At 45.9% G+C, this 107,873-nt stretch overlaps 1 protein-coding gene and 1 long non-coding RNA gene across 2 annotated transcripts; both read right to left on the reverse strand.

The window, feature by feature from the left end:
• Positions 1-14,831: 14,831 nt before the first annotated feature.
• LOC141197837 (uncharacterized) lies at positions 14,832-19,955 on the reverse strand. Its single transcript, XM_073662908.1, has 3 exons — positions 19,681-19,955; positions 16,410-16,541; positions 14,832-15,551 (listed from the first exon to the last, which is right to left on the reverse strand). The coding sequence occupies exons 1-3, from the start codon at positions 19,886-19,888 to the stop codon at positions 14,956-14,958; spliced, it is 936 nt and encodes a 311-aa protein (XP_073519009.1). The 5' UTR covers positions 19,889-19,955; the 3' UTR covers positions 14,832-14,955.
• An 11-nt stretch (positions 19,956-19,966) lies between these two features.
• Positions 19,967-81,374, reverse strand: LOC141197838 (uncharacterized). Its single transcript, XR_012269868.1, has 3 exons — positions 81,149-81,374; positions 73,830-73,997; positions 19,967-20,080 (listed from the first exon to the last, which is right to left on the reverse strand). It is a non-coding gene; the product is annotated as an uncharacterized lncRNA (long non-coding RNA).
• Positions 81,375-107,873: the final 26,499 nt, after the last annotated feature.

Below are 107,873 nucleotides of genomic sequence, written 5' to 3' on the forward strand. Positions count from 1 at the left end.
TCCATCTGAGATTGCACTGTCATCAGTGTCAGAACATAGCAGGGCATACACCTCCTCTGCGGTATAAGTCTGACGGGCCATTTTATTTGTTTTTATATTTTTTGACTGGACTGGACTGACCGGACTGGACTGACCGGACTGGACTGACTGGACTGGACTGACCGGACTGGACTGACCGAACTGGACTGGACTGACCGGACTGACTGGACTGGACTGACCGGACTGACTGGACTGGACTGACCGGACTGGACTGACTGGACTGGACTGACTGGACTTGACTGGACTGGACTGACCGGACGGAACTGGACTGGACTGACTGGACTGGACTGACCGGACGGGACTGGACTGACCGGACCGGACTGACTGGACTGGACTGACCTGACAGGACTGACTGACCTGACCTGAGAGGACGGACTGACTGACTGACAGGACTGACTAACCCTAACCTAACTCTTACTTTCTTTTTTTCTACTTTCACAGTGGCAAGGCTGACACAGCTCTTGTCACACTGTTTCTCCTCTGCTCTCTCACTGAGATCGGAGGGGAAACAGTGTATTTATCAGGCAGATCGCCCTCTCTGATTGGCTGGTGTGATGCTGACATCATCGAGACCTGAGCCAATCAGGTCTCAATGAGGTCAGAGGTCACAGCATCAGGATCCCCTCGCTGCTAAGGTATGTCGGGGTCTGGATCACCGACCACCGGTGTCACTATCTTTTAAATGCCGCGATCGCTATGGATCGCTTCATCTAGAAGATAGGAACAGGTTAACATCATGGGGACCTGATCCAATCAGGTCCCCATGATCTCACATGTCAGAGCTATCGCTCTGCACCGGAACCGCAGCGCTTGCAGGACCCTGGGTACAGTGGGTGGTCCTGAACCGGTTAACAGATGGAGCATCATGTCCTTCAGACCACCACTTTTATGGCCTGGTATTATTGGATTAGGGTATACAACAACCATGCTTTGTGCACTGCAGTCTACACTCGTCCAGTCCAGTCGGGCCTCCCTGACTGTTGGTCAGTAAGATATGTGTAAGTATTTTCTGTATGATATATTATTCTGCTGATACAACTAGTGAGACCTCCGGGCACAAAGATTTCATTCTTTTGTCTGAGTTAAATGCTTTGAAAAACATGATTCAATCCGAGCACCATATCTAAGGAGTCTCGCCACGTGAAGCTAGTTTCATGAAAACGTGCCTCCATTTTTTACTTATTAAAGTGTTGTACAAGGTCTGACCTCGTGTTTTTACCATAAACCAGAATCATTTTATAATAAATCTGCCAGATGCTGCGGGGGAAGAGATACTGGCACCATGCCTGCCCTGTGCATCAGTAATCACAGGACACCCCTATAAATATCTGACATAAAAGGACATTGAACATTAACTGAAGAAAATGTACAGCAATTCTTTCTATCTCTGTATGCCCCTGAAGAAAATCATTCTACATATCCGCATATTTAAGTGACCCTCCACAGGAGCATCATTATGAGCCCTAAGGTGTCATTACAGGGGTCTCATGGTCATCAGCTAGAACATTGAAACAAATGATGGGACATGTGAAATGTAATCCTTCTTACATGGGACATGTAGACCACCTTCCATTTATCCTGTGGCCTATAGTTATACGGAGCTATTCTGTAGTAGGTGTGTAGATATTGTGATCTTTTGGCCACTTTACCTGCATACAAATCTACTTCTGTATTTCTGTGCTCCAGCTCTGTGTGCTGCTTGGTCTGGAATACGTGAGCTGCGGGGACTTTAACACCTTCCTTCTGGAGAAGGGGCGGCTTGACATCCCCAGCGCAAGGTACATTTTATGTTACCTACAATCCTGATCATAACTGTATAGAAATGTCTAGCATTGATCCGTTCACTTCCCTGCTGTATTATCTGCCTTTGGGTTCTGGTGTTTTTAATATAAAAAATACTGTAGATTGCAGCGAAATTAACCAGAACATTGACAGAAATCTGAGTGGCCTCATTATTCTTCAGTGGGATCTGGCAGGATTTGTTGTATGTTCTGCATATGGTCATCTTGTTCTAATCGTCTAGTCAATGTAGATAATATTGGCTGGAAGCAATATCTTTGTGTTTCTTGTCTTCTCCTCGGGAAGTTACACTCATTCATGTCTTTCTGTCAGATTCTATGCCGCTGAACTGGTCTGTGGAATCCAGTACCTCCACTCCAAGGGCGTCATCCACAGAGACCTCAAGCCCGAGAACATCTTGGTGGCTGAAACGGGCCATATTAAGATCACAGATTTCGGTCTCGCAATTGACAACATGCATGGAGACCGAACAGCCACCGAATACGCTGGGACTGCCGGTTACATGGCTCCTGAGGTGGGATAATAGTGCTTTCCTATTTAGTTTTCACTAAAATTACAGTCCATGGGAATGTTAACATTTTGACCTTTCTGTTCTCTCTTCCATGACAGATTTTTGCTGGCGAGGAGTATAACGCCGGAGTAGACTGGTATTCTCTTGGTGTCATCTTAAAAGATATGGTTACCAGTGAGTGTACGTTCCATCTGACACTCGATGAGGCATCCTCCGGCATTGATGACATCATTAAACAGGTCAGTATAATTCCAGGTTATTAGTACTAGGGGTTGTACAATATTCATTTAAATGGTGATGTCGTGAGAATGTTTTATTGCCTCTACCGCTTACCTTCATGGGTTTTACTTTATTGTTTTTAGCTCCTACAGAAAGATCCAGCCAGACGCTTAGGAGTCCATGGTAACATCCGAGAGCACGTGTTTTTCCAGTGTATTGATTGGGTCTCTGTGGAAGCCCTGAAAGTGCCTCCACCACACATCCCTGTAGTAAGTATATGGCCAGATCACATTGCACCTCTGTTAAGTATTAGTTAGCGCTGACACTTAGGCTATGTGCCCACGATGCAGAAATGCTCAGGATTTTTTCCTGAGCGTTTCTGCATCTCCCTGGCAGAAAAAAACACATGCGGATTGTACATGCGGATTGTACATGCGGATCGTACATGCGGATTGTACTTGCGGATCGTACATGCGGATCGTACATGCGGATCGTACATGCGGATCGTACATGCGGATCGTACTTGCGGATCGTACATGCGGATCGTACATGCGGATCGTACATGCGGATCGTACATGCGGATCGTACATGCGGATCGTACATGCGGATCGTACATGCGGATCGTACATGCGGATCGTACATGCGGATTGTACATGCGTTTTTCCTGCCGGGGACATGCGGAAATGGAGCGTTATTCACTGACATTTCCGCATGCGGATTGTACATGTGGATCGTACATACGGATTGTACATGCGGATTGTACGTGCGGATCATACATGCGGATTGTACATGCGCATTGTACATGCGTTTTTCCTGCCAGGGACATGCGGATGTGAAGCGTTCTTCACATGCATTTCCGCCTGCGGATTGACAAGCGCTTTCCAAGCGATTTTAGCATCACTTGGAAAGTGCTTGTGACAACTAGGTCACACTATATAAATCCATGCAAACTGCATGGATTTATATAGTGTGACCCGAGAGAGTGGTTAAAAATAAAAAAAACAAATGTATACTTACCCTCCGATGGCCCGCGCTGGCTTGCTTCGCTCGGTGCCGGCACTTTGCAGTGGATTGAAAGACCTGCCGATGTCAGCGTCGCATGACCCGTCACATGACTCTGACGTCAGCGCAGGTCCTTCAATCCACTGCAAAGTGCCGGGAAGCAAGTAGGAGCGCAGCGCGGGCCGCCGGAAGGTAAATATACATTTATTTTTTATTTTATTCTTTTTTTACAGATTTTTTAATGGTGCCTGGGTCCGGAGGAGAGTCTCCTCTCCTCTAGTCCTGGGTACCATCCGCACATTAGAACGCACCAATTACGCAAGTACAGATGCAGTCTTGCGGAATTGGCGCGTTCTAATGCAAGTCAATGGCGGCGATAAATGCAGCATTTCCGCAAAATAATTGGTAGTGCTGCGTTTTTTTCCGTAATGATAATCCACAGCGGATTTTTCCGCAGCATGTGCACAGCACATGCGGATTATCATTGCTGCCCTTCTACCATGCGTTTTTAATGCGTTTCCGCAGCTGCAAAAACGCTGCAGAAACGCATTAAAAACGCATCGTGGGCACACAGCCTAACATTGGAAAATCAACATCATCCAGAGCTACTGGTCCTGGTCTGATGGTCCAGATCATTTCATATCATCCTTCTCCAGAACGTTTGAGATTTTGGTAATAATTATTTTTTTGTTTGTTTTATAGCCATCTAAAGCTCATCACAGTTCTCGACCACACCATCTGGAGAAATTAGAAGCAGCAGAGGCCAAAAAGTCACCTCTATCAGCAAAGGACCAGGCCATGTTCAAGGGATTTTCTTTTGTCAACTTGGAAACCCTTGACAAGACACCAGCTCCATAGTCATCAGAGCCAGCTGTCTTCCTCAGCCTCCAGTAGACCTTAAAGAACTGAAGATTGGACATCACTTTGATGATCATCTGAAAGCACTGCTGGAATGAAGATGACCATGGATACGACACTGAGGGACCCAAAACACTGACCCCAAAGATGAAGAAGCCAGACAATGTAATCATGCGCTGGCAGTAAGTATAAGCGCCACAACATCTGCGCTTCACTATACTCATAGGCATGTGCAGAACATTTTACACTAACCGGTAATTGTATTTCCTCTTGCTCATGACAGCTCCATCTTTCGGTGCTGTCTTGGGCTAAGAAGAAATAACATGGTGTGCGATGGCCGGCTATTAAGGGGAGGAAGGAGGCCGTTTTTTTTTTTTTTTTTAAAACAAACATCATTGCACATGTCTATGATCATTTTTATCATTACCGGTTGTAAGATTTCCTCACACTCATGAAAGTGCTGTCATGGGTGTCGGGAAGAGGTGTGTGATGGCCGGCTATTAAGGGGAGGAAGGAGGCCGGATTTTTTTTTTTTTTTTTAATTACAGGTGAGCATAAAGATGACAGCAGATCCCAGTGGAGACATAGAAGATAGAGATGCCAGCAGATCTACTCCTATTCTGGCAGTAAGTATAAGCGCCACAACATCTGCGCTTCACTATACTCATAGACATGTGCAGAACTTTTTACACTAACCGGTAATTGGATTTCCTCTTGCTCATGACAGCTCCATCTTTCGGTGCTGTCTTGGGCTAAGAAGAAATAACATGGTGTGCGATGGCCGGCTATTAAGGGGAGGAAGGAGGCCGGATTTTTTTTTTAACTAACATTGCACATGTCTATGATCATTTTTACCATTACCGGTAGTAAGATTTCCTCACACTCATGAAAGTGCTGTCATGGGTGTTGGGAAGAGGTGTGTGATGGCCGGCTATTAAGGGGAGGAAGGAGGCCGGATTTTTTTTTTTTTTTTTTAAATGATCAGTTAATAATGAAGATAAGCATAGCAATGACAGAGGATCCCAATATATGACACCAAATACAGAGATGCCAGCAGATCTACTCCTATTCTGGCAGCAAGTATAAGCGCCACAACATCTGCGCTTCATTATACTCATAGGCATGTGCAGAACATTTTACCTTAACTGGTAATTGGATTTCCTCTTGCTCATAACAGCTCCAGTCTTTGGTGCTGTCTTGGGGTAAGAAGAAATAACATGGTGTGCGATGGCCGGCTATTAAGGGGAGGAGGAGGCCAGATTTTTTTTTAACCAACATTGCACATGTCTATGATCATTTTTACCATTAACAGTAGTAAGATGACTTCTGAGACCCAACAACAAAATTTCCCCAAAAAGTCCCATGTAATAACGACAACATACAGAATTTAACCAAAACTCCTTTTAATGGTTAGAGGTCGGTCACAGCCAAAAAGGATGTGCTCAGCGCGTAACTGGTATAAAACCCGGTTAAGGCACTATTGGCCAGCTGAAACGGGTACAAATCCATATTCCACTGCCGGACTCCCGGCGCATATCATACTTCGTACTGGAGAAAAACATCAAGATAGAGCAAATGACTGCTGCTGTGACTTAAATACAGAACAACCAAATAATACCAACAAAACACACTGTACATGGGAAAAAAGGGGAGGGGTGGTGGGAAACGCAGACTGCGGGTCCCATGCTTGTGTGGAGAGAGGCAGGAAGAGGCAGGTGACTAGCCCAGGGGATGGGGGAAGACTCGGTTACCCGGGCCTTTAGCCTTAAGGAGGTCGCGGTGGTCGGCTCCCGGGCCCGTACTCTGGGGTCTCTCTTTAAAAAGGCGTTGATAGATGTTAAGTTTATAAAAGTTCGTGACGCAACCTGTGGCTTCTGGTGAGGATCACCAGCGCTGCGCAGTCCACTGAGGCCGATGATAAGGCAGCTGGATGGTATAGCTCCCCACAGGTGGAGCTAGGCCTCAGGGCAGTGTATGACGGGGTATGCAGGACAAGGAGACTCAGCCGCGTCAGAGCAAGAACAGGGACAGACACGATAGTCACTTCAGTACCTTTTACTGATGGAAATTCAGGCACTCCCCGGAGCACTGTAGGGTGAAGAGTGTATGTCCGGATCCTCCCCAATGAGCGGGTTTTGGGCCTCCTGTTCCTTGCCTCTGCGTAGTAAGTTTCTGACCTGCCTGGAGCTAGGCCTAACTTTGTCTCTGTCCTGCGCTGGCTGTCCTTGTGGTAGGGCCTTCTCTTGGAGTGCACGCTCCCGACCTACGGGGCCTATGTGTCTCCTGGCTCTGGTACGTATCAGCACTTTAGCGATCCTGGGACTTGTAGTTCTCCAGGGATTCCGGTTATATCTTACTGGGTCGGGGATATCCCGGTAAGCTTCGGACCCGGTGTCCGGTAATTTCTTCTTCGGGGTGAGCTAGTTAAGCTCCTCTGCCCCCTATGTACTAACTCTCTCCTCTCGCCTTCGGCCTACTCGGGCCCTCAATAGGCTACTCACACTAACGGCAGCTTGCCGCGCTTCACTGATCTTATGGCGCCGGCACACCTAAGCTCACTATTCTGAGCTACGACTCAACCGGGCTCAACTCTGTATTCAGGCTTGCACTAACTGAACTCTCCAGAGGAATTGCTGAGTCACTGAGCTCCACTGCAGACTGACCTGTTTCTGTGTCTCACTCTGCAGGAACTGACTGCCTGGCTCCACCTTCCCTTCTTTATATATCCCTAACGGGCTCCCTCTGGTGGTCTGAGATGGAAGGTGGAGATGTGTGAATGGTTATGGGGGCCTCTTGTGGAGGAATCCGTCAATACACCCTTCTAGGATCTGTCATACCAAGCACAGCTGGGCTTCACATTCCCCCCTAGTTAATCTCAGCACTCCCGAGCTGAAGTACATTTTATAAAACAATAACAATAGTAAACTTAAGCAATACATGAACAATATTCCCTTTATGGGAGGCACGAATCTTAAACGTTGCATAACAAAACAATTACAGAGTGTCCTCAGAATCCAAGTCTCCTGTGGTGAGGTTCCCAGCAAGGATGTCCATCTCACAAGGTAGAGTACTTTGGTAGTTTTGAGGGACCTGTCCTAAACCTTCTACGTTGGCCCTGGGGTAGCTGCAGGGCATGAAGATCCCGAGTTGGACCTCCAAAAGAGCCACTCCAAACAGGTTTTGCTTCTGAGGTCACCTAAAGGGCACTCCAGGGAGCGCTATTATATATAGTAAGAGTTTTTGGGCTGCACACAGTCCTCAGCCACGAAGTTCTTAGGCAAATAAAGAATTAATGAGAAAAAAGCACAAATGGATAAGCATGCATAAAAATAAACAGTCATGCAGTACATTACAATTTAATATACAATACCCCAGGGGTAACTATATATATTTTCAGAGATTTTTAACTATCTACTGAGTGTACCTAACAGGAGGTTTACCTCTTGTACTACATATTGACCTGCGTAGTGCTGTGGTTGGTGGAGTGTCAGTGTCTGTATCCTCAGTTACTCTACCAGTTCTACATGTAACCATGTTGTAAAACTGCCTTAACCTCTCTCTTGGACTGGCAAGTCTACCATTGGCTGGGCCCTGTTGCTCTGCTCCTGCCGGGGATCCTTCATCCGGGGATACTTCTTGAGCTGGCTCTTCTACAGCACTTACAGGTTTAACTTGCTGTGGAGGGTTTGCTGGCTGTTCATAGAATTGGAGTACTGGAATAATTACTGCACCTCCTATTTGAGGCCAATCCGCTGGGAAGTCTCCTAGGTCAGTGTGGGTCACTGCTTCTTTAGGTTCTTCCTGGGTTGTGAGAGGCACTTTTTCTTGGTGTTTCTGTAAGTCTGGACACAACTTTAGGTGGTCCCTGGACACTGTGGCAGATGTTCTTCCTCCATCACGACTAATTATGCATGTCTTTTTGTTGTTAAACCGTGACGGTAACACAGTGTAGGGGTCTTTTTCCCACTGGTCATCAAGTTTGTGGTTACTTCTTTTTCTTTTTAACACTGTTTCACCTGGTGTGAAAGGTTCTGCGGGTGCGTTTTTGTTGTATTAAACTTCCTGCTTTTCTCTCACCCGAGTAAGACTGTCCTTGACACAAGCTTGTACCCTTCTGTACTGCTCTTGTCTGGTTTTGTCCCAGTCCTCAGTGGTCATATCAGCTTCAGGTTCAACAACACCAAGCTCCAGATCCATGGGCTGCTTTCCTGGCCTTGCCCGCATGAGATATGCCGAAGTGCAGTTGGTGGAACTCACTGGTATATGATTCTACAGATCCACTAGGTCAGGTAGTAGGTCTGGCCACTGGTTTCTCTCCTCAAGTGGTATGGTCTTTAGCAGGTCGATGATAATGTTGTTCATCTTTTCGCAGAGACCGTTTGTTTGCGGGTGATACGGTGTAGCTCTTATATTTTTACACCCGTAGAGATGGCAGAACTCCTTAAACAGCTCAGCCTCAAAGGCCGGGCCCTGGTCCGTCAGCACCTGCTCAGGGTAACCATGGGGTCTGCAGAAATACGCTTGGAACGTCTTTGCTGCTGTCTCTGCCGTCAGGTCTTTGACGGGGGCGACCACCAAGAAACGTGAGTAGTGATCCACCATAGTCAGAGCATAGGAGTACCCTGACCTGCTGGGGGAGAGCTCAACATGGTCCAGGGCCACGATCTCCAGGGGTCGAGTCGTCTTGATGGGTTGCAGGGGTGCCTTCTGGCTGCTGAAGTCTTTCCTTCTTAGGCCGCAGGGTCCACAGTCCCAGCACCACCTCTCAATGGAGCTGCGCATTTCTACCCAGTAGAATCGACATTTCAGCAGGGTCTCTAGCTTTTTCCAACCAAAGTGCCCCGCCTGATCGTGGTAAGCCTCTAATACCATCTGGATGTCTGTCTTAGGGACTACTATCTGCCATACCATCTCATGAGTCTTTGGATTGACGCACCTCCGGCACAGCTTCTCATGGTAGATAAACAGCCGACTTCGCTCATTCCACAGCTGCTTTGCTTGCAGAGACGCATCTTTCTCCAGGGAGGCACCTTCTTGAGTTATCAGCTGTTTGATGCGGCTGACAACCGGGTCGCTATCCTGGGTCTCTTTCCAGCTGTGCTGAGACAGGGGGTTTAACGTTTTTCCACGCTGATTCCTGGAGGCTCGTTGCTCATGGATCATCCCACTTCGATGAAGGGCAGGTAGCTCAATCTCTTCCAGGTCATCCACTTCTTCTTCTGTGTCTGACTGGTGAGGCATCCTAGACAGGGCATCGGCTTTGGCGTTCTTGCGGCCCGCCCGGTATTTGATTGTAAATTGGTAGTTTGACAGCCGAGCCATCCATCGTTGTTCCGGAGCTCTCAACTTAGCTGTTTCAAGATGGGTCAAGGGGTTGTTATCAGTAAAGGCAGTGAACTTGCTGGAAGCCAGATAGTGCTTGAATCTTTCAGTGATGGCCCAGACCAAGTCCAGGAACTCCAACTTGAAGCTGCTATAGTTCTCTGGGTTCCTCTCAGTCGGGTGGAGCTTCCTACTTGCGTATGCGATCACCTTCTCCTGCCCATTCTGCTTCTGACTTAGAACAGCACCCAGGCCTTCGTTGCTGGCATCTGTATACAGTAGGAACGGTTGGCTGTAGTCAGGGTAGACTAGGATCTCATCACCTGTCAGGATCTCCTTCATCTCCTGAAACGACTCGGCTTGCTCCTTACCCCAGTGGAATGGGGGTTTTTTGCCTTTGGGGGACTGTCCTACCAGGAGGTCTTGCAGAGGAGCTGCTCTCTTAGTGTAGTCCTTTACGAACCTCCGGTAGTATCCTACTAGTCCCAAGAACTGACGCACCTCCTTGAGGTTCTTCGGCTCTGGCCACTTCTGGATGGCTGTGACTTTCTCCGGGTCTGGTGCTTCCCCTTCCGGACTGACAATGTGCCCCAAGTACTGTACCTTTCTCTAGAGTAGGTTGCACTTTGAGGGCTTCAACTTCATCCCATACCGGGACAGTGACTCAAATACCTCTGCCAGGTGTTTCAAGTGGTCCTCGTACGTTCTGGAGTACACAATTACATCGTCCAGGTAAAGTAACACAGTCTCGAAGTTGCGGTGTCCCAGGCAGCACTCCATCAATCTCTGGAACGTTCCGGGGGCATTGCAGAGTCCAAACGGCATACTGTTGAACTCGCAGAGTCCCATCGGGGTGGTGAAGGCCGTCTTCTCCCGATCCTCCTCAGCCACAGCTACTTGCCAGTACCCACTAGTGAAGTCAAGGGTGGAAAAGTAATTTGCAGACTTTAAGGCAGCTAGGGACTCCTCTATGCGTGGTAAAGGGTATGCATCTTTATGTGTAATGCGATTTACTTGACGGTAATCTACACACATTCTCATGCTCCCGTCCTTGTTCCTAACCAGCACTAGGGGAGCTGCCCAGGGACTACAACTATCCCTTATCACTCCCGCCTTCCTCATGTCATGCAGCATTTCTTTTTCCTTCTGGTAGTGAGCTGGGGGTATAGGCCTATAACGTTCTTTGATTGGGGAATGGTTGCCTGTGGGGGTATGATGTTGAACCCCCTTAACCCTTCCGAAGTCTAGTGGATGTTTACTGAACACCTGCGAGTACTCTTGAACCACCCAGTGTACACCCTGTTTTTGGTGGGTAGGAGTGGTGTCCGACCCAACAGGGAGCGGTTGACACCAATCCTCCACCTGGGTTGCAGGGTCATTATCCTCCACTTCTTCTGGTGAAGTTAAGGACTCCGCCTCATGGATGCAGTTGTTGTTGACAGCATGTAATTTGGCAACAGTGGCATAACGTGGCAGTTTGACCTCATCTTCCCCTAAGTTGAGAAGATGGACGGGCACCCTCCCATTACGTACATCTACCACTCCCCTGGCAGTTAAGAGCGTGGGTCTGTGCTCAGAGCATAGGGGTTCTACTACCGCCTGGTAGCTCTGTCCTCTAAGACCTATGGCAGCTCTTCATCAGATGAGCATTTCACTCATTGGGGAAACGACAATGGGTATGGGGTCTGTTACCCGCACGTTACTGATTTCACCATCTGTTAACTTTACTTGCTGTTGATACATCAGGACGCGGATCTCCCTCTGCAGTGCCCTCCTCTCTCTCGGTCTGGCAGTGTCGGCGATCTGTTGGAGCAAGAACACAACTTCTCCCAAACAGTTACCAACAACGTTAGTGCCCAATACCATATACGGGTTGCTGTCATCAGGGTTATTCTCCACTACAATTAGTCCCTGGTCCTTCAGCTCCACTCTCCCCACCTTTACAGTCACATTCTTAACCCCGAGTAGGTTAAGGAGGAGTCCATTTGAGGCATACACAGACAGATTTGGAGCTGGCGGACGTAGGTCGTCCATGGACCAGAACCTCTTGTAGAGGACTTCAGGCATGATGGTTACCTGAGATCCTGTGTCCAGCAGGGCATGCGTCGGGATCCCGTCCAGTACAATGGACAGGAAAGGTCTTCCTCCGACGAACCTGTTGTACCAGTCTGATGGGCCTGGTGAGTCTACTCCTGGGTGTCGGCCCTCGGACCCAGGGTTTTCTCGTTTAAAGGACAATTCTGGGCGATGTGTCCGGTCTTGTGGCAGCGGTAGCAGGCTGGGTCCTTTGGTGGACGGCGCTAGTCACTGATCTTCGGCGAGGGTGGTGTTGGTCTCCTCCTCCTTCGCATCCAGGGGACATTCTCAGGGCTATCGGCTAACAGGATCTTCCCTCCTTCCTCAGGCTCCGTCCGCAACTGCAGAGCACTCAGCACAGTGGTCAGGGTTTTACTCAACTGACGCACCTCAGAGCGCAGACTGTCCAGTTCTTTAGGGGACGTTGCTGGAACTTTAGCTTCAGCAGCCACCGGGGAAAAGGTGGGTGTTGCAGGTACTGGGGTCGCCCCACCCTGGTAACGTTGGATGGCATTTGTTTCCAGGGGCTGCAGTCCTTTTATAGCCATGTCCTTAAGATTGTCAAAGGTAGCTTCTGGATGATCCAGGGACCACCAACGCACAGTCCTGCTCTCCTCTGGAGACCTCAGTCCCCGGACAAACTGTTCCTTCAGCATTTTGTTCTCATTTTCAACGCTGGTTGGACTAACCTGGTTTAGAGCCCGCAGGGCCCCCTGTAGACGCCAGGCGTAGTCCCGAACATTGTCCTCTGGTTGTTGGGAACAGCTGTAAAACCTCATCTGGAGGTCCGCCTCAGTAAGGTCCTCAAAGACAGTCTGTAGTTTTTGAAATATTGCGGACACTGACTCCTGGTCTGCGGCCGATCATGTTTCCACTTCCCGCTCCGCAGCACCGGTCAGCTGTCCTAATACAACGGCGGCTCTTTGTTTGCCGGTCATGGAGTACATGTCCAAGATACCACATATCTTCCGTTTGAATCCAGACAGGGTATTTGGTTTGCCGTTGTACTGGGGGAGCCACTTTGCTCCAGGAATGTACGGTAAAGTCATAGGAATTACGGGTGTTACAGGCGCTGCTGGTGGAGCGGCGGCTTCGGCCTGCTCATCATCGGGCTGAACTTCAGGGACGTTGACCGGTAGGTTGGCGTTCTGCTGCTTGTCGGACATCTTGGCACCCCCCTAGTTAACCGTGGCCTACCTTCTGTTTTTTTTCTTCCGGTAGGCCGCAGCTCCGCAGGTGACGGTTGTCTTCAGGACCTTGCGTCCTACGTCAGAGCGTTCAGCGATGCTCCTTACAGGAACTGGCGCTTCTAGCTTTGACGTCAAGGCGTGGGGCGTGTCCGGGGCTTAGCGCTCTTTTGAAGGTACGCCCCTTATTTTCCCGCGGTTACGCCCTTCTTCTTGCTCAACGGCCCAACAATGGCGGCAACCTTCACCACAACTTTACGTACACAGTTCAGAATAAAGGCGCACAGTACCCGGTGGCAACGGGCACAACACTCTGTCGTTGCAGCGGGCACGTAATCCTGTTCGTGACGCCAGTTGGAGATGACTAGCCCAGGGGATGGGGGAAGACTCGGTTACCCGGGCCTTTAGCCTTAAGGAGGTCGCGGTGGTCGGCTCCCGGGCCCGTACTCTGGGGTCTCTCTTTAAAAAGGCGTTGATAGATGTTAAGTTTATAAAAGTTCGTGACGCCACCTGTGGCTTCTGGTGAGGATCACCAGCGCTGCGCAGTCCACTGAGGCCAATGATAAGGCAGCTGGATGGTATAGCTCCCACAGATGGAGCTAGGCCTCAGGGCAGTGTATGACGGGGTATGCAGGACAGAGAGACTCAGCCGCGTCAGAGCAAGAACAGGGACAGACACGATAGTCACTTCAGTACCTTTTACTGATGGAAATTCAGGCACTCCCCGGAGCAATGTAGGGTGAAGGGTGTATGTCCGGATCCTCCCCAATGAGCGGGTTTTGGGCCTCCTGTTCCTTGCCTCTGCTTAGTAAGTTTCTGACCTGCCTGAAGCTAGGCCTAACTTTGTCTCTGTCCTGCGCTGGCTGTCCTTGTGGTAGGGCCTTCTCTTGGAGTGCACTCTCCCGACCTACGGGGCCTATGTGTCTCCTGGCTCTGGTACGTATCAGCCCTTTAGCGATCCTGGGACTTGTAGTTCTCCAGGGATTCCGGTTATATCTTACTGGGTCGTGGATATCCCGGTAAGCTTCGGACCCGGTGTCCGGTAAATTCTTCTTCGGGGTGAGCTAGTTAAGCTCCTCTGCCCCCTATGTACTAACTCTCTCTACTCGCCTTCGGCCTACTCGGGCCCTCAATAGGCTACTCGCACTAACGGCAGCTTGCCGCGCTTCACCGATCTTATGGCGCCGGCACACCTAAGCTCACTATTCTGAGCTACGACTCAACCGGGCTCAACTCTGTATTCAGGCTTGCACTAACTGAACTCTCCAGAGGAATTGCGGAGTCACTGAGCTCCACTGCAGACTGCCCTGTTTCTGTGTCTCACTCTGCAGGAACTGACTGCCTGGCTCCACCTTCCCTTCTTTATATATCCCTAACAGCTCCCTCTGGTGGTCTGAGGTGGAAGGTGGAGATGTGTGAATGGTTATGGGGGCCTCTTGTGGAGGAATCCGTCAATACACCCTTCTAGGATCTGTGATACCAAGCACAGCTGGGCTTCACACAGGGTCTGGACTTATAAAGAGGGGAAGAGGGAGGAAGAAGAGGATTATTGGGTGAAAGCCAGGAGGAGAGGAGAAAAAGAACATGGGACACACAATTTAACCCCTTCAGCAGGGCACAGCAGTCAAGGGGCATTCAATTAAAGATTGACGTGCCCTGCAGACTGCTGAGACCCAACAACAATATTTCCTCAAAAAGTCCCATGGAATAACGACAACACACAGATCTTAACCAAAACTCCTTTTAATGGGTAGAAGTCGGTCACAGCCAAAAAGGACATGCTCAGTATTTAACCGGTATAAAACTTGGTTAAGGCACTATTGGCCAGCTGAAACGGGTGCAAATCCATATGCCACAGCTGGACTCCCAGCGCAAGTCAGACTTCGTCCCGGAAAAAAACATCAAGATGGAGAAAATGACCGCTAAGGAGGAGCGGAGTATTTATACTGCGCTCCGCCCCCCACCCATTTGGTAAAAAGCTTGTTCTATGCTATCCTGGAGACCGGAGAGAAAAATATCCAGCCCTATTTCCGTCAGATGGACTCCATCGGGTAGCATAAGACTGGAATTGTCTCCCTCAAGTTGGTGATGCCTCATGACCACTCCGGCCTTAAAACGGATAAAGCGGGACAAGCGGGCATTAAGCGTGCGCACAGAACGTTCAACTGCCGCCACATCTCTCGCGCCCTGCCATGCAACACGTGACATGACCTCTGACCAAATCAGAGTAAGCTCTGGAAAAAGTCTGTGGAATTTATCCACGTCGGAGCGCATGATTGTGAGGAGTTCCGCTAGGTGAAAGGAGCAGAGATCATTCCCGCCCGCATGCAGGACTAGAATTAAGGGAGAGGAAGCAGTCTGAGCTATCCGCACCACCTCGGGAAGAACCTGAGGCCAGGTCAAGCCTCTTATTCCTCTCAAAAAAACGTTGATGCCGTGGAACCCAAGACCTCTGCCACCTGGTCGACGTTCTGCTCTTTGGGATGCCCAGAAGATGTAAGAGTGGCCCAGTATCCTCACTGTGTGTTTTACACCATCTATGAAGAGATAATAAAGTTAGTGAAGCAATAAATTCGGTCTGATGTATCTTGCAAAACAGGAGGAACGCCATCTACCAATGTGCTGGATCTCGGAGTTAGGCAAACCAGCACGGGCTGCTTCGGTAGCAGCTGCTATCCTAAAGGAGTACGTACCAAATACCTTGAGAGGAAGGCCTACGAAAGCTAAACATTTCCAAAAAAACTAGATTGAAATTGAAAAACCGTAAGAGGAGAACCATCCTCATGTGAGAAAAAGGAGTCACCAGATCGCCAGAATGATAAGTAATTATTAACAAGGGTTAAAGGACAAATAGGACCGGGGATGGTAAGAAGGGGAACCCATGAACAAATACCGGACGGGTCAATTTTCGATTTCCGAAAGTGGATACGGAGACCTCGGTCACAGGGAGTGATACCATCATACTGGAGTCCTCCTGAAGTGCGCTTGGATGGGGACACCAATTCACTAATGCGCAAAGCACCAAACCAAAAAACGCGAGTCAAAAAGCGGCAGAGAGTAGAGCAGACTTGAAAGGAGAAGAGCGGACAGCGGGAGTGGGTTGATTAGGCGGGTAAGTAAACTGAAAGAAATGGGCCGTCTGTTCTCCTGACGAGTGTGCTCCCTCCTCCAATCCATAATAGCCTGCCGAATGATGAAAACCTTAGTAACATCGTTCCAACCTAAGAGGCGAAAATAAACACCGAGATCAGATAGGCGGTTCTGTGCAACGGCTCCTGAAACACCCATGCTACGCAAGTAAAGTAAATATTCGATTGTGACCTCCAGACGGGCAGCGTCGGATGCTGCTGCTGATCTATCCCCAAATAGGTTATGCCACTCATTCCATGCCTTACCGTAAGAACGCCATGTAGATGAGGCCACTGAAGATCTCACCAACTCCATCAATCTTTCTCTACCACCTCCCACATGAGGGATGGGCATGGATGCCCCTCTGGTTTGGCTGCGGGGAAACATTCCCGGAATTTCTGCCAATCGAAACGAGAAAGAGAATCAGCAATGACATTATTTGTACCCGGAACATGGCGGGCTTAAAACCAGATGTTTAAACGTAAGCATTTTAATACCAGGAATCTGAGTAATTTGATAACCAGGGGAGATGAGGATGACAAGTGATTTATGGCGTGTACAATACTCATATTGTCAGTCCAATAACAGATCCGTTTATCCCTGAGGGATGGGCCCCATAAAGAAATGGCTGTGATGATAGGAAATAACTCTAACCAAGTAAGGTTTTTAACCCAGCCCTCAGTGCGCCAAGATTCCGGCCAAGGTTCGGCACACCATTGGTCTCCAAAAATGACACTGAAACCAGTAGATCCAGCGGCATCGGAAAAAAGGGAGAGATCCTCATTAGTCAATTCCGATGACTAAAAGAATGTATATCCATTATAGGACAAGAGGAACTCCTTCCCAACCAGCAAGTCTGCTTTCAAAGGAGGTTTTATCCGAATTCTATGATGGGGAAGCTTGATGCTTTTGGTCGAGAGGGATAAACGTCTGGAAAAATTCTCCCCATAGGCATTACTGTGCAAGCAAAGTTAAGGAGGCCTAGCATGGACTGCATTTGACATAGTGTTACTTTGAGGACAGAACAAAATCCTTCAATCTGGGACAGCAATTTTGAATTTTTTTCTGAGGGAAGGCGAAAAACCATGGCAACGGAATCAATCTCAATTCCTAAAAAGGATAGCGAAGTAGTAGCAAAAGTTTTTCCACTGGATAAGGGAACGCCAAAATACGACGCGAAAAAAATAAAATTGTCCAGCAAAAATTGACAGGACCTGGAATCTGGTGGTCCCACAAAAAGAAAATCGTCAAGATAATGGATTATAGCGGAGGAACCTGTTTCATACTTAACCACCCATTCTAGGAAAGAACCAAATAATTCAAAATAATAGCAAGAGATGGAACAACCCATGGGAAGGCAGGTAGATCTCACATCACCGTTACTTTCTGAGTAGCAACGTCTTCGGAAAGTTTATGAAGCTACATTTACAGAAAACATGGGTCCACTGGCTTTACTAAACGCCATCTACAAATTCGAGCTTCAAGATTTGGAGAGGTGTGTATTGCAAGAATTTTTATCACCCAACCACTTTGAGTAGCAGAAGGAGAGATAGCATTAGCAAACTCTCAAGAACTATCTGCATTCTACAATGACGGAACAACGGTTAAACAGCCGAGCCCTTCTGTCAATTGAACATGAGCTCGCCAGACACCTGAATATTAAAGACCTGATTAAGGATTTTTCTAACCAGCAGGTAAAACGACTGCCTGTTCCATACATGTAAATTTGCATCTTCACATCTTCTACATGTAGCCAGTTTTACATTAGTGTGTTATTGCCATGTATGTTCCCCTGTATTATGGATGAGTGTCCTAGCCTGACTGCGGGATTACTGACCCAAAGTCCTAGCATTAGACAGATGTAACAGATCGGATAGTAATGTTTCAGTTCTGAGACCTGCACCTGACTGACCCTGCGATGCACTATCCGTACCCCAGATGGGAATACCCATTTAATATTAGGGCTCAGTTTTTAGGATAGAGCGCACTATTGTTTGTTGTTCTTGAATTTATGGAAATACATCTTTATTATTATGGTTCATTTCCTTAGATCGTGTGCAAAACTGTTTGTTGTTTTAATATGTTTTCTGACCTCACAAAATGACCTTATTTTCATTGTATTAATTGGTTATACGTTTTGTCTTTGTTTTGTTACATTATAATTTTGCACTTTACATAATTGACCAAAGGATTTAACTAAATGACTCTTATGAAAAATAGATTTAATTAGCGAAATGTTTAGTGGGAATGTTTTACAAAACTTTTATGTTAAGGGCATTGACCGTGTTCTGGTTATTCTTAACCAATGTGTGTGTGAGATGAATAAAAGGCCCTTAATGCAGAAATTCAACATAGAAATATAGTCTATTTCCCATATTTCGTATTTAGTGCCGAAGTTCAAGAAAGACCATAATACTAAGTGCCTTATCATCATCTCAAACACATTGGTAAAGAATAACCAGAAAATTGCCAATCCTTTTAATCATAGTTTAACTTTTTGGAAGAATTTACTTTAAAGTTTGTCACCCCTTATATCATAAATAATAAATAAACAGAAATTGCTTTTCTAATAGAATAACACGTCCAGAAGAGATTCCTTTTCAGCAGTCACCTCATTATCATAGCCAGCAGGATTACAATGAGAGATAACAGAGTCCACCATTCACATTAGGTCGTGTCACAGCTCACCTCTTCCCCTTTCCTGCACAATGACATCTGCATGTCACTAAACATGAGAACATGTATAGAAAACTCTCCCTAGGAATTAGACTCCCATATTTTGTCTTGTGATATATATACATCCATATGTCTATTGTTCATATCTCCAAACAGGCAAGACAGCAGATTTCCATAAATGTACAGAAAACAGGATACAATAATCTGAAGTCAGAAATACAGATTATAAAAAAATTATCACAATCTGGTTTCAATTAGTTTAAAAAATGTACGTCACTCATTCCCTTAAAGAAAAATAAGCAAAATATACCTAAAAAGAATATTGGATAGTTTAAGAAATGTTTAATAGGTTAGAGTAGAGTAGGGCCCTGCCAAAAGAGTCTACCTTGTCGTGGTGGCAGGCTTAAAAAATCTTTTGGCCAAAACAAAAGCTGATGGCTGTGTATGTGATATGGTGTTCGATGGGAACTGTTTATGTGTGATTGGTGAAACCGAGGTGCAGAAGCAGAGTTTTTCCAAGAGTGGGAGGTGGGACGGTGGAAAGTTTGAGGGGTGGAGGCGGGGCTGGTGTGGAGTCTCAAGGGTGCCCGGAAATGTTGCCAGTATGGGGTGCTGAAATTCCTGGTGGCAGCCCTGCTTCAGTATGTAGCAAAAATCACAGTCTCCTACTCTCCACAGGCATGTGTTCAAAGGAGTATGTTACGGATCCGGGTGGTGGAACCTCTGTGCTGCGGTGCAAGGAGGGACCAGAGGGGCGTAAGTAGCTGTCAACTCGGACTGACCAAGGTCATACGGCGGCTCAATCGACTCCGTGACCAGGGAAGACCGAGCAGAGAGACCAGGTGCTACTCTGGGACCAACCTTGTATGAGAGCAGGTGACTCCCACGGGTCAGAAGGCAGGAACTGACCGGTACAGCAGATGAGCACGGCAGGCAGGCTGACGGGTGATCCGGGTAGGCAGACTGGCAGACACGGCAGATAACAAGCAGGAGCCTCCAGATAAGCTGACTGGTAGGCACGGTAGGTAACAGGCAGGTGCTTCCAGGTAAGCAGGCGGGCAAGGCCCATAGACAGACTGGCGGACTTGACTGTAGACAGACTGTCGGGCTGGAGAGTAGACAAGCTGGCGGACTGGACTAGTAGTCAGGCTGGACTTGTAGTCAGGTTGGCGGGCTGGACTTGTAGTCAGGCTGGCGGGCTGGACTTGTAGTCAAGCTGGCGGGCTGGACTGGTAGTCAGGCTGGCAGCAGGACCTGAGGGCTGAAGCAGAGTTTAACACACAAAGCTACAACCTTGCATGGGCACCTCCATCTTGGAGGAGGTGCCTTTTATATGAGAGGTCCTCCGGTCATTGGCCGGGGACTCCTTAGGACGGCGTGCGCGGCCCCTTTAAGAGGGCGCCCTAAGCACAATGCCCGGGAAGCTGCGCACCGGCAGAAGCAGGAGCGCCGGAGGACGCCGGGAGGGGAGCGCGGCGGTAAGAGGGACGGCGTCTCTGCCTGTCAAGGCGCAGAGACACCGATACTACAGAGTATTGTCATGACAAGCACTGGGGTGTTCAGAAAACCTCAAGCTGTCATGACAACCCTTTGGCACCCCACAATCATGATGCAGGGACAGTTAGAACAGTGTGCCCCACCTGGACCAGTCGCTGTAAATTCTGCCATCACAGATAGTTAGCGGCATATAACAGGTTAACGGTCGCTTCCCTCCACTCGCATCTGTTAGAGGCAGATGATGGCTGAATAATGCAGCCATCATTTGTCGGCTCAGTTCCCAAGTCCACATCAAAGAACGGGACCTGGGATTTGTTATTTTTTTCTATAAACCGTTTTGGTTTTTACTTTTTTTACTTTAGTCCCTTTACAGAATGTGAACCTGGTTGAGCTTTATTGCACGATGCTGCGAGGCATGATTTACAATTACAGCTGTGGGGGCCATTGTGTGAGTTGGTTGACTAAAAGAGCCCCCTACCTTTATTTGACAACCTAGATGCCACTGATACTATAGGTTGCGGCATCAAAGGCGTTAATTAAAGATAACAGCTAGGATCAAAGACATTGACTGCTCAGTTCCTGCAGGAGCCCCTCAGTGATCCAGCTGGAATGGTGCCAGCACCAGAGGTGAGTATAGCTCCTATTATTTTACTTTGTGGAAACATATTGATTGAGAAGGGTTGGTCCTAGTAGTGAACATCAGAGAGAGACTTGCGGCCTAGCCGGAAAACCCAGTGATCCCCGCTAGGGCCAGAGCTTCATAGAGAACTTACATGGAAACTCACACGACTGGGCACACCACCTTTGTGAAGAGAACATTAACGTTAAATAGTGAAAGACTTTCTCTGCTATCCCAAGCTTACTGATATTAGTTCTACTGTTGATTTGCCTTGTTACTAACACTTTACAGTTTAAAGTATATACCGTATATACTCGAGTATAAGCCAACTGTTTCCGCACACTGAACTCATCATCTTTCCTTCATCTCGCATATCTTCCCCACCTGATCTTTCTATCACAATAAATGACATCACACTTTCCCCGGTCCCCGGAGTAACCCCTGACTCTGCCCTGTCCTTCAAACCCCACATCCAAGCTCTTGCCACCTCCTGTGGCCTCCAGCTCAAAAGTATTCCCAGAATCCATCCTTTCCTCAACCCTCAATCTATTAAACTGCTTGTTCATGCCCTCATCATCTCCCGCCTCGACTACTGCAACACCCTCCTCTGTGGCCTACCTGCTAACACTCTCGCACCCCTCCAGTCCATCCCCAACTCTGCTGCTCGACTGGTTCATCTCTCGCCTCACTATTCCTCTGCTACCCCCCTTTGCAAATACCTTCACATGCTAATAATAATAATAAAAAGTAATTTTTCATTTAACTTTGCATGAAGCCCTGTGGGTTATACAAAATTTCTGAATACGGTTTTGAATATTTTGAGGTGTATACATGACATATAGATCCCTCAAAATCTTTTCAAATGTGTAGATGGTCCTGAAAAACTGAGGGATGGGACATTTCATTGGCATACAAAATTCAAAGTACAAAAATGAGACTTTTTCTAAATATTTATCAAATTTCCGATATTTTTTATATAAATGTCTATCATATTGACCTAAATTTACCACGAACGTAAACTACAATGTGTCAAGAAAAAAATTATTACCACATAAAATGGCACATATTAGTTTAAAAAATTTGGCTTGGTCAGGAAAGTAAAAAGTACCTTAAGTGGGAAGGGGTTAAAGAGTTATTCCCAATATATGTAATAATTCTGAAGTGGAGCAGACTCCACAATACAAACTGTTTATTTTATTAAAATAAATACATTTCTTAGACCTGATGAGGCTTGTTTGGTTGCATTAAAAATCCACTTGCTTTTGAGCCGAAACATTGGCACCTGTTCACACGGGCCAATAAATACACCATTTTTTATGTAATTTTCTATTAAGTGCTACCATCTTTTTTGCTTACTTATATGCCGACACTGGGGTATCGTGTGCCGGGACCCTTGGAGCTCTCACCGCCATAAAACCTGAACGGCCGTGCAGTCCCTCCGCCTCTTATGGGACGTGCTGGTGAAGGTGCGTACGCAATGACATCATCGCGTACGCGTCTGCATAGAGGGCCAAGATGCCAGTACAGAAGTGCAGCTGCAGGGGATTATATGAGAGGTAAGTATCAATTTATTTATTTTTAATAGAATTAATTAAATGGTCTTGGGGGAGAGCTCATGATGAACTGGGAGTGGAGGTTGGGGAAAGCACTTGGAGAATAGGGAGTGGGGGAAGGGGAGAGCACATGATGAATTGGGAGTGGGGGGGGGAGAGAGCACATGGTGAATTGGGGGTGGGGAGAGCAAATGATGATTTTGGAGTGGGGGTGGGGAGAGCTCATGATGAACTGAGAGTCGGGGTGGGGAGAGCACATGGAGAATTGGAAGTGGGGGGTGAGGAGAGCACAAGGTGAACTGGAATTAAGGGGTGGGGAGAGCACATGGTGAACTGGGAGTGGGGGGTGGGGAGAGCACATGGTGAATTGGGAGTGAGGAGTGGATAGAGCACATTATTAATTGGGGGTGGGGAGAGCACATGGTGGGTGGGGAGAGCAAATTATGAATTGAAGGTGGGGGGTGGAGAGAGCAAATGGTGAATTGCGAGTGGGGGATGGGGAGAGCACATGGTGAATTGGGGGTGGGGAGAGCAGATAATGATCTGGGGGGTGGGGAGAGTACATGGTGAATTGGAAGTGGGGGGTGGGGAGAGCATATGCTGAATGGGGGGGTGAGGAGAGCAAATGATGAATTGGGAGTGGTTGGGGAGAGCAAATGATTAATTGAGAGAGGTGAGTGGGGAGAGCAAATTGTGAATTGGGAGTGTGGAGAGCACATGGTGAATTGGGGGTGGGGAGAGCAAATGATGAAGTGGGGGTGGGGAGAGCAAATGGTGAATTGGGGGTGGGGAGAGCAAACGGTGAATTGGGAGTGGTGGGTGGGGAGAGCAAATGGTGCATTGGGAGTGGGGGTGGGGAGAGCTAATGGTAAATTGGGAGTGGGGAGAGAAAATGGTCAATTGGGAGGGAGCGGTAGTGAGAGCTAATGGTGAATTGGGAGTGTGGAGTGCAAAATGCAGCAACGGGGATAATAGAAACAACTACACAAAAGTAGATATAGATACCAGCAGGTGTAGTTCTATAGAAACTTAAAACTTAACGTTTAATACCATTAGATAAAATATATGCCAAATGCAAGGACCTAAAAACACACAGTTTGACTGCCTGTGGTATATAATAACCAAGAGAACTTCCATATATTGTTACTTCCAGAGATATAAATATATGTCATATAAGCATATTACATCTCTAACACAAACCAGGGAAGGAATGGCAAATAGGAAAAAAGATAATGAAGCCCACAGTACACTATATCAACTTATTGTACCCCAATATGTGGGAACATGAAGGCATTCACCCTGAGATATGGGAACATGAAAACACTCGCCCCATCAATGGTGACCATTTAACTCTGCTATATAGAAATGGAACATCCTCACCAATTTTGATGACTGTCCATGCTCTCGGATCTCAGAGGGGGCTCCATATGATGGTGGTGAACCGAAATTCATAAGGTCACCAAACCAAATACCGCTCCCCAGATGCCGCTCCCGACGCGTTTCTTAGCCTTAGCTATTCATCAGGGGAAAGAAGAAAGAGGACATGCGGTATGCACGCTGCCCAAAGTCGCGCAGCTCATTCACCAGACAGCGCTACTTCATGCTCTATTAGATCCTCTTTTGAATCCTAATCGCGCTCTGTTCATAATCGTGTCACTTCCGGTTCCGGTCACCTGACATCCGGTATGTGGAACGCAGATGCCGGCCGTGACACGCAAACGTCACTTCCGGTATGCGCGTCATAGACAAGGAAACATCGCACATAACGGAGCGATAGCTAGGGGACACGCAGGATCACCAGCCGGCATCCTGCTTTGGATGTCACCATAAAAGGAGTCTCATCCATGAATATCCCAAGCCATGGAAAGTGTCCAGAACATATAATAACTGGCACTTATCCTGGCAACATACCATATGTACCGCGGTATATATAAAACACGCGTTCATTTTACCCCAGTGGTTAGAAGGCTGGAAATGCTTCATAGGTCCAGAATCGCACAGTGAAGCTACGGCCCAACCCCAGGAGCGCACTTTAAGCCCAAAATAGTAATGAAAGAAAAATGACAAAAACAGAAACAGAAAAAAATATAAACAGAAAAAAATATAAAAAAGGAGGGAGAGGGGTATGAAGGGATATGAGGGAACAATGGAGAGGGACCGCACCTCATAGATTTGGAGAGTTAGAGGAATGTATGTAGGGAGCCAGGGGACCTATAAACATCCCTATTCAGCACCTGAAAAAATATATCCCTACCTGACAGTGGAGGTTGGCACCCTATAAACCTGCGCAAATGGCGCCCCCACTCCTCGACGGCTGTCCCTACACTCCTCTCCCTAATTCACCCTATATCTATAGGAACGGCCTGTAGGACAGCTGCTCGTTGAGGCCGTAGGGAGCCGTTGTCCGCATTCTGAAGATCCACTTCGTCTCTCTTTGCAGTATCAGTTTGTCCCAGTCGCCCCCTCTTGGTGGGGCCGTAACTTTGTCAATTCCCATATAGCGTATTATATCCCTACTGTTCGGATGTACGTTATTCACGTGTTTTGCCAGGGGGGTATCTCTTTTCAGGGCGATATCTCTTTGGTGCTCTCCTATTCTTCTTCTCAATTCTCTCTTTGTCTTCCCTATATATTCCATTCCGCAGACACATTTAGCCATATAGATAATTCCCTTCGATCTACAATTAATGAAATGTTTGACAACAAATGTTTTTCCGGTGACATTACTTATGAAGTCTTTCCCTTGCGTAATAACTTTGCATGATACGCATCCACTACATCTAAAACAGCCAGTTATGGAGCTTTTCAGCTTTTTGTTCCCCATATGGCCCATATAGTGACTATGGACCAATCTGTCCCTAAGGGATCTGCCCTTTTTATACGTAATCATAGGTCTTGAGTCAACCATGTTACCAATATCCTCGTCCATTAATAGAATCGGCCAATGTTTTTGTAATATCCTACGGACTGTATACGACTGATTAGTGAAAGTAGTGATGAGTCTGCAGAAGGTGTTGTCCTTATCCACATTTGGAGATGAGTGTAAAAAGGAGGAGCGGTCCCTGGCCAGAGTCCCCCCATAGGCCTCAGCTATCACCTTCTTTGGGTAACCCCTCTCATGAAATCTCTGACAGAGATCGGTGGCCTGGGCTCTAAAAGTGGCATCGTCCGAGCAGTTCCTCCGGACCCTCATGAATTGCCCCTTCGGTATGCCCCTCTTAAGTGGGGCTGGATGGTTACTCTCCCACCTGAGGAGGGAATTCGAGGCAGTTTTTTTCCTATATGTACTGGTCTCTATCTCCCCATCCTTTCCTATCCGTATCAAGATGTCCAGAAAGGGCAACTCCTGGGGGCCAAACTCAAAAGTGAAGTGTAAGTTAAGGTCATTATGATTAAGCCTTTCTACAAGGTTTCCAAAGGATGTTTTGTCCCCATTCCACAGAACTAGGACGTCGTCGATATATCGAACCCATAGCAAAATGTTTTCACCACCTTCAATAGGGATGTCTCCAAAAACCACGGTTTCCTCCCACCAACCCAGGTATAAATTGGCATACGATGGGGCACAAGGGCTCCCCATCGCAGTACCCCTGAGCTGGTGGAAGTACTTCCCACCAAAAAGAAATACATTTTTGGTCAGGCAAAACTGAAGGGCCTTCATCACAAAGTGATTGTGTCGCTCAAATTGTTTGCCTCTCCCCATAAGGAAAAAACGTATCGCCTCCAGACCCCTATCATGGGGAATTGAGGAGTATAATGACTCCACATCAATGCTAGCCAAAGTCACGTCTTTGTCAACTGTCATACCTTCTAGTTTTCGAAGCAGGTCATTGGTGTCACCGACAAATGAGTTCAAGCTTATAACAAAGGGTTTAAGTACCTTCTCCAAATATATTCCCAAATTTTGCGTTAAGTTATTAATTCCCGATATTATGGGTCGTCCTTTCAGTGGATTCAAGCCCTTATGTACCTTTGGGAGACTATAGAAGGTAGACATAACTGGATGGATTGGACAAATAAAATCTCTCTCCTGTTTACTTAGGGTACCATCCCTCATGGCCTCATTTGCCAGTTCCTCCAACTCTTGGGAGAATCTTTTCGTGGGATCCGCCTTTAATGTGCTGTAGCACTCCTTAACGTTGAGTATAGCACTGCACATCAGGTAGTACTCACTGGTATCCATGATCACCACGTTACCCCCTTTATCTGAAGGTTTTATGGTGATATGTTCATCATTTTCTAGTGACCTCAATGCCTGCATCTCGCAACGAGTGAAATTGTGTCTAAAGCGTCTGGAATCATTTTCCAGGTCCCTCAAATCTTTAGTCACCATGTTCAAAAATACATCAATAGGGCTCAGATCACTCTGTGGAGGTGGCATTTTGGTGCTTTTCAGTTTCAAATTGGTGAATGGGCCATTCCCCTCAAGGTTAGGATCCACATCACCGAGGTGAAAAAGGGTTCTAATATCAGGTAAAAGTTCTTCACGAACCCCCAGATCCGCGCATGCCTGTTTATCAATCTTAATATAGTGCTTGCGCCACTTCAACTTGCGCACAAATAAATTTACGTCTTTTATAATCTCAAAAGAATTGTAGTCTGTTGTCGGTACAAAAGTCAGACCCCTATTCAAAACCTCCAGTTCTACAGAGGTGAGGCTTCTCGATGATAAGTTTATGATTTGGGGATTCATAATGTCGGTGTGGGGGTACTCAGATTGAGGCGATTGCGTAATGGATAACCCTCCTCTAAAAAAAGCCCAGAGGGGGATCTCCTATTACTAATGTTTCTGCCACGAGTCCTACCGCCACCTCTTCCCCTCTGTCTACCACGATATGATTTGGGTCTGACCTCTGACTCTGAAAAGTCAGTGTCAGTAGACGAAATATCTGTATCTGGGTATCTTGGGCTCCTATTAGAGAGGAAATTATAGGCCTTATTTTCCTTGAACTCTTGTAGATCTTTAATAAAAAATTTGTGCTTCCGTTCCTTCAGATGATATTGAAATCTTTCTATTGTGTTCTGAAGTAACGTTTCCTTAGCATTAAATTCAGGTTCCAAGGAAAATTTTTTTGTTAATTCCACTTGTGTTCTCAATGATTCATTCAAAGCGGCTAATGTAATCCTCTCCTCATCTAGGAGCAATTTCATGAATCGTAAAGAACTCGCGGTCGCCTCTTTTTCCCAAAGGCCCAGTAGGGTCTGACTCCTGTACCGAAAAGAAGGGAACAGAGTGATCCGGAGGTTCCTCGGGACGATGCCTGCCCTTAAATAATTCTCAAGTGTTTGTACCTCCCACCAAGATGTGATCTGCTGTTTGTAGATTTTTGTTAATTCTCTAAAGGCGGCCGAAAAGGTGGGGGTGTATTTTTTTTGGGCAAAAGTGCGCTCAGAAAAGACCTCTTTGGCCTCAGTAGCCCACTGGCTGGTGTCTATTCCCACTGACAGAAAACCAGCCATACCACTTATATTTCAAGTATCAAAATGCAGCAACGGGGATAATAGAAACAACTACACAAAAGTAGATATAGATACCAGCAGGTGTAGTTCTATAGAAACTTAAAACTTAACGTTTAATACCATTAGATAAAATATATGCCAAATGCAAGGACCTAAAAACACACAGTTTGACTGCCTGTGGTATATAATAACCAAGAGAACTTCCATATATTGTTACTTCCAGAGATATAAATATATGTCATATAAGCATATTACATCTCTAACACAAACCAGGGAAGGAATGGCAAATAGGAAAAAAGATAATGAAGCCCACAGTACACTATATCAACTTATTGTACCCCAATATGTGGGAACATGAAGGCATTCACCCTGAGATATGGGAACATGAAAACACTCGCCCCATCAATGGTGACCATTTAACTCTGCTATATAGAAATGGAACATCCTCACCAATTTTGATGACTGTCCATGCTCTCGGATCTCAGAGGGGGCTCCATATGATGGTGGTGAACCGAAATTCATAAGGTCACCAAACCAAATACCGCTCCCCAGATGCCGCTCCCGACGCGTTTCTTAGCCTTAGCTATTCATCAGGGGAAAGAAGAAAGAGGACATGCGGTATGCACGCTGCCCAAAGTCGCGCAGCTCATTCACCAGACAGCGCTACTTCATGCTCTATTAGATCCTCTTTTGAATCCTAATCGCGCTCTGTTCATAATCGTGTCACTTCCGGTTCCGGTCACCTGACATCCGGTATGTGGAACGCAGATGCCGGCCGTGACACGCAAACGTCACTTCCGGTATGCGCGTCATAGACAAGGAAACATCGCACATAACGGAGCGATAGCTAGGGGACACGCAGGATCACCAGCCGGCATCCTGCTTTGGATGTCACCATAAAAGGAGTCTCATCCATGAATATCCCAAGCCATGGAAAGTGTCCAGAACATATAATAACTGGCACTTATCCTGGCAACATACCATATGTACCGCGGTATATATAAAACACGCGTTCATTTTACCCCAGTGGTTAGAAGGCTGGAAATGCTTCATAGGTCCAGAATCGCACAGTGAAGCTACGGCCCAACCCCAGGAGCGCACTTTAAGCCCAAAATAGTAATGAAAGAAAAATGACAAAAACAGAAACAGAAAAAAATATAAACAGAAAAAAATATAAAAAAGGAGGGAGAGGGGTATGAAGGGATATGAGGGAACAATGGAGAGGGACCGCACCTCATAGATTTGGAGAGTTAGAGGAATGTATGTAGGGAGCCAGGGGACCTATAAACATCCCTATTCAGCACCTGAAAAAATATATCCCTACCTGACAGTGGAGGTTGGCACCCTATAAACCTGCGCAAATGGCGCCCCCACTCCTCGACGGCTGTCCCTACACTCCTCTCCCTAATTCACCCTATATCTATAGGAACGGCCTGTAGGACAGCTGCTCGTTGAGGCCGTAGGGAGCCGTTGTCCGCATTCTGAAGATCCACTTCGTCTCTCTTTGCAGTATCAGTTTGTCCCAGTCGCCCCCTCTTGGTGGGGCCGTAACTTTGTCAATTCCCATATAGCGTATTATATCCCTACTGTTCGGATGTACGTTATTCACGTGTTTTGCCAGGGGGGTATCTCTTTTCAGGGCGATATCTCTTTGGTGCTCTCCTATTCTTCTTCTCAATTCTCTCTTTGTCTTCCCTATATATTCCATTCCGCAGACACATTTAGCCATATAGATAATTCCCTTCGATCTACAATTAATGAAATGTTTGACAACAAATGTTTTTCCGGTGACATTACTTATGAAGTCTTTCCCTTGCGTAATAACTTTGCATGATACGCATCCACTACATCTAAAACAGCCAGTTATGGAGCTTTTCAGCTTTTTGTTCCCCATATGGCCCATATAGTGACTATGGACCAATCTGTCCCTAAGGGATCTGCCCTTTTTATACGTAATCATAGGTCTTGAGTCAACCATGTTACCAATATCCTCGTCCATTAATAGAATCGGCCAATGTTTTTGTAATATCCTACGGACTGTATACGACTGATTAGTGAAAGTAGTGATGAGTCTGCAGAAGGTGTTGTCCTTATCCACATTTGGAGATGAGTGTAAAAAGGAGGAGCGGTCCCTGGCCAGAGTCCCCCCATAGGCCTCAGCTATCACCTTCTTTGGGTAACCCCTCTCATGAAATCTCTGACAGAGATCGGTGGCCTGGGCTCTAAAAGTGGCATCGTCCGAGCAGTTCCTCCGGACCCTCATGAATTGCCCCTTCGGTATGCCCCTCTTAAGTGGGGCTGGATGGTTACTCTCCCACCTGAGGAGGGAATTCGAGGCAGTTTTTTTCCTATATGTACTGGTCTCTATCTCCCCATCCTTTCCTATCCGTATCAAGATGTCCAGAAAGGGCAACTCCTGGGGGCCAAACTCAAAAGTGAAGTGTAAGTTAAGGTCATTATGATTAAGCCTTTCTACAAGGTTTCCAAAGGATGTTTTGTCCCCATTCCACAGAACTAGGACGTCGTCGATATATCGAACCCATAGCAAAATGTTTTCACCACCTTCAATAGGGATGTCTCCAAAAACCACGGTTTCCTCCCACCAACCCAGGTATAAATTGGCATACGATGGGGCACAAGGGCTCCCCATCGCAGTACCCCTGAGCTGGTGGAAGTACTTCCCACCAAAAAGAAATACATTTTTGGTCAGGCAAAACTGAAGGGCCTTCATCACAAAGTGATTGTGTCGCTCAAATTGTTTGCCTCTCCCCATAAGGAAAAAACGTATCGCCTCCAGACCCCTATCATGGGGAATTGAGGAGTATAATGACTCCACATCAATGCTAGCCAAAGTCACGTCTTTGTCAACTGTCATACCTTCTAGTTTTCGAAGCAGGTCATTGGTGTCACCGACAAATGAGTTCAAGCTTATAACAAAGGGTTTAAGTACCTTCTCCAAATATATTCCCAAATTTTGCGTTAAGTTATTAATTCCCGATATTATGGGTCGTCCTTTCAGTGGATTCAAGCCCTTATGTACCTTTGGGAGACTATAGAAGGTAGACATAACTGGATGGATTGGACAAATAAAATCTCTCTCCTGTTTACTTAGGGTACCATCCCTCATGGCCTCATTTGCCAGTTCCTCCAACTCTTGGGAGAATCTTTTCGTGGGATCCGCCTTTAATGTGCTGTAGCACTCCTTAACGTTGAGTATAGCACTGCACATCAGGTAGTACTCACTGGTATCCATGATCACCACGTTACCCCCTTTATCTGAAGGTTTTATGGTGATATGTTCATCATTTTCTAGTGACCTCAATGCCTGCATCTCGCAACGAGTGAAATTGTGTCTAAAGCGTCTGGAATCATTTTCCAGGTCCCTCAAATCTTTAGTCACCATGTTCAAAAATACATCAATAGGGCTCAGATCACTCTGTGGAGGTGGCATTTTGGTGCTTTTCAGTTTCAAATTGGTGAATGGGCCATTCCCCTCAAGGTTAGGATCCACATCACCGAGGTGAAAAAGGGTTCTAATATCAGGTAAAAGTTCTTCACGAACCCCCAGATCCGCGCATGCCTGTTTATCAATCTTAATATAGTGCTTGCGCCACTTCAACTTGCGCACAAATAAATTTACGTCTTTTATAATCTCAAAAGAATTGTAGTCTGTTGTCGGTACAAAAGTCAGACCCCTATTCAAAACCTCCAGTTCTACAGAGGTGAGGCTTCTCGATGATAAGTTTATGATTTGGGGATTCATAATGTCGGTGTGGGGGTACTCAGATTGAGGCGATTGCGTAATGGATAACCCTCCTCTAAAAAAAGCCCAGAGGGGGATCTCCTATTACTAATGTTTCTGCCACGAGTCCTACCGCCACCTCTTCCCCTCTGTCTACCACGATATGATTTGGGTCTGACCTCTGACTCTGAAAAGTCAGTGTCAGTAGACGAAATATCTGTATCTGGGTATCTTGGGCTCCTATTAGAGAGGAAATTATAGGCCTTATTTTCCTTGAACTCTTGTAGATCTTTAATAAAAAATTTGTGCTTCCGTTCCTTCAGATGATATTGAAATCTTTCTATTGTGTTCTGAAGTAACGTTTCCTTAGCATTAAATTCAGGTTCCAAGGAAAATTTTTTTGTTAATTCCACTTGTGTTCTCAATGATTCATTCAAAGCGGCTAATGTAATCCTCTCCTCATCTAGGAGCAATTTCATGAATCGTAAAGAACTCGCGGTCGCCTCTTTTTCCCAAAGGCCCAGTAGGGTCTGACTCCTGTACCGAAAAGAAGGGAACAGAGTGATCCGGAGGTTCCTCGGGACGATGCCTGCCCTTAAATAATTCTCAAGTGTTTGTACCTCCCACCAAGATGTGATCTGCTGTTTGTAGATTTTTGTTAATTCTCTAAAGGCGGCCGAAAAGGTGGGGGTGTATTTTTTTTGGGCAAAAGTGCGCTCAGAAAAGACCTCTTTGGCCTCAGTAGCCCACTGGCTGGTGTCTATTCCCACTGACAGAAAACCAGCCATACCACTTATATTTCAAGTATCAAAATGCAGCAACGGGGATAATAGAAACAACTACACAAAAGTAGATATAGATACCAGCAGGTGTAGTTCTATAGAAACTTAAAACTTAACGTTTAATACCATTAGATAAAATATATGCCAAATGCAAGGACCTAAAAACACACAGTTTGACTGCCTGTGGTATATAATAACCAAGAGAACTTCCATATATTGTTACTTCCAGAGATATAAATATATGTCATATAAGCATATTACATCTCTAACACAAACCAGGGAAGGAATGGCAAATAGGAAAAAAGATAATGAAGCCCACAGTACACTATATCAACTTATTGTACCCCAATATGTGGGAACATGAAGGCATTCACCCTGAGATATGGGAACATGAAAACACTCGCCCCATCAATGGTGACCATTTAACTCTGCTATATAGAAATGGAACATCCTCACCAATTTTGATGACTGTCCATGCTCTCGGATCTCAGAGGGGGCTCCATATGATGGTGGTGAACCGAAATTCATAAGGTCACCAAACCAAATACCGCTCCCCAGATGCCGCTCCCGACGCGTTTCTTAGCCTTAGCTATTCATCAGGGGAAAGAAGAAAGAGGACATGCGGTATGCACGCTGCCCAAAGTCGCGCAGCTCATTCACCAGACAGCGCTACTTCATGCTCTATTAGATCCTCTTTTGAATCCTAATCGCGCTCTGTTCATAATCGTGTCACTTCCGGTTCCGGTCACCTGACATCCGGTATGTGGAACGCAGATGCCGGCCGTGACACGCAAACGTCACTTCCGGTATGCGCGTCATAGACAAGGAAACATCGCACATAACGGAGCGATAGCTAGGGGACACGCAGGATCACCAGCCGGCATCCTGCTTTGGATGTCACCATAAAAGGAGTCTCATCCATGAATATCCCAAGCCATGGAAAGTGTCCAGAACATATAATAACTGGCACTTATCCTGGCAACATACCATATGTACCGCGGTATATATAAAACACGCGTTCATTTTACCCCAGTGGTTAGAAGGCTGGAAATGCTTCATAGGTCCAGAATCGCACAGTGAAGCTACGGCCCAACCCCAGGAGCGCACTTTAAGCCCAAAATAGTAATGAAAGAAAAATGACAAAAACAGAAACAGAAAAAAATATAAACAGAAAAAAATATAAAAAAGGAGGGAGAGGGGTATGAAGGGATATGAGGGAACAATGGAGAGGGACCGCACCTCATAGATTTGGAGAGTTAGAGGAATGTATGTAGGGAGCCAGGGGACCTATAAACATCCCTATTCAGCACCTGAAAAAATATATCCCTACCTGACAGTGGAGGTTGGCACCCTATAAACCTGCGCAAATGGCGCCCCCACTCCTCGACGGCTGTCCCTACACTCCTCTCCCTAATTCACCCTATATCTATAGGAACGGCCTGTAGGACAGCTGCTCGTTGAGGCCGTAGGGAGCCGTTGTCCGCATTCTGAAGATCCACTTCGTCTCTCTTTGCAGTATCAGTTTGTCCCAGTCGCCCCCTCTTGGTGGGGCCGTAACTTTGTCAATTCCCATATAGCGTATTATATCCCTACTGTTCGGATGTACGTTATTCACGTGTTTTGCCAGGGGGGTATCTCTTTTCAGGGCGATATCTCTTTGGTGCTCTCCTATTCTTCTTCTCAATTCTCTCTTTGTCTTCCCTATATATTCCATTCCGCAGACACATTTAGCCATATAGATAATTCCCTTCGATCTACAATTAATGAAATGTTTGACAACAAATGTTTTTCCGGTGACATTACTTATGAAGTCTTTCCCTTGCGTAATAACTTTGCATGATACGCATCCACTACATCTAAAACAGCCAGTTATGGAGCTTTTCAGCTTTTTGTTCCCCATATGGCCCATATAGTGACTATGGACCAATCTGTCCCTAAGGGATCTGCCCTTTTTATACGTAATCATAGGTCTTGAGTCAACCATGTTACCAATATCCTCGTCCATTAATAGAATCGGCCAATGTTTTTGTAATATCCTACGGACTGTATACGACTGATTAGTGAAAGTAGTGATGAGTCTGCAGAAGGTGTTGTCCTTATCCACATTTGGAGATGAGTGTAAAAAGGAGGAGCGGTCCCTGGCCAGAGTCCCCCCATAGGCCTCAGCTATCACCTTCTTTGGGTAACCCCTCTCATGAAATCTCTGACAGAGATCGGTGGCCTGGGCTCTAAAAGTGGCATCGTCCGAGCAGTTCCTCCGGACCCTCATGAATTGCCCCTTCGGTATGCCCCTCTTAAGTGGGGCTGGATGGTTACTCTCCCACCTGAGGAGGGAATTCGAGGCAGTTTTTTTCCTATATGTACTGGTCTCTATCTCCCCATCCTTTCCTATCCGTATCAAGATGTCCAGAAAGGGCAACTCCTGGGGGCCAAACTCAAAAGTGAAGTGTAAGTTAAGGTCATTATGATTAAGCCTTTCTACAAGGTTTCCAAAGGATGTTTTGTCCCCATTCCACAGAACTAGGACGTCGTCGATATATCGAACCCATAGCAAAATGTTTTCACCACCTTCAATAGGGATGTCTCCAAAAACCACGGTTTCCTCCCACCAACCCAGGTATAAATTGGCATACGATGGGGCACAAGGGCTCCCCATCGCAGTACCCCTGAGCTGGTGGAAGTACTTCCCACCAAAAAGAAATACATTTTTGGTCAGGCAAAACTGAAGGGCCTTCATCACAAAGTGATTGTGTCGCTCAAATTGTTTGCCTCTCCCCATAAGGAAAAAACGTATCGCCTCCAGACCCCTATCATGGGGAATTGAGGAGTATAATGACTCCACATCAATGCTAGCCAAAGTCACGTCTTTGTCAACTGTCATACCTTCTAGTTTTCGAAGCAGGTCATTGGTGTCACCGACAAATGAGTTCAAGCTTATAACAAAGGGTTTAAGTACCTTCTCCAAATATATTCCCAAATTTTGCGTTAAGTTATTAATTCCCGATATTATGGGTCGTCCTTTCAGTGGATTCAAGCCCTTATGTACCTTTGGGAGACTATAGAAGGTAGACATAACTGGATGGATTGGACAAATAAAATCTCTCTCCTGTTTACTTAGGGTACCATCCCTCATGGCCTCATTTGCCAGTTCCTCCAACTCTTGGGAGAATCTTTTCGTGGGATCCGCCTTTAATGTGCTGTAGCACTCCTTAACGTTGAGTATAGCACTGCACATCAGGTAGTACTCACTGGTATCCATGATCACCACGTTACCCCCTTTATCTGAAGGTTTTATGGTGATATGTTCATCATTTTCTAGTGACCTCAATGCCTGCATCTCGCAACGAGTGAAATTGTGTCTAAAGCGTCTGGAATCATTTTCCAGGTCCCTCAAATCTTTAGTCACCATGTTCAAAAATACATCAATAGGGCTCAGATCACTCTGTGGAGGTGGCATTTTGGTGCTTTTCAGTTTCAAATTGGTGAATGGGCCATTCCCCTCAAGGTTAGGATCCACATCACCGAGGTGAAAAAGGGTTCTAATATCAGGTAAAAGTTCTTCACGAACCCCCAGATCCGCGCATGCCTGTTTATCAATCTTAATATAGTGCTTGCGCCACTTCAACTTGCGCACAAATAAATTTACGTCTTTTATAATCTCAAAAGAATTGTAGTCTGTTGTCGGTACAAAAGTCAGACCCCTATTCAAAACCTCCAGTTCTACAGAGGTGAGGCTTCTCGATGATAAGTTTATGATTTGGGGATTCATAATGTCGGTGTGGGGGTACTCAGATTGAGGCGATTGCGTAATGGATAACCCTCCTCTAAAAAAAGCCCAGAGGGGGATCTCCTATTACTAATGTTTCTGCCACGAGTCCTACCGCCACCTCTTCCCCTCTGTCTACCACGATATGATTTGGGTCTGACCTCTGACTCTGAAAAGTCAGTGTCAGTAGACGAAATATCTGTATCTGGGTATCTTGGGCTCCTATTAGAGAGGAAATTATAGGCCTTATTTTCCTTGAACTCTTGTAGATCTTTAATAAAAAATTTGTGCTTCCGTTCCTTCAGATGATATTGAAATCTTTCTATTGTGTTCTGAAGTAACGTTTCCTTAGCATTAAATTCAGGTTCCAAGGAAAATTTTTTTTTTTTTGTTAATTCCACTTGTGTTCTCAATGATTCATTCAAAGCGGCTAATGTAATCCTCTCCTCATCTAGGAGCAATTTCATGAATCGTAAAGAACTCGCGGTCGCCTCTTTTTCCCAAAGGCCCAGTAGGGTCTGACTCCTGTACCGAAAAGAAGGGAACAGAGTGATCCGGAGGTTCCTCGGGACGATGCCTGCCCTTAAATAATTCTCAAGTGTTTGTACCTCCCACCAAGATGTGATCTGCTGTTTGTAGATTTTTGTTAATTCTCTAAAGGCGGCCGAAAAGGTGGGGGTGTATTTTTTTTGGGCAAAAGTGCGCTCAGAAAAGACCTCTTTGGCCTCAGTAGCCCACTGGCTGGTGTCTATTCCCACTGACAGAAAACCAGCCATACCACTTATATTTCAAGTATCAAAATGCAGCAACGGGGATAATAGAAACAACTACACAAAAGTAGATATAGATACCAGCAGGTGTAGTTCTATAGAAACTTAAAACTTAACGTTTAATACCATTAGATAAAATATATGCCAAATGCAAGGACCTAAAAACACACAGTTTGACTGCCTGTGGTATATAATAACCAAGAGAACTTCCATATATTGTTACTTCCAGAGATATAAATATATGTCATATAAGCATATTACATCTCTAACACAAACCAGGGAAGGAATGGCAAATAGGAAAAAAGATAATGAAGCCCACAGTACACTATATCAACTTATTGTACCCCAATATGTGGGAACATGAAGGCATTCACCCTGAGATATGGGAACATGAAAACACTCGCCCCATCAATGGTGACCATTTAACTCTGCTATATAGAAATGGAACATCCTCACCAATTTTGATGACTGTCCATGCTCTTGGATCTCAGAGGGGGCTCCATATGATGGTGGTGAACCGAAATTCATAAGGTCACCAAACCAAATACCGCTCCCCAGATGCCGCTCCCGACGCGTTTCTTAGCCTTAGCTATTCATCAGGGGAAAGAAGAAAGAGGACATGCGGTATGCACGCTGCCCAAAGTCGCGCAGCTCATTCACCAGACAGCGCTACTTCATGCTCTATTAGATCCTCTTTGAATCCTAATCGCGCTCTGTTCATAATCGTGTCACTTCCGGTTCCGGTCACCTGACATCCGGTATGTGGAACGCAGATGCCGGCCGTGACACGCAAACGTCACTTCCGGTATGCGCGTCATAGACAAGGAAACATCGCACATAACGGAGCGATAGCTAGGGGACACGCAGGATCACCAGCCGGCATCCTGCTTTGGATGTCACCATAAAAGGAGTCTCATCCATGAATATCCCAAGCCATGGAAAGTGTCCAGAACATATAATAACTGGCACTTATCCTGGCAACATACCATATGTACCGCGGTATATATAAAACACGCGTTCATTTTACCCCAGTGGTTAGAAGGCTGGAAATGCTTCATAGGTCCAGAATCGCACAGTGAAGCTACGGCCCAACCCCAGGAGCGCACTTTAAGCCCAAAATAGTAATGAAAGAAAAATGACAAAAACAGAAACAGAAAAAAATATAAACAGAAAAAAATATAAAAAAGGAGGGAGAGGGGTATGAAGGGATATGAGGGAACAATGGAGAGGGACCGCACCTCATAGATTTGGAGAGTTAGAGGAATGTATGTAGGGAGCCAGGGGACCTATAAACATCCCTATTCAGCACCTGAAAAAATATATCCCTACCTGACAGTGGAGGTTGGCACCCTATAAACCTGCGCAAATGGCGCCCCCACTCCTCGACGGCTGTCCCTACACTCCTCTCCCTAATTCACCCTATATCTATAGGAACGGCCTGTAGGACAGCTGCTCGTTGAGGCCGTAGGGAGCCGTTGTCCGCATTCTGAAGATCCACTTCGTCTCTCTTTGCAGTATCAGTTTGTCCCAGTCGCCCCCTCTTGGTGGGGCCGTAACTTTGTCAATTCCCATATAGCGTATTATATCCCTACTGTTCGGATGTACGTTATTCACGTGTTTTGCCAGGGGGGTATCTCTTTTCAGGGCGATATCTCTTTGGTGCTCTCCTATTCTTCTTCTCAATTCTCTCTTTGTCTTCCCTATATATTCCATTCCGCAGACACATTTAGCCATATAGATAATTCCCTTCGATCTACAATTAATGAAATGTTTGACAACAAATGTTTTTCCGGTGACATTACTTATGAAGTCTTTCCCTTGCGTAATAACTTTGCATGATACGCATCCACTACATCTAAAACAGCCAGTTATGGAGCTTTTCAGCTTTTTGTTCCCCATATGGCCCATATAGTGACTATGGACCAATCTGTCCCTAAGGGATCTGCCCTTTTTATACGTAATCATAGGTCTTGAGTCAACCATGTTACCAATATCCTCGTCCATTAATAGAATCGGCCAATGTTTTTGTAATATCCTACGGACTGTATACGACTGATTAGTGAAAGTAGTGATGAGTCTGCAGAAGGTGTTGTCCTTATCCACATTTGGAGATGAGTGTAAAAAGGAGGAGCGGTCCCTGGCCAGAGTCCCCCCATAGGCCTCAGCTATCACCTTCTTTGGGTAACCCCTCTCATGAAATCTCTGACAGAGATCGGTGGCCTGGGCTCTAAAAGTGGCATCGTCCGAGCAGTTCCTCCGGACCCTCATGAATTGCCCCTTCGGTATGCCCCTCTTAAGTGGGGCTGGATGGTTACTCTCCCACCTGAGGAGGGAATTCGAGGCAGTTTTTTTCCTATATGTACTGGTCTCTATCTCCCCATCCTTTCCTATCCGTATCAAGATGTCCAGAAAGGGCAACTCCTGGGGGCCAAACTCAAAAGTGAAGTGTAAGTTAAGGTCATTATGAGTGTGGAGTGCACATGATGAATTGGGGGTGGGAAGAGCAAATGGTGAATTGGGAATAGGGGGTGGGGAGAACTAATGGTGAATGGAGCAAATAGTGAGTGGGGGGTGGGGAGAGCAAACGTTGAATTGGAAGTGGGGGTAGAGAGCAGATGGTGAATTAGGAGTGCGGGTGGGGAGAGCAAATGGTGAATTGGGAGTGGAGGGTGGGGTGAGCAAATGGTGAATTGGGAGTGGAGGGTGGGGAGAACAAATGGTGAATTGGGAGTGGGGAGAGCAAATGATGAGTTGGGAGTGGGGAGAGCAAATGGTGAATGGGGAGTGGGGATGGGGGGAGCAAATGGTGAATTGGGAGTGGGGGGTGGGGAGAGCTAGTGGTGAATTTGGAGTGGGGAGAGCTAATGGTGAATTTGGAGTGGGGAGAGCAAATGTTGAATGGGGGGTGGGGAGAGCTAATGGTGAATTGGGAGTGGGGGAGAGCAAATAATGAATTGGGAGTGGGGGAGAGCAAATGATGAATTGGGAGTGGGGGAGAATAAATGATTATGAATACAGGTTGGGAGAGAGCATGAACATGACATAATGAATTGGAGTGGAGGGGTTCATGTAAATATAATGAATTGGGGGAGCGGAAGGTACAGAGTGGGGGGTGTTGAGGATGCAGGAGTGTGACTGGTAATGAATTGGGAAAGAGTACAGGTGCTATTTAATTTATATATTTATTGGGTGGAGAAAGTGGCTATTTACAGTTAGTGGGGGGGGCCGTGGTGGATTACAATTTGTATTTGGAATGGTGGGTTGCATAATAACTAATTATATATTAATGGTGGGTGCACATCTGTATTCAGCTGCGTAATGTAGAAATTGGGGAATGTGCTCTAGATAACTGTGTGCTATTTTATGCAGAGACGAGTCCTGGCTGGAAGAAGTGAGGTCGGTCTGCGCTGGATGAAAGTGAAAAAAAGCGAAGATGAAGGACTTCAACTAGAGACGTCACTTGTGAGTCAGTGTGTTCTCTGTACAATGACACTATATACTAATGTGCAGAGCTCCTGTGTATGTCACTGGTGATCACTGTATTACCTGTACACTATACACTATATGGAGAGCTCCTGTGCATAATGTCACTGGTGATCACTGTATTACCTGTACACTATATACACAGCTCCTATGTATAATGTCACTGGTGATCACTGTATTACCTGTACACTGACACTATATACAGAGCTCCTGTGTATAATGTCACTGGTGATCACTGTATTACCTGTACACTATATACACAGCTCCTATGTATAATGTCACTGGTGATCACTGTATTACCTGTACACTGACACTATATACAGAGCTCCTGTGTATAATGTCACTGGTGATCACTGTACACCGTCTACTATGTAGAGAGCTCCTGTGTATAATGGCACTTATGGTAATATTAGTATTTTTTTTTTTTTTTATTAATGATCAGTATTGTATTATTTGGTCACTATGTGGTGGTAATATGTGGTCCGGTCATGGTGTGGCGGTATTTGTCCCTTACACTGTGTGCAGAATTATTAGGCAAGTTGTATTTTAGAGGATTATTTTTATTATTGATCAACAACTATGTTCTCAATCAACCCAAAAGACTCATAAATATCCAAGCTTAATATTTTTGGAAGTTGGAGTGTTTTTTTTTTAGATTTGGCTATCTTAGGAGGATATCTGTGTGTGCAGGTAACTATTACTGTGCAGAATTATTAGGCAACTTAATAAAAACCAAATATAATCCTATGTCAGTTGTTTATTTTCACCAGGTAAACCAATATCAGTGCACAAAATTTAGAAATAAACATTTCTGACATGCAAAAACAAAAACCAAAAAAATTAGTGATCATTATAGCCACCTTTCTTTATGATGACACTCAACAGCCTTCCATCCATAGATTCTGTCTGTTGCTTGATATGTTTTCGATCAACATTGCGTGCAGCAGCCACCACAGCCTCCCAGACACTGTTCCGAGAGGTGTACTGTTTTCACTCCCTGTAGATCTCACATTTTATGATGGACCACAGGTTCTCTATGGGGTTCAGATCAGATGAACAAGGGGGCCATGTCATTATTTTTTCTTCTTTTAGACCTTTACTGGCCAGCCACGCTGTGGAGTAGTTGGATGCATGTGAGGGAGCATTGTCCTGCATTTAAATCATGTTTTTTTTGAACGATACCGACTTCTTCCTGTACCACTGCTTGAAGAAGTTGTCTTCCAGAAAGTGGCAGTAGGTCTGAGAGTTGAGCTTCACTCCATCCTCAACCCGAAAAGGTCCCATAAGTTCATCTTTGATTATATCAGCCCATACCAGTACCCCACCTCCACCTTGCTGGCGTCTGAGTCGAAGTGGAGCTCTCTGCCCTTTACTGATCCAGCCTCTGGCCCATCCATCTGGCCCATCAAGAGTCACTCTCATTTCATCAGTCCATAAAACCTTTGAAAAATCAGTCTTAAGATATTTCTTGGCCCATTCTTGACATTTTATCTTATGTTTCTTGTTCAAAGGTGGTCGTTTTTCAGCCTTCCTTACCTTGGCCATGTCCCTGAGTATCGCACACCTTGTGCTTTTTGATACTCCAGTAACGTTGCAGCTCTGAAATATGGCAAAGCTGGTGGCGAATGGCATCTTGGCAGCTTCACGCTTGATTTTCGTCAATTCATGGGCAGTTATTTTGCGCCTTTTTTGGCCAACACGCTTCTTGCGACCCTGTTGGCTATTTGCCATGAAACGCTTGATTGTTCGGTGATCACGCTTCAAAAGTATGGAAATTTCAAGATTGCTGCATCCCTCTGCAAGACATCTCACAATTTTGGACTTTTCAGAGCCCGTCAAATCTCTCTTCTGACCCATTTTGCCAAAGGAAAGGAAGTTGCCTAATAATTAAGCACACCTTATATAGGGTGTTGATGTCATTAGTCAACACCTCTCCTCATTACAGAGATGCACATCACCAGATTTACTTAATTGGTAGTTGGCTCTCAAGCCTATGCAGCTTGGAGTAGGACAACATGTATAAAAATTATCATGTGATCAAAATACTTATTTGCCTAATAATTCTGCACACAGTGTATATGTGGTATTATTTGGTGACCATTTGGTGGTAATATGTGGTCTGGCCATGGTGTGGCGGTATTTTTTCCTTGTATGTGGTATTATTTGATCACTATGTGGTGGTAATATGTGGTCTGGCCATGGTGTGGCGGTATTTTTTCCTTGTATGTGCTATTATTTGATCACTATGTGGTGGTAATATGTGGTCTGGTCATGGTGTGGCAGTATACCTTGTATGTGGTATTATTTGGTGACTATGTGATGGTAAATTGTGGTCCGGCTATGGTGTGATGGTTTTTGTTCCTTGAATGTGATATTATTAGTCATTTTAAAAAATGTATGTGACACATTCCTTTAAAGAAAAAGAAATAAAAATATACCTAAAAAGAGTATTGGATATTTTAAGAAAGGTTTAATAGGTTAGAGTAAAGTAGGGCCCAGCCAAAAGAGTCTAACTTGTCGTGGTGGTTGATTAAAAAAATCTTTTGGCCAAAACAAAAGTTGCTGGCTATGTATGTGATATATGGTTGAGTGGGAACTGTAAATCTGTGATTGGTGAGGGCGTGGTGCAGAAGTGGAGTTTTTCCAATATTTGGTGGTGGGACTGTGGAAGTTTCGAGGGGTGGAGGTGGAGCTGGGGTGGAGCCTGGGCGGAGTCTCAAGGGAGCTTGAAAATGTTGCCAATATTGGGCCCTGAAATTCCTGGTGGCAGCCCTCTATCTATCTGTCTATCTAAATAACAAAGTAAGGCTATGTGTGTTATGATCTGCAAGAAGAAATAAGGAAAGATAGGGGAAAGCTGTCCCTACAGTAAGACTAAGCTGAATCCCTACGATGTAGCGGGCTGCCTGTTCCTAGTCAACAGACCCACTTTTTTCTTCGGCTAGTCTGAACGAAGACCTATAGAATTAAGGAAGGGCTCCTAAAGAACTAAGGACTGGGACAAAAATGGGACACTTCCTAAACAGAAATTGTTGTAGAACACAAAAGACAAATTGACAAAAAGTACTAGAGGTCCAAGAGGACCAAGCAAACTGACAGAGCTAGGCACCGAAGCACCAGGCTAGCAAAACAGTCAAACAACACTGAAGTCCAGCAAAGCCAGAAGGGCAGAGCTGGAATATATAGGCAGGTGGTCACGTGGCCACAAAACACAAGATAGCAAAAACTAACAGGAGGGTTCTAACAGAACCCCCTCTTCTATGAGGATCCTCCTGATCCTCCAGGCCCAGGCCTTTGAGGAAACCTCCTGTGGAAAGCTTTAACTAGCCTAGGAGCAGAGACATCATCCGTCCTTACCCAGGAGTAGTCTTCGGGACCGAAACCCTTCCAGGAGACAAGATACTGTAATTTCCCTCTATGCCATCTAGAATTCAAAATACGAGAAATTTCATATTCGCCGTCTTCCACCACAGGAGGAACTGTGACAGTGGCGTCCCTATTAGATACGTCAGCCTTTTTCAAGAAGGAAACATGAAATACAGGATTAATCTTCCAGGAAGTAGGGACATCCAACCTAACAGCAGGTGGGTTAACAACCTGAAGCACTTTAAATGGACCCACAAACTTAGGACCCAGTTTTTTAGAGGGAATCCTCAAACGCAGGTTCTTCAAGGACAACCAAACCATGTCACCCACAGTAAACAAAACCTCTTTACGTTTCCTGTCAAAATACTTCTTGGACTTTTTGTTAGCCTCTTGAAGGTTACAACGTACATTAGTCCAAACTCTCTCTAAATCACCGGAAAAATTCTCCTCCTCCGGCACCGCCGACCCCAATTTGGAGAAAGAACCAAAAGACGGATGTCTCCCAGTACAACAAAAAAAAAGGAGAACACCCAGCAGAGGAGGATGTATGACTGTTAAGAGCAAATTCTGCGAGAAGCAGAAACTCCGACCACACCTCTTGATTGTCCGCCACAAAGCAACGCAAAAACTGCTCAACATCCTGGTTCTTTCTTTCAGTCTGTCCATTAGACTCAGGATGATAACCAGACGAAAATGACAAATGGACTCCCAACCTGCACAAAAAGCACGCCAAAAGCAAGCCACAAACTGAGGTCCTCTATCAGAAACAATATCCGTGGGAACACCATGGAGCTTGACAATCTCCTTAACAAATGCCTTAGCGAGTGTCTTGGCGCAGGGCAACTTAATGAATGGAACCAAATGACACATCTTACTAAAACGGTCCACGACCACCCAGATGACAGTAAAAGCCTTGGACACAGGAAGATCAGTAATAAAATCCATAGTGAGATGCGTCCAAGGCGCACTAGGAACATCCAGAAGGCAAAGCAACCCCGCAGCAGGAGTATGTGAAGCCTTTGACCTAGCGCACACAGTACACTGACACACTCACTTGATGACTTCCTTCTGCCATCCAGGCCACCAAAAACTGCGACTGATCAGTCTCTTAGTCTCCGAAATTCCTGGATGACCTGCCAACAGAGACTCATGACACTCCACAAACAAATCTCTCCTAAAGGCTCCAGGCACGAACAACCTCCCATGGGGAGTGTTAGATGGAGCATCATCTTGAGCTTTCAGAATCCCATTCTCCAAAACAGAGTCCAAAGCCGCCACCACAACTCCTTTCTGTAAAATGCTCTCCTCCTCCTCGGCACCGACCGTAGGAGAGAAGCTGCGAGATAAAGCATTGGCTTTAACATTCTTAGTACCAGGGAAATAGGTAACAGAAAAATGAAACCGAGAAAAAAAAAGTGCCCACCTAGCTTGACGGGCATTCAAGCGCTTGGCAGCATCCAGATAAATCAAATTCTTATGATCTGTGAAAACCTGAATAGGAAATCTAGCGCCTTCCAAAAAATGACGCCAATGTTCAAACGCGAGTTTAATAGCCAGCAGCTCCCGATTTCCAACATCATAATTCAGTTCGGTTTCCGAAAAAATTTTCGAAAAGAAGGCACAAGGATGTACTCCACCCTTGTTCTCCTGAGACAAAACTGCTCCGACCCCCACCGATGAAGCATCGACCTCGACCAAAAAAGGCTTGGTCTCATCAGGCTGCATAAGGATAGGGGCAGAACTGAACCTCTCTTTGAGATACTCAAAAACTTCAATGGCCTCAGTAGTCCACTGGGCCGTATTCGCACCTTTCCTGGTGAGATCGGTTAGAGGTTTAACAATTACAGAAAAATTCTTAATGAATTTCCTGTAATAATTGGCAAAACCCAAAAATCTCTGTATAGATTTCAAACCAATAGGCCTAGGCCATTCCTGCACAGCCTGAACCTTCACAGGGTCCATCTCAAAGCAATCGCTGGAGACAATGTAGCCCAAAAAACAAATTTTCTGCACAGCAAACTCACATTTCTCCAGATTAGCAAAGAGTGAAATATCACCCAATAACTGCAAAACTTCACGTACACTCTGCCAATGGGACTCCAGATCTGGTGAATAAATCAAAATGTCATCCAAATACACAACCACATTCTTACCAATCAGAGGTCTCAGGATGTCATTAATAGGGTTCTGAAAAAATGCAGGTGCATTGGTAAGACCAAAAGGCATCACCAGATTTTCAAAATGACCTACCGGAGTGTTAAAAGCAGTTTTCCATTCATCACCCTCCTTCACACGTAACAAATTGTATGCCCCCCGGAGATCAATTTTGGAGAACCACTTGTCTCCCACTAACTGGTTAAACAAGTCAGGAATTAACGGTAACGGGTAGGAATTGCGTACGGTAATCTTATTTCACGAAAATCCAGACATGGACATAAACCGCCGTCCTTTTTTTTAACAAAGAAGAATCCGACTGCCACAGGCGACTTAGAAGGTCTAATGTGACTAGCAACCAGGCTAGTCTCTTTGTACTCCTCCAAGGCCTTTCTTTCAGGGATAGTCAGTTTAAACAAGCGACTTTTGGGAAGAGTAGCACCCAGAACAAACTCAATGGCGCAATCATAATCCCTATGAGGAGGTAAAACTTGCGACTCCTCCAAAAAAACCCTCCAAAAATCTTGAATAGGTACAGGTAATTCCACTTTTTCCACAGCCGCAGAGCGACCATTACAACATTTATCATAGCACTTCGGACTCCAAAACTTAATCACATTAGTAGACCAGTCCAATAAAGGATTGTGCAGTTTTAACCAAGGCAATCCTAGAACAACTGGAGAGGGTAAATTATCCAAAACAACCAAGTCCAAAATTTCTTGGTGAACTCCATTGATAGTGCGAGAAAATACTGCAACCTTGTGAGTAATACAGTTCAAAGGAGTGTTATCAATTGCAACCACAGAAATAAGTGATGACAAAGGTTTGGATTTCAATTTAAGGTTTTCCAAAAACCCTTTATCAATCACATTAAGTGCTGAACCACAATCCACAAATACCTGAAATTCAATCAAATCTCCCTGCAGAGTAGTACTCCCAGAAAGAAATACTCTTGCAGAGCATAAACAAGCTATACGGGCGTAACTGACCTTTTTTTTTCTTTACTTAAATGACGCTCACAATACTTAATCAAATGGTCACCTTTACCACAATAAAGACACAATCCCTCAGCGAATCTCCAGTCTTTTTCCTGAGAGTGGAGTGACATCTCCCCAACCTCCATCGGTTCCCCGCCGTCAGTGCAGATTTTCTGGGGACTAGGACCTGACATTACAGGAGTCTTTACGTCATTGAGCCTGCACCTCAGTCTCCTGTCTATACGAACAGCTAACTGCATAGCCTCCTGCAGAGTCTCAGGTGCAGGGAATGCAATTAGCAAATCCTTAACCCTTTCACTCAGACCAGCAAGAAATAAACATCTAAGCGCCGAATCATTCCACTTAACTTCTGAAGCCCATCTCCTGATGTGTGTGAAATAATTTTCAACATCATCAGACCCCTGATTCAAACGTCTAAGTTCTGATTCAGCAGATGAGATTCGATCAGGATCGTCATATAATAGCCCCATAGCAGAAAAAAATTCTTCAACAGAATTTAAACACGGATCATTAGGCTGGAGGGAAAAGGCCCAACCCTGTGGTTCTTTGCGCAAAAGTGACATAATAAAACCAATGCGCTGTGATTCATTCCCAGAGGAACTTGGTCTCAAACGAAAATATAACAAATAAGCATTTTTAAAGGAAAAAAATCTTGCTGTTTACCATAAAAAACATCAGGCAGTCCTACCTTTGGTTCCACAAAATGCGCTCCAGGACAGCTACTCACGTGTTGCTGAAGCTCGGCCACCTCCAGAGACAATCCTTGCACGCGTTGAGCCAACTCCTGGACGGAAACCATACTGATCCCTGAATTTCTTTCCTTTTAGTTTTTTTTTTGGGCTGGACTTACTGTTGTGATCTGCAAGAAGAACTAAGGAAAGATAGGGGAAAGCTGTCCCTACAGTAAGACTAAGCTGAATCCCTACGATGTAGCGGGCTGCCTGTTCCTAGTGAACAGACCCACCTTCGTCCTCGGCTAGTCTGAACGAAGACCTATAGAATTAAGGTAGGGGTCCCTAAAGAACTAAGGACTGGGACAAAAATGGGACACCTCCTAAACAGAAATTGTTGTAGAACACAAAAGACAAACTGACAAAAAGTACTAGAGGTCCAAGAGGACCAAGCAAACAGAGAAAGGCACAGAAGCACCAGGCTAGCAAAACAGTCAAACAACACTGAAGTCCAGCAAAGCCAGAAGGGAGGAGCTGGAATATATAGGTAGATCGTCACGTGACTGCAAAACACAAGATAGCAAAAACTAACAGGAGGGTTCTAACAATGTGCCCACGATGCAGAAATGCTCCGGATTTTTCCTGAGCGTTTCTGCATCTCCCCTGGCAGAAAAAACGCATGTGGATTGTACGTGCGGATTGTACATGCGGATTGTACATGCGGATTGTACATGCGTTTTTCCTGCCAGGGACATGCGGATGTGAAGCGTTCTTCACATGCATTTCCGCATGCGGTTTGACAAGTGCTTTCCAAGCGATTTTAGCATCACTTGGAAAGTGCTTGACAACTTGGTCACACTATATAAATCCATGCAACCAGCATGGATTTATATAGTGTGACCCAAGAGAATGTCAAAAAATAAATATTTACTTACCTTCTGATGGCCCCCGGTGTCTAGCTTCACCGTCCCGGCTGCCGGCAGATCATGTTACACTGAAGGACCTGCCGACGTCAGTGTCGCGTGACCCGTCACATGACTATGACGTCAGCGCAATTCCTTCAGTCCATCGAACTGCCGGCATGAGAGGAGGAGCTCATCGGGGGCCGCCAGAAGGTAAAAAATAAATATATACTTATTTTATTCATTTTTTTTTACAATTTTCTATGGTACAAGGGTCCGGAGGAGAGTCTCCTCTTCTCTAGACCTGGGTACGATCCACACATTAGAACGCATGGAATGCGCATCTACATATACAGTGATGCGTAATCCATGCGATCTAATGCAAGTAAATGGCGGCGAAAACGCAGCACTTCCGCAAAATAATTGGTAGTGCTGCGTTTTTTTCCGCAATGATAATCCGCAGTGGAAATTTCCGCAGCATGTGCACAGCACATGCGGATTATCATTGGGGACCATGGCAGGCCTTCTACCATGCGTTTTTTAAGCGTTTCTGCAGCGTTTTTGCTGCTGCGGAAAAGTTTAAAAATGCATCGTGGGCACACATCCTTATGGAGACCAATCTCTGTGATGGGGGAAGGGCACTAAAATAGTGTATGTCCTACACAACAAACTACCTGCTTGAAGACTGAAGACCGGGACACAGAGACACCGAATACAAGAGACACAAGCAGTGTCTGACTGGTGCCAGAGACCCCCACTGTCCAACTTTAGGGCCCCACTTCTCAACTACATGCAAATGTGACATTATCCTCAATCACAAATTTATATAACCATGAACTGGGTAGATTGGTAAATGAATAAGATGCTACCTTTGTCTGCACATAGTGAGTAAAGTTTATTGTGCCAAGTACTGCTCATATAAAAGGGTGGTGGCCACTCTGCACAGGGGTCCACTGGAGGATTCTCCTGTCGGCCAGTCCAAGCCTGAGCACAGAGCTGGCACAAAAATGCTCCCATCCCATCCAAAGTTCTGGCCAGAAGTGGTCTTCAAGGAAGAATTGTAATCAAAAACAATATCTTAGTCATAGAAACAAGGGTGCCGAAAAATGTCAGCCTTGGCTATGGACTAATGAGCAAAAATGTGAAATATTTGCCGTTCACAGAAGACAGTTAGTTTGTCAAAGGGCTGGAGAGTGGAACAATATAGAGGGTCTGCAAGCAACAATGAAGTATGGTGAAGGTGTAAGGGACGAGACAAGGGGTTCCTCGTTGTGTGCACATATTACGGATTCAGCTGATGGCACCTTCAGACTATGTTCTGCCACAGTTGGTGAGACACTGGGACTCTTTAACTCCGCAAAGAAGAAGACAGACATGTTTCCGAAAATAAACTCTCATTTACTAGGTCTGGAAAAAATGTACAATGGGTAGCAGGAATAATGCTTTAAACTTTCATCTGTATAGTATGACAGAGGTTCACATTTGATGGTTGAGGACGGTGGCGCAATACTTGTGTAGAACTTTGCAAATGAACAACAAGCTCCACCGAGGGCCTTCATATTCCCAGTACAGGGCTACATGGGTCGATGTATTGCGCTGTGACCATTGTACCAGCCTGACTGATCCCATATTTCTTCACAAAGACCTCCAGGTCTGGCTAACACTGAGACTAGCTTTAAAATGATTTATTTTTCAGTGGGTGCCCCAACTTGCCTTTGGTATGGAGTACTGCTGCCACTGTTACTTGAATGCTGAAATGTATTCCCTAGTATGTCTGTGACGCGCCCCTGGGCCTGTGTCGCGCAGCGTTGCGCACGCGGGAGCTTACCCGGAGCCGGATCTGTTGAGGGTTGTAGTCTCGTGGCGGTGATCCGGTCCGTGCCCAGGGAGTCAGACTAAGCGGCGATGTTTTAGCAGTAGATGTTAGATGACTACGCCACCCGTTGAGTGCAGCCAGGGAGCTGCTGCTGCAGGGCAGACCGCTGAGGCCGGTGGTAGGATTGTGCAGCGTGATAGTATAACCCCCAACGGGAGGGGTATGGCCTCAGGGCAGCCGACGTGGATGATGGGGGTAGCAGGAACCACTCGGAGACGGTACTGTGTAGTTCAGGGTCTTTACTGGTGACAAAGATAGACCCTCCCGGAGTACTGGCTAGCGATTGGGGCCTGGTCAGTCCTTGAGCAGATGGGATCTCCCCTGGCCAGGCGGAGTTGTAGGCCTCCCAAACTAACTGTACTCTTCTGGCTACCTTGCTAGAGGCGGGTAAAAGTAGCCCACGTCCCTGAGTGTGCCGTGTGGTGCTCACCCGTATGGCCGGTGACTCGGGGCCTTCTAGTAGCTTCCGCTCCACGATGGCGGTGCTGGTCCCATGCGTGTGACCGTGCCTTCAGGTTTCTTGGCCAGAGGACCTGGAATCCCCTGCCTGACGGATTCTGCTGCTGGGCAGGAGTTAGTCCCCACAGCCTCGGACTCCGGGTCCGGTAAGAAATCTTCTCAGTCAGGGCGAGCTCTGCAGCTGCCAGCCCCTGACTCCTTGTACACTGCTCCCACAGAGCTCCTGTTGTTTCTTCCTATATTTGCTTCTTTTCTCTGCTTCTTCTCTACTCACTAACCCTGCCTCAGCCCCAGGTTTATATAGGGGAAGTTCTTCCCCTCCCAGGACTGGGCAGGAGGTGTGGCATGCATAGGATCCCTGACCAAGAGACCTCCCACCTGCTCTCAGACGTAATATCTCTATCACTGTGGCAACCAGACCCCTGGGGTGTCACATTCCCCCCTAGTGAAATTTAGTACTCCGGGACTAAACATATTTTTAGAAAAACATAACAAGGTATAAACAATAATAATACAATAAGAAAAACACATAAAGATGGTTACGGCGTGTCCGCAACCGGGTGCAGTTTTGAAGAAAACAAAGGTGTCCATTTCACCAAAACAGGGAGACGTAACCAGGTAGGGGTCTGTCTTGCCCCGAGTCCTTAACAGTCTCTAGTCCATCCTGGGTTACGCTCCAACTAATTGTACAAGGATTCCCGGAAGATCCACCAAGGACTCCTAAAAATAACTAGAAACACAAAATTATACACAAGCAACAATACACAGGTAAACATAAATAAAACAATTTATACACTTTAAATCCTCCAGCGTGCGGGTAACTGGCCTCTAGTGGCTCTGGTGGACCTACGGAGCTGACTGTCTGGCCCCGAACTACAGGGTGTAGGAGCTGTCAAGGGTAAACTGGGCAGCTGTCTACGAGTTCCCTGGCTCACTAGAGATATGGCAGGCTCACTGCAAGCAGAGGATTGATCCTCCTGGTCTGCGGGTGTGGGGTCTTCTGCCTCCTGGACCAGCTGTTCTTCCAGCTCTACCCGTTGCTCCGTAGGTGCTTGGGATGACGGTTGGAGGAAGGTGAGTACGGGTACCACAACTGCACCATTGACTTGAGTCCAAGACCGAGGGAAGTCCCCGAGCACAGTACTAACCATATCTTCCCTTTCCTCTACGGGTCGATGGTCTTCTTGTTCCTCTTCAGGGTTCCTCAGTTGTTCGGGACACTTCTTCAGGTGGTCCCGGGATACAATGGCTGTGGTTTCCCCTCCGTCTTTACTGATGGTACAGACCTTCGGGTTATCGTGGCTTGAGGGCAGTACGGTGTACGGGTCCTTCTCCCACTGGTCGTCCAACTTGTGGAGCCGTCTTTTCCTCTTTAAGACCTGCTCTCCGGGTACCAGGGGAACGGCGGGAGCATATTGGTTGTAAGTTTTCTCTTGTCTTTCCCTAGCCTGACAGAGACTTCGCTCCACGCTCTCCTGTACTTTCCGGTTCTGGTGAAGTGTCCTCGGGTGTCAGGACTCCCATTTCCAGGTCAACAGGTAACTTACCAGGTCTCGCCCTCATTAGGTAAGCCGGGGTACAGTTGGTGGAACCTACCGGGATGTGGTTGTATAGGTCCACCAGATCGGGCAACTTCTCAGGCCACAGACTGCGTTCTTCCAGAGGCAACGTTTTTAGAAGATCCATTACCACCTGGTTCATTTTTTCACAAAGTCCATTAGTTTGCGGATGGTAGGGTGTCGTCCTTATCTTCCGGCAGCCATACAGATTGCAAAATTCCTGGAAGACCTCCGCTTCAAAGGCAGGTCCCTGGTCCGTCAGCACTTGGTCCGGGTACCCGTGTGGACGGCAGAAGTGCTGCTGGAAGGCTCTAGCTGCTGTTTGAGCCGTTAAGTCCTTGACGGGGACGACAACCAAGAACCGGGAGTAATGATCCACGATGGTTAACGCGTAGACGTAGCCACTTCTGCTTGGGGTCAGCTTTACATGATCCAAGGCTACCAGTTCCAACGGTTGCCGGGTGACGATGGACTGCAGGGGAGTCTTCTGGCTGGCACGGTCCTTCCTTCTCAGGTTGCACGGGCCACAGTCTCTGCACCACTTCTCGATGGTTCCCCTCATGCCTACCCAGTGGAACCGCTCGCGCAGCAGGAACTCCAGCTTCTTCCACCCGAAGTGTCCAGCTCCGTCGTGGTATGCCTCCATCACCATGGCTGCGTCTCTTCGTGGCACCACTACTTGCCAGAGTAATTCATGCGTCCGGGAGTTAACCATTCTGCGGCACAACTTCCCTTTGTAAAGGAACAGTCGACTCTTCTCTGCCCATAGTTGTTTGGCTTCCTCCGGAGCGTCTGATTCAAGGCGAGCCTCCGGCCGAGTCAGCATCTCCTTCACCAGTCGGACGGCAGGGTCGCTGTCTTGCGTTTCTGCCCAGTTGTAGTGGGGTAAGGGGTTCAACGTAGCAGCCTGCTTACTCCTTACCCGGTGGGAATACTGGATAGTCCCATGACGGTGGAACGCAGGGAGTTCAACTTCTTCCAGTCCCTCCGGATCTTCTCCTCCGTCCGGCAGGTTGGGCATCCTGGACAGGGCGTCCGTGTTGGTATTGGAGCGTCCTGCCCGGTATTTGATTGTGAACTCGTAGTTGGACAGACGGGCCATCCACCTCTGCTCCAGGGCACCGAGTCTTGCCGTGTCCAGGTGTGTCAACGGGTTGTTATCCGTGTACACGGTGAACCGGGAAGAAGCGAGGTAATGCTTAAAGCGCTCGGTGACTGCCCATACCACGGCCAGGAACTCTAGCTTAAATGAGCTGTAATTCTCGGGGTTCCTTTCGGTGGGTCGCAGTTTTCGGCTGGCGTAGGCGATTACTCGTTCTTTCCCCTGCTGAATCTGGGACAGTACGGCTCCTAGCCCGATGTTACTGGCGTCGGTGTAGAGGATAAAGGGCTGGCTATAATCCGGGTACGCCAGGATTTCATCCCCCGTGAGGGCCATCTTCAGCTGGCGGAAGGACTCTTCTTCCAGCTCCTCCCATTTGAAGGGCGGCTTCTGGTTCTTGGCCTTCCGGGACTGGCCTATCAGGAGGTCCTGCATAGGTGCTGCCTTTCTGGTGAAACCGGGAATAAACCTTCGGTAGTAGCCTACCAACCCGAGGAACTGCCGCACTTCTTTTACGCTGGAGGGGCTTGGCCATTCCTTAATTGCGGTGATCTTATCAGGGTCGGGAGCCACTCCGTCAGCGCTCACCACGTGTCCCAGGTACTGCACCTTTGGTTTCAGGAGGTGACACTTGGAGGGTTTCACCTTTAGGCCGTAACTCGCCAGAGCTTCGAACACCTCCGCCAGGTGTTTCAGGTGGTCCTCATAAGTCTTAGAATATACGATGACATCGTCCAGGTACAACAGGACCGTCTCGAAGTTTCTGTGGCCCAGACAGCACTCCATTAATCGTTGGAAGGTTCCTGGTGCGTTGCAGAGTCCGAACGGCATGCAGGTGAACTCACTAAGTCCCATCGGGGTGGTGAATGCAGTCTTCTCCCGGTCCGCCTCTGCTACAGGAACCTGCCAGTACCCGCTAGTGAGATCCAAGGTAGAGAAGAAGTTAGCAGATCTTAAAGCAGCCAATGACTCCTCTATCCTTGGTAAGGGGTACGCATCCTTGTGTGTGATACGGTTGATTTTCCGGTAATCTACACACATCCTCATGGTGTTGTCTTTCTTTCGGACTAAGACTAGTGGAGCTGCCCAGGGGCTACAGCTATCCCTGATCACCCCAGCCTCCTTCATGTCTCTAAGCATCCCCTTAGCGTGTTGGTAGTGGGCAGGGGGTACGGGTCGATACCTCTCTTTTATAGGAGGATGGTCTCCCGTGGGGATGTGGTGTTCTACCCCCTTGACTCGCCCGAAGTCTAACGGGTGTTTACTGAACACTCTCTCGTACTCTTGAACCACCCGATAGACTCCTTGTTTCTGGTGTGAGGGAGTGGAGTCAGTACCTAGATGTAGTTGCTGACACCAGTCCTCCATGTTTTTCTTAGAGCCGTTACCTTCCTCCGGGTGAGATGGAGGCAAGGGTTCCACAGATTGTATAGAATTTTGGTTAATGGTATATAATTTGGCTAGCGTGGCATACCGGGGCAGGTACACTTCCCTCTCCCCGATATTTATTATGCGAACGGGCACCCTCCCATGGCGTACATCAACCACCCCCCGGGCTGTCAAAATGGTGGGCCTACTGTCTGAGTAAACTGGTTCTACCATTGCCTGGTAATCCCTACCTCTCAGACCAATAGCTGCCCGGCACCAAATCATCATTTCACTTTTTGGGGGCATGGCAATAGGAAAAGGGTCACACATTCTTACACTACCAATCTCACCGCCGGAGAGTTCCACCTGTTGCCGTCGCATCAGTGCCCGGATCTCTTTCTGGAGCACCCGCTGCTCGCCGGCGCTGGCGTTCTTGGCAACCTGCTGTAGAAGGAAAATCACCTCTGCAAGACAATTTTCAATTACATTAGTTCCCAGAGTTATTTTTGGGTGACTCTCATGTTTGTCAATATCTACAATGATCAGTCCCTGTGCTGCCAGTTCGACTCTTCCGATTTTGATGGTCACCTCTTTAAATCCGATCTGTGGCACGGGCTGGCCATTGCTGGCGATGATACTCAAGTCGTCGTCAGGGTAGCGGGTAATATCCGAGTCATTCCAGTACTGCTTAAAGAGCACGTACGGGATGGTGGTGACCTGTGACCCGGTGTCCAGTAGGGCACTCATGGGAATGCCATCCAGTACCACAGGCAAGACTGGACGTCCTCCCACATATCTGTCGCGCCAGTTCGATGGGCCTGGTGATCTTTTTCCTGGGGGTTGGCCCTCTACCCCAGGTTGTGCCCGTTTAAAGAACAGTACCTTGCCATATGTCCGGGTTGATTGCAGCGGCGGCAGATGGGTCGTCCGTCCTCGCTGTATCGGTCACTGGGTCTTCCTCTGGCCGGTGGGGTCCTCCTTGGTCGACGCCACGGGATGTCCTCCGGTCCGGATGCCAGCTGGATCTTCCCTGGGGTGGAAGCCTGTAAAGACTGCACAGTTCGGGTTAGCGCAGCAACGCTCTTAGCTAGCTCTTGGACCTGATGGTGTAGGTCTGGAGCCGGGTCATTGTCCAAAGCCTGCGCATCAGCTCCCACAGGCCCCGCCGACAAGGGCGCCGCCTCCTGGTGGTAAGTGATAGCAGGGCGCCTGTGGGTCACAACGCCACCCGGTGCCGGTTCTCGGAGCACCCGGATGGCTCTGTCCTTGAACTGTGCAAAGCCCAGATGGGGATCCTGTAAGGCCATTGCCCGCAACTGGGTTCGGTGGGTATTACAATATAGTCCCTCTATAAACTGTTCGGTCAACAGCCTGTCCTCGTTTCCCACTCCATCAGGGTCGGTCTGCTTAATGGCCCTCAGGGCCTCTTGTAGGTTTAGTGCATAGTCCCTTATACTCTCATGCGCTCGCTGCTTGCACCCGTAGAATCTAAGCTTAATCTCGGCTGAGGTGCGGGTATCAAAGGTGTCCTTCAGCCGGATTAGTATCCCTGCGACAGTATTCCTCCCAGGTGGCCAGGATTTTACTTCCCTTTTGGCTGCCCCGGTTAGTTGGGCCACCAGGATGCTCACTTTTTGCTCTTCTGTGAGGGGGTACACCTGGAAGAGGCTATCCAGCTTTTCTCTAAAGTCATGCAGGGTATGTGACTCCCCTGAGTACTGGGGTAGCCAAGCTGCTCCCGGGATATAGGGCATGGTGAAGGGCATAACTGCAGCAGCGGTAGCGCTGGCAGGGGTTGAGGCAGTGAAGCTCTCCTCCGTATCCGACATCTTCCTCCCCCCTAGTGGACCGTGGCCTACCTTGCGATGATCCTCTTCCGTAGGCCGCGGCTCCGCAGTGGATCGTCAGGGTTGAGGACCTTCCGTCGCGCTCTTGTGACGTCGGCGTCTGCTGGGCTCCTTCCAGGACCTTACGCAACGTCCGGACGTGAGGCGGGGCTTCAGTTCTCGCGCGCTTTCGGAGTCCACGCCCCCTCTTCTTCCAGCGCGGCGTCCTCAAGATGGCGTCCAATGGCGGGAAAACTCCACGGATGGCGGGAAGAAGGCAGAAGATGGCGCCGGATGGCGGGAAACTTCACCGATGGCGGGAAGAAGGCTGAAGATGGCGCCGGAAGGTAAGTTTGAAAAGTCTCTTTTTCAGGCACGCAGTACCCGGTGGTTGCGGGCACGAGATCCTGCCGACTACGCCAAAGTTGACGCGCCCCTGGGCCTGTGTCGCGCAGCGTTGCGCACGCGGGAGCTTACCCGGAGCCGGATCTGTTGAGGGTTGTAGTCTCGTGGCGGTGATCCGGTCCGTGCCCAGGGAGTCAGACTAAGCGGCGATGTTTTAGCAGTAGATGTTAGATGACTACGCCACCCGTTGAGTGCAGCCAGGGAGCTGCTGCTGCAGGGCAGACCGCTGAGGCCGGTGGTAGGATTGTGCAGCGTGATAGTATAACCCCCAACGGGAGGGGTATGGCCTCAGGGCAGCCGACGTGGATGATGGGGGTAGCAGGAACCACTCGGAGACGGTACTGTGTAGTTCAGGGTCTTTACTGGTGACAAAGATAGACCCTCCTGGAGTACTGGCTAGCGATTGGGGCCTGGTCAGTCCTTGAGCAGATGGAATCTCCCCTGGCCAGGCGGAGTTGTAGGCCTCCCAAACTAACTGTACTCTTCTGGCTACCTTGCTAGAGGCGGGTAAAAGTAGCCCACGTCCCTGAGTGTGCCGTGTGGTGCTCACCCGTATGGCCGGTGACTCGGGGCCTTCTAGTAGCTTCCGCTCCACGATGGCGGTGCTGGTCCCATGCGTGTGACCGTGCCTTCAGGTTTCTTGGCCAGAGGACCTGGAATCCCCTGCCTGACGGATTCTGCTGCTGGGCAGGAGTTAGTCCCCACAGCCTCGGACTCCGGGTCCGGTAAGAAATCTTCTCGGTCAGGGCGAGCTCTGCAGCTGCCAGCCCCTGACTCCTTGTACACTGCTCCCACAGAGCTCCTGTTGTTTCTTCCTATATTTGCTTCTTTTCTCTGCTTCTTCTCTACTCACTAACCCTGCCTCAGCCCCAGGTTTATATAGGGGAAGTTCTTCCCCTCCCAGGACTGGGCAGGAGGTGTGGCATGCATAGGATCCCTGACCAAGAGACCTCCCACCTGCTCTCAGACGTAATATCTCTATCACTGTGGCAACCAGACCCCTGGGGTGTCACATTTGCTCTTCGCAAACGCAAAATTATGGCTAGATCCGATTGAAGTTGTCCTTTCTTCTCTGCAGCTCTACTCAGACTCTCTATTAAAACAGGAACTAACTCCTGGTGCCCACTTACTCCTCCCCAAACTATGGGCTGGCCCTACAGTTAACCATGTCCACCCCTGTACAGAGGAAAACTGGAGCCTACATAAGGATAAAACACATAAAACCACAGGTCACACTAACTATACAGTCAGGAGTCTTCAGAGAGGGTGTTCAGACATCTTTTACACCAGGGGTCCTCAAACTTTTTAAACAGGGGGCCAGTTCACGGTCCCTCAGACCATTGGAGGGCCGGAATATAGTTTTTAAAAAAAACTATGAACAAATTACTATGCACACTGCACATATCTTATTTTGTAGTTAAAAAACAATACAGGAACAAATACAATATTTAAATGAAGAACAAGTAAAGTTAAATCAACCGGTATTTCAATAGGTAGGTAACTGTGCCCAATAGGCAGCATAGGTCCTCAATAGGCATGTAAATGTCCCCAATAGGCAGCATAGGTCCTCAATAGGCAGGTAAATATCCCCAATAAGCAGCATAGGTCCCCAATAGGCAGGTAAATGTCCCCAATAGGCAGCATAGGTCCCCAATAGGCAGGTAAATATCCCCAATAAGCAGCATAGGTCCCCAATAGGCAGGTAAATGTCCCCAATAGGCAGCATAGGTCCTCAATAGGCAGGTAAATATCCCCAATAGGCAGGTAAATATCCCCAATAGGCAGCATAGGTCCCCAATAGGCAGGTAAATGTACCCAATAGCCAGCATAGGTCCCCAATAGGCAGGTAAATGTCCCCAATAGGCAGGTAAATGTTCCCAATAGGCAGCATAGGTCCCCAATAGGCAGGTAAATGTCCCAAATAGGCAGGTAAATGATTCCAATAGGCAGCATAGGTCCCCAATAGGCAGGTAAATGTCCCAAACAGGCAGGTAAATGTACCCAATAGGCAGCATAGGTCCCCAATAGGCAGGTAAATGTCCCCAATAGGCAGGTAAATGTTCCCAATAGCCAGCATAGGTCCCCAATAGGCAGGTAAATGTCCCAAACAGGCAGGTAAATGTACCCAATAGGCAGCATAGGTCCCCAATAGGCAGGTAAATGTCCCCAATAGGCAGGTAAATGTTCCCAATAGCCAGCATAGGTCCCCAATAGGCAGGTAAATGTCCCAAATAGGCAGGTAAATGTTTCCAATAGGCAACATAGGTCCCCAATAGGCAGGTAAATGTCCCAAATAGGCAGGTAAATGTCCCAAATAGGCAGCATAGGTCCCCAATAGGCAGGTAAATGTCCCCAATAGGCAGCATAGGTCCTCAATAGGCAGGCTGTTTCCCCCTTATAATGCCCTATGCAGGCTGTTCCCCCCTTATTATGCCCCATGCAGGATTTCCCTTTCTCCCACCATATAATGCCCCGTGCAAGATATCACCCCCCTGTCTTTATAATGCCCCATTCAGGATGTCACTCCCCCATATAATGCCCCATGCTGGATGTCACCCCCCATATAATGCCCCATGCAGCATGTCACCCCCCCATATAATGCCCCATTCAGGATGTCACCCCCCCATATAATGCCCCATTCAGGATGTCACCCCCCCATATAATGCCCCATGCAGCATGTCACCCCCCCATATAATGCCCCATGCAGCATGTCACCCCCCCCCATATAATGCCCCGTTCAGGATGTCACCCCCCCCATATAATGCCCCGTTCAGGATGTCACCCCCCCCCATATAATGCCACAGGCAGGATGTCACCCCCCCATATAATGCCACAGGCAGGATGTCACCCCTAATATTATGTCCCATGCCTCCATACATTAAAAAAAAAAATCCAATACTCACCTCCCTCCTTGCCTGCTGCCGCTGCTCAGGTCCGGACTCCAGTGTCGCGGCAGTGACGTCCCGCACTGCGCTCCCTGTGACGGCTCAGGGGAGGGCGCGGTGTAAAGACGTCACCGCACCCTCTGACCTGAGACGTCACAGGGAGCGCAGACCAGGAAGACAGCGGATCTGCGGAGGCACGGGGAGAGGTAAGTATCGGGCTGCCGGGGCTCTGAGCAAGCGGGAGGAAGGGCGGGCGCTGACACCGCTCTCCTCTGCCCACAGCCCGGCGGGCCGGATAAAAGTCCTCCGCGGGCCGCATGTGGCCCGCGGGCCGTAGCTTGAGGACCCCTGTTCTACACCATTACAGAGGGACCTAGCATATTTGGAACTCCAGTTCAACAAATGGAGTTGGGGATTTGGTCATCATGAATGGTGTCTTCAATGCAGAGAAATATAGCAGATAATTATTAGTGTTGAGCGAGTATGTCCTGTTAACACTTTTGGCGAGTATGACAACTTTAATACATGTGAGGAATGTGTAATAAATAGACATTCCTTACATGTACTAAAGCTGTCAAACAGTCGCAAATTATGCACACGGGAGTGATTTAAACATAACACCGAGCAGCTGTAACTACTCGGTGCTCGGCCCAAGCATACTCGCCGAAAGGGTTAACAGAACATACTCGCTCAACACTAATAATTATCCATCATGCAATACCATCAGTTAAGCGTCTGACTGGCTCTAAATTTATTATTCAGCAGTGTTATGCGCTAACGCAGAAAGACCCAGGAAGACTGGCACCAAACCAGCAAATCCGCAGGGACAGACGCACTTGGCGCAAGCTGCCCAGCTAGGTGAGCTCTTTAGGACCGGGAACACTTTTCACTCAGCTCCCAGTGATGGAAGGGGGACTTTGGCAGAGCCTTCCCAGGCCCACTGTCGCCAGCCAGCTGGGGTCTGGTGACACGGCCGGTGCCTAGTCAAGAACCAGGTGGGTACCTCTATAAGAACACCTAGTAAAAATTAAAAGGGAAAGAGAGGACTCCTAAGACAAAACACTGGAAAGATAACAGCTAATAATGATAGCACCCCTCACCACCACAGCACATTGAAACTGTAATAAACAGCAAAGGACTGAGCAGGGAACAGGTTTAAATAGCCCGCCTAATGATCAGGTGTTGAATACCTCTCAATCATCCCAAGACAACCACTCCCTGCTAACTTGCACAGCAGCTTGGACCCAATCCCACCACTGCCTAGTGCCAGACACCGCAGTATCGTGTGTTGCCTGGCAATCAGGGGAACACAGCATCCCATGTTAACCGGGCATTATATCAGCGGGAGATACGGCATCCCGCGTCCTCACAAATCCTACTACTCCAGAGCGCGATGCTCCATAAGATTGAGGCGGTTTTCCTGCATGCGTAGTAGCTTCGCCTGCAGAGTCAGGACAATGGTGGCCCCTGCAAACCGGAGTAGCGTAGCACTGGACTTGATCCATTCTCAGGTGGGAGCACAGAACCACAATTCCTAACAAGTAGGACAATGACTCCAAACATAAAGCCAATGTGACTAAGTACTATCTACAGTATAAAAAAGAACAACGAACCTGGAAGTGATGATATGGCCCCCACAGAACACTGATCTCAAAATCATCAAGTCAGTCTTGGATTACATAGAGAGACAGAAGTATTTTTGTCCAAGCCTACATCCACAGAAGATCTGTGGTTATTTTTTAGTGAGCCAAGATATTGGGAACAGTCTCCTTGTTGAGGTCCTTCACAAAACTGTATGCAAGTGTACCTGATGCTTTGATGTTGTTTTGCAGCAGTTTTCCATACCTGTTTAAAAATATTGCACAGTACTGTATGTACCCATTTGACTGACTGGTTATAGCTGCATGCAGTGGCGTAACTAGAGTCGTATGGGCCCAAGTGCAAGATCTGGACCGGGTCCCCCTTCTATCTTGAATAAATTATTATATTATATTATATATATATATATATATATATATATATATATGCGCGTCCTCCATCCTGGTATATACTGTATATCACTCATCCTGGTATATATGTCCCTCATCCTGGCCCCATCCTGGTATTTATATCGCCCATTCTGGTATATGTCCCTTATCCCGGGCCCATTCTGGTATATACAGTATATCCCTCATCCTGGTACATTTTCCCCATTCTGCTACTGTTCTTTAATGTATAGAAGAAAATAAACTATGCTCATCAGGGGCGTACATAAAAGTCACGGGGCTCCAAAGAAGAAGTATAATGGACATCTCATAGTCCTTTATATTGTATAATACATCCCATAGTCCTCCATATAATACACTGCACAGCCCATAGTCATCCATATTAGTATAATACACAGCCCATATCCTTCATATAATATAATACACAGCCATTAGTCCTCCATAAAGTATAATGTACAGCCCATAGTCATCCATGTAGTATAGTGCACCCCATAGTCATCCATAAATTATATAGAATCATAGAATCATAGAATGGTAGAGTTGGAGGGGACCTCCTGGGTCATCTGGTCCAACCCCCTGCTCAAAGCAGGATTCACTAAATCATCTCAGACAGATTTCTGTCCAGCCTCTGTTTGAAGACGTCCATTGAAGGGGAACTCAACACCTCTCCTGGCAGCCTGTTCCACTCATTAATCACCCTAACTGTCAAAAAGTTTTTTCTAATATCTAATCTGTGTCTCCTCCCATTTAGTTTCATCCCATTGCTTCTAGTCTTTCCTTGTGCAAATGAGAATAAAGATGATCCTTCTACAATGTGACAGCCCTTGACATATTTGTAGACAGCTATTAAGTCTCCTCTCAGTCTTCTTTTTTGCAAGCTAAACATTCCCAAATCCTGCAACCGTTCCTCATAGGACATGGTTTGCAGACCAGTCACCATTCTGGTCGCTCTTCTCTGAACTTGCTCCAGTTTGTCTATGTCTTTTTTAAAATGTGGTGCCCAAAACTGTACACAGTATTCCAGATGAGGTCTGACCAAAGAGGAGTAAAGACCGATAATGACTTCACGTGATCTAGACTGTATGCTTCTGTTAATACATCCCAGAATTGTATTTGCCTTTTTTGCTGCTGCATCACACTGTTGACTCATGTTCAGTCTATGATCTATTAGTATACCTAAGTCTTTTTCACATGTACTGTTGCTTAGCTCTATTCCTCCCATTCTGTATATGCTTTTTTCATTTTTATTGCCCAGATGTAGTACTTTGTATTTTTCCCTGTTAAAAACCATTCTGTTGGTTGCTGCCCACTGCTCCAATTTATTTAGGTCTTTTTGAATCTTCCCTCTCTCTTCTCTAGTATTAGCTATCCCTCCTAGCTTTGTGTCATCAGCAAATTTAATCAGTTTACCCTCAATTCCTTCATCTAAATCATTGATAAAGATGTTGAACAATACAGGTCCCAGGACGGAGCCCTGTGGTACCCCACTTGAGACATTCATCCAGCTGGATGTGAAGCCATTTACAACCACCCTTTGAGTCCGATCACTAAGCCAGTTATGAATCCACCTAACAGTTGCCTGGTCCATTGCATACTTGGTCATTTTTTCAATAAGGATGGTGTTTTTTTTCAATAAGGATATTGCACAATCCATAGTCATTCATAACGTATAATGCACAGCCCATAGTCATCCATGTACTATAATGCACCCCCATAGTCATCCATAAAATATAATGCACCCCATAGTCATCCATAAAACATAATGCACCCTATAGTCATCCATAAATTATAATGCACAGCCAATAATCATCCATGTACTATAATGCAGCCCCATAGTCATCCATAAAGTATAATGCATCTCCATAGTCATCCATGTAGTAGTGTGGCGCCCCTGAGGGTTTGGTCGCCACAGAGGTACTGCTCCTCACCCAGAGGTGTGGTGTCTCCCTTCTCTCAGGTAAGGAGGGAGTGCTGCATGGAACCCCAACACCTACATCCAACACTACACTACCCCAGGCCAGCAGGAGGGGCAAGACGCAATGTAGTTTTCTGCTGAGCCCTGACCCTGGCTGGGGTGGGGGGAACCCAAAGTTAGGGGGAACCAGTAGTGGGTGTGGGTGAAGGAAGTAGTTTATGGGAGCACTCATACAGTAGATATATAAAAAGGTAGACATCTTAACAAGAGCAGGAAGTTGAGGAGTGTGGTTCAGAGGAACAGTCTGGGAGCAGAGTCTCTGTAGGAGCTCCGCTCCACTTCAAGGGCCCAGGACTGAGGCCCAGGAGGGGAGCAGGGAGTAAGCTCTGTTCTGTAGAAGGGATCCTAGGGGAGTACGGCGAGTGCAGGCGCCACCCGTACACCCCGAACCTGCCAAGTGTCAGGAGGATCTAGGCTGCAAGAAGGGGACCGGCCCCTGGCCCAGTCATGCAGCTTCAGGCCTCGGCTGGAAAAACCTGAGGCTTCTGACTTCTATAGCCAGGAGCCAAACCCCCACTTCAATCCGAGTAAGGTCAAGCAGGTCTGTGCAACTCCGACGGACAGGGCGGACCTCGCAGCCACCCGAACAGGATTCACAGTGGGAAGCGCAGGGCAGGAGGGAGTAAGACCCAGCGTGAAGTCAGTCTAGAGAGGTACATAAGAAAGTGGGGTTCTGCCAGGTACACCCAAACTGCCTGAGGAAAGATGGAACCCCTGCCCGGTGAACGCGGCGCGACGCGGGAGGCTTGCACCAGTACAGTGCACCTGTGGACTGTCTAAGAACTGTGAGTAAATCTTGGATGACTGCACTGAGCTGCCTCCGCTCCTTTCTTTCGCCGGTGCCATTTGCCTCCCTGCACTACAACGCCCAGCGCACCTCCATTTATTCTACACTGCCCTGAGGCCTGCTCCACCTGTGGGGAGCCATTCCATCTGAAGCTGCCCTATCATTGTTAAATGGTTAATTATGGAAATTCATTTGGAATGTTAAATAATTAATAATCGATAATCATTTTTCTTAAATCTGAGTTCTATGCCTCAGCCATCGTGTCTAGTTGACATGCGCTATTTGTGTGTGTATTTTTAGTTCACTACCATATGTAGAACAGGTGTGCCATACGACTGGCTATAAAAGCCCATGGTACAGAAAGGGGGGCTCTCTTGCTCTGCCCACCCCACAAGAAGAATCTTCATGCTGAGAAGCAGATGACATGTAGGCTTGGACACGTGCTGGACAAAGACATGATTTACCAGCCAGGATCCAAGGAAAGATGGGTGAATCTCAACCATTAAGCTAATTATGGACAAATGGACAATTACTTTATAACTAATTATTGTATGTACCTGCTGCAATCTGATTCTTTTTAATGGACAATCCAAGAATAAATCGATACATTTTTTTATAAGAATATCGTGATATTGATACTTTGAGAAGTCCTCAGTAGGAAAAATAATACAGAGAAGAGTATTATTTTACAATGGTGAGCCAGCCAGTCCTGTTTTTCGTTTTTTTTTTAATTAAGTGAATTTCTTCCGTGAACAAGGGGGGAAGTCCTGACGAGCTGAACAGCTGTTGTTCACGTGTCAGTAAATTCACTAATTTGTCACGAGAAGCAGAAAGGATCTATAGACTGAGGTACTAACAAGGAACAGAATCACACAGGAAAAGAATCAGACGAACTGAAGACAGGATGTGCTGATAAAGAGAAGCTAAGGAATCTTAAGGTAAGCAAAATATGGATATAATTTCTTCTTTTGCTAAACAAAGTAATATTAATTTCAAAGTTAATGTAGGAGATGACATAGAAGTTTTGTGGCTCAGTTTATACAAAGAATGTGAATTGCAGAATTTACAGTTCACTTCTAAATTGGTAAATAGAGACAAACAGAAATTGAGAAATATTCTACATTTGGTAGATTTTTTTCATAGTCTTGTGTTAGAGATTTCTAAGCAGAAAAATAGTGTAGAAATGTCAGATGGTGATACTGATTCTGACTGTAATGTGGAAAATAAACAAGAAATAAGACACGTGTCTGTAACTGAAGGTGACCTTGGGTCTGACCAAGAGATGGACATACAGAAACCTGACATGGGAGGAGACATGACTGACATACGAGAAACCGACATACTAGGTGATGTGGGAGGAGACGTGAGTGACGTAGGAGGAGCGGACGTACAAGAGCCACTAAAAATATCAGAGAATTCAGGAATTACCCAGGCTCAACTGCAAATTAAAATGAGGAAAAATTTGCTGAAATTATACAAAATCATGCCAAAATATGATGTCAAAATCCATGCCTGTAGAAATTCAGAGACATTTGAGAGCTTCTCTGATAAGTTTGATTTATCCAATGAGGAGAGGAATCAATTATTTAAAATATGGATTCCTGTGACATTGTCCAGACGTTTACATTTAATGCCCTGTGAAAATGACTCTCCTAATGGATGGGAAAATGATTCGGACAGATTAAGATATTTGATTTATTGTGTCACAAAGGATTTTCCCAACATAGAAGATCTGCAGAAACTAAGGATTGGTAGGAAGGAATGTACATATACATTCATGTCCATATTTGAACGGTTGTACAAAGCTCTCATCAAAAATGGAAAAGTACAACATATGATAAAAAGTTTTGTACAAAAATTCAAATTCCTAGATCCAGTATCTAGAGTTATAGCGTCACAAAAAGAATCCCTATTCAAATGTGTGCAGTTGCTGGATTCTGTTAGGAAACATGAGAATCGTGAAAAGGAAAAAAATCAAGTTAATTTTATAAAACCAGGAAAGGTAAAATCTTATCAAAAGCCAATATCAAACTCTCCTAGACTGAGTCATCCCCATAGTGAACTCTATCAAATACGCAGGAGATTTCATATCTGTTATAAGCCATATCAGCCAGTGCAAAGGTCCATCTCTTCACAGAATGAGTTAATTCTCAGTCAGAACTGTGATTCTCTAAAAAGGAAAATGGCCGAAACTGATGGACAGAGTCAGGTGAGACGACCGGCTCACAGTGACGTCATGGAATGTGGACAGAAGGACAGGCAGTTCTCTGAGGTTTTGTAGGATAGAAAAATGTCTTTCCTAAATAGGGCGTTCCTGGAGATATTTGAGAGAGACAGAAGATTTGGTTTAGGGAGTGGCTAAGGAAAAACTGTAATTATAATGTAGCATAGAAGTGTTACAATGTCTCAATATTTATTTATAATCTTATACAGTAAAATTGTAGTTACATAGTTTCTACCGTGTTTCCCCGAAAGTAAGGCCCCCCCGAAAGTAAGGCAGGGTGGGGGGTTTCGGGGGGTCCGCCAATGTAGGGCACCCCCTGATTGTAAGGCAGGGTAGCGGCGGGGGGGGCGGGGAATGTAAGGCTGATTGGCCGATCAGCCTGTTCGTCACAGGCTCCGTACCGTAGTCCCTGCTGGCCACCAGCCCGAGCTGTGATTGGCCAGTCAGCCGGCTCGCAGCTGATTGGCCGAATCAGCTGCGACGTCACCGCCTACAGGCTCGCTCCGATTGGTCCAGCTTCCCCGGCATCCGAATCGTCAGCCCGGCACCGCAGAGGAGATCGAAACAGAAGGAAAGTAACGGTAAGTTCCGAAACTCTCTGTGTGTGTGTGTGTGTGTGTGTCTGTGTGTGTGTGTGTGTGTGTACGGTATGTGTACGGTATGTGTATGGGTGCCGTATGGGGCTGTATGTGTCAGTGTGTGTACGGTACCGGTACGATATGTGTGTGGGTGCCGTGTGGGGCTGTACCGGTACCGTATGTGTCAGTATGTGTGGTGGCAGAGTGGGGGGCAGAACCACTGTATGGGGATGCTGCAGGGGGGAGGATGGGGAGGGTTGCCGGACTGTTAATAAATGTTAATTTTATTGTTAAAAAAAATTGTCGTCATTTTTTTTCCCAATGTAAGGCCTCCCCCGAAAGTAAGGCAGGGTGGGACTTTTGGGGGTAAAATTAATGTAAGACAGGGCCTTACTTTCGGGGAAACACGGTAGTAGTTCATGTATGTATATATATATACACTTGTCTAAGTAGAGATTGTGTATAATTGTATTTATATATATGTTTATAAAATATATATATATATTAATTAATAAATTAGAACTTCATATATAAATTTAAGTAACAATATTTTGAATTACATTAGAACCAACCAATATATGTATAAGATATTTAAATAATTCTGTTTCTGTATGAATTTGATATTTAATTTTATTTTCTTATATTTCCTTAGAGTTTTCATTCCAAAGCAGGATTTGATCAAACAACTCTAAAATGGATTTATTTCTTTATTCACACAGGAAGCTGAAAATTGCATGATTTATGTGTAACATTAATTAATTAATATTTTCTGTGCATGAAGTGTTCGTGCAAATTAAAGTAGCTTTACAGCATGACGTGTGACAGCTGCGGCCTTTGAACTTTGAGCTAATAGTATAGATCCTATTCATTCTATTTTCAGCTGATGTAACTTAAGACCGGGCAGCCAGTGAAAAAAGAATCTATAAGGCTGAGTTCACACGATGCGTATTTCATGTGTTTCCGCAGCGTTTTTGCAGTTGCGTAAACGCCGCGGAAACGCATGAAAAACGCATGGTAGAAGGGAAGCAATGTTCCCCAATTGAAATCCGCATGTACTGTGCCCATGATGCGGATTTTTCCGCAGCGTAAACGCTGCGCTCAAAAATCCGCAGCATGTCATTTAATTTTGCGGAAACGCGGCGTTTTCGCCGCCATTGACTTGCATTAGAACGCGCCAATTCCGCAAGACTGCATCTGTACTTGCGTAATTGGTGCGTTCTAATATGCGGATGGTACCCGGGTGTGGAGGAGAGGAGAGTCTCATCCACACCCAGGTACCATTAAAAAAGCTGTAAAAACAAGAATAAAATAAAAAATATATATATACTTACCATCTGTCGGCCCGCGCAGCGCTCCTGCTTGCTTCCCGGCACTTGCAGTGAGTTGTAGGACCTGCGGTGACGTCAGAGTCATGTGACGGGTCACGTGACGCTGACGTCGGCAGGTCTTTCAATTCAAAGTTGCCGGCAGCCGGGAGAACGGAGTGAGCAGGACAGCGCGGGCCATCGGAGGTAAGTATATACACTCTCTAGGGTCACACTGTATAAATCCATGCTGTTTGCATGGATTTATATAGTGTGACCTAGTTGTCAAGCACTTTCCAAGAGATGCTAAAATCACCAGTAAAGCGCTTGTCAATCTGCATGCGGAAACGCATGTGAATCTGCATGTGGATCCGCATGTATTCTGCAGGAAAAACGCATTTCTGCATGCGTTTTTTCTGCCAGGGAGATGCAGAAATGATGCAGAAATTTTCTGCTTCATTTCTGCATCGTGTGCACATAGCCAAACAAGAGGTTTTTTTTTCAAGTATCTGAAATTTCAGCAACTTACTCTCATATTATATAATATGTACTTGGGGAATATTCAAAGAATATTAAGATATTTAATTGATATGACAATGCGCATTAATAAATTGGGATACAACAATTTTGGGTTAAATATATATATATCTAAAACTTCATATGTGGAATGTTTGAGTTGAACAGATCTGTGAATGTCAGAGTGAAGGTGACAGATGAGTAAATCAGCAGCTGCTAAGTGTGATTGATGTGACAGAGGCCTCGTACGTTTGTATGTTTGGAAAAAAAAAATGTTTCTTTATGTGAAGGTACAAAAATATATTTAATTCTGAAAAAAAATTATAATACATAATTAGGTATTATCTACATATATATATACTTCTATATTTCTTTAATAATTATTATTTCTTGATTTAACTAATAGTGGATAAGGGCAACCACACATCAAAATGGTTTACAAAGCAAATTTATATTTAGAATAATTTTCCACATGATAATATTCTTGAATAACTATGATATTATTTTTAATGGTTACCTAAATAGGTACACACCTCTCTGTAGACAAATCTATGCTACTCATCGATATGAAATTTATGCAAAATGTTCATAGAAGAATAATTATTTTTAATTTGGTTCTGATATATACATAAATTTTATAAAATAATATTTTTTGGTATTAAAGGGGAAAATGTGTTTTTGATCCTGATTACATAATCACTTTTGATCAATACTTATTTTTTCACACATTTTAATAAAGAAGAAACAATAATAGAATCATAGAATCATAGAATGGTAGAGTTGGAAGGGACCTCCTGGGTCATCTGGTCCAACCCCCTGCTCAAAGCAGGATTCACTAGATCATCTCAGACAAATGTCTGTCCAGCCTCTGTTTGAAGACGTCCATTGAAGGGGAACTCACCACCTCTCATGGCAGCCTGTTCCACTCATTAATCACCCTAACTGTCAAAAAGTTATAAGGTACAATGGTATAATTAAGAAGGGTATTACATGCAAAGTTGCATAGTTTAATAATTTTTTGGTGATACAAGGTTATGACAAATATGAAATCATCCAGATAATGGAAATATAAAGGTATTTTTTATGGAGAATATAATTACTCTTCATTTGTCATTAACATATGAAGGCCTTATTTTTATTTTCATTTTTACATTTTTATTCTTACTTATTTTCTTATTTTTCCATTTTTCAGTTTTAATTTTCAATTTTTGATTTTAATTCAGTTCAATATTTCAACTGAGAAAACACATTAATATTTAATGGGGTAATGTCTAGTACAAAGAATATTGCTTCATTAAATATAATGATGATATGAATTAATATAAGAAAAATGTTTACATTTTCTGAGTAAACACAACAATTCATTCATTCATTCTTACATTCATATATTTATTCATTTTAGTTCAGCAGTATACATTCTTTGGTATTATTGGTTTAATAAAGATATAAACACTTGTTGTTTCAAAACACACTGACACCTATGGGTTGGAAAAGGCAATTACACCTATGACATAAAAATGTTCTATCACATGAAGAACTTGATTAATAATGAATTATTATCTATTATTGTTTATTATTCCAAACATAATTTATTTTAATATTTTGATAATAATTAGATGGATATTATTGATTGCTATGGTACGCTGTGATATTATAGGTTAGGAAAGTTGCCAGATTTGGTATCAGATTAGGGAATGAAGACTTCAATCAAGACATCGCAATTATGAATTCTATCTTAATAAAGACTTTTCATATTTATAAATCAAAGAGACTCTCAGAGGTTACAAGAAGAAGCAACTGATATCCGGAAGTCTCAGAAGGTAACAGGTGTGAATGCTGAGTGTTATAATAGACTGTGTCAGATACAATTCACACCACTGATCACCGGGACGGCAGAGGACGATGATCCTATATGAACTGTGTTGTGTTCAAGCTTCATCATGTTCCAGTGGTTTCTTATCACCTGCAACGCTTCAATGAAAGCTGGTGAACAGGTAATACCTGGCATATGTGTCCTGTATATAAAGGACTGAGTACTGGTTATGGGGCTATATAAAGCAGGGAAGTGTCAAGTTAACCCTTGCTTTACTGACCAAAGACGTCACATCTGTTCCAAAAGTGACATGAGACCAGTGCAGATGACACGGAAGATTCCAGAAAGACAACGTCAGTCCAGGTGACATCACACAGATATTAAAGCTACATTTCATCCATAGACTTTGTTTTCTTATCAGTTGACACACATGATCTTTCTAATAAAGAATACAGTTTATGGACTGCACAATGATGAATACAATTATGGACTGTACAATATCTACACGCTATAATTTATTTCAAAGGAGTTTTCATCTAAAGACTGTGTTATAAAAGAACCAAGAAGAAGACGAGACGACGACCCGATGACATCAGATGATGACGATTGGACCCGCGATTACTTCAATTTAGATATAGGGAAGTATAATTATACATATTAAATGAATATTAGTCACGGCTTACCATAACATGAATTCACATCATTATATAACAATAATCAGATATTGATATTATTATTATTATTATTATGGAAATTTAATGATATTGCCAAGGAAGAAGGAAAGAAAAAATGATTGTTATCCTAATGATAAACCTGTCTTCTTTTGAGGATTTTTCAGTCCTTTTTATCCTCAAAAAGGGGGGAATGTTAAATAATTAATAATCGATAATCATTTTTCTTAAATCTGAGTTCTATGCATCAGCCATCGTGTCTAGTTGACATGCGCTATTTGTGTGTGTATTTTTGGTTCACCACCATATGTAGAACAGGTGTCCATACGACTGGCTATAAAAGCCCATGGTATAGAAAGGGGGGGCTCTCTTGCTCTTCCCACCCCACAAGACACAGAATCTTCATGCTGAGAAGTATCTGACATGTAGGCCTGGACACGTGCTGGATAAAGACATGATTTACCAGCCAGGATCCAAGGAAAGATGGGTGAATCTCAACAATTAAGCTAATTATGGACAAATGGACAATTACTTTATAACTAATTATTGTATGTACCTGCTGCAATCTGATTCTTTTTAATGGACAATCCAAGAATAAATAGATACATTTTTTTATAAGAATATCGTGATATTGATACTTTGAGAAGTCCTCAGTAGAAAAAATAATACAGAAAGAGTATTATTTTACAGCCGCGCATGACGTCACTGCCATGCGCGGCTGACATGGAAAGATCAGCTCCCGGAAGTCACTCCCATGCCGGGTCTGTGTGTGCGGGGAGCAGTGACTTCACTCTCCTTCATAGCCGGCACACAGCTTAGCCGTGCTGCGGCTCCTGCTGCTGCCGGGCTATAGCGTGTGCCCGCTTATTAAAGGACATGAATATTCACCCCCTCCCCACGCCCATGGGCGTGGAGAGAGGTTGAATATTCAAGCCCTTTAATAGCGGGCACAGGCGATTCCGGCAGCAGCAGGAGCCGCAGCGCGGCTACACTGTGTGCTGCTATTAAGGAGCATGAATATTCAGTGCTCCCCATGCCCCATGGGCGTGGGGAGCAGTGAATATTAATTTGCTGTAGCAGCGGGGACAGTGTAGGCTGCAGCGGGCGGCCGCTGCCTCCTGTGCCCCGCTCCTCCACCGCTACCCCCACACCCCACATATATATATATATATATATATACACACCCCCCCCCAACATTCGGACTATAAGATGCACCCCCCATTTTCCACCAAAATTTTGGAGGAAAAAAGTGCGTCTTATAGTCTGAAAAATACGGTAGATTATTAAATTAAATAGAGATTTAGGATTAAATCAGTGTAGGGTGCGGACAACCCCTTTAAATTGTTAATTGAAATAAAAACAGTTCCCCGTTGTATTAATAAGGCAGTGATTCCAACTGTATTACCACTGGGAGACCCCCAACTCACACTCCTATTTCCCGAGTGCCTTCCACGCCAAGCTTGGTTATGGAGGCTTTGGATTACCATCCATACTGTTCAGCACAGATCATGCTTCTTATGTCTTCATCGATCCCCCAGAACACAACCCTGCATTACCGCGTCCTTCAGGCTTTGTCCAATTATTTTCTCCAAATTTGTTTGCCGATCAGTGGCAAGAGGCTGTTGAGCTACTCAGTCTCCTTGTTTCTTTGGAAAATTGGCACACTCTTGCATATAACAGTAGAGAATGGCCAAATCTTACGGAGACACTGGTAGATCGCAACGAAACATGGAGAGAGCAGATGTTCAGCAGTGAACTTGGAGTCTCCCTCCTCTATGAAGCTTTGCCGTACACATCTGACTTACTCCTGAGGACTTCTCGTAATTCACATGTGCAAAAATAGTTCAATCCACAACTAAAACGCTGGAACCAACTCGTGGAAAACTGGATAAAGATAGATAAAAGGCACATTACCTGTGGGTAGCCCAAGTGTGAAGTAATTGTCAGGTCCAGGATTGAACTGGGCTATGCGATTACTTAGGTATTTTGCTGCCCATTCGCTGGCCAGGGCATAGTCATCAAGAATCACCAGCCGCATGATTGTGCCCACAAGCTCTCGCCTGGCAGCATGTGGCTAACAAACTGAAGAGAGAAGCGATACACAAGATAAGAGGTGACAATAATATACAAAAGAGGTAACACAATAATACACAGTCGGCAAGTTTGGAGACTGAAACACATTCTGGCTTTCATAAAGTTTGCTGCTTCAGTTTTTATAGTGTCAATTTGCATTAACTGTAGATTGTTATGAAGAATGATCAGATGAATTGTTAAAAAAAAAAAAAATGCATATTAATTTTTTCCCAAAGAAATTACTTAACCACAAAACCCTATCACTACACTATGTGTGCTGGAGCCTGCTTCTCCGGGTCCTACATCACCAAAGCTTGGCACTTCGGGGACACATACCTCCCGTCCACGACCTGTCCGGCAGCAACCTTACATACCCCCCCTCTGCCCAAAGCAGGGGGGGGGCTTGGCACCTTCTGCCACCATACAATAGATACACAAAAGGTATAACGCAGTGTTTCCCAAACCCCATCCTCACAGACCCCACAGGTCGTATTTTCAGGATTTCCTTAGTATTACACAGGTGACTGAAGTATCATCAAGGCATCAGGAATTCTCTCACCTGTGTAATACTAAGGAGATTCTGAAAACATGACCTATGGGGGTCCGTAAGGATGAGGTTTGGGAAACACTGCTATAACAGAACAAAACTAAAAATAACCAGTCCATACAGCACGGCATCAGCCGTTTAAATGTAGTGCTTTTCTCGGCCTCCAGCAGACTGAGCAGCACATGCAAGGTTTGCTCACCTTGCACAACACACAGCACCACTGAGACAGGCGCAGCTGTCTTAAATCAGGCCTTCCAAGACCTGGACTGGAGGTAAGTGAGCAGCTGTTTCCCCCCAACTCTTTCAGCTGCTCTTAAAACCCGGCCCTTTAATCCGGGCCCATTAACTCCCTCCCAGCACTATGTGTTCTGGAGCCTGCTTCTCCATGTCCTACATCACCGAAGTTTGGTACTTCGGGGACACATACCTCCCATCCACGACCTGTCTGGCAGCCACCTTACAGTGTGCTGCACTGAGTTAGACCAGAAATGAACCAGAAGATACCTGAAGGTAACTGCACAGCCAGAGTAAAAAATGTTTCTCTTTGTTTTCACTCTCACCCCTATAGTCCTACACGTTCTACTAACCCTTCTAATCCCTACACCTAGTAATGAACTGGTCATCTCTCCCTCCATCTCACCTCCTCCTCAGATCTGTTCCTCAACATACAATCCTCTGTCTCTAAACACAGACAGCCACCTCACGCTCGCTCCTTCTGCTCCTCACTGCTGGCGATATCTCTCCAAATCATGGCCCTCCTCACCACATCCCCACAGTCACTTCTACCTCTCATCCACAATCTATCAAATTTCCGCAACATTTCTAACCCTATACCCATTGCCCATCCCCAGCTTCCCCAATCCCACTAACAGGAGCTCTATGGAATGCTCTCTCCGTCTGCAACAAACTTTTCATTACTAACAAACTTTCCTTCCTTGGCATCAATGGTACCTGACTCACCCCCTCTGACATGGCCTCTCCAGCTGCACTTTCATACGTTGGATTCCACCTTTCCCACACCCCTCGCCCCATCGGCAAGCATGGCAAAGGAGTTTGTTTTCTCCTGTCAGATAACTGTACTCTGCTGCCCGACTAATCCACCTGTCCCCCCCACTATTCCCTGGCCTCTCCCCTCTGTCAATCCCTTCACTGGCTCCCCATTATCCAGAGACTCCAGATGAAAACCCTAACCATGACATACCAAGCCATCCACAACCTGTCTCCTCCATATAACTGTGACTTAGTGTCCTGGTACTTACCTGCACGCAACCTCCAATCCTCACAAGATCTCCTTCTCTACTCCCCTCTTATCTCCTCTTCCCACAATCGCATGCAAGATTTCTCCCATGCATCCCCCTACTCTAGAACTCTCTACCCCAATATATCAGACTGTTGCCAACCGTGGAAACCTTCAAAAGGAAGCTGAAGATCCACTTCTTCTGACAAGCCTACAATCTGCAGTAACCACCGCTCCATCATACCACTGCACGACCAGCTCTACCCTCACCTACTGTATCCTCACCCATTCATTGTAGACTGTAAGCCCTCGCGGGCAGGGTCCTCGCTCCTCCTGTACCAGTCGGTGATTCGTTTTTGTTCAAGATTATTGTACTTGTTTTTTGCTATGTATATCCCTTTTCACATGTAAAGCTCCATGTAATAAATGGCACTATAAAAAATAATAACTTAATAGGGGGAGGTTAATTTGCTGTGGAGACTTCAGGACTCCGAAAAAAGTCCAGCAAGTCCCTGTATCACTTCCTACATAGGATTCAGCTATGGAATTGGTTCAACACCAGTGCAGAGCTTGCTCAAGAATGGCAGCAGGCGGGCGTCAGTGCATCTGTACACACCGTGAGGAGAAGGATTTTGGAGGCTGTGCTGGTGTCAAGTAGGGCAGCAAAGAAACCACTTTTCTCCATGAAAAAGATGAAGAACAGGATTATAAAATGCAGTAAACTACAGTGATTGGATTACAGAGGACTGGGGTAAAGTTATTTCCCTGATGAAGGCCCCCTTCAAACTGTTAGGGACATATGGAAGAATGAATGTCCGGAGAAGAAAAGCTGAGTGCTACTTTGAGTCCTGTGTTATGCCAACAGTAAAGCACCCGAGACGAGTCATGTGTGGAGTTATCCATCATCAAAAGGGAGTGGGCTCACTCACAATTTTGCCTAAGAACACTGCAGGAGCATTTTTGGTGATTAACAATGCATATATGAGCATGACGGAGAATATGTCACAAGGCAAAAGTGACAACTAAGTGTCTGGGTAACATTGACATTTTGGGTTCATGGCCAGTAAACTCTCCAGATCTCAATTCGATTGTGGTCACTCCTCAAAAAGCGGGTGGACAAACAGAAATGTATGTAGTGAGCTCCTAGCACTGATTAGACAAAAATTGTCCGTCGTCAGTCAGGATTTGGCCCAGCAGCCGATATCCAGCTGCCAAGGCGAAGGGAACGAGTCTTGAAAAATAAGGGTCAACACTGAATATTGAATCTTTCCATAAACTTGATGTATTTGTCAATAAAAGTGTAAAACTTATAAAATGCTGATAATTGTACTACAGTAACCACAGAAACATCTGACTAAAAGATCTAAAAACACTGAAGTGAACACCAAAATTTGTATCAGTCACAAGACTTTTGGCCAGAACTGTACATAAAGTGACACAAAACAAGATACAAGACATAGGTCAAAAAAAATTCTCCATCTTCTTCGTTCCGTCAATCCGTGAAAAATGGGACTGCACTCAGATGTCATCTGAGTGCAGTGCGATCTTTTCGAAGGACTCATTAACTTGCATGGCCGAACGTGATCCGAATATTAGATGAAACTCAAGCATAGTGATTTTTGTCCTCGGACAGACTGTCTATGGGGCCGTGCACATGTGCGATTTTTCTCCTTGGACAAACACTGGTCACAGTGCGATTCAATGTTTTGTCAGATCGCACTCCGACCGAAAACACTGCTATCTGCACCTGCCTTAACATTGCAACGCTAACAATAGTAATCTCAGCAAGGACTGCTGGGAGATTTCAGCTCAGAAGCCTGCAGATCTCTGAACGCAGCTCTAGACTATCACTGGCTGTAACTCAGGATTAGTAATCGATACGTTTTTCGAAAGTTACACAATAAACTATAATAAATTACTCTCATGTGAACACAAATTCTAAAGGAGAACTCTAACACTAAGATATTAACTTAAGGAGGAATTCACACATCCGTGGTGGGATCCGAGGACCCGGCCCGGCTCTCCGGACCTGATCAGTGCCACATCTATTCCTAGGAGGTAATCACAGATCAGCACTGGTGACCCAGCGGTTGTCAGATCTGAGCTCGCTCCGTGGAGCACAGATGTGTGAATTCAGCCTTACAGAAGTTGTCCCAGAGTAGAAAGCCAGAGCTGTTGGATTACAGCGCCACCCCTAGGTACAGGCTGTGTGTGGCATTACAGCTCAGCACCTGTCACGTCACTAGACCGGAGCTGTAGTACCAGACACAACCTGGGGCCAGGACTGGCGCTCTGTGTTCCTTTTTCTCATGGACAAACCCTGTGCAGAAAAATACAGAATCCAGGAACCTCCAAACATGGCAGACATCGCCAAGTTCTAACAGTGCATAATGGGCAGAGCTCCAGCCATACTGTCAGTGACTGGAAACCTAGTTTATAGTCCAACTGCTGACAGGTGAGAGGCTGCGGCCCCCTGTAATCACCGGCTCTGACCCGTCACCGACCATTGCTGCAGGGGACTAACCACATCCACAGGAAGCCAGGGTGCCCCCCCCCCGGACTGAGACTGCCCCCCCCGGGAGCTCAGTGTGGGGTGCGCAGTCATCCGCCATGTCTCCCCAATACTCAGCAGCCTCACCACCCACAACTCGCTCTGCAGCCTCCTCCCTGGTAAACGTTAGAATGTATGGGCTCCTTCCAGGTATGACGTAGTTTGCGGGGGCGTGTCCTGACTGCATTATGGGCGTGTTCTAGTTTAGCACCAGACGCCAGAGATTCATGCAGAAAGTGATACGGTGAAGCTTCAGGAGGAGGTCAGTGCTGGGCTCTGGGGGATGCTGCTTGCTTTGGGTGGTCTGTGGGGCTGGTGGGGGCATGTTCTGGGTATTCTGGGGGGATGTTGCACGTGTGTGTGTGTGTCTTTCCTAAATTCCTAAACACCCACCGGAAAACTAAGGCGCCCGCGAGTTGCGGGGTGAATTGGCAACTCGGGGGTGTACTTATTTCCTCTGTGGGTAGGTCACAATTTTTTTTTTTACCGTCCAAGATCCATCTTGGCAAAAGTATGGTGGTAATTTCTGCCTTTCTGGACATTGGGGCGGGGTTTATTTTGATCGACGCTAGGTTCGATCAGGACCTCAAACCTCATAAATTTTCTGGCTCAACACCCATAATCGCCATTGACTCTGCACCCTTGAGCTAGGGGTATTTTACTCTTGTCGCTCGTGTGCTACATCTGCAGGTAGGGGCCTTGCACTCTAAATTTATTGACTGTTATGTGCTAGAGGGCTTGCCCTCTCCTGTGGTCCTTGGACTACCTTGGTTTACGCTGCACAATCCTGTGGTAGGTTGTGTGCCCACTATGCGTCTTTTAAGCGTTTCCGCAGCGGCAATTCCATTGCAGAAACGCTTAAACGCTTGGTAGCAGGTCTGCAATGTTCCCCAATGATAATCCCCATGTGCTGTGCACATGCTGCGGAAATTTCCGCTGCGCATTATCAGTGCGGAAAAATCCGCAGCACTACCAATTATTTTGCGTAATCGCAACGTTTTCGCCTCCATTGAATGGCTTAATATCCGCATGACTACATGTGCACATGCGGATATTAAGCGATTCAACGTGTGGATGGTACCCGGGTCTGGAGAAGAAGAGACTCTCCTCAAGACCCGGGTACCATGGTACCTGTAGTAAAAAAAAAAAAAAAGAAAAGAAAAAAATACATTATTCTTACCTTCTGATGGCCCCCTGTCTTTTCTCCGCTGCGCCCAGTCTCTTGTACGGCTCGTCAGCGGTCGCGTGATCTGTCACATGACTAAATGACGTCATGGAAGGTCCTTTCACACCACCGTGAGCCGTACAAGAGACCAGGGGCCATCAGAAGGTAAGTAAAATGTTTTTGTTTTTTGTTTTTTTTACCATTTTTAATCTTTTTTCTTCAACTATTAACTTGGTCACACTATATAAATCCATGCTGGTTGCACGTATTTATATAGTGTGACCAAGTTGTCAAGCACTTTCCAAGTGATGCTAAAATCGCTTGGAAAGCGCTTGACAACCCGCATGCGGAAATGCATGTGAAAAAACACTTCACTTACACTTGTCCCTGGCAGGAAAAACACATGTAAAATCCGCATGCATTTTTTTCTGCCAGGGAGATGCAGAAACGCTCAGGAAAAATCCAGAGCATTTCTGCATCGTGGGCACTTAGCCGTAGACTGGCAGACTCGGGAGGTGGTAAAATGGAGCGAGTATTGCCAAGAACACTGCTTGGTCACTCGGATAGCCACGGTGGGTCTGATTTTAGGAATGTGTTTTCTGAACAGGGGAGTCAAGAACTTCCTCCCCATCATCCTTATGATTGCGTCGGCAATATTATTCCTGGGGCCAAGCTACCAAAAAAACAGGTTATATAATATCTCTGGTTCAGAGAGGCAGGCCATGAAAAACTAGATCACTGAAAGTCTACCAAAGGGCCATAAGACTTTCTTCATCTCCCGTTGCAGTGGGGTTTTTCTTTGTCAAAAAACAAACAAACTAGGGGTTGTGCCCCTGCCTTGATTTTTGCGAGTTTAATCAGATTAAGGTCTGGGATGCATATCCTCTCCCTCTCATCCCAGACCTCTTTAGAAAACCATTTGGCTCCTACAATTTGATTAAACTAGACCTCAGGGTGGCTTATAATCTCATTCACATTGAGGAGATGAGTGGAAGACGGCCTTCAATACTCCTGAGGGGCACTATGAAAACCTTGTGATGGCATTTGGGTTGACTAATGCTCCCATTTTTACTCATCTGGCAGGTAGATCACAACAAACCCATCTTGATGACATAATGGTAGACTCCATACTAAATAAGGAGGGAGTCACTGACTGTGGTGGCCCCTCCCTGGGCCGTGGCGATTGGTGACCCCCCCTTCTCTGCCCCTTACTGACCAGTGATCCTGAAGCCCCCGGAAGGATCCAATGAAGCGAAAGGGACGGCTGCTGCAAGCCGTCCCCTGGATACATAAACACCGGGACATCCCACGTTACTTCCTTTCTTTGCTGGTCCCGGAGTCGAATGTCATGGAGATTTCAGGATCAGGTCAGATTGCTGAGGCCCTCCAGGCTGGGTTTGCACAGGGGGGCGAGCGCTGGTTACAGGCTCTCATGTCGGGGCTCAGCGCTCATCCCCCTGGCCCCAAGCTCTAAATCCCCAGATCACCCTGCCCCTGGCCCTCAACCCCTTATGGGAACATCATATTCCCCAGTCCCCTCACCACTTGGGCCTACTCACTCCAATTGCCCACGATACAACGGTCCCCTCCACGGCGGTCGGGTCATCTGGAACGGGGGGCTGCATTACTTCCGCGGCCTGGTCCCGATCCCCATCCTCACCTGACCGCCGCATCCGCACAACTTTACAGTGTTCATCGGGCCACTCAACCCGGCACGGGACGGCAGGTGGCTGCGGTAGTGCTGCAGGCGCGCGCTGACTCGGGGAAGCGGGCAGACGTGGCGGTCCGGAAGCGGGCGCGCGACTCCACTAGGCCGAAGAGGCATGTTGGGGGAGGCGGAGCTGGAGGGCAGGAAGCGCTCGATGCGCATGTGCGGGGCGCATGTCCGCCTCACGTGACCCCGCAGGTCACGCCCCCCAGTCCAGAAAGCTGCGGGGCGGAGCAGGAAGCTGAAGCTAGTGCGGCAGTGGACCCTGCGCCTCACTCACAGCGGGCGCAGGGCTCCACTGCACTAATAAATGAGTGCGGGCTGTCTTCCATGTCGGCGGCGGGCACAGAGGGGATTCAGGTCTCCTGCCTGCCGCCGGCGCTGGAGACAGCATAGAGCCTGTTGTTCCCCACCCCTGTTAACACTCCCGTCCCGCATCCTGCCGAGGAGCGCCCTGGAGGGCGGAGGTCCAGCAGGCACTCCCGTCCTCCAGAGCGCTTTAGGCACAGCACCCCGCAGCCTCACAGAAGAAGCTGCGGGCCACTTAGTAACCATTCCCCGCCCCCTCAACACACAGCAGGGGCTGTGGCAGAGCAGAGCTCCAGACAGGAATCCTCTGCCGGGGGCTGTGCTCTGCCTCCGCCCCCAAACAATCCCCCACAGAAAAACTCCTATTAAAAATAAAAGAAAAAGTTCCCAAAACAGAACACGTGACACTACACATCCAGGGGACATTGCGGCCCTGTAATCACCGCAGCCCATCCAGCGCCCAGTCACAGTATCAATACCCCACTGATGGACACGATACGGAGCCTAAACACTTCAGCGACCATCCTCGCCTCCCCCATATACCCCTATAATAGCGCAGCGACGCACGCGCTTGACACCGCTATAGCATTGCCCTGGCCACAAATAGCACCGACATGTCCCGGTGGGACACATGTAAACTGCGCAGAACCCCCCATACACCCTCAGGGACACAGAGACTCCAGGCGTACTCACTCTAGGCGAACTCGCTGTAGTTCCTCCGACGACAGATCTATGCCATCGCACACAAGTCACCGGCGAAGGAAGCGGACATCTCAAGCAAAGCGGAGATCGGCATCCCACAGGAGGGGTCACAGGTCGCAGTCCTCAAGGTGGCGCTCACCATCCTCTGCATCAGAGATGTCGAGCGCATCGTCGAGCCCCAACAGCCGCTTGCACCGATCCCGTCCTCCCGGGGACAGAAACTATACAATAGCACCCTCCAGAGCTTACAGTCTGCACGATACAACGATTTCACGCAGGTCTACGAGCACAGGCACGCCGCTCACCCCGAGCGAGACAGGTGTCAGAGTCCCTCCACACATCGGAGTCCCTCCTCCAGCCGCAGGAATGGGTGCGTGCAATATAAGTATAACTGAAATGGGAAATAGTAACACCAACTTAATAGCGGCCCTTAAGGCCATAGTCGAACAACTATCCGCGCCACCAGGCGCTATACATAATTCTACTAAAAGAACTCCACCATTAGCCAGCATACACAAGGACACATTCTTTTGCGGGAAAAGCCCATTGGGCTCACACATAGACGAGGAAACCAGAATTAAAATATGGAATAATGACTGCATCGACATTTGGTCACTTGTAACCGCTGACCAACATACTATAGACAAAGAGAAAAGGATAGCCGACAGACCATTCGACAGAAACAGACAAAAGGTTGCAATGACGATGAGTAACTGGTTACAGGCGTTTTCTGTGCTGGGTTCATCATGGGCCAAAAGCATCCGGAACGCTGCTCGGAACTATTCATATACCAGGATAGGGTGTATAACTCGTACAAAGCCCACGGCGGTTCAGCATGGTGGCGCTACGATGAAGAGTTCCGGAGGTGGTTGGCCCTGCAACCACAGTTAGGCTGGGGGGTAAAAGCTACAGACGTATGGTTGCGATGAATGCTGTCACAGAAACACCATCCCTTTCCAACAACAGCTACTGGACAACAGACAACAGCAGGCCAAAATTCAGTGGTAGTACGTAGACCAGGGGCCAGCTGGCAGTACAATGAGGGACACTGTCGTTTCTACGCCTTATGCAGATACAAACATGAATGCTCAGCCTGCGGTGCAGCCCACCCCGCGGCAAGATGTTCTCGTCCCACAAGCAAATTATCAATTAAACTCCCACAGTCAGAATCCAAGGACCCCGGTGAGCGTAAACGCGATGGGCCCCTGGCTAGACCAATATCCTAAGAAAGACGCAGCGGGACAGTTACGTTTTGGTTTCACATACGGTATTTTTCATCCCTTTCAAACTTAATAAATCGCCCACCTTTGCAAATAACCTTAAATCTGCAAAAGAGCACCCTGAAATACTTAGGCAAAAAATACAAAAAGAAGTAGCTCTAGGCAGAGTGGCGGGCCCTTTCCCAACACCACCATTCAGTAACCTAAGAGTTTCCCCTCTGGGAATAATCCCCAAAAAAGAGCCAGGTTCATTCCGGCTTATCCATCATTTATCTTACCCAAAAGGAGAGTCTGTAAATGACGGTATTTCGTCTGAAGACGCCTCGGTCTCCTACGCGTCGTTCGACAGAGCAGTAATGTTAGTACGCGATGCGGGGCCCGGAGCGCTGCTCGCTAAATCCGACATAGAATCCGCCTTTCGCCTACTACCGGTGCACCCAGATTGCTACCACCTGCTGGGATGCCAAGTGGACGATGAATACTTCTACGACACTTGCCTCCCAATGGGTTGTTCAATATCTTGTTATTACATCGAACTATTCAGTTCCTTCCTAGAATGGGTGTTGAGGTATGAAACCGGCAATAGGTCCGTCACACATTACCTAGATGACTTCCTATTCGTCGCACCCAAAGACTCATATCAATGCCAATCATTTCTTAACGAATTCACAAACATCTCTCGACGGTTCGGAGTCCCATTATGCCCTACAAAAACCATAGGCCCCACAACAAAGCTATCGTTCTTAGGCATCGAAATCGACACCACAGCAAGGTTATTCCACCTCCCAACAGAAAAAATACAAAAAACACTACACCTCGAGTGATTTTGCACAGTACGGAAAGTAACACTACAACAGATGCAAGTGTTACTAGGCCTCCTCGTGTTCGCGAGCCAGGTGATGCCAGTCGGAAGGGTTTTTTCTCGTCGTTTATACCTTGCAACAAAACGTGCATTAAAACCGAGTCATAGAATCAGAATCAGCAGGCAGCTTCGGGCGGACTTAGAGGTGTGGAAAACATACTTACAATCATTCAATGGTCACACGTTATTTATGTCAGCAGAACAGTCCAACATTGAACTAACATTATTCACCAGGGCAGCAGAAGTGGGCGGATATGCAGCGATACTAGATAACCAGTGGTGCACAGGCTTATGGCCTCCGTATTGGTCTGAACAAGGGTTAACAAAAAAACAGACACTCCTGGAACTTTTCCCAATAGTGGTAGCCATAGAAATATCGGGCACGTACCTAGCGAACAAAAATATACGCTTCATAACAAATAACACCAGCCTAGCGCACTGCATTAATAAGATGGCATCATCGTTTCTCCCAGTGCTAGGCCTACTACGCCGGCTAGCATTCCTGTGCCTAAAACACAATGTATGGGTCCGCGCTAGCCACAATGTGGAGGGGGGATCTAACGCTGCTGCTAACGCTTTATCACAATTCAATTGGCAGGTTTTCAGAGAGCGCCTCCCCAAAGCCCACCCGTCGGGCACCAGTTGCCCACCCTCCCCATGGGATCTAGTGGCGAACAGCTGATGCCATTAATCAGAGCGTCAGTCGCCCCGTCAATGTGGAAAGCATACGGTAAGGCATGGGAAGACTGGACACGACTAGTAGCAGGCAGACTGGTTGACCAATGTGAACAAGCCAGACTAGATGTAACCATAGAATTTCTCCACCAGCTAATAATGAGGGGAATATCAGGGGCGTCAGCGCAGCGGTGGCGGACCGGAGTAGCATTTCATTTCCAACTACTGAATTGGGGAGATGTGACAAAAAGATTCATCATCAGTCAAGCCTTAAAAGGGTGGAAAAGAGGTCAGACAAGTCAGGAGTGCAGACATCCCGTGTCACTAAATCTGCTCTCAAAAATCATATCCCTAACACCATTAACATGCCACTCACAATTTGAAGCAACACTACTGTCTACTGCATTTGTGATCGCCTTTTTCGGGGCACTACGCATAAGCGAATTAGTCCCTCGATCCAAAATCACCACCAGTGGAGGCTTATTACACCAGGACGTAGTCATAGCCAATAATGCAATACGCCTACGCATACGCAAATCCAAAACAGACCCAACGGGCAAGGGCACTTGGGTGCTTCTAAAACCCACAAACAGTACACTGTGTCCGGTAACAATAGAAAAAACATATGCAGCCATCAGGCCACAAAGTAATTTCTTCCTATCACACATTGATGGAACGCCATTATCAAGATACCAGTTCCAATTTATATTTAATAAATGCCTAACATCAGCAGGGAACCACCCCAAAGATTACGGGACACACTCATTCCGCATAGGCACGGCCACGGAAGCAGCTAGAGCAGGACTGTCTGGAAGTGCAGAGGATAGGCAGATGGTGATCCGTGTGTTTTGCGAGATACATAAGACCGGACTTGTTATCCTAACGTGGTTTGTTTCTTTTACAGGTGACGATAAGCCAACAGTGTGGGTGATAGGACACTCGTACATATACTGGGCAGAAAAAAGGGCGACAGTCCGCCCAGGCGGGAGGAATATGGGGTTTCATGACACATATTTCAACTGGAGAGGTATTAGAGGCCTGCGATGGCCACAGGTACTAATGGAGGTAATCAACATAGGGAGAGAAGCAACAGGTCCGGTTATCTTAGTTATACACGCCGGGGGGAACGACTTCGGTCATTACAAGAGCGCATAACTAATGGCAATAATGAAGCTAGACACTGAGCGCTTCAGAGCATTTTTTAGTAAACTAACTATAATATGGTTAGAGATTGTGCCGAGAACGGTATGGCGAGGTGCGCGAGACAGTGCAGCCATCGAACGGACAAGGCGGCTAATAAATATTCGGATGGCAAAATTTGTAAAGGAAAGAGGTGGTGTAGTGATAAGACACCGAGAACTGGAAGGAGATAAAGCTGGCCTCATACGGCCCGACGGTGTTCATTTTACGGATATTGGACTGGACATATTCCTGTCAGGACTCCAGGACGGAGTGGAGCAAGCGTTAATGATGATGGGTGGGGGTCGGAGTCCTGCATACGAGTACGCAGGATCCTCCTTGGCCTGAAATAGAAAGGACATGTTGGAAAGTTACTCTTGTTGGCCAACTTGCCGGTGTGGAGACACAGGGCATGCTGCAACAAGAGGAATTATTTTTGGAAATAAAATGCCTTTCTAATGGAATGAGTTAAAGAGTTAATAAAGCTGTGACCTATCCTCACCCATCCAGTTGTAAGAGTTACATTATTGTATTGTTAAGGAAGGGGTGGCGGTAGGGGGCCTGAGCGTCGGGGTTTGGTTGGGGGTCCCCACAGTCTAATTTATTCACCTCGTATCACATCAGGTACATGTCAGGCAGGTCTTACAGATACTCAAAGATAATACATTTCTCTGGTTTGACAAATAATTTATGTTCTCCATCAAGAGGTCCCTTTTTTGGGTTATTTCTTATCATTCACTGTTTTTGCATGGATCTGGCAAAAGTCCGGACGGTACTGGATTGTTATTATATTCAGGACTTAAAGGTGTTACAAAGTTTTTTGGGTTTTGCCAGCTGCTACTGTAAGTTCATCAAAAACTTTTTGGTAGTGGCCAAACCTCTGATGAACGATTTTGCCAAATAATAAACTCTTAATTTTTTTTTTCTATTTTTCTTTCCATTCTTGTACCTAAACACAATCCAGCTAAGTTTTAAAATTGAAATGAAGCCCCTGTACCCCCCTCTCTAGGTGCTTCTGTACCAACTCCTCCCTGGTCCAGGACAGTCTCTGTATCACGGCCTCCATCAATAACCTATTGACACATGATTGTGGCAGCCCTCACGTGCTGGTATATCACGCTGCCAATAGAAATGGGAAGCGGCACAGAAATCACAAAATAAAGGCAGTGTTTGTGGTAATGCAAGAATCCAACAAGCAGAGTAGTCCACACGTCGTACAACAGCCCAACATGGATGATGAAAAGCAGTGACCAGCCCAGGGGATGGGGATGACTCGGTACCCGGGCCTTTGCCTGGCCTTGGGGATGTCGCGGTGGTCGGCTCCCGGGCCCGTACCCTGGGGTCACTCTTTAAAAGGGTGGTTGTTTGTTAATTTTATGAACGTTAATGACGCCACCTGTGGTTTCTGATGATAATCACCAGCGCTGCGGCAGTCCACTGAGGCCGGTGATAAGGTTGCTCGATGGTATAGCTCCCCACAGGCGGAGCTAGGCCTCTGGGCAGCGTATGCAAGGGGAATGCAGGACAGGCGAGACCCAGCCGGGTCAGAGCAAGAACGGGGACGGACACGGTAGTCACTTCAGTACCTTTTACTGATGGAAAGTCAGGCACATCCCGGAGCACTGTAGGGTGAAGGGTGCATATCAGGATCCTCCCCAATGAGCGGGTGTAGGGCCTCCTGTTTCTTGCCTCTGCATAGTAAGTTTCTGACCTGCCTGGAGCTAGGCCTAACTTTGTCTCTGTCCTGCGCTGGCTGACCTTGTGGTAGGGCCGTTTCTTGGAGTACACGCTCCTCAGCTTGCGGGGCCTATGTGTCTCCCGGCTCTGTTACGTATCAGCACTCTAACGATCCTGGGACCTGTAGTTCTCCAGGGATTCCGGTTATGTCTTACTGGGTCGTAGAGATCCCGCTAAGCTTCAGACCTGGTGTCCGGTAAATTCTTCGGGGTGAGCTAATTAAGCTCCTCTGCCCCCTATGTATTCACTCTCCACTCACCTTTGGTCCCGCTCGGGCCCTCACTAGGCAACACACACTGCAGCCGGGACACTGCTCTTCTTCGCCGCTCTCAGAGCGTCGGCACACTCCTAGCTCTCTATCCTGAGCTGAGTTCTAGTCTGGAATCACTCTACAGACTGTACTGAACTCTTTCTGCAGGAACTGCTAGGCTCTGGCTCGACTGCACTGAGTCCTTCTGTGTCTGAGCAGGAAACTGCTGAATCACTTTCTGGGCTGCCTGGCTCCACCTTCCCTTTATATATCCCTAACGGGCTGCCTCTGGTGGTCTGAGGTGGAAGGTGGAGGTGTGTGAATGCTTATGAGGGCGTCTTGTGGAGGAATCCATCAATGCACACTTATAGGATCTGTGATACCAAGCGCAGCTGGGCGTCACAGCAGCGAACGTCGCGTCTTCAGGCGTCTGTGTAAGAACATCACATTTTTGTTTTCCTCCCTGAATAAGCACCAAATGGAATAGCTGAATGCCAGGATACAGAGACCGGCGGGGGGCAGGGAGGCGCTGTCCGCTGGATTTTGTGCTGGTTTCACAAGCGGTCACCCTGCAGTTTTCTCTGAATTTGCTGTGGAGACTTTTCACAACACATCTAATAATTGTGAACCTTCCACCTCACATGTTTATTATCTTGTCAGCTGGGCGGAATGAAAGCCGGACAAGAATGATCCTTATTACATATAATGGCTGCACTGAGCGATGGGGAAAAGCCGCAGAGGTCTGAGAGCAGAAGGGCAGAGGGGTTTCCTCTTCCTCATAGAAGAAAGTCTACAGGGACCAGTACAGAAGCCGGTGCAGAAGGGGAGACAAGGGCTGAGCCACTTACACAGACAGAAAGCTGAGGAGAGGAGGACATGTTATTACTCCAGGATCCGCTCCATTCCTTCCCTATGTGGCATTCAAGCCCTGAGCTCGGCTTTTCTGGAGCCCCATAGAGAATGAATGGAGCTGCAGTTGATCCCTGACTTTCCACTCCTTCCCGATCAGACAATGGTTCGCAGCGGTCAGACCCCACAATCAGTAAGTGATTACCGAGCCTGTGGATAAGTGATAACTTGTTTTCTTCAGACATCCCCTTTAAGCAATGGAGCATGGCAGCAGAGAAGGTGGGAGAAGGCGCTGGTTACAGGGGAGACTTTACCTCTGGAGGCCGCATATAGGACATGTGAGGGGCGGACACTTCCCGTATTCATCATTACTGAGCCCCCGCTCTGTACGGCTCTTACCTGAGCTGCAGGAGACGCAGCAGTTACTAATCAGCCGCTCTCCGTTCACTTGCAGCCGTCCGAGCTCTGCTGTGCCTGTTAGGGGTGAAGTTCGGGTCCTAGGAGGCATCGTCTATGCAGCCTGCACAGCAGATCACAGCCCGGGCACCACGTCTCTGGGTAAATCTCCACCTTTTGAGTTACTTCTTGTGCAGCAGCCCCATGCAAGTTGCTCCGCTCTCCTCGGCCAGCTCCTGCTGAAGACTGAGCTCCTCTGCCCAATCTAGGAGCTCAATAGCCCTGATCACGTCAGTGGTAGCCCAGCACTGCTGGATCAGATTTACAAATGGCAAACTAATCAGCTCTAGGCATTTCTAATATGTGCAGAGCAGGCGACAAAAGTCTCACCGGCGTCCTCATAGACCTTTGCTCAGCCGGGGTCTAATAGGAGCAGTTAGATGGCCGTCATGGGGTCCATTGTTAGATCTCGGCTGCCATAGAAACTCATCGGCACCATGATCGCGCCTCCCTCTCCTGTCTAAAGTGCCTAAATGCTGTGGAAGCCCCCTACTGTGTCATACAGTGGATTAAATTGCCAGGGTCAGGGTTGGCTCCACTGTCGGTGGCTGAGGCAGGAGCAGGAATGTGTTATACAGCCACACTTCTGCCGCAGATCTTGTAAGAGCCCTGACAGGACCTGCCTGATGATAATGTGTCCTATAGAGCGGGTCCTGGTACCGGACTGCCCTGTACATATTCACCACTAGCTGGGAACCAGTTACTAACAAGGTCTAGTTTCAGATGTGTTTCCAGGATCTGTAGTTGTCAGCATTTTATCCTTAAGGCCAAGTTATAATATCACTGTAACACTCTCACCCTGTACCTGTATACCTGCCCTGTGTGCTGCACAAAAGTATATAACAAAGTGTGTGTGTACACAGATATCTATCTCCTGAATGGAATTACTGCTAGATCTCCTGTACATAGAAATATGAGGTTCTTAGCGCACATTTTGAGCAAATTGTGCGAGCCCATCTGCCAACGTCAAGGCGACCTCTTCAGATGGGTCCCTACACTAACACTACACTAACTTAGTAACTGGGACTAGTTTTTTTATTATTACCACCATTTTTACTATTTATTATTATTGCATTAATCCAATTAATTGTAACTGTTATAAAACTAATTAAAAAAATTAAATTCTATTTTTTTTTATTAATCTTGTGATTCTAATAATGGTATTACTAAAATCCCTATGCCTAAAGCTGTTGATCCAGAAGAAGGCAAAAACCCCAGGACACCTAACGCCAATTTGTGTCACGGGAAAAATTCCTTCTTGACCCCGGGAAAAGGCGATCAGTCCTAGGACCCTGGATCAAACCTAATAATGTTATTACAAGTTAAATATTACACTAATTATTGTACTACTGGAGTTATTTTAATTTGTTTTTATAAATCTAACTATTTGATATGGTTATTATTAACATTGTGCTATCTTATTATAGTATTACTCTTCTTTCCTATCACTACTAATACTGCCCTATACCTACAGTGTTGATCCAGAAGAAGGCAAAAACCCCAGGACACCTTCAGCCAATTTGTGTCACAGGGAAAAAATTCCTTCTTGACCCCGAGAAAAGGCGATCAGTCCTAGAACCCTGGATCAAACCTAATTATGTTACTAGTTATGTAATTACTATTACTGTACTAAATGTACTACTATAGTTGTTTTTAATATATTTTTTTTTATATATTTTGTCTTATGTCCTGCTTTCTTATTAAAGTACTACTCTAACTTTTCTATAACTATTTAATATTACTGTATTGATTAAACTACGTCTATAATTATTTTTATTTACTCTTTGTTCTTTCTATAGATATAACTAGTTTATATTTATTATTAATAATAATAATAACCCGCTATCTTATTACGGTATTATTCTTCTTTCCTATTGCTACTAATACTACCCTATTCCTAGAGTGTTGATCCAAAAGAAGGCAAAAACCTCAGGACACCTTCAGCCAATTTGTGTCACAGCGGAAAAATTCCTTCTTGACCCCGAGAAAAGGCGATCAGTCCTAGAACCCTGGATCACACTGCTATTCTACCTACTACTATTACTACTGTTATTTTATTACTTTCTTACTATTATCACTAGTATTATTACTCAAATTACACTAATACTGATATACTGCCACTATATTACTACTATCCTGCTATTATTACTTTGGTGGATTTATACTTACCAGCCGGTATTGCCGTATGATGTTATCGGCAGAGAGGTCCCAGCAGGATGGTCCACATGATGTTCCTCTTTCCTCTCAAATACCGGTTGATGTAATGGCGGACTTTGTTCTGGTTCTGCTTCTTCCTTTTTGTTGTAGGATCGATTGTTGTCTTTTCTGGCCTTTGGCCATCCCTTTCCCCCTAGGGATCTTAAGGTGCAGTTCTGTCCTCTTCGGTCTCCTCTTCGGTTTCCTCTTCAGTGGGTCTCCCCTTCGGTCTCCTCTTCGGTGGGTCTCCTCTTCGGTGGGGCTCCTCTTCGGTGGGTCTCCTCTTGGGTCTCCTCTTCGGTGGGTCTCCTCTTCGGTGGGTCTCCTCTTCGGTAGGTCTCCTCTTGGGTCTCCTCTTCGGTGGGGTCTCCTCTTCGGTGGGGTCTCCTCTTCGGTGGGTCTCCTCTTCGGTGGGGCTCCTCTTCGGTGGGTCTCCTCTTCGGTGGGTCTCCTCTTGGGTCTCCTCTTCGGTGGGTCTCCTCTTCGGTGGGCCTCCTCTTCGGTGGGTCTCCTCTTCGGTGGGCCTCCTCTTCGGTCTCCTCTTCGGTGGGTCTCCTCTTGGGTCTCCTCTTCGGTGGGGTCTCCTCTTCGGTGGGTCTCCTCTTCGGTGGGTCTCCTCTTCGGTGGGGTCTCCTCTTCGGTGGGTCTCCTCTTGGGTCTCCTCTTCGGTGGGTCTCCTCTTGGGTCTCCTCTTCGGTGGGGTCTCCTCTTCGGTGGGGTCTCCTCTTCGGTGGGTCTCCTCTTGGGTCTCCTCTTGCACTGAAGTCTAAAATATGGTGTTAAATTGTCCTGTTCTGCCGGAGGCCGGGGGAGGAGTGCGGCGACAGAGCTCCGCGCTGTCCGGCGCCATTTTGCTGAAGACACACTGTAAATGTGTCTTCAGTAAAATGGCGCCGGATAGCGCTATGCGCACGCGCCGATCCGACGTCTCACTCCGCCCCCGGTCTCCGCTGAAGAGAGGCGCCGCGGCAACGCTCTTCCCGGTCAGGTAAGTATGGCGCCGGAGATCGCAGTGTGCGTTCAGTGCCTACGCATACAGCGATCTCCGACGCCATACACCTCCTCTTACCTGTAACGGCTGGATGCGGTCTTCTGCCTGGAGCCAGACTGCGCGTCACGCATGCGCAGTCTATCGAGGCTTCGGACAGAGACCCGCATCCCCGGTTATATTATAGATATATATATATATATATACACTACCGTCCAAAAGTTTGGGGTCACCCAGACAATGTTGTGTTTTCCATGAAAACTCATACTTTAATTTATCAAATGAGTTGCAAAATGATTAGAAAATATAGTCCAGACATTGACAAGGTTAGAAATAATGATTTTTATTATAAAGAATAATTTTCTCCTTCAAACTTTGCTTTCGTCACAGAATGCTCCTTTGCAGCAATTACAGCATTGCTGACCTTTGGCATTCTAGCTGTTAATTTGCTGAGGTAATCTTGAGAAATTTCCCCCCATGCTTCCTGAAGCCCCTCCACAAGTTGGATTGGCTTGATGGGCACTTTTTGCGTACCATACGGTCAAACTGCTCCCACAACAGCTCAATGGGGTTGAGATCTGGTGACTGCGCTGGCCACTCCATTACAGACAGAATACCAGCTGCCTGCTTCTTCCCTGCATGCATAATTTGGAGGTGTGCTTTGGGTCATTGTCCTGTTGTAGGATGAAATTGGCTCCAATCAAGCGCTGTCCACAGGGTATGGCATGGCGTTGCAAAATGAAGTGATAGCCTTCCTTTCTCAAAATCCCATTTACCTTGTACAAATCTCCCACTTTACCAGCAACCCCAGACCATCACATTACCTCCACCATGCTTGACAGATGGCGTCAGGCACTCTTCCAGCATCTTTTCAGTAGTTCTGCTTCTCACAAATGTTCTTCTGTGTGATCCAAACACCTCAAACTTTGATTCGTCTGTCCATAAAACTTTTTTCCAATCTTCCTCTGTCCAATGTCTGTGTTCTTTTGCCCATAAAAATATTTTCCTTTTATTAGCCAGTCTCAGATATGGCTTTTTCTTTGCCACTTTGCCCTGAAGGCCAGCATCCCGGAGTGGCCTCTTCACTGTAGACGTTGACACTGGCGTTTTGCGTGTACTATTTAATGAAGCTGCCAGTTGAGGAGCTGTGAGGCGTCGATTTCTCAAACTAGAGACTCTAATGTACTTGTCTTGTTGCTCAGTTGTGCAGCGGGGCCTCACATTACTCTTTCTACTCTGGTTAGAGCCTGTTTGTGCTCTCCTCTGAAGGGAGTAGTACACACTGTTGTAGGAAATCTTCAGTTTCTTGGCAAGTTCTCGCATGGAATAGCCTTCATTTCTAAGAACAAGAATAGACTGTTGAGTTTCACATGAAAGTTCTCTTTTTCTGGCCACTTTGAGAGTTTCATAGAACAAACAAATGTAATGCTCCAGATTCTCAACTAGCTCAAAGGAAGGTCAATTTTATAGCTTCTCAAATCAGCCAAACCATTTTCAGCTGGGCTAACATACTTCTGCAAGGGTTTTCTAGGGTTTTCTAAACATCCATTAGCCTTCTTACACAGTTAGCAAACACAATGTACCATTAAAACACTGGAGTGGTGGTTGTTGGAAATGGGCCTCAATACACCTATGTAGATCTTGCAATAAAAACAAGACGTTTGCAGCTAGAATAGTCATTTACCACATTAACAATGTATAGAGTGTATTTCTGATTCATTTAATGTTAGCTTCATTGAAAAAAATGTGCTTTTCTTTCAAAAATAATGAAATTTCTAAATGACCCCAAACTTTTGAACGGTAGTGTATATATATATTTATGAACCAGATAAACCTGACCAGCACCTCCTAGTGTGAACTGGTGCCAGCTCCTCTAACTATAAAATATATTAAAAAATAATGCAGCAGCGCTCCATATGGCCAAGATATGTCTTAACAATGAAAATATTGGATCTAGACTGTTTTTTTGCTCACTAACAAGTACTTACAAAAAATAAAGGTTTTTAGCTCATAAATTGGCCAATTCATGTGTGCCCATCAACCATGGCAAGGTAACCTCCCCCTGATGGGTAACTACTCTGCCTTACATGCCACTTTCGGGCTACAAGCCTACAACTAAACGGACAATCGTCTTTTTCTGGGCTAAATACATCTACATTTAGAGGGCAAGTAGAACTGTTTATACATCACCAGCTGGTTACTGGGAGGAGTGCAGAATCAGCAAGAGGCAGTTACACCCCCTTATAACAATATGAGCCAATTTATGCGCTAAAAACCTTTGTTTTTTTGTAAGTACTTGTTCCTGAGCAAAAAACAGTCTAGATCCAATATTTTCATTGTTAAGACGTATCTTGGCCATATGGAGCCATGCTGCATTATTTTTTAATATATATATATATATATATATATATATATATATATATATATATATATATAACATTTTTTTTCTCTGCCGTATCTGTGCATCCTGAATGGTGGTATGTGTTAAAAGGGCCACTGAGACTCTTTCTCCTGGGCCCCACGAAAACCTGGAGCCGGCCCTGGTTGGAAAGCAATGATGGAGCGTCATGTGACACTCCCTCTCCCATCATTCCTCCTCTGCGTCTGACGCAGCGGCATGATGACGCTCCACGCTCTGTCAGACAGTGGAGCTGGCAGCTGCGGAGGTGATGACAGACGCGCTGCAGAGACTGAAGCAGCGGGGAGCGAGGAGCGGTAAGTATGTATTTATTTATAAATCAGTGTGTACTGATAATACTGGAGGACTGGGGGCTGCATTTTACCCTATGGGGGGCTGCATTATACTGTGTACAGGACCATAACGAGTGTCTTATACTTTGTGGAGGACCATGGTGAGTGCATTATACTGTGTGGAGGACCATGGCGAGTGCATTATACTGTGTGGAGGACCATGGCGAGTGCATTATACTGTGTGGAGGACCATGGCGAGTGCGTTATACTGTGTGGAGGACCATGACAAGTGCATTATACTATGTGGAGTGTGGAGAGGTGTGGGGTCATTATAATGTATATAGGCCCATTATACAGCATGGGGGGCTGTGTGGTGGTCACAGTTGGGGGATCATGCTGTGTTGGGGGTCACCATACTTTGACTTGGGAGTTGGTGGGGTACGGTAGGGGTCCAGTAGGGATCATTATACTGTGTATGTGGAGGAATTCACCATGGGGGTATCATACTGTGTTTGGGGGGCACTTTTGTTGGCATCATACTTTAAGGGGGCATGGGGCAATGAAAGAGGAATCTAGTAAGGGCACTAAAGCCCCGATGGCAGCGCTGGTCCAAGGTGTTGTTTTCAGATGAAAGTAAATTTTGCATTTCATTTGGAAATCAAGATCCAGAGTCTGGAGGAAGAGAGGAAAGTCCACAATCTCAGCTCTAACACTGACTTGTATTGTAACGTAACAGCGTCTTCCCAGCAGCAAACTCCAGACAGCGCTCAGGTCGCTTCTTTTAGTCTCTTGGCGTTTTTAGGAATTTGAAGTGGTTAAAAGACGTTCAGAAGTCGGAACATGAGCAAAGCAAGTGGCTTTACATGGAGATGAAGATGTTCTTTCTTTTGGACATTGGTTGGGAGGTTTTCCAGGCAGTTTCTGCAGAGGAATCCGCCTGAGAAGATGTTGTGTGCACAGAGCCCTCAGTTACATTTTCTGCATTGTATGGATTCCCATAGGATTGTTTTTATTTGGTAACAATATGGCGGTATTATTCAGTCTTTGGTCTTGTTATTCAGTCACAGCATAGTGGTATTATTCAGTCTATGTATGATGGTTCTCCAATCCCAGCAAGGTGGCGGTGATATGATGGGACTATATACTCATTGTATGGGTGTGTGGTGCTGTTATTAGGAAGTGATATAGCGGTATTATTCTGTCTCTGTATAGGAATAATATTTAGTCTCAGCATTTATTACTATGTGCTCCAGAAGACCAGATGATTAGGACACAATCCCCACCACTGACCACCAGGACCAGGCTGCTCGCTGGGGGGATCAGACTTCTGGAAATTGTACAACTGGTGCCAATTATTATTACATTATTATAACTAGTGATCAGTTATAGACAATAGTTTTATTATTCAGGTTCTCCTTTGTTATTACTGACTGATTAGCATTGCGCCTGACTAGACATGACCTTCCCATACGGATAATTGTTATAAATGGCCTGTAATCAGGGGGCATTTATGACCAGTGCCTGGGGCAGCATGACCTGTGAATACGGCCCTGGGGATCACTGCATTCGGAGGAATTACATAACAATATATGGATCCATTTCATCCTATTATCCCTTGTGGAAATTGCAAACTTGGGCTAACACAGTATTTCAGTGGAAAATATTTATTTTTTGTTTTCACATCTAATTGTTATAAAGTTTTGTGAATCATCTGTGGGTTAAAAATACTCAGCGCACAGCTAGAAGAATTCCTTCCGGGGTCTAGTTTCCAAAATGGCGTCACTTGTGGGTTGTTTCTGCTGTTTTGGCATGTCAGGGGGTCTTCACATGTGAGACAGCATTCACAATCTATTCCAGTCCAAAATCCAATAGCGCTCTTTCCTCTCCCAGCCCGGCCGTCTGCTCCCACTGCAGTTTTTGACCGCACAGGGGTCATCATTACGTTCGGGAGAAATTGTGTAACAAATTATGGGGTCCGTGTTCTCCTATTATCCCCTGTGAAAATTACAAATTTGGTACTAAAACAACATTACAGCCATCACTCACATTGCTGAGAATGGCGGTTGTGAGCACGGCCTGGCACTGACTGCACTGCATAGCCGGCTGTCAGTCAGTGCCGGGGCATGCTTACAGCTGCTGCTCTCAGTCCTGTGAGCGGTGACAATAATTGCTCTGGGCCATGTCTGAATGACTGAAAGATGGCGTCTCCTAGGATAAATAAAGTTAATTTTCTCTCGGGTGCCACACTTACTGTCCAGCGGTTGGGCACCTTCCTAAAGCTATTAACCTGCAGATTAACCCTATATGTTCAGGTTTATAGCGTTATCAGACATAAAAGTTTCCCTTTAAGGAAGCATTATTTTGAGGCTGCCCCTTAGGTCGGGGGTGCAGCTCCCATCTGGTGGCAGGGATGACCCATCAGGATAAAGAAGATTTTGTGTAGCCCCTGTTCCCACAGACCATCTTGCATGCAGCTTTCTCCTTTGAAAACAATGTGAGCTACAGGAATAGACAAGTAATCTGCTTTTTAATAATGTTGTAATACAATTCTTTATTCCAATGATGAGAGCACACGTTCAGGAGTTGTGCTGTAATGCTTGTCTCCTCTTCTCCATCATCATCATCAGAGCAGGGGCGACCCCCGGGGCATAATATGCTTACTACGTCCTGTGCGGCCGGCAGATGTCCAGCCGTATGTGATGGACCCCAACCCCCAAATAAAATGAATCAGACAGAAGCACACAAAATAAATACACAAAGCATTGCAATTAGGTGTCAAATAGTCAGAATTTTATTTAAATTTACATGACACCGAAAATGGCACAACCCCCGACTCACGAAGAGTCACCCTCCAGCACTCAGGAGAGGAAAACCCCCTGTGGAGGAAACCTCTAGGGAACCATGGCTGGAGGGCTGCCCTTCCCTTGGGCTTAGAGAGTTAGTGCCGATATATAACAGGTGGAACTGCAGAGTTTTACAATTTGTACATTTATCCAGATTTACAGAGAACGACATAACAAATGTAGATGATAAATGTGATAAAGTGGATGTTGGAGAGATCCAGCTGCGATATCTTCCACCATATTGATTGCTAGAACGAATTTGGTTGATCTGATTGCGCAGGTGGATCGACCATCTCTCTGACAGGAGAATTTCACCTACAAGTGAGATCGGACAACACCTGAATCCAGGAAGGAGATCTCTGCTTATTTACTGGATATTCTATGTGTTCCCACCTTTGTCCAATGAAGGCCTGTAAAGGAGGAATATGGCAGCACAGTGTAATTGACGAGGATAACAATACAAACACACAATTCACAACAACTTTCACAATCAGCGTTTGGACAACCACGCACATGAAGACATGTGACCCACAGAATTAAGACAAGAGAAACGATAAGACAATAGACAAAAGTTCCCTCGTATTCCTAGACCTGAAGTGCTGAGATAAAGTCTATCGACACCGTCTCTTTATATCCAGAGACGTTCCCGTTCTTAAAATCAGGTATTCAGAACACCACCGTCGCGGACTCTACTAACTCCACAGTGATCGTGACGAGGTCTCGCTCAACCGCCACAGGTTTAACCCTGCGTTCACTTTTGAAACGTGGAGGTTTCAGTCACTCTGTGTTATTATAAGAAGTATACATAGAACAATACAGATTGTATTCTGTAAGACGACAAGAAATATCATCCATGGGATCAGGTGCCGTGTACCTTGGTGTTTACACAGTTATAATAACCTATCAATTGTCTTCAGTCCACAAATGACCGTCAACCGCACCTAACTGGACTCCCTTATACACTCAGGATTTTATATCTAATCCTCATACATTCACTCTAGAGATCATTCAAGGAGCCTCATGTGTCTACAGAAAACATACATTTTATGTCTTTGATTTTACGATATTAAAAGACAAATGACAATGACACGATTGACAAAAGACAAAATTCAACAAAATACCGGCATATACATAAATATATAACAACAAAATACCGGCATATACATAAATATATAACAACAAAATACCGGCATATACATATATACATAAATATATAACAACAAAATACCGGCGTATACATATATACATAAATATATAACAACAAAATACCGGCGTATACATATATACATAAATATATAACAACAAAATACCGGCGTATACATATATACATAAATATATAACAACAAAATACCGGCGTATACATATATACATAAATATATAACAACAAAATACCGGCATATACATATGTACATAAATATATAACAACAAAATACCGGCATATACATATATACATAAATATATAACAACAAAATACCGGCGTATACATATATACATAAATATATAACAACAAAATACCGGCGTATACATATATACATAAATATATAACAACAAAATACCGGCGTATACATATATACATAAATATATAACAACAAAATACCGGCGTATACATATATACATAAATATATAACAACAAAATACCGGCGTATACATATATACATAAATATATAACAACAAAATACCGGCGTATACATATATACATAAATATATAACAACAACATACTGGCATATCATATAAACATAAATATATAACAACAAAATACTGGCGTATACATATATACATATATATATAACAACAAAATACCGGCGTATACATATATACATAAATATATAACAACAACATACTGGCATATCATATAAACATAAATATATAACAACAAAATACTGGCGTATACATATATACATATATATATAACAACAAAATACCGGCGTATACATATATACATAAATATATAACAACAAAATACCGGCGTATACATATATACATAAATATATAACAACAACATACTGGCATATCATATAAACATAAATATATAACAACAAAATACTGGCGTATACATATATACATATATATATAACAACAAAATACCGGCGTATACATATATACATAAATATATAACAACAACATACTGGCATATCATATAAACATAAATATATAACAACAAAATACTGGCGTATACATATATACATAAATATATAACAACAAAATACCGGCGTATACATATATACATAAATATATAACAACAAAATACCGGCGTATACATATATACATAAATATATAACAACAACATACTGGCATATCATATAAACATAAATATATAACAACAAAATACTGGCGTATACATATATACATATATATATAACAACAAAATACCGGCGTATACATATATACATAAATATATAACAACAAAATACCGGCGTATACATAAATATATAACAACAAAATACCGGCATATACATATATACATAAATATATAACAACAAAATACCGGCATATACATATATACATAAATATATAACAACAAAATACCGGCGTATACATAAATATATAACAACAAAATACCGGCGTATGCATATATACATAAATATATAACAACAAAATACCGGCATATACATATATACATAAATATATAACAACAAAATACCGGCGTATACATAAATATATAACAACAAAATACCGGCGTATGCATATATACATAAATATATAACAACAAAATACCGGCGTATGCATATATACATAAATATATAACAACAAAATACCGGCGTATACATAAATACATAAATATATAACAACAAAATACCGGCGTATACATATATACATAAATATATAACAACAAAATACCGGCGTATACATATATACATAAATATATAACAACAAAATACCGGCGTATACATATATACATAAATATATAACAACAAAATACCGGCGTATACATATATACATAAATATATAACAACAAAATACCAGCGTATACATATATACATAAATATATAACAACAAAATACCGGCGTATACATAAATACATAAATATATAACAACAAAATACCGGCATATATATATGTTTTTCTGGGCCCCGGGCGAAAGAGTCTCAGTGGCCCCTTTAACACATACCACGATTCATGATGCAGAGATACAGCAGAGAAATATATATATATAGTACAATGCAAAGATTTCACTTCTTACATTACATGAGCGATATCTATTGTAAATTCCACAATAGCTCAGAAACCGGCGAATCGCTCCACACAGAATACTGTCCCCCATATAAGGCCCCATACGGAATACTGGCCCCCATATAACGCTCCATACAGAATACTGGCCCCCATATAAGGCCCCATACGGAATACTGGCCCCCATATAAGGCCCCATACGGAATACTGGCCCCCATATAACGCTCCATACAGAATACTGGCCCCCATATAAGGCCCCATACGGAATACTGGCCCCCATATAACGCTCCACACAGAATACTGGCCCCCATATAAGGCCCCATACGGAATACTGGCCCCCATATAACGCTCCATACAGAATACTGGCCCCCATATAAGGCCCCATACGGAATACTGGCCCCCATATAAGGCCCCATACGGAATACTGGCCCCCATATAAGGCTCCATACGGAATACTGGCCCCCATATAAGGCTCCATACGGAATACTGGCCCCCATATAAGGCTCCATACGGAATACTGGCCCCCATATAACGCTTCATACGGAATACTGGCCCCCATATAAGGCTCCATATGGAATACTGGCCCCCATATAAGGCTCCATACGGAATACTGGCCCCCATATAAGGCCCCATATGGAATACTGGCCCCCATATAACGCTCCATACGGAATACTGGCCCCCATATAACGCTCCATACAGAATACTGGCCGCCATAAAATGCCCCATACAGGATACTGGCCCCCATATAACGCTCCATACAGAATACTGGCGCCCATATAACGCTCCATACGGGATACTGGCCCCCATATAAGGCTCCATACGGAATACTGACCCCCATATAAGGCTCCATACGGAATACTGGCCCCCATATAAGGCTCCATACAGAATACTGGCCCCCATATAAGGCTCCATACGGAATACTGGCCCCCATATAAGGCTCCATACGGAATACTGGCCCCCATATAAGGCTCCATACGGAATACTGGCCCCCATATAAGGCTCCATACGGAATACTGGCCCCCATATAAGGCTCCATACGGAATACTGGCCCCCATATAAGGCTCCATACGGAATACTGGCCCCCATATAAGGCTCCATACAGAATACTGGCCCCCATATAACGCTCCATACGGAATACTGGCCCCCATATAACGCTCCATACGGAATACTGGCCCCCATATAACGCTTCATACGGAATACTGGCCCCCATATAACGCTCCATACAGGATACTGGTCCCCTTATAACGCTCCATACAGGATACTGGTCCCCTTATAAAGCTCCATACAGGATACGGGCCCCCATATAACGCTCCATACAGGATACTGGCCCCCATAAAACGCTCCATACAGGATACTGGTCCCCTTATAACGCTCCATACAAGATACTGACCCCCAAATAATGCTCCATGCAGGCTGTCCCCCCCCTTATAATGCTCCATGCAGGCAGTTCCCCCCACATAATGCACTATGCAGGCTGTCCCCCCCCCCTTATAATGCCCCATGCAGGCTGTTCCCCCCCCCCTTATAATGCCCCATGCAGGCTGTCACCCCTCCTCTTTATAATGCCCCATGCAGGATGTACCCCCCTCTTTATAAGGCCCCATGCAGGATGTCACCCCCCCTCTGTATAAGGCCCCATGCAGGATGTCACCCCCTCTCTTTATAATGCCCCATGCAGGATGTCACCCCCCCCTCTGTATAATGCCCCATGCAGGCTGTCCCCCCCTCTCTTTATAATGCCCCATGCAGGATGTCACCCCCCTCTTTATAATGCCCCATGCAGGATGTCACCCCCTCTTTATAATGCCCCATGCAGGATGTCACCCCCCCCTCTGTATAATGCCCCATGCAGGATGTCACCCCCCCCTCTGTATAATGCCCCATGCAGGATGTCACCCCCCCTCTGTATAATGCCCCATACAAGATGTCACCCCCCTCTCTTTATAATGTTCCATGCCGGATGTCACCCCCCTCTCTTTATAATGCCCCATGCAGGATGTCACCCCCCTCTTTATAATGTCCCATGCAGGATGTCACTCCCCTCTTTATAATGCCCCATGCAGGATGTCACCCCCCCTCTGTATAATGCCCCATGCAGGATGTCACCCCCCCTCTGTATAATGCCCCATGCAGGATGTCACCCCCCCTCTGTATAATGCCCCATGCAAGATGTCACCCCCCACTCTTTATAATGCCCCATGCAGGATGTCACCCCCCCCCCTCTCTTTATAATGCCCCATGCAGGATGTCACCCCCCCCCCCATATAATGTCCCATGCCTCAGCTCCGGACTCCAGCGTCGCCGACTCGCCGGTATATTCCCGCTCTGCGCGGCCTGTGACGGCTCAGGGGAGGGCACGGTGTAAAGACGTCACCGCACCCTCTGACCTGAGACGTCACAGAGAGCATAGAGCAGGAAGACAGCAGATCTGCGGAGGCACGGGGAGAGGTAAGTATCCGGCTGCCGGGGCGCTGAGCAAGCGGCGGAGAAGGGCGGGCGCTGGCACAGCTCTCCTCCGCCCATAGCCCGGCGGGGTGCGCGACCGCCAGTGGGCCCCTCTACCTGCTCAGGGCCCCGGCATTTGCCCGGGTGCGTCGGGTGCTGACGCCGCCCTGATGGTGACTGTGGAGCTATTTTTTTTTTTTTATATGTAAGGAGGTTTGCTATTTACCTGGAGGATGGGCACCCACCCATTTACAAGTTGGTTGTTTGCTTGTGCTGCTCTTTTTCTTTTCTTTTTTTCTATATTATATATATATATATATATATATATATATATATATATATATATATATATATATATATATGTATATGTGTGTATATATATATATGTGTATATGTATATATATATATATATGTATATATGTGTATATATATATATATATATATATATATATATATATATACATACATACATACATACACACACACAACCATCAGTATTATTGCAAGTTAGCCCAGCGGATTATTAACAATGCCCCCTGGTCCTAGACCCTCACCATGTAGATCGTTTAATGGGCACACAGAGTTATTTATTCCTGTAGTCTTCTCACATAGACTATGGACTATTTGCAACTTCCAGGGGGTCAAACAAACCCCAATTGCAGCAATTTACAGGGGTCACAGAAACCCCAATTGCAGCAACTTACAGGGGTCACAGAAACCCCAATTGCAGCAACTTACATGGGTCACACAAACCCCAATTGCAGCAACTTCCAGGGGTCAAACTTCCAGGGGTCACACAAACCCCAATTGCAGCAACTTACAGGGGTCACACAACCCCAATAGCAACAATTACAGGGGTCAAACAAACCCCAATTGCAGCAATTTCCAGGGGTCACACGAACCCCAATTGCAGCAACTTATAAATACCATTAATACTGGACTAATAATATTACCTAATTAATAATAATAATACCATTTTTCTTACCCAAATTCAGATGTGGTCGACTCTCAATTCTCCTTGGCCTCTTTTGACGCCAATTCAGGCGGAGGACTTGTTCCACAGAGGGTATTTCCATCCCTCCTCGTGCGCGGTATCAGCACTTACCTCATGTTGGAGGAGATGATGAATTCCGGCTCGAAGGACCAAGATGACAGGAGAATTTCACCTTTTACCAAGAGGATAAGACGACACCTGAATTCTGAAGTAAAACTCTGTTTACCTGTTAACAAGGAGACAAACAAGCTGAGCGGCTGTCTGACCCTAATACATTGTGATCAAGGTTATACAGACAATGCAGAATCAGATAATAGTCAGTTACAATTAATTCTTGCTGCTGACTATAGAGAACATAACTAAGGATTCAAATCTCCACTAATGGACACAGTGAATATATATATACAACATGGATGACATGATATACTCATTACAGAAATTATTATAACTCTCCCTTACAGATCCAGGTCCAAGTCACAAGAAGTTGGACACTCGGTTACAGGGGTTGTTGGTTATGGATGACCCCTAATAGGATAAATCCCCCCTCCCCTCTACCCATCTCCCCACAGCACCCATGAAATTCATAGGTCTATCCATGTTCACCCTGAGGAGAGGGGCTGTATGTAGAGGGTCTCTCTATCCTCTGCTGCGGACCCCCATCTATTATCTTCATACACCCTGGGGGCGTCTAAAGCGGACAACCCCTCCCCCTGCTAGAACCTCCATATTACACCCAGGTGGGTACATTACGTGGGGGGCCGCGCTCCAGGTCCTCGGTCCATCAGTAATGGCGCTGATCGTGGCAGCGCGGCCTTCTCTCACGGAATCTTCTTTATGACATGTGTTTATGACCTCATAACAGTTGTCATGGTGACTACAGGGGCTATTACTGATGCAGGGCCCCAGTATTAACCCTTTCACCACAGGCCATTCTCTTCACTGTAGCGGCCATTAATCTGCACTTGTTACCAGGCAGGCGCCTTATCATTATGGCGTCCCTTACACGGCCTGAGAATACAGGTTACAGGCTCCATGTAGAGGTGTTTAGGTGACCTGTAACGCTGAGGTCCATAGACCGGGCTTATAACCAGCACCAGGGTCGCCGGCCCACCACAAACTCCAGCACAGAACAATACGGCACTTTATCGCCCGCTCTGGAGAAACAATTACATTTTCTGAAGCTGAAGAAACTTCTGCAGATTATTGTGAGTAATTCTCATCATGTTACAGATGACAGTGACTGCAGCTGACGTTACACATCAGGATTATGGGCTGTGGACATTTATCACTTATAATCACAAGCATTTATTATGGTTTTCCAATGTGTCCGTAATAAATATCGTCTGGCCGTGATTTTTTTCATAAATCGTCTAGAAATAGTAAAAGTGCAGTTTGTCATTTGCAAACAGGTAGTAAACTATTTTTTTAATTCAATTTCATTTTATTGCATAAAGTGTTTTAGGCTGCGTGCCCACGATGCGGATTTAATGCATTTCCACCACGAAAGTGCATTAAAAACGCTTGGTAATCTGCATGTGCTGTGCACATGCTGCAGAAATTTCCGCTGCGTATTATCATTGCGGAAAAATCGACAGCACGTCCATTTCTTGTGCGTAATTGCCGCCATTGACTTGCATTGAACTGCATAACATCCGCATGTATGCATGCGAATGTTATGCGGTTCAATGCGTGGATGGTACCCGGGTCTGGAGCAGAGGAGACTCTCATCCGACCCGGGTACCATTAGTAAAAAAAAAAAGAATTAAAACGTAAAAAAAAAAAAACACATTATACTTACCTCTTCCGCGGTGTCCTCTGTAATTGGCGTCCTGCCGTGTTCTAAAAGGACCTGCGCTGACGTCATCTAGTCATGTGATGGTCACACGACCGCTGATGTCGGCGGTTGCATGACCCGTTTTTTACATGCGGAAATGCATGCAAAAATGCTTAAAAAACGCTTCTCCCTGGCAGAAAAAAACGCATGTAAAATCTGCATGTGTTTTTTTTTCTGCCAGGGAGAGGCAGAAACGCTCAGGAAAAATCTGCATCTATTCTGCATCGTGGGCACATAGCCTAAATCTGATTTTGATGTTACATACATCTACTGGAGTACGGAGGAGTTTCTGTACAATCAGTACCCATTGATAGGCAGAAGTGCTCACGGCAGCCTGCGTTGTAGGACGCAGATCACTCAGGATCCGGTTTATGGTGAATATATAATTATTTTACATTTTTGGGCCCTATTTTTTGTGGGCGACAGTGTCAATATAACTGTAAAAGGAATCCTCAGGGGGGCATTATTAGCAGTTCAGTGGACACCTAAAGGGCATTATTACACTATAGGGACACTCAGGGTATGATAACTTTCCAATGAATCCACAGGTAGCATTCATGTTTCTAGAAGGCAATTTTACCAACTATAGGGCACAACGGGGACATGAATACTATGTGACTCACGGAGAGGAGCACGTACAGTAATAGGGAAAAATAACTGGTATCTACCACTACATGGCCGCTATAGAAGAGACCTCGGTGCAGATACCTGCGAGCTAGTGAAGGCAACAGTGAAATGGACGTACAGACCCCCAAATTCGGCATATACTGCTGTGAGGGAGGCTCCAGATGAGAAATATTAAAACAGGCTGCAAATATTGTTCCTTTGTCAGTGGCCTTTAAAAGGGTTTTTCCTCATCTTCATAGATGGGCACTGTCAGATAGTGTTGGTAAAAACAAGCACTTTTGCATTTCATTGCTTATTAAACTTTTCAGTCGTTCTTGAGTTAACGCTTTTCTTTTGTTTACAGCTTGTTGCCTTGGAGACCGACCACCGCTGTGGTCTACCTTGTGCTGAAACTGGTTAGGAAGTTGTGGTGCGCTTCAGCGTTTCGGGACAGGTTCAATACAGCGCTTACAAGCTCAATGGAAAAGAGCATGTAAGCACTGCTTATGTTCTGCTGTCCAGCAGCAGTGGTCGGTCTCCAAAGCAATGAGCTGTAACTAAAAGAATAAAGTGTTAATATTTCAAGAACGACTGACAATTTTAATAAGCAGTAAATTGCAAAAATCACTTGTATTTACAAGAACTATCCAACAATACCCATTTGGGAATAACC

Source organism: Phyllobates terribilis, unplaced genomic scaffold (genome assembly GCF_046119375.1).
Source record: "Phyllobates terribilis strain yellow unplaced genomic scaffold, ASM4611937v1 Scaffold_92__1_contigs__length_6168646, whole genome shotgun sequence".
Classification (NCBI taxonomy): Eukaryota; Metazoa; Chordata; class Amphibia; order Anura; family Dendrobatidae; genus Phyllobates; species Phyllobates terribilis.

What these genes read in the sequence shown, in the direction of transcription:
- LOC141197837 (XM_073662908.1), bottom strand. Translation starts at nt 19,888, where the DNA reads ATGGGCCTTGCCCGCCTGCTTACCTGGAAGCACCTGCCTGTTACCTAC. An exon ending in GTCACCTGCTCTCATACAAG is followed by an intron (nt 16,542 to 19,680) that starts GTTGGTCCCAGA and finishes TTCGATTGGCAG; the next exon opens with AAATTCCGGGAATGTTTCCC. An exon ending in ATCTACATGGCGTTCTTACG is followed by an intron (nt 15,552 to 16,409) that starts GTAAGGCATGGA and finishes ATCTCTTCATAG; the next exon opens with ATGGTGTAAAACACACAGTG.